This window comes from Cyanistes caeruleus, chromosome 9, assembly GCF_971803275.1.
Source record: "Cyanistes caeruleus chromosome 9, bCyaCae1.hap1.1, whole genome shotgun sequence".
In the NCBI taxonomy this organism is placed as follows: domain Eukaryota; kingdom Metazoa; phylum Chordata; class Aves; order Passeriformes; family Paridae; genus Cyanistes; species Cyanistes caeruleus.
This window is the reverse complement of record NC_141709.1, coordinates 7,833,658-7,977,836: the sequence shown is the minus strand read 5'-3', so window position 1 is coordinate 7,977,836 and position 144,179 is coordinate 7,833,658. Positions and strand designations below refer to the sequence as shown.

The window sequence follows — 144,179 nt, the reverse complement described above, 5'->3', positions numbered from 1 at the left end:
GTTTATGGACACAGTACTAATAAAAATTGTATAATAAAACAAAAACAAAACTGGGCAGCTTTGGCAGTGAGATGTAGTAAATTGCTTAAGAAAGATACTGTAAAAGACAAAACCGAACATATTAAGAAATTCTCTATTATCTATTTCTAGTGCTGCTATATTGTTATTTTTTATTATCCATACATATTCATAGCTGGAGTACCTTGAATCACTTGCTGTTGCCACAAGTTGCAGTCTATTGTGAAAATAGTGTGGAATCAAGCTGAAGTCATAACTGCAGGGTTCAGCAGCCCAGTCAAAGGACACATCATTAAACAGAACATTCAGAGAGCCAATTTCTTGTCTCTTGTTCCAGAAATAGAATCATGGAATTATAAAATGGTCTGGGTTGGCAAGGACCAAACAAGCTCATGTAGTTCTAACCCCCTGCCATGGGCAGGGACACTTTCCACTATTTCCAGGTTGCTCCAAGCCCCATCCAGCCTGGCCTTGGAAACTCCCAGGAATCCAGGGACAGCCACAGCTTCTCTGGGCACCCTGTGCCAGGGTCTCCCCACCCTCACAGGGAACAATTCCTTCCCAATATCCCATCTAGCCCTGTCCTCTGGCAGTTTGAAGCTATTCCCCCCTGTTCTGTCCCTCCAGATGTCCAGCAAAAGGGACTGACCTGGCTCAAGTACTGTTATAAGGAGTTTATTTAAAATCTGTGGGGTGCAATGGATGCATGAGGCTGCAGGATGATGATGTGAGAACTGAAATATCTCTGTTCTCGGATTCTTTATAGATCTCTAAACTCTTTGCCCTGCTTTTGTCTATTAAAGAGAAAGGCTGACTGAAGAAAGAGAATTTGTGTTAGCAAACATGGATTCCCACTTTTATAATGGATTATTCTTATACCCCAGGCACATTTTTTTCTTGGAAATCTCCCTAATTCTGAACCAGTTTACACAGGCAGAGGGAGTTTTCTTCATCTTCACAGACACTGAGAAAATACCTTCAAATTATTAAATTATTGCTGAAAGGTTCATTTTGGTTACAGGAACAATCACAAATAATTTGTCAGTTGTTTGTTAATCACTTGATTAATATCTGGATGACACTGACATTAAGAAACTTCAGGTCTTAGGAAAGTTAATGATTATTCCTAAGATATTTTTACAGTTTTCCAAGAGAATCGCTCTGAATGACGGGAAAAAGTGTACTTAAAAGTTTATCATGTTAATTTGGAGAATATGTAAAATGGTGAAAACTACACTGTAGATCTCTGCATTTATAGAAAAAAAAAATTATAGTATTAATCCTATTTGTACTTAAAAGATAATGTACAGTGAAATTATTTCAGAATTAGATGGCAATAACCTGAAACTGTTAGTTGTTAGAGTGATTTTTTATTAGAGAGTAAGTGTGACTTTCTTAAATAATGGCTAAGAACAAAGAACAGAAGCTCTTCAGTCTCTTCTATTTGTATTTTATATTTTATGTATTTCACTACAAAAAGCTCAATAGTACAAGATTAAATGAAATTTTTAAGTGAGCCTCGTTTGATAAAACTTCATAATATTAGAAATGGGGAGGGTTCAGCTCAGCCATTGCTACACCAATTCCATAACTACACATTACAGAAAATATTTAGTGTTTTCTGCAATCTAAACACATTTCCTTTAGATTTTTTCTTTAAATCAACTAAAATCTATCCTATGGGCTACTCATTATCTTTCACCAAATATATGAGACAGAGTGAATTTTTTGAAGAAAATGCGTTTTCACTGAATTTTAATTAAATCAAGAATAGCTGGGTAATATTTTGCTCTTGTTGCTAAGGAGATAATAAAGTGTTTTTTTACAGTTTTTCTTTTTTTTTTTTTTACAGTGGGTTGTTTTATATATTTTTTTTTATATTTTAATACTTGAAACTACCACAAACTTTGATCAACCATAATCTCCAACACAAGTATGCTTTGGAAATGGAATAAGGGACTTAGGGAATGCCTGAGGAAGAACCATGTGCTTCTGGGGTCCCAGGATATGACATCCTGTGCTAAAGCAGTTTGCATTGTCAGGAAAAGAAATGTCCTAAAAGGAGATGCAAAATGAAAATAAAATTAAAAAAAAAATACAAAAAATATTTCTTCATGCAATTCTTTCTTTGAGCAGTACTTTTTAACCCCTTTTAACAGTAAGGATCTTTAAAAACATAATATAAGGATGGGTTAAAATCAGCAGACTGGGTTGCCATGAGGGAAATCAGGCATTGGATTAAATTAAACTGAAGAAATTTAAAATCAAAAATACAATTGATATAATTATGAGAATACATGAATTTATCCAAGTCTGTATGTAATGGGAAAAGCAAGATCAGTAGAAATTGTCAGAATATGAATTTTAGTGTTTGAAATAACCATATTGAAGTTTCAGATGCACTTGTAGAAATTAAAGCTTTTTCCAGTGTCAGAATTGTCAGACTCCAGTAGTAGCAAATCAGAGACTGCAGTTCTGTATTCAGAATGACACCTGGCTGCTTTGGGAAAGGCACACTGACATTTCACCATGGAGAAAAAGGTCTTGGAAGTGTTGCTTGTCCCTAAGAAATGTTTCAGTGAAGTGAAACGTGGTTGTGTTTGCAAAGCCTTGGTGACAAATCCTTGCCAGTGGCTCCGTGTACACTCCATTATTCATTCCCCCACTCGAGCAACTGATACAGGTTGTCATTACCCAGCTCTCTTTGAGGCTTATGCTGGAATTATTTATGTCAAGACATTCAATTAAGGGAACAAAGACCAGGTAAATCTCTCTCTGAACAATGGACTCTGTTTAACAGTGGCACATCCCATCTTCACATTTAACCTGGAGAGTCTTCCCTGTGTAATTTAGGCTGGAGTCTAAACTGAGCATCTATTGACATCCACAGACTTGACTGATCAGCGATAAAGAATCACAGACATGACAGAGTCAGAGAGGAGCCCCTGGCTTTCAGAATTCCTGCTCAGAGGGGAATCTAGGTTGGACTGGATCCAACCTCGGTCTCAGGCTTGGGCAGTGGCTTCTGCCCAAAGGGCTGTACAGGTGCTTTAAATGACTTTGTCCCACAGGATGAAGGGTGGCAAATCAAATATATTTATAGAGATAAAACAAATAATTTTTTTAAATTGATGAAAATAATGATAGCTATTGGACCAAAATATCTTAATATAATTATTTACTATACATTACAGGCAGCTCTAACTAGTAGTACAGTTCACTATTTACTGGAGCAATGATATCAAAGCTAGAAAAACAGTTATTAAGTAGAGATTGATGTCACTCACCCATCCCAGTGATCAAATGTCTTTCCTCACCCTCAAGGAGTGACCTTGAGGGTGTCCCCACTCCAGGGAGGAATCTCCACACACTCCCAGAAGCGGGATTGTTAGAAGATCCTCCCATTAAAAAGTGGAGCTGGGCTGTTATGGCACAAAGTGACTGATGTCAGGTGTCCCCAGGCTGGGTTAGATCAGTTGTCAGGTCTGGCACCTGTTGGCTCCTCTATCAGGACCTCAGCAAATACTGCTCTTCCCCAGAATGTTGAATTTTGGGATGGATGAGTCAGGCTGGTCTCAGCATCCTCCAACCCCCAGCTCAGCATGATCCCCTTCCCACCCACCCCTGGTAACTTTTGCAAACAGGGATTATTCAAGATGTTTCTACCCCCACTTAGGCAGAGCATCCTGCTAAAGCATCTGATAAACTGCAAATGTTGGACTTCAAATTTTCCTTTAATCTGCAGCAGGGAGCATTAACAGTATCTTGTGCAGGGAGGTGGATGAAATGATAATTCCAATTCTGAGGCAAAAAAAGAGAAAAGGATTTCATACGAGATGCAATACCAGTGGCAGGGCAGGGAATGGCCTCACTGTTCTCACTACTCCATTTCTTGAATTTCCCTGAAAGCATTTCTTTTCAAGGCATGAAAATGGAGTTGCATCCCTTCCCAAGGAGAATGGGATTTTGGTTGCCAAGTGTTATAAACCAAAGCACAATTTAAAAGCTTTACCAACAGCAGCACAGAACCCAATATATCCTATACTGACTGTTTTTATACTTTTTAGGAAGGTTTTGGAATGCTCCAGATTGGTGTTCACTCCTAGGACAGTGGTGGACTCACCATCCCTGGAATAGTTTTAAGAAAGGTGTGGATGTGGCACTTGGGGACTTGGTTTAGTGGTGACCATGGTGCTGGTGCTGGTTGAAAGTTGGACTCAGTGATCTTAAAGGTCTTTTCCAAACTTAATCTATGATTCTATAATCTGTGATCTCAGAAGTTTTTCACTTACTTATCAATCAACTTGATAGAAATCATGAGCCACAGCTCTGACATCGTAACTGGTTAATTGATTTAGGCCACAGAAATAAAAAAAATCCTAAGAATAAATTTCATACATCTTTTGTAATACTTTGCATACAGAGCCTGTGGACGAGTGCAGTTGTTCTGTAGAAGTCATGAAATACAAGGTTGCACTGCATAAATCCTGGTGAATATTCAAGTATCTTGATCTTCAGAGTGGAAAGCACTAGTCTGTGGCTGATGAAAATGTCAACAGCTGTATAATCTGAAAAAATTAAAGCCGTTTTCACCTCTCTAGTCCTGGTCTTTCCAAGTGGTATTGTTTTTTTTCCCAGGGTATTGTCTAGAATGTATATTCTTGTGGTCTGCTGCTTGCAAATATGCAATCATAATTCCTGACCAAAGGCAAAGGAAAAAAACCCTTTTCTGAAATGATGAATATTTTAGCAACTATAACAAGAAGAGGAATAAGTAATTCACATAAAAATAAATAAAAAGCAGCTCAAAAACCCAGATCAGTGTGAGCAATTTAATTTGAGAAATAATTTATTATTTGACAGGACAAATGTCAGAGGAACACACTGGTAAATGCTCACACAGGCACAACTTCCATGTTGTTCCAAATGGCGACTTCTATAAAGGACAATAAAAAATAGTTTTACAAATTTATTAACAGCAAGAGGAAGAGTAAGACTTTATTTGTTCTTTATTGGATAAGGGAGGGAACTTATTAACTGCAGATGAGAAGGCAGAAGTACTTAATGCCTTCTTTGTCTCAGTCTTTAGTGGGAAAGCAATTTGCCTTCAGGACAGCTGTTCTCCTGGGTTGGTGGATGGTGGCAGGGAGCAGAATGGTCCCCCTGTTATCCAAGAGGAGGCAGTCAGAGAACTGCTGAGCCACCAGGATGTTTATAAATCTATGGGAGCAGATGGGATCCATCCCAGGGTGATGAGGGAACTGGCAGATGAGCTTGTGAAGCCGCTCACCATCATTTACCAACAGTCCTGGCTCACTGGTGAGGTTCCAGATGAAAGCTGGACAATGTGACACCCATTCACAAAAAAGGGTGGGAAGGAGGATCCTGGTAATCACAGGCCAGTCAGCCTGACCTCAGTACCAGGTAAGGTAATGGAACAGTTTATACTGAGTGTCATCATGCAGCAGTTACAGATTGGCTGGGGGATCAGACCCAGCCAGCATGGGTTTAGGAGAGGTAGGTCATGTCTGACCAACCTGATCTCCTACGACCAGGTGACCTGCCTGGTGGATGCAGGAAAGGCTGTGGATGTGTCTGTTTGGACTTCAGCAAGGCCTTTGGCACTGTCTCCCTCAGTAAACTCCTGGAAAAGCTGCAGTCCAAGGCTTGGACAGGAGCACTCTGTGCTGGGTTAGGAACTGGCTGGATGGCTGGGCCCAGAGAGTGGTGGTGAATGGTGCTGCATCCAGCTGGGGGCCAGTCACCAGTGGTGTCCCTCAGGGGTCTGTGCTGGGACCAGCTCAATTCAATATTTTTATTGGTGATATGGATGAGGGTATTGAGTCTTTCATTAGTAAATTTGCAGATGACACTAAGCTGGGAGCATGTGTCCTTCTGTTGGAAGGTAGGAGGTCCAAAGAGACCTGGAATGTTTAGATGAATGGGCAAAGTCCAATTGGATGAAATTTAGTGAGCCCAAGTGCTGAGTCCTGCATTTTGGCCACAATAACTCCCTGCAATGCTACAGGCTGGGGATGGTGTGGCTGGACAGTGCCCAGGAGGAAAGGGACCTGGGAGTACTGGTCAACAGCAGCTGAACATGAGCCAGCAGTGTGCCCTGGTGGCCAAGAAGGCCAACGGCCCCTGGCCTGTATCAGGAATAGAGTGGCCAGCAGGAGCAGGGAGGTCATTCTCCCCCTGTACTCAGCACTGATGAGGGCACACCTGGAGTTGTGTGTCCAGTTCTGGGCCCTCAGTTTGGGAAGGACGTTGAGACACTTGGGAGCCTCCAGAGGAGGCAATGAGGCTGGTGAGGGGCTTGGAACACAAACCCTGTGAGGAACGACTGAGGGAGCTGGGGTTGTTTAGCCTGGAGCAAAGGAGACTCAGAGGTGACCTTATCACTCTCTACAACTTCCTGAAGGGTGGTCGTAGGCAGGTGGGGTTGGTCTCTTTCTCCAGGCAACACCTGACAGAAGGAGAGGACACAGTCTCAGTTTGTGCCAAGGGAAATTTAGGTTGGATGTTAGGAAAAGTTTTTCAGAGAAGGAGTGATAAAATACTGGAACAGTATTTTATCTGGTATTTTTATCTGGTATTTTTGCTGGAACTGGAACCTGAGGAGGTGGTGGAGTCCCCATCCCTGGATGTGTTTAAAAAAAAGACTGGATGTGGCACTCGGTACCATGGTCTAGTTGAGGTGTTAGGGCCAGGTTGGACTCGATGATCTTGAAGGTTCTTCCAACCCAGTGATTCTATGATTCTGTGATTCCATGTCCATCCCATATTCTGTTTTCCCAGGGTTGTCAGTGAATAATCAAGACTAATGATTTTACTCGAGTCTAAAGTATTTTACCATGCAAAGTGCCACGATGGAGGCTGCTCTTCCTGACCTTGCAGGAATAAGATTTTTCGTTCCACTCATGAAACGCAATGTAGTTGAAACCAATTTCATATATTAATTTCAATTACATTGTATTTTTATGCAAGATACAGAGCAGTTACTTTGTGGAAGGGTTGTATTTTTTTAATAAACTCATAGAACTGGAATTCTATTAATATGACACCTACCTTTTCTATTTTTGATGAGACATTTTAATTTTTGAAATAACTCTGAAAATCCAGGTTACATCTCCAAGATTAAAATTACATTGTGTTTACCCCCAGTAAAATAATTTTTTCCTGGTCAAACATTGTAGTTGCAGTTTAACTGTTCTGAAATTTCTACTTGCACATTACAGACCTGCAGGTAAAGTTTTTCCTGCTTATACAATTTTGTATGGTGGCAAAAAGAGGCAAAAGCAGAAAGGTAATTTGAAATTTAGTAAATAAGGTATCTCCACCCTCCCTGTGCTCTACTTATTCTTAAATTATGGGAACAGAATGTTCAGTTGATCAGAAGTGTGAATGGAATTATTTGAATTAATGCAATATAAAAACCTAAAGATCTAAAAGGCAAAAAGGAAGAGAAGCAAGGAGGTAAAGGGCATTGCCTGCCTTGGAACTGTATTGAAAATATTAACCAGAATTAAATATATTGTGATTTTGGTGACATAATTCTTCCAATTGCCTCTTCTGATAAAAACTTTTGTCCAAGGTCAGGTGAACCTTTAACTAAATTTTTGTGCATTCATTGATTCTGTTTCTTGACACACAAAAAATAGGTTGATGCTAAATTTAAACCAAATCAAGAAATTATTAACTAAGTGGAACTTCCTTTGATATTACAAAAGTTCATTGGACAAAAACTTTTATCAGAAGTGGCAGAATTATGTTACCAAAACCACAGCTGCTCTATTTTGATAAAAAGCCCAAATGAAGCTCATGTGACTCTAACTGGGCCAAACAAAAGTGTCTGAAGTGGGAATCTGGAGCAGAGTTTGATCTTCTTTCTCTGGATCCGTACCTAGATGTCCCTGGAATTGCAGTGTTCTGTCCTAAAATCAGTTATATCCTGTGGCTTACCCAAAAAGCATCAAGATTTAGTACATTTCACTTTGCAATGAGCACAGAAGAGATATAACTTCGATTTTCTATGAAAGAAAAGATAGTGGAGAAAGGACCTTATTTTTTATAAAATGCCTCTTTTCTTTGCACAAATACCATCAAAGTGGAAGCTATCACTGGACCCTTCATCCCTATGTGCTCCTGTACCATGCTGAGCGGTATCACATTTATTAGGGCTGTTATTAGGAAGTCTTCCTCCAATGTGTCACATCTGTCACATCTGTCTTTCATTGCCTAGCTCTTTTAAGTACCAGCCCATGAGGCAGCTCTTTCCATAGGCTGATTTTCACAGTGGAGTGAGCAATGTGTAAGCTGATTTTTAATATTTTTTTAATAAAATAAATTTGAATTGATTTGGTAATTTTTATTTCTGTCATTCATTTAAATGGTGTATCAGGCAACCACAGGGTTACATATACCTGTGTAGAAGTGTACCACCTAAACAGATGTGTTGTAATGATGTGTGAAGGGACCTGAATCAGCAGATGGGAACACATTTCAGAATTTAGTGAAGCTGTATCAAGAAGGAGGAGGAGGAACAAGGAGTGTAGTAAGGGGTGCCTGAAGTTATTTTTACATTATTTTCTAGCATTTTTTTCTTGCAGACAAGGTAATATAATAAAGTATTTAAACAATATTGTTGTCTTTCTTGGGAACCCCTTGTTTACAGTTGTTCATTATTACCACTCTATTCTCCTGACATGTCATAAATCTTGTTTGGTGCCTACTGCCTAACAATGCCATGTAGAGCTGTAGAGTTAGTTTGAGCTCAGTGGACGCTTTTCAGCTGTATTTACCTGTTTACTGGTTTGGTTACCAGCACTCATTTCATCTGGAAATAGAATTATGGAATCACAGAATATCCTGAGTGGAAAAAGATACCCAAGGATCATCCAGACCAACCCCTGTCCCTGCACAGACACCCCAACAATCCCACCCTGTGCACCCCTGGGAGCATTGTCCAAACACTCCTGGAGCTCTGGCAGCCTTGGGGCCGTGTCCATTCCCTGGGGAGCCTGGGCAGTGCCCACCACCCTCTGGGGGAAGAACCTTTCCCTGATCTCCAGCCTGACCCTGCCCTGGCACAGCTCCAGCCTTTCCCTGGGTCCTGTCCCTGTCACAGAGGGCAGAGACTGGAGCTGCACTTCTGCTGCCCATCAGCCCCCACTGAGCTCTGACCTCAGTCTCCACTTCTCAAGCTGAACAAACCAAGTGCCCTCAGCCTCTCCTCAGATGGACAAAACCTTTTTAATTCTATGCTGTTTCTGTACTGCATGACTCCTGAGGTTTTTAATTCATAGATACTCCATGCTTGCTAAAAAAAAAGGGGTACCAAGCTGCCTACTTCCTTTAGAATTACATCAGAGAATTATTTGTACTCGTAGGTCCCTAAATATCTTTGAAAATCTGTCATCTGTAAAACCTGATGATAACGTTTCCCTTTAAAGGTTTAGCGGAAAATGTCTCTTAACAGCGCGTGCGGCACCGCTTGTCCTGTTGGCGCTGTGCTGTATCAGACCATAAATCACTGCTGAATTACTGACAGGCTGCACCACCAACATGCTGTACCTTACTCTGGGACCTAATTATATCACCATCCGGTGGCAGCACCTTTGAAAGGGGTTTTGTCAGCATTTTTACCACACAGCTTTCTGTTTCTTTCCAAGGTGGATGAAAACTTAATGTATCAGTAATTCCAAATGTATCTGCTCGAACAGACACAAAAGTTGTCAGTCAGGATTTGATTTTATTTGTCTGTGGTGTGTTCTAGTTTTATTTTTTCCAGCTGGGCTGAGAATCGCACAGCAGCGTGTGTGTTTTGAAAAGTTCCTATAAAAAACTGTTCAGTATTTCTCACTTATTTCTAAATTATAGGTGAGGTAAACGTTTGCTGAATAATGAAGTGTTAAATATATTCAGTGTACATACAAAAGTGCTTGAAGGCAGGAAAGAAAAAGTTATCAAAAATAATTACCTGCTAGCTCTGCCTCCTGGGATCATCCTAAGTGAAATGGCACTGTGATTTTTGAGAGAAATTTGAAAGCATTGTGAGAAATCCAGGAGTCTTTACAACAACGTGCATTGATACAGCTCATATTCTTCAATGTTTGCACATCAAGCTGTTATTCATTTTTGATTTCTCCCCTGGTAATTTTTTTTCTGTCATATTGAAGAATTAATATTAAAATAATACATACTGTAGGTGGCTTTGGTTCTAGAAATTAGTATTTTAATTTTAACTGTGATTAAAAACTTCAACTATTTCCGTGCTGGTTCATTTTTTTCCTAAGTGAGACAGTAACTACAGAAGGGAGTATGGATTGAATCAGGTAGCAGAGATTACTTAATTGCTAAAATATCAAACTAATCAACGAGACTCATGATTTGACAGGTGGAAACAGTGCTGATGGTGGTGAATAATAATTGCTATGTGGTGATAGTCCAGGGAAAGTGTCACTTACGGCATCAGGAGTAATAAAAGGAATCATATGTTGGACATTTTGCTGCCATTTCATTCTGCAGCACCAAAGTCAATGAAAAGCATTGATACAGTTAGCTGTTGGCTCAGGATAATCTCCATCTGGAGCACTCTGGCTAACACTGTTTTGTACCTGGGACACACTCCAAATTCAATTTAGCCAGAAAGACTTCTCAGCACATTTGGAAGAACTCCTATCCCACCTTCCTTGATGAATTTGCCTTGTGTGCAGTTTTGCACAGTTTTCCTTTCTGCATATTTTGGACTACCAATGTATTTTCTTTCCTCAAAATTGTCACACCATAGTAATGAAAATATTTCTGATTTGTTTTTTTGTATTGTACCAATTCCTTTGAGAGCTTTGCTTCTGCTGCTCTTTATCTCAGTAAAATCTTCCCAAGCTTTAATGCTGTAGCTGCCTTTCCTGGTCCTGTGCTCAGCACACATAAATTGGCAGAAATTAAAGGCTTGAGTGCCCAGTATTTTGATATCCAGCATTGGATCAGCTCAGTGCCTGTCCCTTGACGTCCAGGGCAGTGTTCAGGATGCCAACATTTCCCAGATTTCCTCCAAATGTTGTGTGAGACAGCTCATCTGCCCAGGGCCAGGCAGGAACAGACACTGGTGGTGGCGGGTCTCAGGTTCCTCCTTTCCTGGCCCCTGTTTCCCTTCTGTGCCCCCCTGAGGAGGCTGGAAGATAATTTTCCAGAGGCACTACAAGCAAACAATGGGCACAAGAGCCATAATCACTGGGCTTTATGGAGAGAGGTGGAACAAGCTGGGGTTCACTGCCTGCTGTGTGTAACACCCAGCCCAGTGCAGAACTCAGACACCCCTCCTTACTCCACATCCTTCCTTGAAGAGAAAGCAGAGAAGCAGTTGATGGTAAGCTTGTGTAAATATAATTTATCACTCCTAGACTCTTATCTAGAACTAACCTCTTTCCAACACTCACAGAGGACAGTTAATAACACATTTTTACCTATCACTGTCATCACTGAGATGTTACTTCTGGGGTGAGTGTAGTTATTCTTTCCTCATGGTATTTCTAACCCACTCAAAGGGACACCCAAGTTCAATTTCCCACTTCAATTTTACCCCAAAGCCAATGAAATCCCCCCACATGGCCTGTAGGTACCCTTTTCCCCTCTCTCCAGCAGACAGCAGAGCTGATCTGCATCCATCAAATTGAGTGGGTTAAGGACCAACACTAAACCCAAGTCCCATAACATTAAACATTAATTTTATGATAAAGGACACAGGACTTGCCTGCACAGTTATGTGAGCAGCTCTTGTGTCCTGTTGGTGCACATGGAATCACTTTCTTCCTCAAACACTAAGTGCACAAATGCAAAATATCACAGAATCATAAAATCACATGGTTTCGTTTGGAAGGAACCTCAAAGATCAAGAGTTTTTAGAGTAAAACTGTGAGCCAGGATCTCCTTTGAATTTGCTTTTACATTCTGAAAAAAATCTATAATTCTCTTCCTGGTTTTTTTTATTGGCCCAGCTTTTTCCTCAGGATAGTCTGGTAGGCAAAAGAAAAAAGAAAAAATTTGCTGTATGTAATGTATGTTTTCCATGAAGATGTGGCACCAGAGATCCCAATTCTGCTCCAAGTCATATAACTGTAAATTGGCAGCACTCTGATTAATCAACATTTTGATTCTGACATCATGCTGCAGCTTTCCAAAGCAGAACTCAGGAAGAGGACTCACTTTTGAAAATAAGACTTTGTGTGATATTTCATTTCAAATAAGTAGCTGTGTCACTTTGTGATATGTGGGCACAGTGGGATTTGGTCAAAGGCTGGACTTGATGATCCCTGAGGTCTTTCCAGCCTTTATGATTCTATGCTTCAATGATTTTAACTTATATTGGTTTTACAGGTATTATTTTTCCATTCTTTTTTCACATACATTCACACAGAGACAAAGTATTAATAGGCAATAATGCTGTCTTAGAGAAATTGACTTTTGAAAAGCCAAACAAAATTAGCCAGGATTTTTGATATGCTAATGTGAGGAAAGGTAAAACAGCTTTTCAAACAGAATGAAACCTTGACAAAGATTTCAACTACACAGATCTGGCCAGGCTTCCTACAGTTTTCCTCTATGGCAGTAATAAGCCTCATGGGGAGGTCTGTAAAACTTTGGCAACACATTGAGAGCCCAGATGAATCCAAATCATGATAAATCATGAGGCATCTCATTGCAAGGCTTATTACAGCTTACCAAACCTGGCCCAGCAACTGAAAAATCAAATTGTCCTTTTTGTGCATCTCAGGGGAAAAAGCATCCAGCAAAACAGTAAAGAGTAACTGCACAGAGCAGCATCATATTCTGCTTTCAGAATATCTTTTGGGCTTCATAAAAAAATCGTAATTTTTTTTTCTCAGAAAATTTCCAATGCACAAAGGGGTGAAGTTATATGATGAAAAGAAGCAGTTAATGACTGGATTTTGTGTTACAGAAATCAGGTACAGGATGCCAAAGAAAACTATTCCTAAACTGAGTTTATCTCATGGGAAAATTAGAGCTGTGGATATGAGGGAGTTTAGTTCCTACATCTTGTTGTTCTGTTTCAGAGGTGTGACTCAGTTTTACCAGTTTGCTAAAGCAAGGACCACAAACACGAGCTCTCATTTTGCCCCTCATCTGCTCCCCATATGGTGCCTCCAGGACCCTTCCCCAGCCTCATGCTCCTCCTTTAGACACTCTTTAACACCTGTAGATTGTCCTGGTATTGTGGCACCCAAAATTACACACAATATTCCAGGTGAGGCAGAGCAGGACAACCCACCCTTGGAACAGCTGGCGATGCTGGGCCTGGTGCCACCCAGGATGTGTGTAAACATCAGCAAAAAGCCAAATCAAATTTCATCATCTATATTCTCCACCTGTTTCAAAACCACCACCTTCACTGATGCTTTGTGGATAGGAGCAGCCCAATATCCTCCATGTGGTGTTCACACAAAATCAATATTTAAGATGAGCCCGGACTTCCACGGGATGGGCACTCCCCTGAATGCTGAAGCCAGGTTTTCCAGAGAAATCAGATTCTCCTTTAGGCACCTGGGTAGGGCCCAGCCTTGCAGCAGTGCTCAGCTCTCAGCAGCAGCCACTGCAATCCCATTAGGCAAATGTTCAAAGAGCTCTATAACCTAAACATGAGCTCATTGGAACATGCAGGACGAGACCACAGCCCCTTGAAATCAGTGGGGATTTTGCCACTCAATACAAATGAATCAGTGTTACAGAGGGACTGCATCCTTTTACCTGATTGTGGATGCTGAGCTTGTTGAATAATTCTGGCGCTGGTGCTTTTATCTGAAGATCCCTCAATAGTTTCATGAATTATTTTCATTATGATTCTTCATACTAGGAAAAAAAAATAAAAATCTGTAATAATCCTTAAGTATATGAGCTGTAAAATCAACAGAATTCAGTGCAATTGTGACACAGCTTTATAAAATGGATTAAAAATCTGTAGGACTGGTAGGATTCCTACAAGGATTATCTCCAGGGAGGTGATTCTTCCCCTCTCCTCTGCTCTTGTGAGGCCTCATCTGGAATATTGTGTCCAGGTCTGGGGGCCCAAACACAAGAAAGATTTTGATCTGCTGGAAAAAGTTGTGTGAAAGCCACATTGATGCTCTGAGGGCAGGAGCCCCTCTACTCTGGGAGATCTGGGGGTGTTCACTGGAGAAGTGAAGGCTTTGGGGGGACCTCAGAGCCCCTTCCAGTGCCTAAAGAGGCTCCAGGAGAGCTGGAGAGGGAGTTTGGGCAAGGGAGGGAGGGGCAGGATACAGGGAATGTCTTCCCACTGCCAGAGGGCAGGGTCAGATGGGATATTGGGAAGGAATTTTTCCCTGTGAGGGTGAGGAGGTCCTGGCACAGGTTACCAAAGAAGCCCAGAGAAGCCTCTGGATCCCTGGAAATGTCCAAGGCCAGGTTGGACAGGGCTTGGAGCAACCTGGGCTAGTGGAAGTTGTCCCTGCCCATGGCAGGGGGTGGCACTAGATGGGCTTTAAGGTCCCTTCCAACCCAAACCTTTCTGTGACTGTAATTCCACTACACATCTGATTTTCTTATCTTGCAACATGCCTTAAAGGAGTTCCCCTGAGCTCTGAACCTGATTAACAAGGCAGCCTCCCCACCCTTTGCCAATGTATTCAGTGAAGAAATAAACATTTAATGTGCTAGACAGCTCAGATCCTTGTGGAAAGCTGTTCTGTGGGCACGTAGCAGGGATGGACCCAAGCCAGCAGCCACGGCTCATTCTAACTGAGACTTATTTTCACCACTCCCAGCACAGGCTACTTCAGACCCACTCCTAGAACTCACTTTAAGTCTTACACTTAGGTATCTTAAATAAGGACCCAACTTCAGGCAAACCCAGCCCTGCTGCCCGATTGCAGCAGAATTCAATCAGCTGTCACAACTGTAAAGGCACACGAAGCCAGCGCAGCACGTCCCACAGCCCACGGGATTGCTTACAGCAGGACACAGCTTCAGCTTCCTCAGTAAATCACGGAGAATTTTCCTCTTCCTGCCAAACCTAATTTGTGAATGAAAAGCATTCCTGCAGTTCTTTAAGTGTAGCAGAACTTTAGGGCCCGAGTTCCATTATTTTATTTAGCAGTGTGTCATTAATTACCCCCGGCACGTTCCTCCCGGGTACAGGAGCCATGGAAGGCGGGCGGAAGGCAATAAATTCGTAATTTGGGATTAAAGAATGCAAATGACAGCCTGGGCTATGTTATTTTTTCAGAGTGTTGGAATGTACACAGGGCCACTACACTGCCTGGTGCCGAGAAGCGCTGTGTTAACAATTTACATTCATTTGCATCTCGCCACAAACCCTCTGTTAACAAGCGAGGTCAAAAGAGTTCCCTGGGGAATCGGTCCAGGACAAGGATGCTTCTCCCCATGTTGATGGCAAACCATGGATGTCTCATACAGCATCACCACTGAATGTAAAGTGAGTTTGAAACACAGGCAGTGTAGTTAAGATGTCGTTTTCAAAACGTAATTTACAAATATTGTGTGGCATGTTGAAATCGGTATTTACATTTAAAATGCTCACAAATATATACGGAAAAGGTGTCAGGAATTACACAGCATTCAGAAATTACTTTCACCTGAAGGAACAGATGGTTGTAAAAATCCTGTCAGATGGAAATAATTATTCCAATATCTATGTACAACTTCTCCTGGTTATTGCCTGTTTTGGGCCTGGTCTATCAGAATTTGCCAAGTGCAAAAGTGCAGCTTTTATGTTTTCTTAATCCTATTTTTATCTTTAACAGTGGCACAAACTCTGGATTATTTTGCACTCAGTGTGCTCCACCCTGGTCTTATATTTTCAACAAAACCTTTCAGTTTATTTCCAGGACAGAAAACTAGAGAAACCTAGGTTCTTCCTGGCAATTTTGGGACATGAAGTTATTGAGCAGTATCGAGGTCACCACCAGAAACTTTATACCAAAAGAAAGAGTAAGGTCATCCAATTCATCCTAGGGCAGAAATTTTTGAGGCTGAAGATTTTTGTTGTTATTTTTTTCTCCTTCTTTACTTCTGAATTATCTGAAAGTTCCCAGAGTTCATATTTTTAAGAACAAGGCAGGTTACATGCTTCAATTTCTTGACCAATGCAAACTGGAGGGAAGGTAGATCAAAATGTAAAATATTAATCCTCTCAAGTAACTAATTTATTTGTCACTACACAAACATGTATATTAATATAACTTTAAATTATGCTTTTTTATCTGGATTTTAGAGAAGGAAAATAAGAAAGAGGCAAGCTGAAACCAGATAGGTTGGTTCCAATATGCCTCATGTTATATAGAGAGATGAAACAATGAAAATATTTATGAAGTTTTATAAACAAGTTTTGGCTGTTACAGAGCAAGGGATTTGGCTTTGACATGATGAGCTGTGATAGGACACCTTCTCCTGAGGGGCAGCACAGGGGCAGCTCCAGTCTCTGCCCTCTGGGACCAGGGACAGGATCCAGGGAATGGCTGCAGCTGTTCCAGGGCAGGGTCAGGCTGGATTTCAGGGAAAGGTTCTTCCCCCAGAGGGTGCTGGGCACTGCCCAGGCTCCCCAGGGAATGGACACGGCCCCAAGGCTGCCAGAGCTCCAGGAGTGTTTGGACAATGCTCCCAGGGGTGCACAGGGTGGGATTGTTGGGGTGTCTGTGCAGGGACAGGGGTTGGACTGGATGATCCTTGGGGATCCCTTCCCACTCAGGATATTCTGTGATTCCATGATTCATTTTTCCATCAGTTAACAGAATCCCTCCAGATCTGACAACAGAGTATATGTAGCATCTTGTAGCAACTGTCTATAAAGTGACTTTTAACCTCCACTGAACTTGATGAAAGCAGTGGCAATGACCTAAGAATCTTGTTAAATTTGGTATGAATTTTCCTGCTTGGGATGTGCTCCTGTGCTTGACTCCAAAACAGGAGAGAGGTCCATGAGTGACAAGTGCCTGACCTGAGAACTGCCACTAATCTTCTATTCTTAAGCTCCCTCCAGACTGGTAAGTGATTGACTGCTTTACTTTATCATGTCTTATTAATATGATTTATTAATCTGGTAATTCAGGTCAAGCTGGCACTGTATATTGCCGAAAGGAATAAAATAAAAAGATCCTGATAAAATATTATCATCATGGCATCACTGCAAATCTGAATGTCAGCACGAGTGAAATCCACAGTGATGAACTGTTGATATCCCACAGTGACACAGTTACTGCATCTTCAGGCCACAGACTCAGCTCTGTAAAGAGTGCTCTCAGTTTTAGAAATATTGAGCTCTGCTTAGTGGCTGGAATGCCTTGGCAGCACAGCCTTCCTGGGATAAACACACAGCAGCTGTGAAAACACCAGGTCTTGGAAACAAGCAGGGACAGAGAAAAAGATTTCTGAATTTTATGGAATCATGAAATCATTAGTGGCGTGGGATGGGAATGAACTTGAGGACCATCTCAGTCCAACACCCTGCCATGGGCAGGAACACCTTCCACTAGACTAGGTTGCTCAATCCCTTTCAATTTTTTCCTTCCTCCTCAGCCAGATGGTGTTGTTGGAAATAGGAAAAAAAATCTTGAGGCCATAGGAATGATGCTATTTCTCTCCTGATTTTTTCATGGACCAGGTCCCACAGAGGTAGATTCTTCCTTCTATATAAATAACCAGAAGCTTCAATCCCCAAATTTCCATGATCTGCACAGACAACACAGTTTTCCAGAAATTCTGGAGAGTCTGTAGGCATCACTGAACCTGATCCTGAGGCAGCTGAAGAGGGCACTCAGAGTTTTTTTCTGCTGCTGAGTTGGAACAGAGAATGTGAAACCAACGCAGGCTCCAAGTACTACAAGGCAGCCACAGCCTTGTGATGGCTGATGGTTTGTGACTCCAGGGAGAGCAGACCCCAAAGCTTTGGAGCTGCCTTGGACTGGAGCATCCCACACTAATGATTCTTGGACAGAAATTGGTCTTTATCATGAATATTTCTAGTCACTGCTGCAGAGCCAGGAGGAATCACAGAACTAATACAAAGTCCAATCTCCCCGTTGTTTAGACACAAGAATCATGTTTTATTTCTGAAATGCCATTTTCAAGTATTTACTTCAGCAAGTCCTCTTTGGAATTCTTGAGGTGTGAGAGGATTCTGTATTAAAAAAAAAATTAAAAATTAAAAAAATAAAAAAAATAATAATTATGTGAATTAAAATGATGATAAAAAAAAGAGAGATTACTTCCACAATGGGATTCTCCTCCATTCAAGTTATCCAATCCTCTATTTATTGTATTTAAGCCATGTGCATGTGTACAAAATGAGATTGTGAACCACTGCTCCCACTTTCCTTGAGATTTACAAGAAATTATTGCTGGTAATGGGCTAAAATTGCTCCATGCCATGGCAGTACATGACTAGTTCACATTAGTTTGTCATCTAAAGTAGGCTAAATAGAAGAAAAATACGGATTTAATTTTTTTAAAAAATAAAATCTATATTTCTATCCTCTAAAATTACAAAAATCTGCTAATTAGTCAATGGGATCTTTGACAGTGACATAGAGAGTTACTAAATGCTGATATGGCTATTACAATGGTAAAGGTCTTATTGACAGTAAGTGGTAATTTTCCTAAAAAAAAACCTAGAAGAAAAAAAGAAAGGGAACATAGAGGTATTTTTCTTTCTGTAGAAGACCAAATGAACTCAAAGACAGGTAGCCAGTTGCTACTGGAATTTTTATTATAGGTTAATGACATGTATAAATAGCATAGTGTCTCTCAAAGGCTGCACAGTATTGTGAATAAAAAAGGTGAAAAATACTATTATTAATTTGATATAAAGAAACATATTTTGTAATTTTTTATGTGTTTAATTAGATTTATTACATATACATAGTTGTTTCTACTTAGTTAAATTATTTCCTTATTTATTTCCAAAATTTGCATATATTTTCATTTTTAATGTTTTACTGTAGGAATACAAAACACAACATTAAAAACTGTTGCCCTGACAAATGCCAGTCCTCTGTCAAACACTGGGGAGATATAGTTAATTGTCAGATCAGATTTTAGGTTAATTTTTATAAAATCTATGCACTTTAGGTAACTATAGTTACGTAATTTAAAATTAACCTGTACATTTTAATAGGAGCTCTAATAGTAAAATTAGTGGGCTTCCAATAGTGACTTGAAGACTTAGGAAGAAAGAAGTAACATTAGTGATATTGGAATGAACAGGCTGCCCAGGCAGAGGGGGAGTCACCAGCCCTGAAAACATTCCAAAAACCTGCGGATGTGGCACTTGATGGATCAGTGGGAATGTGTGGGGGGTGGGCTGGTGGTTGGACTTGATGGCCTGGGAGGTCTTTTCCAGCCTTAACAATTCCACATTGCAAAATACCATTCAACACACTTGCAAAGACCATTGGCTTTGTTTCACAACATGAAATCCTTCGCAGCAAAAAAAGGTTGGAATCAATAAATTAATTCCATAGGAGTCATTTATGGTCTTTACTCACACTGCCCGACTTCCTGAGCCTCCCACTCTGCGAACAGATGCAGCAGAGATTTCCTAGTAGAGATCTGAGAAATAATCCTATTACAACTGCTGTTCCTGCTACCCAATTAAGGCTGTTACCAAAGCACGAGGATTGGTATAATTGCAATTAAATGTGTGAACAAAGCTAAGATCACAGAGTGGCTCCAGGAAACACCTCCTCAGGAGTCAAAGCCTAAAAGGCAGGGTGATCTTTCTCCTGTAGCTGAGTCAGGGGGAGCAGCACAAATTCATGCCCAGAAGCCATAGAAAATGTCACCAAGGACAGACACCAAGGGGCTTTTACCTAAAAATCATGAGAGAGAAATCACAGCCTCACATTTCCTTTGAATGTATTGCCGGTATTAATTTTTATCGTGCTGGATGCAAAAATGAGAGATGAATTGGTATAAGCAAGGGGAGGAGGAGTCCATGCTTTAGAGTCTCTGTGGAAGTCAGATGGTGTTTGTTCCTGTAAGATTTTTAACAGGTAACAGATTCAAGTCTTATTTCCTCCCCAGGTTGCTTTCACCACTTCTTCAGAAGTTCCCTCTGAAGGATGGAGGGCAGGCAGGAGTGTTGGCAGCAGTGGCCCTCCTCAGAACATCACACCACCTTCAAAGTCTCTGAGGTGACTGGTGGGAATGAGCGTGAGAATTCCCTCTCCAGAGGGAGGGTTTCAAGTTACAAATCATGAGAAGTAGAGTGTCGATTTATTCCTTTTGTTTCTACATCCCTCTTGGTGGAAACTCCAGCACTAACTCCGGCTGGAGAGATGAAAAGTGCTGGGGGTGCTCAAAGTTTTTTGTGTCACTAGTTTCTTGCCCCTTCAGAATCAGACTTCCATGTATATATATATATGTGTGTGTGTATATATATATATATATATGTGTATATATATATATGTATGTATGTATGTATGTATGTATGTATATATATATAACAACTCCTGTGTGTGTTACTGACAGAATCCACATCTAAATATGGATTTCAGTTAACGAATTTAATAAATAAATTTTGAAAGTTATAGATAAATAAATAAATAAATAAGGTACTCTGTTGGTAGCCTTTTTGATCAGTTTCCCTCTTCCAAAATATGTTTTTCTGCTGTCAAAACAAATCATCTAAGAAAATAACCCCATTTGTTTCAGCAGAAATGCAGGCCTGTAATAGCATAAATGACATATCTCTGGATTGCTGCTTGCTTCAGAAAACATCTGCAGTAAAGCAGGGCTAATCCTTAAGAATTTATTTGTAGAAAATCCATCAGGTGTAATACAGGAAACCCTCTATCAACATCAAACATAAAGCAAGGCCTGTCTGAAGCATATGCAATCAAAGTCATGTCTTTTTTAATAAAAAATTACTTTGTCTGAGAAGCCAGAAAGCAAAACCTCCAGCAGATTTCTGCTTCTGGGGGGTGCCAAAATGCTTTTCTTTAATTGAAACAGATGAATATTTTTGTTAAGCTTTTACATCCTTCAGAAAACCTCCGTGGCTGTCACCAATGTTATCTTTTGATCTGGGGCTTTGCAGTCAACATCTACAAGAATTTTTTCAAGCAGCACACTTCTAAAAAGATTTGACTTGCTCTGATTTTGAAAATAGGCACTTTCACAGGAAAAAGCAAGGAACAATGCTTGTCATTTCCTTCTGTCTCTGTTTGCCACGTGTTACCCCATGACCTGATCTAAAATACTTTAAGAAGTTTTGTGGAGTGAAAAGGTGTCTACCATTTTTTAATTTGTGTAAATATTTCTACAGTATTAGTCAGAATTATGTAATTGGGGAAAAAAAACAGATGGCAGGAGATTTTTTTTGTTCAGAAATTGAAGAATTTTTGTTTTTTTATTGTCTGTGTCTATTTATGGGATGTTTATAAGTCAAAAAGGTTTCTGTTAATATTTATGTAGATACATTACATGATATTTCACCAATTCAATTAAATAATTATGTATACTAGAAAAAGAAGCTTTAATGAAACTATTTAGTACTGTCAAGCAGTTTTAACTCCTGAATTGGAAGGTGACAAGGGGAAGTGGATGAATTTGTGAACTGTTGAGATAAAGTCGCAGGAGGTGGAATGTGTTATCAAATCAGCCACTTTATTCATCTTACCAAGCAGTGCTGAAGGGTAACACATGGACAAGGCAACTAATAATGAATTTGTAGAAAAAAGTCATTGCTCAAATATACCTACATTGCTAATGGAGCAAATTTAAGTAGCCTTGCTATAAAATCTCAGAATCCTTAAGGTTGGAAAAGACCTCCCAGACCAGAGAGTCCAAGCTATGCCCGATCCCCACCTTGTCCCCAGCCCAGAGCACTGAGTGCCACATCCAGCCCTTCCTTGGACACCTCCAGGAACGGAGACTCCAAACCTCCCTGGGAAGCCCCTTCCAAGGCCTGACCACCCTTTCCAGGAAGAAATTCCTCCTGATGTCCAACCTGAGCCTCCCCTGGCACAGCCTGAGGCCGTTCCCTCTCCTCCTGTCCCTGTTCCCTGGGAGCAGAGCCAGACCCCCCTGGCTGTCCCCTCCTGTCAGGGAGTTGTGCAGAGCCAGAAGGTCCCCCCTGAGCCTCCTTTTCTCCAGGATGAGCCCCCTCAACTCCTTCAGCTTAACCCTAAACTCAACCCTAAGGTCTCTCTTAAATCCTAAGAAATAAAGATTGCATAGGTTACTTCACCTTTGTAAGACCCTATAACATTATGAAGAAAAAGTGAATAATTTGGGTCTCAGTGTTCCCAGAAATAAGCTGAGTTTGTTTGTTTGTTTTTCTTTTGGTTTTATTTTATTTTCTTTTGTTATGCTGAGCTTTTAAGTCTTTAAGCAATGTTATCCCACTTGCATTTTTATCCAACTAGGAGCACCAAATGGTTTATAAACAGTCTTGTTTTCAGGCAAGTATTTTATTCAGTACCAGAATGGAGATTGCTTAGCTTGGCTGTTCATATCCTGGAATGATTTAAGTGGCCCTTGAGATCTGTTAAGAGCAGTGCATTTGATTAAATTAGCCAACAACAATTAATTGCTTCTAACATCCTAAAGTGCCCAAGATACCAGAACAAAGGAAGTTCTTGTGGTCAGTTCCCGCTCTTCTGTGCTGAAAGGACCTTTTTTTTTTTTATGTCATTATGGATTTAATTAAATGAAATCTACTGAATATCAAGAAAGACTTTGTTCAGAATGAAAAGCTTGGATTGTCTGCAGCAGATGATCAGTTTCTTTATCTTCATATTTTTCAGAATAAAAGTAATTCTCTTGTTAATGCAGTTCAATAAGGGACTGGGTATAAGGAACACAAATATGCATTAAAAAAGCATAAAGCAACTAAAAAATTTAAAATTACTTAATTGCAAAGGACTAATTTAATTTGCTTGCTTTTTTCATTATATTTTAGGATATATTATATTTTTGGTTTGTTTTTTTTTTTAATGTATTATAAAGACACATGAAAGAGAGAGATATGAAGAAAATTTTAGAAAGTCCAAATGAAAAAGTGTTGGGTAGGAGGAAATCCTAATCTCTTAGATAATTACAGGGACATTGAGAGTTCCCTGTTCAGAGTCCTGCACTTGGAATAACAGATCTGTGTAAGACCAGAGATTCAGAGCCTACAGGAAATTCTTGGGGAAGCAAGTTTCTCTAAATCTCCATGCAACACAGATTTGCAAGACTGCAAATTTAGATTGCATTTATTTTCAAGACTGGAGTTTACTATATTGCAATAGTGATGGATTCTTTCAGAGGGTCCCAGGAAATTTAGGTGGAAAAAATCTCTACTTGTGAGTAAAGAACAAAGAAAATATCATCACTACTCAATCAAAAGAGGGTCTTGTCCTGCTCTGCTCAAGCCAGGACTTGGACTCAATAATCCCTGTGGGTGTCTTACAGCTCAGGATATTCTGTGAGTCTGCAATTCTCTGATTCTAATTATAAACCTGTTTACTGGTGCTTTTAAAACACGCCGTAGAAAAATACAATTAAAGCAATTGGATGTGTAATTCCAAACACTGACATTCTAGAAAATAAAAATAGCCTGCTCAACACACATTGTTTAAAACTGTGTGATACTGTCAAAACATGGTTAATGTGAATATTTAACATATATATATATATATATATATACATTCATCTATCTAATATAGAATCTCAAAATCATTAAGGTTGGAAAGACCTCCAAGATCACCAAGTCTAACCTTTGACCAAATCCCAGTGTGTCCACTAAATCCCATCACAAAGTGCCATGTCCACCCTTTTTGAACACTACCAGGGATGGTTGCTCCCTCTCTAGCCCTTTCCAATGTCTGACTGGTGTTTCAGTGGAGAAACTTTTCCTACTATCCAACCTGGACCTTCCCTGGCACAATTTGAGGGAGTTTTTGAAACTTAATGTCTTTTCTGAGATTGTGCTAGATGAAACATACTTTTTGAAATTTAAACTAAATAAGGCTTTTAAATTGCATTTGAAGTTGCAGAGTAGTGACAATCTATGTCTTAGGTTCCAATAAATAAAATGTAACCAAGAGTGTGTATTCTATCATCTTCTGTTAAAACCAGGTGGGGCAGTGTTCTCCATCTCTTCCATGACTCATCCCTGATAACTCCCTTTGGAGGGATATCAGCTGTTAAAGGACCATCAGGCCCCAGTGCATCACTCACAAATGACATCATCTCATTGTGAGATGCTCTGCCCAGGGGCAGGAAGCAAGCATTCCTACCTGGACATAATCTGAATTTGAAACACCACAGTAGCCCTTACCTACTGGATTCCCAGAGGGCAAGAGCTACATAACCACCACTGCACCTTTAGAGGAAGACCTGACCCTTCTACAATATCACCACTGCAACAGAACCACATCTGTCTCTTCAACAGGTTTGCAGCCACCATTTAATGGGACTGCTAGCACCACCTGAGCGGCAGGGTGTCAGGTTGTATCCTGACTCTGCCACTGTTTCTGTACTATTGCATTTAATTCAATTTTCCTATTAAATTGTAGTTCTGACTTGGAATCCCTCACTGGTTTGTCTTCAAATTAGTACAGTCTTGAAACCTGAAAAATAATATAAAAACCTGACACCCTTTGTAGATCTTGAGCATGAGAGTTCTTCTCTCTGCTAACCAGAGGCTCTGATTTGCTACAGTCCAACTCAAATTATTCGAGCTGTTTTCACTAAAGGCCACTCCAAGGAGTGTCAGAAGCTGCTACAAGGTGTAAATTGCACGAGGTTCTGCTTGTGCCTGCTGTAGCTCCAAAGGATGAGCAAAGACTCCTAAATGGAAAACTGCTACTATTTTACATATCTAGGCTTATCCCAGGAGCACAATGCCAGTAGAAGCACAAGTCCATTTATTGATTAGCAGTGGAATCAAAGAGATCACAGGCACAGTGCTTTGAAAATCAACTCTGACTGCTAAATATATTCTGAACTTCAGTCGAGACGAAAGTCAGAAGCAAATCCTCATTGCCAGATATCTTGACAGGGTCAGGAATGTTCCATATGGAATTCTAGATACACATAGTAATGAATACATGATTTTTTACCCCTGCACTGGTATCTAAGTTCTATTTCATACTCCTGTTGTTTCCATAACAACATGGATGAAACACAACTGAATGGTTTGTGTGAGGCTGTGTGGAAGGGGAATGTATGCTCCTTTAAGGACATCTGATCAAGGGCCTTTTTCAAGGCAAAAAAAAAAAAAGGAAATAAGTAAATCAGGAACCCATAAACACAAGGACACCAGCCTGACTGACAAGTAAGGGAGTTGGTGATGAGAACCAACTGATGAGGGCAGGTGAAAGTGTTCATTCCAGCAAGGTTATCTGGTCAAGGACTTGGGAAACTGAGAAATTAAGTGCAAAACGTAGAAACCAGAAACAAAGAGGCACAGAAAAAAACCAAAGGCACAGATCTGACAAAACAAGAAAAAAGCTGCTCACTCACCCTTAGTGCTGGTCTATGGGGAAACAACAGGAAGGTTAACCTGGAATTTGGGAAGAGCTCCTGGCACAAGTTGTGGCTGCCCCTGGATCCCTGGAAGTGTCAAGCTTGACCAGCTGGCATGTGGGGCTCTCTGGCAGGTGGGATTTGCTACATTGGCTCACTTTCACAGTGTGTATTTAAACATTTTTGTATATATTTGTGTGAAGGATAAAATTACACCTTTTTATCCAGACACCAAACAGTCTCTAAATTTTAACTCTGTTTTTATGCCTGGGGCAGTGCATATGACACAAATCCTTTATTTGTGATACGGAACACTGAAGACATGCAGAGGAAAGGGCAGGAGGAAAATAAATGCACTTACTCTACTTTTCTCCAGCCTGTGCTTTGATTAACTATGGCCTCATGAAATGTTGTCTTTCAAAAATATTCTAAAGGTATTAGATGTAGGGGAAAGTGTACAAAAGGAACAGGATTATTAATCCTGTTAACAGGATGTTAATCCCTCCATGTGCTGAGAAAACACAATTACCAGATTACAATAGAAATAATTACTGAAGGTTCCAGCATTACTAAGGCAGCATTTTATGATTTTTTTTTTCCTATAACAAGCTAGAAGGATCCCAGTTGAATCCCAAGTGTTATTCATCTTAAGGCAAGCACCGTAACAACATTACATGCAGGTACCCACTGAAGCAATAAGATTTCAAAATGTCCTTCAGACATCCTTAGTGGGGAAAAGTTGATTTCTCTACAAGGCTGTTAAATCTCAGAACCACCAGTTCAGCACTTAAGGGGGAGTACTTAAGGAAGACACAATTACTCCAAATACCCAAAACATCTAAGTTTTTTAGCATCTTATATAGATACACTCAAGGAGAGAATACAACTGTCATGTCATTCCTGCTGTATTTGAAAACCTCCTTTCTCTCCATTCACTTCCCTGATCATTTATTTAGTTTTTCAATAATAAGAAAGACAGAGGCAATAGCATTCCCTAGAACTTAACTATCTCATCCCACAGCCCTACCCTCCGTGCACTTGAAAACTGGAACATTGACATAACATTCTTTTTAAAAGAAGAAAAACTCTTTTCCCCCTAGCTCAGGCATTCCTCTCCAACGCACAACTGGTTGCACAGATATCCCAGGAAATTTCTGTGCTCTCAGTTCAGGTATCAGAGCCTGCAGCCTGAATGATTTACTGCAAGCTTAGACTCAGCTAAAACCGTGTTCAGAGGAAAGAATTTCTGATGTTTCAAGTCCACTACTCCTGATTTTTCAGAGGACCAATATTTGGATAGCTTCATATTGACTGAAAGCAAAAGGATGTCCTTAACACGAAGGATGAAAGTCATCCTCAATTTATAACTGAAGCAGATAAGGTTTTAAAAATTATAGCTCTTGTCATCATTTCATTACGGACGAAACATCCTGTTTATTGATCATAACTTATTTATTTCAGGCCTATTTGCTTTCAGATGTTTGGGGCAGAGGTCTGGAACAGTGATCCCTTATTTCTAATTGTTGCACCACAGTAGTCATGACAACTGGACAACTTACAGCAGCGCCTGCTGTTAATACACAGGCACTTTTCGTGCTCACATGAGGAGAAAGCAATGCTATTACAGAGAAAATCAAAGGAAAGTAAAGATAATGACCAGGACCTGGTTTCTTCCCTCTGGACACATCAGCAAAGTAAGCACTAAGGAAAAGTCAGATTGACACAACAAGAAATGGGCACAAGAATGTAGGAAAGAATGAATTTCAGATAGAAATCAGGGGAAGAAGCACAGGCACTCACAAAGAATATCCTGAGGCTCTGGAGTTTAAGTTTTGTATGTATTAATTGATATAACACCACCATTAACATCAAATCTTATCCTTTCTTCCCAAGAAAAGTTGCAACTAATCATGCTTTATAGTTTGTTGAGTATTTAAGGAACAGTAACTGGGAGAGTAGGTGTTACACTTCTAAATAGTTTATGTTCCTATTAATCCACCTGACTGTTGAACATAATAAATTCAGGTTCCTTTTCTTGCAGGAGATAAAGCAGTTCTCTCTCCTCTGCCAGATGATGCCCGTTCTGTAAATTCACCAGTGAACACTGAAGAGCTGCAAATTGTTATTCCTTATCTAAAATGAAGCCAATTTCACCCCCTGTTACTTCCCTGTTGCTGCAGCAACAGAGGGAATTATGAGTGCACAATATACTGTCCTTGTCTAGAGCTTGATTCTAGAGGCTAAACACATGACTTATTTGTCTTTCCTCCCCTGTAACTGGTAATTAATTTTATTTCAGATATTTATCTTTGGGAAATCAGTCTTAAGAGGTTGTACCTCTAAATTTTCTTTGTATGCTGATCTTTTCCATGTGTGTATTTCCAAAACCTATATCAGCCTTTAATTTATTTACAGTTTGTGTAAATAAATTGTCTATATTTGCAACACTGAATTTTCTTCTTGTGAGTTATGCTTCCTGCACTCATTGCAAAAATTTCTTTGAGACAATTACCTTTCAATTTCAGAGCTACAAGGGAAACTTAACCAACACAGATTGACAACCCAGTTGGGCCAATGCTACAAAATACGCTCAGGAACACTTATTTGAAGAAAAGTAATTTCAATTATGATATATCTGACACTCTTCCTTGAGTTTTTAAATGCACTTGAGAATGGAAATATTAGGTTTTAAGGAGGTTTAGGGAAAACTGTTGAAAATATTCATGCTTATATTTTTTAAGAGGACTGAGCCACCTGGTCTGGTGGAAGGAGGCTTGGAAAAAGGGGAAAAGGAAAACCCAGATAATTCTAAGGTTCTGAGATAATCCAGGCAGATGATTTAAATGCAGTTTTGCAGTGTCATTCAACAATAAGTCTGAGTGCCATAAGTAGAAAAGAGTCTTACAGCAGAGTTAGGGACTAAACTTTCCTTTCCATCAGCATTTCACCAGCAGCTGGATAAAGCAAGAGCACAACCACTGGATAGCTGAGGGATATTTTCCACACAACACATATTCTCTATGAAAACAACCACTGGTGTAGTTCTTGCAAAATAAATGAAGCCTTTTGAGGCCACTGGGATTTATGCAGTTTGTGCCAGCTGAACAAAGCCTGTCAAAACTCGACTGTGCCACTTGAAAATGGTAGAGCAGAGTTGAGCTGTGGTGATGAAAAGCCTTCAGAACCTTGACTTTGCTTTGGGCAGTTGTGCTGTTGTCAGGACAGAACCCTGACACCAAACTCAGCCATTCCCATCCCCTTCAGCTGTGCCAGACATTTTAATGGAATATATTTCCTGTAGTGTCTATTAGCAACTTGAAATAGGTTTAAAGCAGCCCAGACACTGCAGTTCACAGCTTTTTACCAAGGTAACCCTTTCTGTGATGGTTTCATAAAGTAAATCAAAACTGGTCTTCCCAGATGCCTGAAAAACTTTTAGGATTAAGATATATTTGAAAAAAAAAAAAAAAGGCACTTCTTTTGTGTTTTTAATGAACCTCAAGCAGCTGAATTGAGTAAATAAAAGTATTATGGAATTAGAATTACAAGATTTTTCACTTATTTGCATCTGTATTGTTTTCAGCTGTGTGTTTGCAAGTCACATTTGGAGAATGATGCCAATACTGCAATAGCCTGAAGAACATTTTTGGCTCGAAATCAGTGTGTAAAAATCCATGTAGCATTTCTGTACACTAAATTGTCTCTTACAAAATCCAGTAATACAGCAACTGAAGAAATGAGGAAATATTTGAAAACCCATGAGCAAGATTTCTTACGTGGGTATCTTATGGCACATCATCCCATAACCCTTTACATCTTTAAAAATAAATTTACAAATAAAATATTCAAACATAAAAGCAGAACTGTTGGATGCCCGTTGTTCACTGTTAATTTGCATAATGCATCACAACTGCACAAACACCTGTGCTAAATATCTTTGTGCTGGCAGTACCTGAGAGCATGTACAGTGTTCAATTCCACTTCATTCCTTATCATCCAAAATACTCTCCTCTCTTTTTCACCCATGCTTTTCAAGGCTGACAGAATTTCTTTCTGCTTATATGCAAGGGTAAACATAGATTTTTTTGATACCATTTACATATATCAGACATTGAATTGTTTAATCAGCACATCTATAAGTAACTCAGCTGCAAAAATGGCCAAAGGGAAAAAAAAAAAAATCTTGATTATCTTGATCCACTACTACATTTGACCTGTGTTTTGAGAGTTTTGCTGCTGTAACTCTCATGAACAGATTTATTGGTTGCAACTGCTTGAATTCTAAGATGATTTTGTCAGGGTTGGGTGATGTTCTCCAGTGCTGTCACTTCAGCAAAACCTGACCAACTTGCTGGGAGCTTCCCTGCAGCACAACCACACATCCTGTGCTGCCAGAGCTGCTCAGTGCTGCCTTTCCAACACCCACCTACAAGCTAACCCTGGGGGTAAAACTCATCCTGCATGTTTTTGGGGCAGCACTATTAAACTTTAATGTTCTCCACTCCATATCTCTAGAGCATTCTGCTCCCTTTTCGAAAAGAAATCACAGCTCCTGCTTTTGCCTGCTAAAATTTGACATAAATTTGTAATCTAAATTTTATCTGTAACAAGGATCCCACAGGGTGGAACAAGACTATGCCAAGACTTTTTGCTGTTTGAGCAGCCTGGGATAGTGGGAGATGTCCCTGCCCAAGGCAGAGGAACCAGATGAGCTTTAAAGTCCCTTCCAACCCAAACCACTCTGGAATTCTGTGATTCAGTGACTCTGTTATGACCATATTTCTTATGGCATGTGTATGATTTAGTTAATAGACCACAAGTTCTTATTTTCAAAGTCTTTTCAGCATTCCACCAAGTTTGGATGGAAGCAGGTGATGCTGTCTACACTGAATTACATTTTGTCCTTAGAAGAGGGTTTAATAGTTGTGAATATGTTAAATTAGCTTAGAATCTTTAGTATCTGCCTGAAGTCCTGTAACAAGTGATTACTTAGTAAGATTTCATTGACTATAGGGGATTAAACACTGAAAACCACACTACTTAGGAGAAATAATTAAATTAACTTCTATTCTTGTGATAACAACATTTATAGCAAAACTTCTGCCAGGAGTTGGACTTTCATGATCCTTGTGGGTCCCTTGCAACTTGGGACAGTCTTTGATTTGGTGATTCTTTGTCTTTCAGCAAAAGGGATCTTAAAAAGACAGAGTTTACACCCTCTTTACACTGTAAGTTATATCACTGGATGAAAAGGATTGGATCTCTTTTTTTCTACTTTATTTCTTTGTAGGGTTCATTTCACTTGATAAAGTAGTTCATGGAAGATTTTCAAAATACCTAGATGACCAAAAGGAAGTTATATTGTCTGATTACTGAAATATTGATGCTACTGAATATCTAACTTTCTTTTTTTATTATAACTGACACTTTAATCAAGAAAAAATACCCAGTAAGAAACTATAAACATAATGAGATTTAATCTTAACCATTAATCCCAGAGCAAGTAGTTAGGTAGTATTAAAACATCTCATCATAAGGCATTTGATTCTGTTACCATGAGCAGCAGCACTACAGGGAAATCAGCAAAAATAACTTCTAGAACTGATGAAAAAAATTCAAAGATAAAAGTATGCTCACTAATGAGATGAATGAATTAATCCAAACTGTATAATCAATGAGGTGACACTTGCCTCTTTCCTCTCTGTTATGTGATATGGCAAACTCAGCACTTGGGGGAATTTGGATTGAAGTGTAGAAGGAAAACAGATTCAGAATGTAAGAAGTGCACTCGTGCCACATCCACTGTGGCATGGTTTCACAGTGAAGGCACTTTCAAAATTATGGAAAAGAATATTTCTCAATTTCCAAACCCTTGCTTTCTCTTTTAGCAACAGCAGCTCTCCTGGATGGAAAATAGTGACAAATCAACAAGTGAAGGATTTTAACTATAAAGATCTGCCTGACAGAGGGTCCCTCAACATCGTGCTGTTCAGTCCAAGCCACACTCAGTGATCTGGAGGTCTTTTCCCATCATGACTCTGATTCCATGGTTGAAACTTCACACAAAAGGTTCAGACTCCACAACAGAGCTTGTTAAAAACAGATAAGCTCTGTTTTTAACCTCCTTTTGTTGCCTAGTTGTGCAATAGGTTCAGCTGAATTTTGTGTCACACTTTGGATTTAATGGTCTGATTTTTATCATATCCTGGATACAATTTTTGTTACATTTACAGTCTCTTGTTTTCATCAGAATGGTGTAATGTTATGTTAATATGGAGACACATCCTGTAATCAAAGCCTACAAGTCCTGTAATATCTCTAATCAAATGAAAAGTGCAGGAGGAAGGCTGGCAGTGGAAACTGAACAATATTGCTTTGTTTTTTCTCAGGGAAACCACAGCAAAATGAGATCAAGCAGCAGAATCCTTGTTGGAGTCAGAGGCACAGAGATTGTGCCCTTATCTCTGATACCTGGCTCTGACATCCAAGAAAGCACTGAATTTCATATAACACCATGAAAACAACTATTAAAGTTAAATAGAAAAGCTAAAAGTGTGAGTGTGAAAATTAGAGAGTTTTCTTAAGTCACTGGGTGAAAAAGTTAAACTAGTTTAGAGAACAAAAGACAAGGTGGGGGATTTAGGGTGTTTTCTCCTGTCCTTCTTCTTTCTTCTTCATCTTCTTCTTCTAGAGGTTTTTGGGTAGTAGTAAGTGATTGGATAGAGAATGCTGCAGTGCAGTACACAGGTGTTGGGTCATTGGGTCACTAAGAAAAATAATTTATGTGTTTATTGTTAATTGGGTGGAGATGAGTATAAAGATAAAAGAGCTGCGTATTTCGAGGCCATTTTGTGCCAGTTCGAGCCAGGTGACGGTGGGTTGAACTTGAGCAGAAAGTCTGGGGAAGAGCTGCCAAGTCTTTTGATAATACATTAATAAACACGAGAAACAAGAGCCTAATGAGCCTTTGGAGTATTCTTCCTGACACAGAACCAAGATAAGCGAAACTCCCCATGGAGGAGTGTCCCAAAAGAACTCTGCCCTGGAAGGACCGAGCAACAAGTGGTGTCCCACGTGAGGATCGAACTACGACCTTCAGGTTATGAGACTGAAGAGTTAGAGGCTCTTCACAACAATGCATGAAATGATGAGCCTCAAATATAAAATACAGCAGTGCTGGGTGAAACAACCAAACCTGTTCTCACAACATGAGAACTGGAGTTCTGGAAAATTCTCTCATCTCTTCACCATGTTTTTCACTGTTTAGGTATCCTCACATATGACTCAAAAAAAAAACCCAAAACTCAAAGTTGCATTTAAATTCACATCTTGACTTCAACCATCAACTTAGCTGGTAAACACAAATTATTTTAAGGATATGCACAGCTTTGTAGACAAAATTATATATATAAGTTTTTGTGATGTGTTCACTGCAATTGTCTGGAGAAGAAAAACAAATTGTAGATAAGAGCAGCCACAGCACATGTTAATTTCCTTTCATTTAGCTGTCCAAAGTTTGGCTTTCTATGGCAAAGAATTCAGATTAAAGACATAAACACAGGCTTTTATACAGTTCTATTTACTGATGAAAGAAAACATGCTAAGGGGTAGTAAAAGCAAATACTAAATGCCTATTGTGAAACTCCGATTTCGCAGTTGCTTTGTGAAAATCCCTCATAAATTGGCACCAAGAGTCCCTGTTAAGATTTGTCTCATAAACCATAGAGGAAACCTGCTGATAACACAGAAATTCTTAAAGAGGCTCAGTAAGAATTCTAAAAATTACATTTTAGCATGTGATGACCTACATGACAGAAACTCCTTTTTACTATGCCCAGGCATAAAAAACAAACCAAAGAACAAAAAGAACCCCAACAGAACATGCCCTCCTCAAAACAAAAAAACACAACTAAAAATAAAGTCCACAAAAGGTTTTCCAAAGTGATTTTTTTATTCATCTCCCCTCAGAAATATAAACCTCTATTAATCTTTAGTGACCTGTTGCCTCTTACATGAAGGTTTCAGTTAATTGCCAGCATTAGTTAAAGAGAAGAAACTTTCCAGAAGATGAATGCATGTGTTACTTCAGCATATTTTGAAAATCTAGGGTTCTGTGAGAAAAAAAAACTCTCAAAAGTACCATTCCTTTGAGACTGTGCTGGCTTATTCATCAAGGAGACAGAAAGGCAATATCATAAAATACCATGCAGGAGTGAAGATTGGGGTTTGGCACTGAGATTTATTGTTACAGTAAGAGAATTGGAGGGTTGTTCTTATCTGTACCCAGCATATCAGCTGTCAGTGGATGAATAAGGAAGCTCCAGTTCAGGAGCTGGATGAGAAGTGAGGAGAGACAGCTTTGCTTTTGGTACAGCAGGGAATACACAATTTGGGATACTCAGAGGTCAGGAAAACCGTGTGTGACTCCCATCTGGTCATGACAGAGTGCCCTTGGAGTGGCCACCTCACCCTTACCACCAGGAGTAGTCACAACCACACACACACAGATATATATATATATATATATGTAAAATGTATAAATTAAAATCAAAATATATATTTATACATATGGATTTACAAATAGACTCTGGCTATTAGAGAGCAAATTCCTTGCTTTGCTGTGGTTTCAGACGAGATGTGAAAAGCCTACAAGGGAAAGCATTGCAGTTTTAAAGACTGGAAAGAGTGGCTGAGCTATGACAGATTTATCACATAAAGCAGCAGCAGTGTTTGTACCCTGTGATCAAAAATCAAATGGCAGAGTACATTTCTATTTTCTTTGATATTAAGTGTTTTCAGGTAGTGTATTTCTCTCTTGGGCTTAGCCTTGGAAGCACAATGGAGTGAAAAGAAGTGGTAGGAAAAAAAAAAGCTTAAGGGTAATGCTTTATTGTTTTAAGGAGAACTCTTACCTCCTTAGCTTTATTTCATTGTTTATCAGCACAGTTTGAGGCTGCACACTGGCTGTCCCAAACACCAAAGGATATGGTGAAGCATTTAGTCAGACAGCTTCTGAAGGAATAAATAAACAAGAGCTAATCCCCCATGATGGTAATTCCTGGGTTCACATTCCCAGCATCAGGAGAAATTTCATAGATTCTAGTTTTTTAAACAACTGAATTCATTAAACTCAACAGTCCTCCCCAAACTTAGAGGGGATCCCAGAATCAAATAGGGATTGTTGGGGAAAGTCCACCCAGATCAAAGAGTCAACCTCTGCCTTATGCCCACCTTGTCCCCAGCCCAGAGCACTGAGTGCCACGTCCAGCCCTTCCTTGGACACCTCCAGGGATGGGGACTCCAAACCTCCCTGGGAATCCTCTTCCAAGGCCTGACCACCTTTTCCAGGAAGAAATTCCTCCTGGTGTCCAACCTGAGCCTCCCCTGGCACAGCCTGAGGCCGTTCCCTCTCCTCCTGTCCCTGTTCCCTGGGAGCAGAGCCCGACCCCCACATGTTTCAGGTCCATATGGGAAGCTGAAAGGACCTTCATGGCAAGAGCCATGAAGTGTGCCAAAGTGCCCACACTGTCCATTCCAGATCTTCTTTGTGGTAAATTTCTTGAAGTTTAGTTTTTATCACATCAATTTAAGGCAACAAGAAAGTAGGTGATGCTCACATTAATATTTACAGTAGAACTGAAGGGTCTGCAAAGGTTGGGTGTTCTTTTGGGACCATGGTTACATGTGTTCAAAATCATGGAAACTCACAATGGTTTGGGCTGGAAGGGACCTTAAAGCCCATCCAGTGCCACCCCCTGCCATGGACAGGGAACCTTCCTCTGTCCCAGGTTTCTCCAAGCCCCATCCAGCCTGACCTTGGACACTTCCAGGGATCCAGGGGAAGCCACAGCTTCTCTGGGCACCCTGTGCCAGGGCCTCCCCACCCTCACAAGGAATAATTCTTTCCAATATCCCATCTAACCCTGCCCTCTGGAGGTCATGATATCCACAATTTCTTGTCCCATTCAGTTTTGACTTTTTATAGGACCACAAAGGCCATTTTTGAATAGGATTTTTCCACATTTTTTTTTTTTTTTTTTTTTATATTTTTCCACATGTCAGACTCAAGAAAGAGGGATTTGGGTGGGAGGCTATCCTGACCCACATCTCTTCTGAGCATTTGCCCTGTATCTCCTTGAAGAACTGTAGTGTGGTATGAATTTTGACATTTATTCAAGATTCTTAAGGAACAGAGGACTGGGAAGCTTTGCATTTGTAGCTATGCTGCATGCTAGAATATAACACCACATTCCAAGTCCAATTTTTAATATTCTTTATATCTTGTGGTAATTACAGCACATGTGCAGTGAGGCAATTACAAGTCCCTTTCTCTTTTTATGTCTCTTTTAAAAACAGAATTAATAATCAGATATACTCAGCAATTTTATAGCAGGATTAGCTCCATTACTTCCCATTAAAAACACCAGGCTGCAAGAGTAGCAGAGGTGACCTGTCCCCTGCTGCACTCAGACCCAGTGGCTCTGCTGATTTGAGCCATATGGAAATGCTCTGCCAAAGCAAATACCACATTTTTAAGGTCTCTGCTACCAATTTGATGCAAAGCTTCATGAGGACAGGAAAAGCTGTCAGCTGAGGCAGGCCTTCTGCAGCCCATAGGTGTGAGGGATCCCTAATTCTGTGTCAGTCCGGTGTCAGAGCTCGGGTTTCCGTAGCTTCGTCTCCACAGAGGAAATGCAGCTCCCACAGTTCTGGTATCCTCATGAATTCGTGGTGCTGGTGCTGTTATGAGACTCACCACGGAGCAAAATCTGTGGAATTCCATATCTGGGTTAAATTAGATGTGTATGTCTCAAATGTGATTACACTGGACAGAGGGGTACAGACAGAAAGAAGCAGCAAAGGGGAATCCTGAGAAAATAGATTGTCATTATTCCTGTTTCAGGGACAATACCACCTTTGTGTATCCCACACTACCACATAACCACCACCACTGCCCCTCAGTATGACCTATTCCAGGAAAGTGATGTATAATGTCAAATAAAGAACCAATTTCCAGCAGTTTTGTAGGATTTTTTACATCCAGAAAACCTTTCAAGCATAGCTCAACCAGAATTGTGCTGGCATCCTGCAGTGCAGGGCTGGGCTATCCTGCAAGATATTGTTGCCAAACTGGGTGTGCTGTGAAATCAAGGATTAAATTTGATTGATAGGATGTAATCTGGACCTGCAGCAGCTTAACTGCCTTTGAATTTTAGCAACTTCATGCCAAAACATTTTATTTTTTTTTGAGAGGGATTAAAAGAAGGAATATGAGAGAGCTTTGAAAGCGTTCATTTTTAATTCATCTCCAGCAGGAGGGACAACCTAAGAAATACGATTTGTGGCCTAAAATTGATATAAAAGAAATAATTTCAGAATCACAGAGAATGTTTGAGGTTGGAAGGGACCTTCAGAGTTCAGGTGGTCCTACCCCCCACTCAAGTAGGGTCATTTAGAGACTCAGGAGTTGCTCAGGAAACTTTTATGAATGCATAACAATTCCTTTTAAATGTGAGAAAAGGATTTTCTACCTTTTACATTTAAGTGCTTCTTGGCAAATCAAGTAAAATTTTGCTCAAATAACAATGACAACACAGATTAACTGATTAAGGTGACATCTCCTTTCATCCTTGATTTCCCACTCAGCCCTGTGATCTTGGGGTATATGTCAAGCTTTCGTGATTTCAAAATGCATTTTAATCTGGAAAACCTAAAGAGGAGACCAGATCTGAATTCCTTTTCTCTTAAATAGAATCCTGAAGAAAGCCCTGGAATGTAAGCTTTGATATTACTGCTTCCAGCATCCCTTTTCCTCTGCCTTGCGTTAAATTTGTTTATACATTTGTTGATATAATCTAACCTCAAATAATGTGCCAAAAGCTCAGGTAAGTTGGATAAAGTGAGCAAGCCATTTCTTACTGCAGTTTTGCCTGTGAAACAAAAACCTGAAATGCAATTAAATTCAATATCTTGCCTAGCAGGTGATAAAGCCCTTGGACAAGTGTTTTTCTCCAGAGGCAAGACTGCAAGGAATGATCATGCCGAAAGAAGAGCTGCATGTTTTGTCTTCAGCTCTGTTTTCTCTACTTTAATTTTGCTTTTTCTTCAAAATACCAACAACTGACCTGAATTTCTGAAATCTGTAGAAAAATCTCAATTTCTTCTCTTAGCAGGGGCAGCATTTACCATGTTCATAATCACAGCAAAGACATCCATTCTTTTCTATTTGCTTTACATTATACCAAAACTTACAACCTAGAAGTAAGAAAAAATAAATATATTATTATTATAAATTCTTATTAAAATATCTCAGCTATTGTCTGCTCCCCCAAATTTTTTAAAATAGCTAACAGATCTTTCCATTTCTTATCTATGACAAAACATATATTGATGTTATAAAAATTCCTTTTTTTATTAAATATATTTTTAACTTATGGATATAATGCATTAACCTACATAACTACAGAACCTCCTTTTCTCCACTATTTTAGACATGACAGACCAGAGAGTTTTTAAGTTACTTGACAATTCTATCCATTGCTTTGTGCTATACCACAAATCTTCCTTATTCTCCACTGGTCGTGATCAAACAAAACCAACACAGACAATTTTTGGTGGAAGAAAAACGTTCAGAAGTTGAATTACAGACATTTAAATGGCACAGTTTTGGTGTTTTGGTTTTTTCTTCAGAATAAATGCATTTATAATAAACTGAACTCTGCTGCAGCAAAATGATTTAAAAAAATATTCCCAGTTATCATATAATTATCCTGAAAAGTTTGATAGTTTGAATCATGGTGTGATGCTGCCTGAAAGACGATGATTTAAAAGATGTAAAATGGTCCTTTTAAAGCAATTGGAAAATGCAGACTCTTATGAAGAGAATGAATATTTTGTTTATTAAGATATTTGTTCCCCAAGAGTAAAGTTGAAATAAAATCAACAAAGGAGCAGAAAATGACATTTTTCTTCTACTGATGTTTTGTTTCTTTTGGCCTAGTGAAACAGAAAATTTTACAGATCCTGTGTAATCCTCATTGTCTTCTAAATATCTTGTATTTGTTCAGATTTCCTAAACATTCAGAAAGGAGGGCAGGGAGCACAGACATCTAAAAAAAATATGCCAAAGGCCTGGATCCCAATTTAATCCTCAGGGCTCTTCACAAGGACCCAATCCACTTCAAAGTCCATACTTCTGAAATGTTGAACCCCATGCTTAAGCAAGAAAATTATTGCTGTTTTAAGAAAATACCAGTGGGAATTTTCTTGGGACAAATCTGCTTTTCCAGTCTGTCATTTTTAAGAAACATGATAAATTAGTGTCCTTGTTTTTCACAGAATTGGATTGGAATGATGATAATACAGAAGAACTTAGTTGGTTCTGAGTTATTTATGATATATTCTGCTGTCACTATTACCAAGCTTTAATTTGATAAACATAAAGTAGCTGTTAATCCCTAGCTATTTCCTCCTCTTTGTCAGTACAATTCTTGTGGAATTGACTTGGTGAACTTTTCCAAGCCATTAATAATACATCCAAAAGAGGTTATAAATTATTGTCACTATGAATTTGATTTTCTCATGGTAAATGTTAAATTTCATTTGAAGAGAAGTGGAATTCGTGATGAAAGGACTGAATTCCCTGTCACCAAGACTCCTGTTGTTTTCATCTACTTCATTTATTATTCAAAGTGTTTGACCTTAAAGAAAGGACTGAGAATGCATTAGGTTCATATCAGTATTGAGAGGATTTCAGACATATACTGGCATAAATCCCTTTCTGGGAAGGAAGAAATGAATGAAGGAAAGATTCGATCGTAAGGACTGGAATGGTGATTTCAGCTGAGAGTCAGCTGTGAATGACTAATTCCAGGATCAACCCAGAAATAAAAACTGGAGATTTAGCAGAGGGAGAATAGACCCCACAGTGACAGGAGCAAGGATTCACTGCTCCACACTTCCAGTGTAATCAGGGATTCTTACATGGCTGGAAAAAATAGCAGCCAGGAGAGGATGAAGAAAATTCACCGTTAATTGAAGATGGGCCAGAAAAGAACGCAAAACCTCTAATTACTGAGAGCAGAAAATATTAATAGCATGAATGGAGAGAGGATCATATAAAAAACTGAGATGAAAAGGAAAATGTCAGTATAAGGCAGATTATAATTTTAAAAATATAATTCATTGTGAAATAAAAACGAATGCTGGAGTTTACTCTCTGTTGATGATTTGCTGGTTCTGTGGCACACAGAAATGTGGGTTTTTTTCTGGTAAGATCAATAATTTAATACAGGTAACAACTGAACAGACACAAAGAAATGAAATAGGGCAAAACAATAGAGATGGCAACAGGATTTCACATCCTGAGTCCCTCTTTAAATGGCTGAAATATATATCTGCATCTACAGGTGGGGAATTGAATGAAGTTCTCCCAGCTAAAAGCATCTGATGGGTCCTATTTCTTTACTGATTCCCCAGCTCAGCAGCCTAGAAAAATTTGGGGTTTTGTTCCAAAAAATAAAAAGGGGAAAATGAAAAAGTCAATTGATAGATGAGTTCTTAACAATTTGCTTTGCTCACCAGAGAAAATCTGGGGGAGATTCATCAGTCTAATTCCAGGAATAATATAATTGGTTGTTACCACTCTGTGGTTTGTTTATATTTATGTGTGTGCAAAGATGGGTCCAATCAGCTGCAATAATTATCAAAAATGGCTTTCAAGGTGGTGCTTTGTAGAGATTCTGGGTTCAACAATTCAGGCATTTTCTGAAATCACTTCTATGGGTTGCTGCCAGTCATTCATTTTTACCCTGAAGACCCATCCCTCATTACTTGTTAGTTAAATATTAAAAAAACAAACAAACAAAAAAAAACCCAAAAAACAAAACAAAACATAAGAAACAAAACAAAACAAAAGAAACAAAACCAAAAAACCACCCAAAAAACCACCACCACCACAAGCAACAAAAAACCTCTGAAACAACACCACCACCAAGAAACAAACCAGAGAAACAGAAAAGAAGTAATCTAGAATAAAAACAACATTTGGGATAAGCAAGGAGTTTTAACATGAATTAATTTGGTACCTTGGTTTAGAGTGGTTTCTCAAAATTGCAACAACACATTGAGGCAGCAAACAGTGACCTGAGAAGATCAGACTTAAGTTTTCTTTACTGCTGCAGATTTTATCAAATTGCTTTTCCAGAAGAAAAGTTTGTATTCACATCCTTCAAAACAGCTGCCATGTTGGGGAGAGTAAATGATTTTTCTGTAAATCATGGGATGTTATTTTCTGCCAGAATAGGAAAATAATTTGATCCCCTCGAGTCATGACCATTTTTTGTTAAGAGATGGTGGAAAAATCCCTCCAAGATACCCACTAAAAAGGCATCAATTTTGAATCACTAAAAATTAAGCAGACTTCAAACTGACAAGTTGTTTCCTCAGTCTAAGAGTGAGCTCGGACTTGGAAGGACCTAAACCATAGGAAACCAGTAAGATTCCTGAAAACGTTGTAAAGGAGCCTTAATGTCAGTGTTGTGAACGTGTCATTGCAACACCTTGCAGTGGTCTGGAAGGGTTTTATTCTCCCCTGAATCACTGATCTGGGTTTTCCTTTCTCAGCAGCACAGCCCATTATTGGACCATAATGCGGAACATGCCAGGATTATGCTGCTCTCATGGGGTGACTTTACCTGTAAGATAGCTTTGGGAGCTAAGGAAGTGAAGCTGCTGGTGACTGATGGGAGTCTTTTCTCCTGACCAATTATCAGTCTCTTCTAAGAATTGACAGCAGTTTTAGCCATTAAAAAGTGAAGTCAACTTGTAAACACCTCCTTAGGATGTAAAGTCAGAGCACTTTTGTCATTTTTGTTTCCTGGCTGTGAATGGTAACTGAGCTTTAGCTGGATTCCCGTTCCCTGCCCCGGCCCTGCGGCTGGGCGGGGGCTGGGCTGGGCCTGCCACAGCTCCCGGCCGGGAGATGGGGCCTGCGGGGCTTGCCCCGGGCTCTGGCCGGGCCAGGCCGCTCCCTGGCTCGGCTGCAGCTTTTTTTTGCTGTGACTGAATTCACCAGAGACTGCCGAGTAAAGAAAGAAAAAGCTCTTGACCTGCGGCAGGCTGAGACAGGGACCACACTCTCCAGAGCAGCCATGAAGAATTTTCCATCGCAGACAGCTCCAGCTGCTGCTCCGGCAGAGATCACAGAACCATCTACAAAAGCCTGGGCAAGATTTTAACCCTTTCATTACCCAGATGAGACTCGCAGATTAATCCTTTTATCCAGAGAGAGAAAAAGAGAGCGATCAACATGAAAAGAGACTTTATAAACTATCAGAGACAGTAAAGAAATGAAGCTTCAGAAAAGGTAGAGAATAAGGAGATGCTTTATAAGCTGAAATATTTTTCTGTTAAAGTGTCATGGGGTAGCTTTACCTTTAAGACAGCTTAGAAAGAGGGGAAGTTGAAGCTGCTAGTGGCTGATGGGAGTTTTTCTTCCTGTCCAATTATCAGTCATTTACAAGAATTGGCAGCAGATCTGACCATTAAAAAGTGAATTCAACTTGTAAACACCCCCTTAAGAAGTACAGACAGAATTTTCTTACCCTCTTTGGTTTCCAGCTTCTGAGGAGGTAGCAAGGCTCTGTCTTGGCCTCCTCCCTCCTCTCCAGGCCGACCAGGCCGCGGGGTGGAGGGGGGGGAGGGGGAAGAGAAGCAACGCTGGTCAGCCGAGCTTGGTTTTCAGTTTTTGCTGCTAGACTGAAACTTAACACCATGAACTCTTGCAGTTTTCCTAAAGCTTCTAATTCTTTTACTACCTGCATAAACATACAGATTACTCCTTTTCTCAGAAAGACAGAGAAAGAGAGAGACAACCAACATAGAGAAGACATCATAGAACCACCAAAAACAGTGAAAAAAGAGTTAAGTTTAAATAAGAAAGAGAGAATAAGGAAATGCTTTACAGCTGAAATATCTTTCTGTTAAAGCTATAGAGATGGACAATAATAGTATAAAAGACTCCTTTAATTCATGATAAGAGTATTAGGAGGAATGAGATATTCAAAGTGTAACTTTTGAGCAGAAGAGAGAGAGAGTACTTGTGATACTGTGAGTTGCTGGAATTGAGTTGAGTGAAGATTTTGAAGCTTTGGGGGGCAAAGAGAAAACTGTTTTCCAGGAAGGCTCACAGAGACAAATGAAGAAGACTTCTGCCTTTGAATAACTTATCCTTAAAAATAAAATTCCTAAACTCAGTGACCCATACACACCTTGGAGATGTGAAATGGGAGGAGAAGATCTAATGACAGATTTCTGGGCAGCTGGCATTAGAGAAATAGAAAACTATGATAAAAAATAGTTTTCTCGTGAGAAACTCCGTAAGCTAACAGGAAGTGACTTCTGTTTCTCTACAAAGACTGATGGAAAGACTGTAGCAAGAATTAAGACTGTTTTTTAACCACCAAAGTCCTAAAGTTATTTGTCTCTATGTTGTCATGTGTACAGAGAAATAGTTAAGATGTGGAAGATAAGAGGGTTTTCTGAAAGTTTATTCTAGTGTTCTTATTCTTGTAGTGTGTTAATAAACTGTCTTTATTCCTTTTAAGTTTTAAGCCTGTTTTGCTCTTGTTCTAATCCATATCTCACAACAAGAAATAAGTAGTTTTTTAGTTACTGGTTTAAAACCACGACATAAAGCTATAGAGATGGACAATAAAGTCTTGAAAACACTCCTTTAATTCATGATAGAGTATATAGGGAGGAATAGAGTGTTCAAAGTGTGGATTTTGAGTAAAAAGTAGAGTGATTGTGATACAGTGAAGTGCTGGAACAGAGTGAAGCGAAGATTTGAGGCCTTTGGGGGGCAGTGAGAAAACTGTTTTCCAGTGAAGCTCACAGAGACAGATGAAGAGAACTTTTGCCTTTGAATAACTCATCCTTAAAATGACTTCCCTAGACTCATGGCCCATAACACACCTCAGAGTGATGTGAAATGGGAGGAGTGAGCTCTGATGACAACAGTTCTGGGCAGCTGACATCAGGGAAATAGAAAGCTATAACAGAAATAGTTTTCTTGTGAGAAACTCCATAGATTAACAGAAAAAGACTTCTGTTTCTCTACAAAGACTGAAGAAAAGACTAGCAGGAATTAGGACCGTTTTAACCACCAAAGTTCTAAAGTTTTTTCTGTCTCTATGTTGTCACGTGTACAAAAGAATGGTCAAGTAATGGGGGATAAAAGAGTATTCTGGAAGTTTATTCTGAGGGTTTTTTTAATTATTCTTGTAGTTTTGTTAATAAACTTTCTTTATTCCTTTTAAGTTTTAAGCCTGTTTTGCTCTTGTTCTAATCCATATCTCACAGCAAGAAATAAGTAATTTTTTAGTTACTGCTTTAAAACCATGACAGCTGCATATTTTAAAATGAAGGTGAGTGAACACAGCATCATCAGATTTATTGACAAGCCAATTATTTTTTTATGCCTTACTATCTTTTATATGTTTACCTCAACAGCAAAGGTGGTTTACTTCCAAAGGGGAATTAAATTCCAGATAAATACTTGTAATTATTATTGTTGGAGCCTTCTCTGTACACAGCACATGTAACATGGTGGCTGCCATGATATTGTCAAATATTCTTTAAAATCCATGAATTCAGCCCAACTGATGGCTCCTTGAGAAAGTGGGTTTCACTGATTGATTTCTATAAAAAAACCCCACAATTTCTAAATTTACTGTCAGTTAATTTTGTTTAGATTTCTTACCACATTTTCTTACAGCGAAAAACTGGCAATGACATTTTTGATTGGCATGGCATAAGTTTGAGATCAAATGAGGATAAGTAGTTTTCTTCCTAATTTTTCATCTTACATTGTTTGTAAATTTTGGTTTTATTTTCTTTTATATTTTATTTAATTATCTTTAATTTTTTAATTCCTTTCTCTTGTAGTGTTATGACACTGCCATGGAATTCCCCCAGCACTAATATCCAGTTTTTCACATGAGCTCATGAAGACTGAATCCTTCCCTATAATAAATTATTATACCAAGTTTATATAAACACATCACATAGACTGGGAATAGGTGATAGGATAGAGAACATTTCAGGTGGCATGAAGCTGCTTCTGGCCCAGCTTTTCCAGAAGAAAAGGGATGAAGGAAAGCCCTCGTGAGGCTGGTGCACAGTCAGGACTCTGAGCATGCCAAGAGCTACCCTGGAAGGCCCTTTGCAATAAACACCTGCCCCTCAAGCCAAATGGAATCAGCCTGGAATAAAGATTTTCCCCTAGGCAGTTCAAATGTCTTGGCAATGCAAAATTCACTCCTAATAAAAGAAAAGAAGCAATAAAAAGGATTTAAATAAGCAAAGTGGCTTAAGGTAAATGACAGAGCTGTAGTGCTGCAAAATTGGTTGGGGATATCCCATTTCCATGCATTTATCCCTTTCTTTCTCTCATTATTAAGCGTCCAGCACTTGGAAGCCAACCAAGGAGCTGTCCTTTCCTTAGCCCCTGGCCCCAGACATTCGACATTCCCTATGGAAATATCTAAGGAGCATCTCAGGAAACCCATCCAGCATCTTCTGCCTCTGCATCCAACTCTTCCTGTGGAGCTGGATGTGTCCAGAAACAGGTGGAATTCCACTGGCCAGAGGACCCCCAGGGGGAAAGGAGGGATCCCATTCCTGGGGGTTGTGTGGGGTGAAAGCGCAAGATGGGAAGGGTGACTGCATTCCTGTCAGGAAGAGCCACAGCCATTCATTCCCAGGCATCTGGAATTGACCTGTAAGAGTTTATATCCCTGTTATCCACATGCAAAAAATCAAACAAAAAATGCATCATGACCCAGAAAATTAAATATTTCTAACTGCAGAGAAAGGAAAAACCCCATCTGGGCATTGAGCTAACCCTTGCTCTTGCTCACTCCCCCTGTTTGATCAATGTAGAATTGTTCAGAACTGGACAAGACACCCTCTGTAAGAAAACTGACTAATATTTTTTATACAGAGAAGTGCATCCATGGCAAGATTTGCTAACAATTGCCATCCCCATGTACAACTACCCCTATCATTTCAGCCTCAAAATGTGTTTGCAGAAGTTAATCTCATTTTTTTTTCAGTTCTATGCAATATAGCATCCCACTTCTTTCAGTCACTGTGATATTTGTGATTTTGCACCATCTTGTGAAAGCTTTTCCACCACCTTTTCCAAGAAACAGTCCTGAGATGTGAAACCTTGAGTATGCTTTGACAGTAATTTCAAGGAGTTTCTGGCATCCACTCATCTGTAATTGCCATGTCACAAGTCACACATCACATAGAATAAATAACAATCTTCAGACATCTTTAAAACAACCAGTCCTTAAAAAAATAAATAAAAAAATAATACAATATAAAAATTTAAATCTACCCCATTTTTCTATGGTATCAACCCCCCCCCCATTCTATTATTTATAAAACAACATAGGAGACTTAATGGCTTGAAAATTACAGCCTTTCAAAAAGAGCATGGTTATTTTTTTAACCTGCCAAAGCCAGAAATGTGCCAAAAAGGCACCTTCCCTCCACTTTGCACCTATTTTCCCTGGGAGCTGGAAACAAACAGTGTAGTAATGGGGGAAACTGAGATTCCAAATTTGAATTTCAAAGACAAGTGTTACTTATATTAAATAGCTTTCCCTTCTATTAGGCCAGATCTTCTTCCAAGCAACATCACAGGAAAAGTTCCCACAAACCTTCTGCTTGAAAGGATTTTTTAAAAGCCGGATTTTTGTAAGTCAATGGGTATCTTTGATTTATTTGAAAGGAAAACCAGGGTATTAATGTTTTAATCTTTAGCCTCATTACAGCTAACATGTACTTGAAAAGACACACTAATTCCCAAATGCAGAAATATGACAACTATTTTATTATTCATTCAGCAATATCTGCATTTCAGTAGTTACGCTGGTGAAGCATCTTTATCAGAACCAGGTAAAATAACAAACACCATTTCCCTGACAAAACACATCTCTTCCCATCTTCCTCTTCCTCTTTCCCTTTATCCTTTCCTCTCCCCCCTGTGAGTGCCTAACCAGCTCAAATGAGCCCAGTTAAATTAGAGATTGTCACAATAATCTGTAATAATCTCATTGATTGATGGTGTTATTTATGGTTCAGCAATGGAGATAAGGGATTTTGATGAATGATAGTGAAATTCACAAAAAAATCTCAATGAGCATACGTACAACCCAAAAATTCCTGTCCCAAAGGAGCTGGGATCCAGCTGACAATGAGATGTAACTGAAATGAAATGCAACAAATGAAAGTAACTGAAACCATTGTTGAAATTAATGGTAAAACTGAAATATTTTAAAACACAAGAATACCTATGTAAATACACAGAGCTGATTTTCATGTGTATATTAATTTGTTTTTACCAAAGTGTCAAACCAGTCTGTATAATTGATTTCAATGACACTTTCTCTGCAAGTTCTGGGTGGGATTTCTGGGAAGAAGAGTTTTCAGTGGAAGCCTAGTGGGAGTATGGAGGGTTCCTGTGCACGTGGACTTTCTGAATGGATGTATTAAAGCAAATGGGACAGAGACTTGAATCCTGACTGAGGAGCATGCTGTAATTATTGGGCAATTGTCTGGGAGCTTGGGTGAGTTTAGGATTTTTCTCTTCACCAAAACACCCAAGACCCAATTTAATGCAGACTGAGGATACTCAAACTTCACTTTGCTTTTCCAGCCAGCTCAGCTAATAAATTCTCAGATTCTAGCAAATCCTCTTCTAGTTCAGCTCCAGTTGTCTTTGTACTCACCAGAGGGAAGAACATTCTGCTGAGACAAGGACAACAGACAAAGAGCTTCTGAGTTTCTTGCTTGTTATCATCAGAGAAGCTGCAGAGTTTCTCTCACTAACCCCTCCTAAAGGTCTGCAGGTTTGGGGTTTCTCTCAGGTGCACATATTTACATAGATATCCTTTCATACTTACAGCCAAATACCAGGGGGAAAACAGAACAAAGTGAGAATTTATAGAATTAAACACATGGAGCTTGAAATCAAATGCTTTTCTCTCAACTGCACTGAGTGGTTGAATTGCTTTTGTATTGGATTAGAAAGAATCCTCATACTCTCTGTCACTAAGATTGTTTTTATAAAACCAACAGACATTAGAATCTGCCACAGTTTAGATTTTTATATGGGTTTTGATCAGGCTTTGGGAATCAAAATTAAAGTCACAGAAAGTTAAAGGAAATCTGGTACATGGATGGGGCTGGGGAAAGGTCAGGCACTGCTGTAGCAGGAGGAAACAGAACCCCCTCAAGAAGAAAAAAAAGCAACATTCCCCAAACTCTGTAATCACCTTATTGTGCTCATTAGTCCTGCTTTTCCACAAGTGATCCAGCACAAATGCAACAAGAGCATCCAGGGATTCACATGGAAACAGAGCTGGAAAAACCCCCTAGATCTCAATTTTTAGCTCACCTTTAAAGTTATCTAATTTATAATCCTTTCATTAGAACCTGGTTTCCATTTTTTTCTTTTTTCTGAAATATAATCTTGAGAAAGGGATACAAATTTACAAGTTTTCTATTTCTACTTTGAACAATGCTTATGCATTCCCCATAATAAATCTTTTCATCTGCATCTTCACAGAAATTAAAGAATTTACTTAGATAAGAAACTACAACAACAACAAAACAAAAAGGTGTCACCAAACTCCCAGGCAGTTTTTCCCAGACCCAACATTTGTCCATTTATTTCTTTCAGTCTTCCAAGGAAACAGTTTTTTTTCCCTTTCCTCAAAAACTTCAGTTTGGACTTCAGTGACCCTCAGGCTTAACTGCTCCAAATATTTAAACCCAAAATGATTGAAGGTCTTTCAGTGATTTCACTGTTGAAACATAATATTTCAAATTTTTCTCCATAAACTCTCTTTAAAGAATAAGAAAGATGAGATTTGTCCATATTTGAGCAACCACCAATGAAGTTACTTATTCCAGAAGGGTAATATTTAGTTGAGCTTCATAATTCTGACATCAATGTAGACTCCCATTATCTAAAAGATAAATTTAATTTATTAAGAGAATCTCAGATAATAAAAGTACTGTTTTAACAAGACCCCCTATTATCCTATATTTTTTATCACTTCAACAATGCTATGCATTGTTCCTGTACATACAAAATTAATATTTTTATTTTAATAAGTTTTTAAAAAACCTCAGCTTTGTTCGTACTGCTTGAATATGCTGTAGGATTTTTACCTTTTTTCACAACTTTTTATTCTATTCTTTTTAAACAAAAAAATTCTATTTATACATTTTTTATGTAACATGGGAAAGAAGTAGAGTTTTAACTTATGCTCTGAAGCTTCCAAAATACTGGTTTTGTATAGAATGTCAAAGGAACAGTGAAATATCATTCACTTTGCTTTGACAGCTATATAGAAGGATGTTTCATACTTTTTGATTTGTGACTTTTGAAATTCACTCAAAAGCCACAAATTACTGTAAACTGCACTGTAAATAATCTAACTTACAGTCCATGTGTTCCAGACCTAAGTCATGCTCTCATTGCCCAGTTACAAAATATTCCCTGCACTTCTTCTCCAGTCTACTGCACAAATTCATCCTGACAGAAAAAATTGTACCCCAAACACACCAAAATCTTAATTTGGGAAAAATTCAAATGTGGAAAAAAATTAAACACTTGAGATACTTCTAAAAAAGATACTTTAGAAACCTCTAAAAATGTTTGCAGTCATTCAGCCTTTCTGCTTAACCAAAACCAATGTCCAAATAGCCACATTAAATTATTGTGCCAAACTATTTTTACACATCTCAGACCCATTTTACTGTCACTGTAATTTGATGTGATGGAAAATGGATGGCATGGGTGTTATCCCAAAAAAGGATTTGAGTTTTGCCTCTGGCAAATTCAGTTCTGGTCTTGGTAAAAAAAGTCATCATTAATAACATTGGTTATTGCATTGCTGCCAGGAGATAAATGTAAAGAGTCATCCTTATCCTTCTGAAACAGCCTGTGCTGAATTCCCCACCAAGCTGGGTAATGAAGGTTGAATCATGGAATAATTCAGTTTGGACGGGACCTTAAAGAGTGGCCAATCCAACCCCTCTTCCTTAGGCAGGGACACTTTCCACTGTCCCAGGGTGCTCCAAGCCCCATCCAGTCTGGCCTTGGATGCTTCCACAGCTTCTCTGGGCACCCTGTGCCAGGGCCTGCCCACCCTCAGAGGGAAAGGATTCCTTCCCAATATCCCATCTAAACCTCCTTTGGTGGCTGCTTCACTTTCACTTCTGACCTTTAAAGTTAAATACTTGTTTGAATGGTAAATTGATTAAATGTGTTATATCAAACAATTGTTTTCCTGTTCTGCAGTACTCATACCCAGAAAAGTTGTTTTCTAATCATGAACTTTATACATTTGTACAGAGGTTTTATCCTGAAATTTGCAGAATTGTAAACCATCATATTCTTGTGGGATCTTTGAAGTCAAAGTCTCCATGAATAGTCTGTGCAGCTCATATTTCAAACCCTTTTTTTTCCATGTTTTTACAGTGGTAAAGAAATGCCAAACATTGACACAGACATAAAGCAAACATTAACTGTCCATGTATGATTGCTCCTGACCCTATTTTTGTTTATTGTTCTTCTGATATTGATTCTTTTTTTTTTATTCCATATTGAAGGGACGTTATAATAACAGATGAACCAATAAAATTTGTTGATTATGTATAGCAGAAAGGAAATTGGAGCTGCTACAAAGGGGCTCAGAGGATATTAAATTCTATAGAAAACTGTAGTTGCTCTCCCACTATTGTTAAATGTGTTGTTAATTATCACGGATATTAAATCTTGGTGTCTATCAGCTTTTCAAATGAATCCCCCCACATTTAAATAGTGATGAGACCCATCAAAGTATTTTTTTTAAAAAATCACTGTACCATAATTTTTGTTGGAATTCACCAGCAACTTTGCTTTCAAACAGGATTTAAAATACCCCAGCCTGGGTGGATTATAGATTTTCTTTCCTTGATTTCATGTTTGCCTAAGAAAGGAGAGCAAACCAAAATGCTGAAAAGTAGTAAATAAGACTCTTCCTTAACGATTGATTTTTTTTTTTTCCTACAATAACTGATTTTGGACTTGCTTGGAGGAGACTTTTTAGGCCTTTCAATTCCCATTAAAACCTCTGCAGGATTATGGCTAGTATCTCTTACAGAATGCCCAGAACACATGAGCAATTTTTGTGATGTGGCTTCATCATTTCCTCACCGAACAACAAAAGTACAACAAAAGTTAGAGAACAAGGGAGCATACAAAGGGATTTTTTTAGGGCTATAGATATTTTTCTGCTTTGTTTTTCCTTTCTGGAAGGAACTGTTCGAGTCATAGGGGCTGCTTTGGACAAAATTAGCTGTACAAAAACAATGAATAATTCTCCTGAGAGAAAGGTATCTCATATTCTTTGGATGAACACAGACTACTTACTTTCTGTCTGTGGAGGTTAGTGAGCAGAGCCTGTTCCTCGACTTGGACTCTTCAAATTTATTTTATCATTTGTGTTACTTACATGTCTGCCCTTGGGATTATTTTCGTTCTGTCAGAAATAAAAGGGAATATCAGAGGATGAAAGATGAATGAAGTTGGAAAACAATGCCAGGGTACACAGGAATGGTCTCTCCACCAAACACTGTGGGTGTTCGTTTTGTTTTTAACCTTTCAGTCTCACAGATGTTTGTCCAACTTCTGCTTTTGTCCAGATACTGTAGTGCCCATCAGTAAAAATGATGAGAAGCATAATCTGCATGTTGGAGCAGGGCTGTCCAGATTCATAACTCACTCTTACTAACTCAGTTCAATCACATTAATAAACTGTGAAAACCTTAAAGGAAATCAACTAATTTTTTTTTTTTTTCCAATAGGAAACTAATTCCTAATCAAGAGTGCAGGGCAGAAGCCCTTCATTGATCGGTGCTCTATTGAGAAAACAATTACTCCTCTCCCAAGCAAGGGGTCGTTTCACATAAAGAACTGATGGGGAACAAATGCAGGGGAAGTAAAAGACGTAATTGGCAAATGGCTCCACTCTGTGAAATTGTTTAGTGCCGTAAATGACTTTGGTAAAATAATTCACTGCGGTGGAACCGGAGAATGACAATGATAAAGAGTGACAGCATCTCACACGCACTTTGTCAAGTCCCTGCCACACTTGAACTCCTGGGTGAGGAGGATGCAGTGGCAAAAGCTCACAGGCAGAAACTGGGGAAGAAAATCCCTCTGGGAGTGAAATTCCCTCTGTGCTTTGGGGCCACAAGGTGGGAGTTGGACTATCAAAGCACAGGTAAAGGAAAGTCACTGTATTCTAGTCAGTGAGCAAAACATATCTTCACTCTTTCCTGCCATGTGGGATTTGCTTCTAAACTTTTAAAACATTGGCTTAAAAAGAAAAGAAGTTTAAAAATAATTTATTTTTTCCCATGAGAAAAATGTGCACAGTACATATCTACAGGATTCCTTCCAATAGTGACTGGTTTCTAAAATAATTTTCTAAAGAAGAAAAAATTTCTTAAAGGAGAGCAGCAGCAGAGTTAAAACCTCACTCACTCTCTCCAGAGCTTCTTTGTTTATTTCTCTGATTTCTGAAAAATTTTGACAGATAATTTGCAGGTGGATGAATTTAAAACTTAAACCATATGATGTTATTCGGTGTCTAAGAATTTTCCTGTATGGGTTCTATGAAACATAAGCTGTGCTTAAGATTTTGGAGCTCAGCTGCCTTATCTAAGCTGAGCATTGCAGGGACAGCCATATCCCAAGAGGCTGACTGGAAAATGGGACTAAAGTCTCTGTGAGCTTGATTTACTGCAATGATCTAAACACATTTCTAAATTACAAAGAGTGAAACACAATATCAAACCATACAAAAACGTACACAGAGAGTTATTTTTCATAATTTTCAAGACTCGGCTGACCTTTATTAGAAAACAAATACAATTTGCTGTATTTTCTATAGCTCCTCTCCCTAACTGAATTTACTGTGAAGTTCAGCTGTGAGGTAGATGCAAAAGACACAAATGTTATAAAGTGATCTTTCTGGTAACTGCATCTTCCCTGAACTTTGACTCCTAAATGATATAGAGAAATAACAAGCTGAAAAGAAGCAAACACCACAATTACATTTTCATTTGAGCATTTAGTCAGCTATTACAGATGGTCAGATGACCACTTCAGGCGTAAATCTGATTTCCAGAAGAAGACTGATTATGATTCAATTAACCCTGACATAGCCATAAGGCTTTTTTACCCCCATAAATCAAAGCAGATATAGTAGATAATTTAGTTATTATCAACATACAATAGGAAAAAGCAGAAAGGTTTGATGACCCAGAGTGGTGATTCATCCTGTGAACACCTTTAAACTATACTTTATATTATTATATATAATTTATATATAATAGGTAATGCAATATCTTACATTATGTATATTTAATATATAATTTATATTATTAGTTTCAAGGAGCACCATTTCATCTTTCTGTGTCCAGTAAACTGAAATCCTGTAAAGGGACAGAAAACGAATTTTCCATTAGTGGTTTGACTAACAAAGAAATCCACCCCAAATGCAAATTTGAAAGAGCCTGACAAATAAGCCACTTCTGAAAAATATACTCTGGCTTAGAAGGCTTGTGCCTTTTCGTTTGGCTCCAATTGAACTTCCCCCTCATTAAACAATAATCTTTATGGTGAATTGAATAAAGATGAAAAAAGAAAGATTCTGAAAAGAATGCATAAGTAATTTTGGTTGCCTAGCTGTGGCAATGAATTCCTGTTTGTTTAGCCACTGAAGGGTGAATGCAACCCTTTGAGCAAATGGGAATTCATTATTCCAGTGACTGAGAAATGATCCACCTAAAGAACCTAATTGGTTCTACAACAGTGATTTCTTTCAAAGCAGTGTTTCCGGAAGAAACAACAAAAAGAAGACAGCTCTTTGACTAGTCCAGGGTCTGCAGGGGACATTTGCCTTCCCATGTTTCAGCTTTAAAAAGAAAATGTCACACGTAGCCAGGACAAAGGAACAAAGAGCCAGTGTTTTAAAAGGTACAGGAACGAAGCAGGTTTTGCACGTCTTTCTTCAGCACTAAAGCTGAATTTCAGTAAATATTAGTGCTTGCTTGTGACACTTGAAACGTCAGTAAGAAAAAAAAAATTGCTTTACTAACCATTTTCAACTGCTTCCCAGAGTGTTCATTGGTAGCCAAAAGCTGCTTGAATATTTTCCTATGCAAATGAGAAGTAAATCATCGTTATTTAGCAGTGTTATAGAATAAGTGAATTAATATGCCCAGTTCTGCCTAAGCAAATAGAACACTCTCATTTATTTTCAACCTAATCAATTAGAATATGCAAAAAAGGAAACTCAGATACACAGGTAGATAGAGACAGTTCTCATTTACATCCCAAGACTTACATGTGAGAATAACAACCATGAACTGATTGTTTGAAAGCAGAATCTTAAACAGAGATCTTCTGGAGCAAGGGGAGTCAGAAAGGGATCTAGGTGATTGGGGTTAATGGGTGGATCTCCCTTAGTTTTGGAATGAGCTTCAGAACTGGCCCCACAGAGCGACAAATTTGCATTGAGACCAAAATCTGAGGGAAAACTTCCAGTCCTGTGCAGGCCTGAGAGGTGAATTAATACTATTTTTAAAACTGTAATGATTGATACAAAAAGAGTTAATGAGTTATTTCCTTGAATCCCAGAGTCATTGAGGTAGGAAAAGCCCTCCAGGACCATTGAGTCTAAGCTCTGACTGATCCCCACCTCGTCTCAGGCTCTGAGTGCCACATCCAGACCTTCCTCGGACACCTCCAGGTTTGGGGACTCCAAACCTCCCTGGGCAGCCCCTTCAAATGGCTGATATCTTTCTTTCCAGGAAAGATGGATTTCATCCTGTCTTTCCAGGGAGAAATTCCTCCTGATGTCCAAACTGAGCCTCCCCTGGCACAGCTTGAGGCCATTCCCTCTTGTGCTGTTGATTTACACATCGCTTTCAATGTGTGTCCAGTCCCCTGACAATCAAATTTATATTGAATACTCAGATTGGAGCAGAAGTCAGATTGGAGCAGAAGTCCCTCCACCCCTGTTATCCAGTGGACATGTCAGCACAGCTGCAATACCCCTGAGCAGCAGGAATCACTTCTGTTTTCACAATCCCTTCAGTGCTTCCATCAGGAAGTCACTGGGGTGGGTGGCAGCGGGAACAGACCGTGTCAGTCAGTGACAAAAGAAATCTAAAAATTGTATAGCAAGGCAGCAGGTTACATTCCCTGAAGCACACAAACACATGCAGGACTCACCAAACAGGGCCCTGCATAACTGGCCTGGTTTAGACCAGCACCAGAACTCTGGTCTGGGCCTCTCATGCCCTGCCTGGTGGCTCCCTCACTTCTCACAGTGCTTACAGCCCGAGTACAAAGCATCTAAACAGCTCCTCTGGCCCCCAGCTGTGCTGATCCCACCCCTCCAAGGACATATTTTGTTCAATAATTCTGACTTTCTCTATTAGCATAAGCAAGACATGACTTTGCTCATCGCAGAGCTGACCAAATCTCTTTGATTGTCCCATATTTAAATCCAATTATTAGTTGCTTCAGAGGTTTCTCATACACTGTGATCTCCTCCTGAAGGTGTTGCAGAAAGTGCAAAGTTTGTCCACTGTTGGGATGGGCTCTGAACCAGAATAATTCAGTCAGCTGGAGATGGGCAGCTGTTATCAAGGTCTTGTCTAATGATACCTTGACAGCAGCAGTTCTGCCCAGTACTTCGGCACTGAAACTTTTCAGTTTCTATCTCTTTCCTCAAAGTTGTACCAGGTCAAATCAGCAGCTGAATATACAGTGATTATTATTATTTCCTTTAATTTTTACGGGCTGCATTTTCAGGTAGCTCTGTAACAATCCAGTATTTCTGAGCAATTAGAATCAATCACAGAATCCCAGCATGGTTTGGGCTGGAAAGGGACATTAAGGGTCATTTAATTCCAACCCAAATTGTTTCTCTAGTAGAAGTTTTAGAAGCACAGACTGATACATCCATCTTATCCAGCTTGTTTTACACTTGCGTTTCTTTACGCTCATTTTTGTGGCTCTGAATTGTTGCTCATCCTTAAATGATGGTTAAGTTACCCCTCTGGGAGAAGTTGTGCTTCAGCAGGCAGGTGGATCTGGTTCTTTGGGAAGAGAGGTAGAACCAATGCTCAAACCCAGGCGTTTGAGCCTCTCTGCACGTGTCTGTATCCTAATGTGTGTCCATAGCTGACATGTATAACCATAACCATAGCTAACATGTACTGCAGGAGTCTGTCCCTGGGCACTGGGCTAGGGAAGAATTCCTTAGCCTTTGGAAATCACATAATAGTAAAGAAAAATTAACTACAGTTTTATTTTCACTGTATTTCCAAATGACACAGGGTATTGTCAAGTTTTATTATTGTCAGACTAAGTCTGGTGACTCAGCTTAACCAGAAGCTTATTCCTTGGCATGAAGCCTGGAATTTTCCAGGCTCTGGAAATATGTTTGGTGCTGGAAGCAGGAGTCTGATCTTAGGATACCTACATCTGGTTTTAGATTCCACTGCATAAATTTAAATAGTCATTTCCAGGGCCTCTCAGCTTCCCTTCAGTGTCCTGATGACCATGAATACCTAGAAATTTCCAAGCATGTTTGAGATCCCCACACAACAGAAGCCCCATAAACATGAAATACAATTAATAATGCACTCTTCTTTACTAAGCATAACAAATGTTCCACAAACCTGACGCTGGCTCACGCTCACCCAGCATTTAATTGTCACACAAAGCAAAATCCCAGCAGCAATTCATTAGGTGTAACAGCGGCTGCTGATGGCACAGTCCCTTTTGTTGGAGCTAAATTGGAGTAAACAATCCAGCCCAAGTCCCTCCAGGACCCTGCATTAGCAGGGAGATGCCGAGTATCAGCTGTCCATCACACAAACCCAGGCAGCTGGGCACAATTAGGCTTTCAAACAAACTGCAGTGAAATCACATTGAAGTGCAAACACATTATGCTGTCATTAGCACACTTACTCCACCAAAATGTAATAAAGCAGCTCTGATTAGCAGGCTCTGATGCATTAAAAATCTTCTTTTTATTTAATACTCTTTCACAGAGTGATGAGCAATTGTACAAAGGAAATCACAGAACAACGCATTCAGCTTATCTTGGGATTGGGAGCAAGGGTTGTGCATCAAGTGAGTCTCCCAAAGTGTATCCAAATGTTACTGACCACTTCAGACACTTAAAAGAAAAGCATTTCTCCAAAGGACTGAGCTCCTGAGGAGATTAGTTGAAACCCTCTAATTGGTTTTGCTCAATAAACATAAGAGATGATTTCTGTTTACATTTGCAGAAGACTTTGATTTACAAATGATGTTTTGTGCCTTCTTCCTCAAGGAACCAGTACCTTTTCAGTCTCCATGGAAATAATCTTTCTAAAGTAAATGGGATGTGCCAAATATTTCCTGAATTAGATACAAAATATCCAGCTTTTGTTCAACTGTTCCTGAAGGAAAATTCCACTTCTTTAAGAAAAAGATCTAAACCCTTGAATTGTGGTTAAAACAATGGTTTCAGCATTAAGAAAGAACAGGTTTCAAGCTCCTCAAATGGCACAACACAGAGTGGCACAAGCAGTAATTAAAAAAATCAAAAATACCAGCTCTTGGAATAGTAGCTTGAAGAAACTGTCAAGACAAAAAGGAGAAGGAGGTATTATGCAACTCTGCTGCATTTTAGAGAGGACACAGTGGTTCTTTTTCCTTCGTAAGTATTGAAAACAAAATTTCCTAGAATGTGGCTGATCCCTTTCACCCAGTCATAAGAGCTGAGAAATTTAAAGATTATACTCAGAAGCACTATTAAAAACCATAGAATTACAGAATGATTGGAGTTGGAAGAGGGACCTTAAGGCTCATCTGATTCCAAACCCTGCCCTGAGCAGGGACAGCTTCCACTATCCCAGGGTGCCTCAAGCCCCTTCCAAACTGGCCTTGGACACTGCCAGGCGTGAGGATGGATGAATAAATAAATACATAAATGAAATCAGTAAATTATAAAACACATTACCTGAAGGAATGGGGTAAGACTCAGTGTGAATGGAGACAGATAAACTATGGTTTGTTGTTATTTAGGTGAGGGCTGGAAAGTACTGGCATTGCCACAGGTGTCACAGAAGCCCCCTGAGCTTCACAATCTCACTGTCTAAAACTGGGGCCTGTGCCTATCTGCCATTTCAGTCATCAAATCAGTGCAAAACATGCTAGAGGAACACATCAATTTGCTTCTCAAGGTTGTGTTCATTTATCTACTGTGACGAACAAATGGTTCCCACTGAACCATATTGGCTTTTAAGTATTTAAGCTCCGAAGTGATTAATTTCCAATGCTAATTAAATGCAGTTGGAAAAAGCAGTTAGAGAAATAAACAATGAAAGCATGCTTTAGAGAACAGAGTTTGAACTATAGAAGACTTTCTCTCCATCAGTGTTGGCTACAGTTTGTAGGTGCTGATATTGTTCATGAGCAGGGCTGAGAGTCTTTCTGACAAAAAAGTTGTTTGTAAATATAAACTCTGTTCTTTCACTAAGCTGCTCATGCTTATTAGGAGCATTAATTATCAACTGCTCCCCTAGAAATTGAAATTCACACAGATGTGATTATCTCTGAAGTTTACAGCCTGTTGATCCCTGTTCTGCAGAGACATTAATTATCAGGAACTGTCACAACAAGTCCAACTGGTGATACAGCTTATGCAGATTTCCTTCTCACTCTCTCCGAAGGACAGAAAATTCCTCTCCTCATACCTGGTTTTCCCCTTTAGTTACGAGCACTGCAGGAAGAGAGAGGTAAAGTATGGAGCTCTTCCTAGAAGGGTTTATTTTGAAAATCCAAAGATAAAATCCAGTCCTTTTTTGGCTTCAGAAGTGCACCTAAAGATTCTGAGATCATGCAAACAGCAAGCTGTGAAACAATTTTAGAAGAGAAAGTCCCAGTTCCTGTAAGTGAGGAGCAGTGTTTATCTCCAGTGTTTACACGATATATTGCCTGAGGTAATTGACTGCATATAAATGGGGGTTTAGGGCTTCTTCTTTTCAAGGACATTAATTACTTTGTTAGAAAACATGTTCAACCTTTAAAAAAAAATTGCACTAAAGTGCTTCTCTCAAAGCATCATCCTTATAGTCTGTTCTGATAAGAGACCTCAAGGAATTTATGGCATTTGCTGCTTTGCAGATCTGCCCCACCTAAGGCTGAAATCTGTTACCATTTGAGGCACCTAAAAAGTGCTATTGATGTCTGTGTAATCAGGTCAGGTCCCACAAGTTTGGGGGTTTTCTGTAGCTATTTTCAGAAGACACATGAAGACAGGCTTGGTTGAAACACAACATTCCAGTTTTTGAAATTTTATTTAGGACTCAATTTAGCAAATAAAACTAGTTCAAGGCACGAGAAAATCCTGGACATTTTTAATGATTTAATCTTAAATCCTTTCTTCTCAAGTCATTCCTGCTAATTTCAGACCATCTCTCCACTGAGCACTGCAAAAAATTGATATTTCCAGAGTTTTGAGACACCAGGCTTTCCATAAGACTCCCCAAACACTGGGACCTATGTTCCCAGTGATGTAGGTCACTTTATCTCACAGCTCTAGATTCTTCCATATCTAAGTCCAACTCAGGAATCTGATCAAGGACTTCCAAATGTCAGGACTTTGTCCATGACTGCTCCTGAGTCCCAAACCAGAAGATATCAGTCCTACAGAAATATACATCAGTTTAGTCCTGGATTTATGAAATTCATGTGCTTGATTCAGGAAAGTCTTGGTGCTATGTATTTCCATTCACAAATAATGATTAAATCTTTTAAAAGTGAATTTTCTTTGCTGCAATTTTTCCTTTGGTAATACAATTTCCTTTGCCATCCAATAGTGTTTGAAACTGTTTCTCTGTCTCTTTTAAAGCTTAATGGACAGGTCAAGAATGGAAATTAGAAGGAAAGGAAGAGATTTGTTTTAGATAAAGGGAAGAGTGTAAGGCTACAAAAAAAGTTGCTACAGTGTCAAATCAAATAGAAAATTTCACTTTATACCATTCTTTTAAACAGAGATTTTATGACAATGCCAAGATAACCTTGTTAAAAGTATATCATTTAATCACAAAATAGTTTGTTTTAGAAGGGACCTTTAAAGGCCTCATGCCAACCCTCCTGCAGTGTGTGGTGAACAGGACAAGCTTCCACTAGATCAGGGTGCTCAGACCCTGTCCATCCTGGCATTGAATGGTTCCAGGGATGGGACAGCCATAGCTTCCCTGGAAAAACCTCTTCCAGAGTTTTAACAACCTCATTATAAAGAACCTTTTCCTTATATCCAATCTTAATTAACTCTCTTTTTAGTTTCAGACCATTACCCCTTTTCCTATGGCAGTATTCCACTGGATTACATCCCACCCTTCAGGATTGTCAGCCACAGCCTGGTGTCATGTGCAAACCTGCTGAGCAATTCATTCTGTATTTTAAAAATACCTTCACTACTATTTTGAGTGTGATTCCAGTAAAAATTGCTTTACAAACAAAATTACTTTTAGAAGAATCAATTTTTCCTGATGTCAACACATCAGTAAATTTTGTCCATTCTTGCCATTTTTCGACCTGGTCTCCAAATAACCCTGTTGCCACATCAGTCTGGGCAGGAATGATTCTCCTCCTCTCCAGATCCTCCTCATTGGGATTTATGATGTGTCCTTCCACTCTTAGTGTTGGGACAATGAGCAGAGACATGACAGGCACTCTCAGTAGGCCCTGCCTGTTTGGAATGCTCATGTATCAATGTCAGAGCTGTCCTTCTGTTTTCCTCCTTTCTTATTTTTTTTTTTTTTCCTTCCCTGAAAAAAAAAAAGAAGAAAAAAAAAACAAAACAAAAAAACCCCAAAATGACAACTGTAGACTTTGTAAATATTTAGAAAGTGTTCATGGAATAATCATGATATGACCAGCAGGATGTAATGACATAGGTTCACATAACCATTACAAGTTAATAGACCAGAAGACACACTCAGACTTTAATATCACACTTGTAACAAGACATTTGTGGAGAAAATATCATATTAAAGCTTATTCTCTACAGAATGTGGATTTATCTCTGAAAGTCTGGTCTTCATAATTTAAGTTTAAATGAGTTTTTCAAAAGCATTTCAGTTTTCTGTGATGAATCAATGTCATAAGTCATTTTTCTCCAGACAAGAAATTCCTTCAAAATGCCAACTTCTACCTTTTGCAATTTCAAATTGAATGATTTCTTTTTTACCCTGTAGCAGCCAACTTTTGCTAAAGATTACAGTTTGGCTTAATATGCTGTATACTGCAATTTAAAATTATTTTTTTTAAATACAAATATTTATTCAACCCACAAGAGTAGGAAAGCATCAGACCTCTAATTCAGATTGTTCAGATAATATTGGACAAAAAATTTTCAAGGAAATGGAAGTGTGCTATAAGAACTCGGAAAGAAAATCCACTTTGGAATGGACAGAGGACAGCTTTAACACTTTAATACCAGAGACTTGTTGGACTTGTGGATTCCCCATCCCTGGGGGGACTTGAGGGACCTGTGAATGAAGCACTTGGGGACATGGGTTAGTGGTGGCCTTGGCAGTGCTGGGGGGAAGATTGCAGCTGATGATCTCACAGGGCTTTTCCAGCCTAAATGATCTGTGAGTCTGTGAAATTTACAGTAAAAAAATGAAAGAAAACTAAACACACAGTTAATAAACCAAACCTGCTCTCCCTCTGCTTCAAGACAGCACAACACCCAGTTCTTTGCCTGAAGTATTTCTACTAACAGATTCAAAGATATTTTCCTTAGGTATTTATGCAGCACAGCAGCCATTCTGCAGTCTCTGGAAGAAAAGTATTTTCTAAATAAATATGGTTTGATTTGAAAAGAAATGGTGTGTGGCATGATGGATATAAAATGAGGAATGGTTGTTGATTCTATCAGTGCCAACAGACAGCCTGTGTGAGTTTTGCTCTACTCTGAACTCTCATCCAGACACCTCTGAATGTAACGATTTCTATTATTCCTAAGACCAAATTAACTTGCATTCCTGATGAATTCTTGTTTCCCAGAAGCTAATTTAAGAAACTGCCTTGCTTTCCTGTTTCCATTGAGCACATGCACACTTTTGGAACAGCAGGAATTCCACCAATGCCGAGTAAAGGACTCCGAAATCCTAAACAGATCTGATTTTGTTCTCCTTTCCTTGTGTCAGGTCATTTCAGAAAGTTCTGGTTTGTGCATTCATTGGAAGGACAGGGGCTGTGTGTAACATTTCTGAGGGTGAATATCAAGTGTGTCTGAGACCCCAGGGTGGAAATACATGATTGATGTTTTGCTACTGTGCCAGCACGACCTCGAGTACAAATGTGACACCGAGTCACACACGGACATCAAGCAGGAGGCAGTTCTCTGCCAGAGCTAAAGCAGACCTGCAGGAAAACTGAAACCCCTTTATACAGACCAAAAAGAGTTGTTAGTATGTTTGTTTTGGGTGTTTTTTTTGTTTGTTTGTCTGTTTTTTGGGTTTATTTTTGTTTCAACAAAAATAAAAATTAGAAAATGCCCCACTGGGCTTAAGTCCTTTAGTGGACTTAGAAAGATGTGCCATCAAATTTAACACATATCTTCACTCAATGACTGCAATAACCTACCTTTAAAATATTTTCATAGACTTCCACCATTTTTCCTATTTCAAATGTCTGGTTTCAAACTTTCCTCGTGGAGTCAAGGACAATGTTGAAATTTCCCTTTGTAAATTATGCAACATTATATGTTTACACTAAACACATAAGTACAAAATTATTAAGCCTGAAAGATTTTGCTAATCTTCTGAAATATTCTAAAGGTCTTTTTAAAAAAAATCAATAAAAGAAGTCCATCATCAAAGCCAGAATCCAAGCCAGTGTAGTGTTTTATGTGAACACAGCTCATATCTGATTGATCTCATTCAGGAAAGACTCATCAGCTGAAAAAATGGGATTATTTGGAGCTGTGATATCTATTGCTGTGTTCAAACTGACACAGAAGGAGATTAATTTTTTTAACTCCCATTGGCAGCCGTGCCACTGTGTCACTGCAGATCAGCCGTGCCGGGATTTATTTTTGTGCCCTAAGATAAATTTCATCTCTTAGATAACAAAAGAGTGAAAAGGAGAAATCAGCTGGTGGAATATCTGACCTACAGGGCAAACAGGCAAACTAAACTCCAATCAAGTCTTTATTGGGACTGAATGCCAAGACCTACATTAGCTCTGCTCACCCTTGGGGAATTTCTGGTAGCCTCCAGATGGAATTATGAACTATACAATTCCTACCTTAGCATCCTGATAATTCCCAAAGGTTCTAATATTAATTGTGTGCTCTTACAAGTTCTAGAAAAAAACTGTTTTCCCTGATGTTGTCACTGCTTCCCTTGCACAGAAGGCAACCCTTTGGTATTTAGAGGGAGAACAATATTTCTTACTTGATGGTTCCCTCCCTGATGGTCTGCAGAGTCTTTGCTCTGTAATTTAAATAGATATTTTTGGTACGGTTTCTGAAGTGATAAATGCTTAATTGAGGAAAGAATCTTCCTTAGTGAGGTCATGTGAGGGATAGAATTGCTCATTTTTATAGAGAAGGTTTGGAAATACCTATTTGGTGCTCTCCAACAAAAGCAGAAAAATGCCCAGCAGTTAAAGAACTTACAGAAATTAAAGGAAGAAACCCCCAAACAACAATTCAAACAGGTTTGGAAGTGCCTTTTCTCTGTCCTGTTTGCTGTCACTTGGGAATGGAGCAGGAGAGACATTAAATGAACGTGAACAAGCAGAGATTTTTCCTACCAGCCTGCAGACTCAGCCCTTGGAGGAGCAGAATTGGTTGGTGCTTTTTAGCTGTAGAGACAGGACAAGGGACAATGGCCTTGGACTGGCAGAGGGAAGGGTTAGATGGGATATGGGGAAGAAATCCTTCCCTGGGAGGGTGGTGAGCCCTGGCACAAGTGCAAAGCAGCACAGGGACAGCTGGGAAGGAATTTAATCCATCCCACTGAGCTCAGGGCACTGCCTTAGCTGTGCATTAAGATCTACAAGCATCAAAGACATTAAAACCATCAGCAGAGAGGTTGCAAAGACTGTTTTTCATATTATTATTTTATATTATTCTATTTTAAAAATCTCTTATTGGTATATGTATATAAACATGAGAAATATTAGATACTGAGAGCAAAGCTAAAAGTGCAGAATTATGGTGGCAGCCTGTGTTATAAACCAAAATATAAAAACCACCAAAACAATGAATCCAAACCCAACATACAGTAATGAAACAAACTCTCTCTTCCAGAAAAAAATATCTAACTACCATAATCTTTGTAAATTCACTAAGGTTAGAATACCAGCTCTGAGGTGGCAATCCAAACAGTTTTCAGTAGATTTGTATTAAAATTAAGGAATACACAAGATACTATTACCATAAGTTGCCTAGGGGAGTGGGAGTGGGTGAGCTGTTTGGTTTATGATTTTTTTTATCCCTTTTTGACAACTGGGAATATATTTTTTTTATGTCTGCATAAAATATAAATGAAATGTAACATTCTTATAAATAACAAAATTCTCAAAGGCCTCTCAACAAATTGCCTACAAGATGCAATTCTTAGAAACCAGTAGATTAGTAATTTATGCTTAGCTCCTATGGGCTTTTCTGTTTGGTGGTTAATTTAAAACTTTCCCTCCCCTCCCCCCAAGAAAAATAAATTAAACCCCAAAATTAATAAAAAAAGTTCTTCTGTTTTGCCTGGAAAACAGATCTGTGAAGTTTGTACACAACCTGCTAGAGAAAACCATTTGGCTTGAAAAGGAACATCATATAATGAACATTACATTAATGTAAGTCAGAAATGTAATAATTCTTTTACAAGCTTTGACCAGGGGTGACTCAACAAGCAGAGATATTAAAAAAAAACTACAAACCAAAACTGGGAGAAACACTGCTATGGTAGCAAAGCTTTTGTTGAGCAAAGAAGGAAGGATGGGGGATAACTAAGGAGATGATGCTTGAAAGTCCCTTCCAGCAGCCCTGCAGCAACTGCATGAGGAGGAGGAGGAGAGGTAGAAAAAAATTCCTGGCTATAAAAATAACAATTATCCACTCCTCCCCTCTGGATCCTCCCAAAAAGAAGAGGGAGAAAGGGACTAAGTAGAAATAGCTGATAAGTGGGAGTATCTCTTTACACACTGTTGTACCTAAATACGTGAAGAGCCAGGGACCAAAGAAGACAATCCTAATTAATTTCACTCTAAAGCATATAATTTCCAAAGAGCCCCAACGTTAGTCATGTTCTGTTCTGTGTTGTTCTGAAGCTATTTCAGCAGATGTGCTCTTACACTGAAAGGTGAATGATTTTATAAAATTTCAATGTACACTGAATTCCAGAAGGATTATATAAATATAAGACAGTATTACTTTACATCAGTGTTTTTCTTCTGCTCTTAAACAAAAGTCGTGCACTTGGAAATGAAGTCAGTAAAAGAAAGTTCTGTCTGGTAATTAGGACTCCATGTTTTTCATGCTTAATAGTCCTACTGTTTCTTCTGTTTTACCACCAAATTAATTCCATGTTGAAGCAATGTAACCTAAAAGGGACACCTCCCAAGACAATGCATTTCAGAGCCATTATAATACATAATAGAACAGGGTTGGTTGACTACACATCTGCAAAGAGAAGTGAAAAATTTGGATTCTCATCCATGTCATCCATAGTAATTTGCACAGACCACTATAAAGCCCACCTGTCTCCTTAAAAAAATCTAACAGCCACACTCTTATTACCTTCATTTGCTGCAAAGTACATGTTAGAAAGAGGAAAAATTTACACAAAATCTCTCAGTTCACTCAAGAGATCCTTTTTCTACAGATTTTTAAAGCTGTTAACTAGTTCTTCATAATTTCCTTATTAAGGCAGAGATGAAAAGCTATAGCTTCAGTTGGCAAAAATAATTAGGCCAGGGTGTTCTCCCTGAAGGTTTGGGCAAGATTTCCCTACCAAAATTAAGCCCAAGAGAATAAGTGGTGCATTAGAAATTGAAAACATCAGGTTCAAATTACCATTTTGCTTTTTTTTTTCTTTTTTCCCACGCATCACATGAGCAAGGTGTTTTTGTAAAGGGCTAATGCAGAGCTGATAAATCAAAATGCCACTGGCTTAGGAAGAAGGGGTGGCTGTGATGTGGCTGTGATGTCCCACAGCAGAGGGCCATGGAAAAGCAGGGTGGGACCAGAGCTATGGCTTTCTAGCTATAGCTTTAAAGATATGAAGAGAGAAAAGCTTTTTAGCTCTGTAAGAACTGACACTGTTGCCTCACAACCAACTTTCTGCCCTTCTTCACTTCATCCCTCTTCACCCTCCTTGGCTGAGCAGCCTTTGTGCTTAAACCAATTGTCACATGGACCTAATTATGAAGGAAACTCAGCTTGATTTTAAACTTACAGATTGTTTGCCAAAGAAGCATAAACATCTCAATGTTATGGAATTTGGGAATTAGGGAATCTGAGGGCTCCTTTGGAGTACTTGCAATTGCTGTTCAAAGCATCTCAAACCTCTGCCTGCATTATTACAGGGTAACTCCTGCTCCTTCCTGTGCACTCACTCAGGAGATCTGCAGGAGTCGGGGTGTGAGACTCCAAGTGTTCTTTGGGGGGCTGGGTCCTGCTTTTCCTGGGTACCTGTGTGGGCTTTTTTGTGTTTACAGAGCTGATTCAGTGCAATACAGTAAAATTAAGGTGTCCCTTTGATTCATACCTGAGTGAGTTCAGAAATATGGTAAAGTCCACACTCACCTGAATTTTCATTTCCAGTAAAATAAAAGGAAAGGAACATAAGGCATTATCTCTAGCTGCACTAAATAATAATAAGCTTTATGCTTTTACAGTGTTGGAAATTCAGCAGTGCTTGAGAGAACAAAAGTAAGACTTGTTGTTGAACTTGTTTCTGGATTAAAAGTTTTCTCAGAAGACAAGGAGTAATTTACAAAAAGTGCAATGAAATAAAGAAAAATAGAGGAGCTAATATATTTCTTCTTCAGTAGAGCTACAAGAAAACACATCAATGAAACAGGTGATATTGTATTCTAATAATACTATGGAATTGTCTGGGGGAGACAACAATAGAGATATTCATTAATATCCAATAACAAACAAAATGCAAGGAGCAAATGCTGCTGGTCTTATCTTGGCAAGAAGTCATGTTAAATTTATTGGGAATTACTTAAAGAAATCAGAAGGAATTCATAACCTAAAGTTAAGTTTTAACATTCAAGGGGTCACACAATTTTAGATGACACTGTAATTGCAGCACTGGACTCCAGAAAATACTCAAATTTAAAAACATGAAATCTTATACTGTCAAAAAAAGTGCAGAATGCATTTACAAAATATGTAGATGGAAAACTGTAACTAGGAAATCTGGGAGGTGGGTTTTTCGGTTCTATTTTTTTTCCAAGAATAGCTGTAAAGATAGAAAAACCTCTGATTTTATTTGACATGTGTCAGTAGCATAAAAATGCCCAAATAAATCAGACAATCATCACTCATGAAATGACAGTCTGCTCTAGGCACACTCTCTGGAAAACCTCTTTCACATGAGCTAGAAGTGAATACTTGTGGCAAACTCCAGATTAAAATATTTTCAAATTGATTGAAAACCAAAAAAAGAGCATTTAAATCCTCTCAAAAATCTATCTTGAAAGATGTCTTGTCTCAGAAAGAAAGGAGTTCAACACTAGAAAAGGAAAGTCACACAATGTGAATTATTACATACCTGATTAAATGATCTTTAGCATATGAAACAGGCTGTAGGAAATCACAAAGCTGATAATCTCATTTAAAATGTTACCATAGCTAGAGAATTTAAAATAATGCTACAGGTGTCTAGAACCCAAAAAATCCTCCAATTTTCAATATACAGTCACTGAGATATTAACTGGTTGAACTTCAGCTACTGTATTGAATCAACGATGGACTCCACAGCACTAGAAAAATCTACAAAATCTGAATTCCTTTTAGCAAAAAACAACCCTTCTTATCACTGTGTTGGTGGCAGAGTCCTTACACATCCCACTCTCACAGACTTGCAATTCAAGTAGCAAAAATTTGAACTAACTACTTAAAAATCTGGATTAACAAAGTAAAATTGGAATTAACCTCAAAATTGGAATTAACTACTGAAAACTGCCCTATCCAACCTGGCCTTGGACACTTCTTGAATATCTTGAATTTGGTGGTTTGTGATTCAATGTAGAACTCAATCTACCTATTTTTGTCATCAAATGTGGCCAATGAGTGTAATAAAACATTCATTACTAGTTTGGTTATTGATATTTTTCCTAGAAGATGTAATTAATTTCAACTGATTGATGCATCACAAATCAATGTATAGGGAGATATTAAACAAAGAAAAAAATAGTGATGAGCAAAAGATTGTTAATTAACTGGGAGAAAAAAAAGGCAGAAGTCCTTGAAGCCATAAATTACATTTGTTTATAATATCTATTATCTCTTCAGTGTGTTTCTTATTCAAGAAGAGAAAATTACTTTGCCAGTCCTTGACCTGATTTTGTTCCCTGTCCATTCCTGTACCTGTGTGGGTAAATAGATTTAACAGGGTCTTGGTCTGAAGTCTGAATGGCTGCAAGCTTAGGGCTACAGACCAAGATTAACTATGGGCTTGTAATTTCTAATTTCTGTAACACTCTTGATGCAGCAAGCAGGCAGCAATCTTCTGTCTATCAAAAAATCAAAACCAAAAGAATATTCTTTCATTTAAATCTGGCCTAGGAATGCAAGCAATTAGAAATCCAGTATGAACAGAGCTGACAACTGAAATTCTCTCACCTGGACGTTAATCTCCAGGGGAATATACAGGAAACCATAAACAAAAAAACAACAAAATAAATATATATGCCATATACAAATACATAAATAAATATATTATTCAACAAATTATTATTTCAAAGAGATAATTCAATTATTATTTATTATTATAAATAAATATATTATTCACACATCATATTTTGAAAGAGAGGCTTCCAGATTACGTAGTCATTTTACTATTTGATTATCCAATGCCATCTATAAATGGCTATGAGATGCTGCTTCTGCACTGGAATGAAGAGGGTGAAATAAAATTCTGCTTATTTTCCTCAACATTAAAATGTAAAAGTTTTTTGTTCTTTTTTTTCTACTAGTGAGGCAGTTTGTGTCGCTGCCAATTATAATTAACATTTAATTAACTTTATAATTGACATTTTGGTGTGTTTGCCCGATATTAAGGATTCACATGGTACAGAACTTATGTAACAGCCCTTTCCTCACACTTTAAAAAAATGCAGTTTAGAGCCAGAAAATGCTGTACTTCAAAATGACATTGGCAGAGGAAAAACAATCCTGGAGAGAAATGTAAGGATTTGGTGCAGGTTCTGAAAAGCCCTCAGCATCCTGAGATATTTTCTGTGTGGACAGGGCTGGGTTCCTGTCCTTTTCAGCCTGGAGTAGGCTGAAATTTATTTTCATGCAAGTCTTTATCCCAGTACTCCAGTCCTTCTCCCAGTCTCCCGGTTTTCATGTCAATCCATGGGCTTTTTCATATTTTCTGCCCTGTCCTTTTGAGGAGGAGGGAGTGCAAAGATTTGTCAAAAAAATGTGGTTAGAGATGTATATGTGTTATTTGAAGCACAAAAAGGCTCTCTAAAATTATGTAAGAATATAGAAAATAATACAAGTTTTTACTGGGTTTGGAGAGGTTTTCACTAAAAAAAAAATAATATAGAATGTCCTGGAACATGATTTAAACCCCATCTTTCCATACCACTATAAAAATATTATTATTATTATTATTATTATTATTATTAGTAGTAGTAGTAGTAGTAGTAGTAGTAGTAGTAGTAGTAGTAGTATTTAACATTATTATTTTTGTTATTATTATTATTATTATTAATAATAATAATAATGTTAAATAATCTTCAGTGAATCCTCCTCCTATAAATTTCTCTAATTGTTATGTTTGCCTCGGTACACTGTTGGTATTCAAGGCATCTATGACAAAGAAATCCAAAATATATTCACTGGTTATTTACTTTTTATTGGTTCTAGAACTCATATGCTGTTGTTTCACTGCAAGCTTTCTGTTTCTTATATTCTAAGAAACACTGAGAAATAGATCCCTGTTCACTTTCTGTTTGAGATTTTGCTAATGTCTTCTCCATAGTTTCCTTTATAGCTTTCCCAAGCAGAAGAATCTAAGTTTATATAATGTATGCATTTGCAGAATGAAACAGATTAAATTTTATTCTTGAAATCATATTTGTTCCTGTTTTACATTCATTATTTTTACCTCTTTTATTCCCCTGTGGTTTTACACAGTGGTACAATGATATCTTCTCTCTTGTTCTCTTATTCTTCTCCTAATTTTTCTCATAATTCCTGCTTGTGAACTCCCTCTAAAGCTGATATTTCCATATAATTATTCATTATATGATTTCAAGAGAACTTTTGTGAGCACTAATGCTGTTTTAGAGCCTGCCTCGTGCTGGCAGAGCTGTTTTTCATCAGCAGATGACAACAGATTTATATGGGTGAATTCCTGTTGCAGACTTTCTAGGGCCTTCTTTGGACATTCAGATATTGGGGTCTTCCTCAGAGACTCTTCAGCAAAAAACAAAGTTATCTCAGTTTTAACCAAATCTGTCCAGTGCCCTGCTAAGAGGGTCCAGTGTAAGAGACAAAACTTGCACATTCTGAATCGTGTTTGTACTCCTAATACACTGTTATTTCACTACACCAAGTTTATGCACATGAATCCATCTATACTTTACATTTTGTAATTTATATATTTATTTATGTATAATTTTATGCTTTATACTGGCAAATGAAGCATTACTGCATTTTTCTTTATCAGCAGAAGTGCTGAAAGCAAATTTACCCTGAAATCTGAAAGCAGACTCGGGGGTTTTAGACTAGATTATGCTCCTGCTCCTTTCCCTCTGCAGAAAAGAAAATCTGATACAGGAGTCCATGAAATGTTGCATTAGATAACAGCAGGACCAGCATAGGTATCCCTTGAAGTTGAATAAAAAGTATTTTCTCTCCCTGTAATCTTTGATAAACCATCAGAGCAGCAGGACCTGTGAGAACCATTCCAGGCAATTCTAACTTGATGCATATTTTCAAAACAAAACCAGAGATGCACTTAAAAATAGCTTTTCTTGAATGGGAGATCAATTATTTTTCTTTTATTTCCCAGAATCATCGAATCCCAGAATGGTTTGGATTGGAAGAGACCTTAGAGCCCATCTTGTTCCATCCCCTGCCATGGACACAGACACCTTCCAATAGACCAAATTGCTCCAAGCCTGTTCCAACCACATCGTAATTACTTAAAACCAAATGAGCTACTGATGAGATTTTCCTCTTTTCTTCTCTCCCTGTCTTCATCTTGCATGACTTCACTTTTCACACCTGCTGTTTATTCTGTATTTATGTTTCTCATTTTCACCTAACACTGATTATAACAGCACAGATTTTTTTCTTCCCGTAACAGCAGTTCACTGGTCTAGGATTTGAAGAATGTTATTCAATTCACTTTCCAGAAACACCATTAGCTCTCACCTGTATTAAGTTTTCCCTTGGGCTTACCTTGATCTCACTCAGTAATTTCTCAGATATTTCAGATTTCCATTGCTGGCAGCTTTCCTACTGTTGCTTGCCATTCACTAAGGTGAAAGTCATTAATAATTATGATAATGGCTTTATCCCCTATTTGCTGTGAGCATGGCTGGGGTGTGTGGCAGTGACAAAGGATGTACTTTTTCCCCATGAAGACAGTATCCCAGTGGAAGGGGCTGCCCAGGGATGTGGTGTCATCTCCATCCTCACAGCTTTCCCTGAGCAGCCTGGTCTGACCCCAGTGCTGTGAGCACAAGCTTGGACAGGACCTCCTGGGGCCCTTTCCAGCCTGAATTATCCATGAGTCCTTGGAATCCTCCATTTTACAGCACAGTGCAGCTATTAGACAAATGTTAGACCACATAGCTATGCACAAGGAAGAGAAAAGAAAGAGGGAATTCAGAAAAGTATTCAGAAATAATTCAGAAAGTATTAAAATAATGGGTTTCAGTTTCAAGCAGAGATCTCCTTTTCCAGCTGATAAGAGATAAGGAGGGATCAGGATACACACAAAAAAATTTATTCAATCTGAATGGAAACATGAAATTACAGATGTGGAAAATCAACCACCAGAAAGCCTGAAACACCAAGTTTTTTCTGGTTTAAAACAAATTTGTAAATTCAGTCATCAAGTTAAACTCCACAACTAGCTTGATGTTTTGGCTTTGGTAAATTTGAAATCTGATATTGAATACTGGTTTTTATTTTCTTAAGATTTCTGTCTCTGTTATAAATGGAAATTATGTAGGAAAAAGACTCCAGGACATGCAAGATAATCCTATCTCACCTACTCTGGCCAGGAGCATTTTTCAATAAATTAATTTCCATGAGACATTAAAGCTTTGCCCCTTCTCATAAATTGTATTGGGCCTTATCTCTAATTATGGGTTATGTGTCCAGCCAGCTCTGGTCTTCTTTCAAATACCAAACCCTTCAATACAATTTATCCACATCAAACTCCTTATGTTTAATGATGACACCAATGATGAAATCATTCATCGGAATCGCTTTTCAAATTGTGATAAAATCGTAATTAAAGCACTGGTGACCTGTACTTTAACAGCTTTCAAGTGGAAGAAAGAAGGATTTTGAAAGTTATACTGAACATGTGCATACAAAATAATACAGAATACTCATTAAATTCCTCCAAACTCTTACTGTATTGATTAGCAGTCAAACTATCAGGGATCTGACCTATTTGCTCTTCCACATAGCATCCTTGTGACATTTACTGTAAGGAGGAGAAATGTGCCTCCTCTTCCAATAGGATCTGGCAGCAAATGAGGAAAGCCAGAGCAGGAACAAAGAAAGCAAGAAATTGGGAGTGGTGAAAGACATATCCTGGTTTGCTCCTATCTCATTTAAAATAATTATTAATTATTATTAAATTATCCAAAATGCACACAAGCTATTCTTTTATGTATTCGTTGGATAATGGAAATGAGAGATGAGGTAGTTGCAATTCCAGCTTTTGCTGTCTCTGGGTGGTCACACAGCAGGAAATGCTTCAGAAATGCATTCTAAACCTTCTCCTCGAATCACCACACCCTTGGATCTCCAGGGCATCCAGGCATCATCACTGGAAGCTGGTGGATGTTTGTAAAACAGGAAGGGGCTGGCCCCATTCCTGGTTTTCCAGAAGAAGAGGGTGTGACAGGATCCATATCCATTGTGAATGACAGTTTGGGAGCCATAAAAACATCCAAAGCAGCTGCTCAGATCAAGCATTTCCACTCCCAGCCTGTGTCAGCGTGGGGACCAGGGCACAAGCCCAGCTCTGTGCCCACCCTGAGCACTTGAACTGCACATTTCCTTCTCTCTCAGGTCAGATATTTTTGCCCTGGCAAGGACGAGGAATTAAAGGAAAAGCAGTGGGATTCCAGCTAACAGAGCCCCCTCTCAGCTGCACTATTCACATTAAACAAGCGCAGGGATTGATGCAAAGGAGCTGCTCAGACCAATGAGTCAGGCACTCCTGGGTATGGCATGAGATTGTTCTATCTATCACAGGCTGGAGTGTTCTCTCTGTACTGCACATGTAAAAGTACATTAAATTGGGACTATTGTACTGTGACATTTCTATTCCAGACAATTGCCAGTTAAATCAATGCACATTTTATCATGTCTTTGAATGTCTGGAAATAGTTTCGTCCACAGTGCCTTGTCAAACACTTTGGCATGAACATTTTCTCAGGAGGGCTCTATAATTCTGCACAGCTAACCCAGACTGTGGTAAAAAACCCTGTCTGGGTCAGAAACATTGTCATTCATACCCTGCTGCTGCTCTGGTGTGGGAGGAATTCAGGAGCACTGTGTAGCTCTTATCAGCAAGAATAAAAGCGGAGTAAAGCTCTTCCCAGTCCTTTTCCACCACTGGAATATGTAAGGCCTGGCAAGAGGGCTGCAGAAGAGAGCATCAACTTCTGACAGCAGAACTGGAGTAAAATCTGATTGGGATGAACCAGAATTTGGGACTTCACCATTCCTTCATCTGGGTAAAAAAGCAGAAGCAGGGAAGACATGAATTCCTGATCTTCATCTCTATTTAGGCCTGAATCAGAATGAAAAATAGAACAAAGAATATTAAATCTAATTTCTCATGTAAAGCCAAAACACTGAAATTATAGACAATGTCAAGCCCAAGATATCTGCAAAATGCAGTTCAGGTGGGTCTTACTCTATTTTCTGTCTTCATTTCAGAATTTAAAAACATCATCTAAGCACAGATCTAAAGCATAACTTGTAAGAGCCAAAGGACACTGACAGGGGTGGAAGCAGGCTGTTAAAATTAGAAATTGCCATCTAACCTATAGTAATCATGTGAGCAACCTAGGATTAAATAGAACTGGATCTTGTTGCCCAGTTCAACGCTTCTTTGCCTGCTCAATATCCTAGGAGTAAATACAGCTTTGAAAAATCAAACAGATGTAATTTATTAATGTATTCTTAGCACTTTAAGAATGATTAATGGTAATTTTCTAGTTTTACGTTGCCAATGTTTAGCAGAGGGCTATTAGAAAATCAGTGCATAATGACACTGCTGAGGTATTCACCATTCTAACAGCAACACTGGAGAGAAAGATTCCAGACTCAGAATTTACACACGTGTGGCAATAAGCTGTGAAGGTTGGTAGTGAAACAGCTGGATTCTTTTCCTTTTGGAATGCAAACAATGTCTTTGAAGAAATGGAAACAATATCTTCTGGGGGAATACAGTTACTTTTCAAAGCTACAGAAACTCTCACATAATCCAGGAGCGGTGGGAAATTCATATCAATGCAAGTATAACCTTTGCTATTAGAGATTACAACAAGGCATCCAAAGTTCTAAGAAGCTTTCTTCATTATTGGAAGCTTTTAGTAAGCTTGGACTTGGGAATCTTGGAGGTTTTTTCCAATTTTAATGGTTCTGTGGGAATGAAAAGACACCAGATCTCAGTGCCAGTCACTCCTGTTGCCCATCAACCAATTAGGTGGATAAAAATGGAGACATTTCCTCTCTTCTCCACAGAAATTCAGCAGTCCCCAAATGCTTCTTTGGAAGATTAAAGTAGCCAGCTGCCTTGAAGGTGTTTCTTGGCCTAGGCACAATATTAAGAGTATCACAAAATTACCCCAACACAGTTGGATTCCAAGTGCTCCTGTTCATTCCTTTTGCAAAAATAAATGGGAGCCAATAGTGGAGCATGAGCGCATCCAAGTGACACCAGTCAGTGAAAAAAGACAATGAACATGAGAAAAACAGAAAATAATCCTTGATTTGTGTTTAAAGATACTCAGAAATAAATGGACATAATGAGTGCAGATTGGGAGCAGCTAACTGAAGCCTTTTTTAAGGCAGGGATTTTTGGGTAATGGGAGTATTTCTGTGAATCCATTACAATGTTCCCTAGCTCAAAAATTGGATAAAAGTAAAAATTAGGACATGGAACAGATTGATACAGGTTTCCTTGGGCCTCTTTTCCTTATTTTTTCTTAATGGCTCTGTGGGTTTATTGTCAGTCCAAGCTGAAATGAATCATTCCCAATCCGAACAGGAGACAATAATGCTGAGGTCATGGAAAGGCAGACACACAGACACCATACTGGAAGCATAAAGATGAATTCTGAGTGCCCATGAAGCAGCTCTTCTCCACTCAGCAGCACAAATCCACAGCTGAACAACTCTGGAATCTCTGGAGGAAATACAGCCGATGGCAGCAATAATGGTCACAGGTCTGGGAACCACAACTTGAAAGAAATGATTGCAGAAAATGTGAAATTTGGGGAAATGGCTGAAATTATGTTTAGGACTTCTCAGCTACATTTGCTAGAGGAAGAAGAATTAATTTTTTTTATGTGCACATAACCAGAACAAAATGAAATCTGGGATGAAAAAGGGGCATTGACCACTCTAAATGTAGTGAATATTATTTAGGCCAACTGGACAGAAATAAACTCTGTGATTTCATAAACACAAATTCTTCCCTCATCTTTTACCAGGAACAGAAATAATCTCCAAGGAACAGGTAGAAGCTGCAAAAAATCAGGGAGCAAAGAGGAGAGAGGGAGTGAAAACACCTGGAGTATGGTTAATGTCATGTGATTCTTAAGAGAATAGAACACCTTTCTGCTGCATCCTTCTGCAGTGCCCAGAACAATGAACTCCTAATTGAAGGAAACAGTCACTAAATAAATGCAAACCTGACTGTGTAAAAAACTCACATGGTCCTGCTGTATGTGTTTATTTTGTAGGCTGATAAATTGCAGGATGAATAATGTGTTTTGTAATTTCTTTTTGGCCAAAAGGATGAAATTGTCTTTGATGTTATTTCCCCTCTGTTGAATGACAGAAAAATCCTGGTAATATGCTGTCAAAGTATTTCAAGTCTCATTTAGCACTTGTCTTCTGCAAGCAGGGACTTTATGTATTGTCACAAAAGAGTGACACTTCTGGACACTGGATTTCCTAAATCAAGAATGAAATGACAAGATTACTTCAGTTGGAATGGAGTTTTACACCCTTGACTTCTGAATAATGACAGTAACTTTGAATTGTGAATATTAGACTGGCAATGTTCAGGTTGTTTTACCTTTGCTTTCTATCTATATATATATAGATAAAATCTAGTTCTTCACTCCACTATTCAAGCATTCCAACAATTTTTCTTCAGAGGAACAAACCCATCATTTGCACTGAAGAAATTATAGTAATTCAATGGAGAGTATCAATAGCTGAAAAAAAAGAAATACCGTCTGTTAGCATCCACATCTCCTATCCTTGTAAAACTTGAAAAAGCTCAGCAAAGTTGCCAGAAATCTTTCATTAGACCTCAAAGGCACGTGAACAAAATATATATAATAATTGCCTGGCAGAACTAGGAATATAGATGTATTTATAACTTGCAGGAGCAGAACAGAATACCTAATAAAAACCTTTTCTAAAAGACATTTTTAATGAAGCTCATCAGCAGCACTGGAAGCTGGTCTTCAGTAACAATTAAGAAAAAATTGTAATAGAAGGAGCAACTTGCAGTGTTACAACAAAAGAACATGATATAATCTTTCTATCCCTCTGTTTTCCCTAAATAAAAGAAATAAAACAATGAGTTTCACAGAATATTTACAGATTTTCTGTTCTTTCTGCAAAATATGTGTCACTTTGTAAGTGACAATGAGAGTCTGAAAGTTTCTGCTACACATGATCTTTCTAATTTGTGATCCATAGTTCAGGTACTTATGATTTTACATTATTCCCAGTTCAAATCCAACTGAAACACTTGCACATTTTTATGGCTCTAAGTGTTGATAGCAGCTTTTTTTGCAAGGATGGAAAATTCTGAGATGCACTTTTATAACCCCTACATGTAGAAACCTTTGCAGAAAACCAACCAATGAGTAGTGGAACAACAACTCAGTGAGGCTGGAGTTGGATAATCTTTAAGGTCCTTTCCAACCCAAACCATCTGTGATTCTGTGAAATGGTTCATGGATAAAACACTCCTGCTTTCTTCCACATCTTTAGAAGCCTGGTTCAACTTTCCTGCCTCTCTGGAAACCTTCACTGAAGTCACCAGGTGCTGGATGCCTTCAGACTGGTGGGTTGAGCCCTCATTGCATTCTTGGTTTTAAAGTATTCCTATTTTTAAAATTTCCTTCTACCAAATTCTCACAGAGCCTTTCTCCATTGTTTGAAATGTTAATTTTATTAATAAATGTTGGATGATGCACACATGCAGTACATGACATAAGTAGAAGATTACTGATTGTTAAAAATAATTTTAAGACGTGGTGATTGAAAACAAATAGCTTCCCTTTCATTCTAACTGATGTAATCCATTGTCAGGGTGCAACTTCTATCCATGACTGCTTCCAATTAGCAGTCTGCCTAATTAAAAGTGCTCTGATAACTTCTTCCTGGAATCTCCCTTGCAGGAGCTCAAGTCCATCCATGCTGAGTGACACAAATGAAACAGTAAGAATGGAAAATTTCAGATATTTAAAATAAAAATTGTGTTAGGAGAAAATAATAGTGGGTGGACTTTCCACTCTGTCTGGAAGAAAAGAAAAACAGAATGTAAAGATTCTTTTACTCCTCTGGTTACCAGGCTGCCAGTGAGTAATTAAGGCTGAAAACAGATCATTGAGTCCAAGCATTAAACAACACTGAACCATGAAAGGTCTGAAGGCTCGAGGTTAAAATCAGCCTCCATAAATGAACAGAGTGTTGTTGAATTCCTAACATTTTACTGCAAGCAGAACCAAACCCACATTAATTCACACAGGCCTTCAAATACACCAGGACTTGGTGCATTATGAAGACATCCTGCTTTTAATCAAGATAAACCAACACAGGGCCCTCCAAATTCGAGGATTCTGGGATGAATGATCTGACTGCACTTCTGTCATTTTGTGTTTGACTCCTCTTGATCCCTTGGTAGCATTTCCTTCCATTGATGAGTGCCCTACTGAGCTTTCTGAGCCCCTCCTGAGGTGATCAGTGGCCACCTAAATGGCTGGAACAGACAGGAAATTCCTTCAATCTTAATTTAGGATGGAAACTTGTAGTGCCACTCCAGTGCTGAGCACGGGTTTGTAATTTGTGCATTCTGAGCATTAATAGGGTCAGCACACACGGGGCAGTTTTGAGGCAGGAGCCCAGCACCAAAGTGAGCACAGCCCTCATCTGTGTCCCTCTGTGGAGCCAGGAGGATGGGAATCTCAGAAATGCCTTGAGCTGAATTTGTTATAGAGACACACAGATTTTCCCTCCAGGGATTTGTAGAAGCATTCCTACAGTGACTGCTAAAATCTTTTCATTGTTATATTCTGATCCATTAGCTAGGGCAAGCATTTAGCATCCCTGAAAGTCAGCAGTAATTAATCACAGCTCAGGTGACAATAATGAATTATCTCTGCTTCCCTGAAAGGATCAAGCAACAAACTGTCTCCAGTGGTCTCCTGTTCCCACGGACAAAGTCCCAGCCAGGTGATCCACCACAATTTTATGAGCAGTGGGGGCACCAGAACAGAACCAGATGATTTGCATCTAGACTTGATTCAGCACTTGGATAAGATTAAATTTAAAAATCCCTTGGAGAGCTCATAAACATCTGGACACTCATACTCCCTATTTTACTTTTTTTATAATTAATCATGATTAATGAATAAGCAAGAAAAGTGCCTGGATTTAGTACCTGAATAACATCAGTAGCAAATGTTTAACTCATAAAGTTTCTTGTTTTCTTCTACTTTCAGTCTTACTCTGTTTTAGTCTTATTCAATTATAGTTGAAAAAGCTTTGAATCCAAGTTCAGACAGTATTTTTGAGCCTGTGGATTAGTAAATGTATTACTGTATTTTCTTTTTCATTATTCCTTTGAAATAGTAAAAAACAAGCTTCTAAGGAAACAAATAACCATGGCTGAGGTGGATTCTGTGGCAGGCAGACTTGGTGACAAGAGTAGTTTTCAAACACAGTGATGGTGTGGCAGCACATTGAAAAGGTATGGGAATACTGCACATTTATTTTAAATATATTAAATAATTTTAAAGTGCTATATCAGAGGATATTGCTTAAATGTCATCAAATGATTCTACAAGCAAATATCCAAATTAAGGGAAATCCTATGATTTAATTATATTTAGAAATAAATTCAGACTCAATTTCCTATTTTTTCCTACATAAAAACTTTACATTAATCCACTCTTTACAGCAGCCTCACACACTCACACACAGAAAATCTAATCAAAGACGTGCCAGTACTGATATGCTGTAAGAAAACTCTTGTTATTGAAGGCAAAATAGGAACGGGGAAGCAACTGTTTGGTCTAAAAAGAACTAAAACCAAAAGGGTTCCTAAAGAGGACCTCCAAATGTGGGTGGGTTTTTCTTTCTTAAAAAAAAAAAAAAAAATAAATCCAAACCACAAAACAAACAAATATTTTCCACAGGAGGAATGGATTTCACATGGAGTGATTCTAAGTTTACTGCTTTATTTTTCTTAGTCATCATTTGTAGACTTAAAAATGCAACAAAAATCTTTGGGTTTAGGCACATCTTTCCTAGTTTGATCCTATCAGAAATTCATGCCCTGTGATAGAAATTACTCTGTGTTTCACAGAATTTGGATGTGTGAAGAATGCTAAAACAAAGTCTTACCTGGGAGTTTTACATGTAATTCTTTTCCAAACAAAGGAAAAGAAGGCAGAAATGGGGTCTCCAACCTGGAACTAAATTCCAACCTGAGGAAAAGGGAGGGGAGGGGAGGGGAGGGGAGGGGAGGGGAGGGGAGGGGAGGGGAGGGGAGGAAGGAAGGGAGGAAGGAAGGGAGGAAGGAAGGGAGGAAGGAAGGGAGGAAGGAAGGAAGGAAGGAAGGAAGGAAGGAAGGAAGGAAGGAAGGAAGGAAGGAAGGAAGGACAAAATCAGGCAGTGGTACAATGTGAAAACAATTATTATTAGTCAATAGCAAATAGCACAAATTTGGTCCCAGAGCTTCACGATCCCCAGTTTGCTCTAGATTAATTTAAAGCCTGCTAATTCAAGAGAAATGTAGCCAGAGCAAACAGAGATAACAAATTCTCAGTGTGGACTTTGAGTCCATCTGGCTTCTAATCCAGGCTTCAAAAGGAATGGTCTGAACAAGGTTTTTGCAAGCAAGAAAGAGCCTATAAAACAGTGAAAAACACGGACAGCATTTCCTCAGGAACTGCACTTTGCTTTTTTTCCTGGTGCTCATCTCTGTCCCTCTCCCTTCCCTTTCCGAAACGATTCCAGAACTCCCATGTGAACACCATGCCAGCAGGATGCTGTCTTTAGTACTTTTTCTGACCCCTTAGTGGGGTTTCTGGTTCTGTTTGATCTGGCATGGATAAAAACTGCCACCAGGCTGAACACAGGGGTCTACTAAGTGGTTTCCTGACCTCTTATTTTTTTCTGCAGTGACACATCAAAAGCAGGAAATTCTTATAAAAATTGATTTTTATTCTTAAAAGGCTTAAGGTTTTATGGCACATGAATTTTTTAAATGCCCTTTGTGAATGTTTATTTTCATTTTGTATTAATATGTTTTTTAATAAATAGAATTTTTGTTTGTTTGATTGATTGATTAATGAAAAGCAAAGTTGTATCACAGCAGAATTTAATACCTAGGAGACTTTTTCTACTACATCTGCATTAGTTTCTACTGCCATCAGAACTTTGAAAAGTACTCTGTTTAATGCTCAGCTATCATCTCCCACAGAATGAGAAAAGTACAATAATGGTTTTAAGGCTCAGAGCTATGGTCAATATCGAGTATTATGGTGTTAAAAGCAAATTAAACTTGAAATTACTTTTTTTTTTTTTCCATCCCCAAAAGGGAAAAAAACAGAGCTCAGTTTTAAGGAAAGACATAAAAAAACCTCATGAAATGTGATTGAGTTATCTCAATTAAATACTGGACACCATTTATTTTATCAGAATGCTTTAATAATTTAGATAGGGAAACATTAGTATAGCAGTCACTCTTTTGTATTAATTGAAGGTGATTTCAGAGCATGTGTGATTCTCTGATATAATCTTCAGCTAATATAATGCAAAATTTCCAATTGCATCATGGTAATGACAATACACTGAATTGTTTGCAAAAAATACTGTTAGCTGTGTTTCCTCCATAATCTGTATTAATAAAATGCTGAAATATGAAATGGTTGTTGTTTGACTCTTAAACACAAAATTGGCATAGTTTCTCCTACTGATATTGCCAATTCATTCCACTTGTTTTGACTTTTGATTCTGTATTTCTGGCATGTTTCCATCTGCCCAGGAGTAACCTCTCTCCTTGACTTGTGTGGGATTTACTTAAGAGAATACAATTCCACTGGAATTATATGATCAATTATTGGTGAAACACTATCCTTGAGAATTTAAATGGACTGCAGTAATAGAGAAAGTTTCTGAGGTCAACATGCAGAAAAATCCAATAAAATTGGATTTGTTCTTCTCTGCTATGAAAATTTACTTTAAGGACTTGTTACAGTTTAGATCTCTTTGGTAACACTGGTATAACAGCAGCTTTTTCTCTCACTTCAGACTTCAAAAGGGAAAGTAAACACTATGAAAAATGGCATTACCAATCTGGATATAAAAGAGGAATGTGCAAGTACAGTCTCCAGCATGAAATTCAAGATGACATCAGCACGCTGGTGTCCTGTTCAGACTCCTCAGGAATTCCCAGACCTATTGCAGACTGCTGTGTAGCTGAAAGAAATTAAATAATAAATAATTTTGTTATGTCACAAGGAATAAAACCCAAGTAAGTCTGGATCTCGCAAGACTTTCTTCAAGATCTTCAAATCTGATAATTGTGAACTCATGTCTCATCTCTGATTTTTTTTCCAAGAAACTTGTACTGTCTTGTTATGTCTTTAATCCCAAAGCTTCAGTATTCCTGTCTCTTCAGCTTAAATTTATTCCTTGACTTGAATTTAAGTCCTAGTTCAGTGAACCTAAAGTTCTGGTTACATAATTTGCCAGACAGTAAAAGTTATTTAGAAAGTACTAAAAGGAAATGATGATAATGAACTTAAACAAATGTGTTTAAATGTATCTGAGTATTTATTTCAAAAAGGACTCATGGAGGTACAAATGTCTGTGTTGAACATGGTGCTTGTAACTCAGGGCTAAACTAACAGTACCAGCCTTTCCTTCTTGGCAGGATATTCAATGCTTCTGTAATTAAATATCTTAGATGTGTGCAGTAAAAATAATCTGGGTTACCTCAAGACAAAAAAAAAGGCTCTTTTTTTCCCAGAATCACAAAATATTCTGAGTTGGAAGGGAGCAGCAAGAATCATCATGTCCAGCTCTGCAGTGAAGGGCCCATATGTGGATCAACCTCCCAACCTGCCCTGACCCATGGTTATTGTTGCAGTAATTCAGAGATTCATCCAGAGACTAAAATACACTCCCTGAATTTTGTTCCAGTCCTTGTCAGCCAGAAATAAAAGAGCACTAAATGCACCTTAAGCACCACTGCAGTTTGCATAGGCAGATATTGGTGTAATTCTAGTCACTTGCTGCAGGTATTTGTAATAAAGATGGATTACAACTCCTTGTTTTCCTCATGTTTTCTGGGATACAGCTAATCCAAACAGATGCATCTGGACATTGCAATGAAGTAGTAGCTGTTATTTCAAAGCCTTTAAATTAGATCCTGTACAACAGGCAATTGAAAAAAAAAAATCATAGTCAAAAAATAAATTCAAACGATATGATACAGACACTGGAGACATAGGCTTTAAGATGTTAATTTTATCCAAAAAAAGGAAATAAATCTGGTCTAAACCCACTGCCATTTGTAAGTCAGCTGGAATTTTATCTGTTCCTTACTTTACTGTTTTTAAATCACCTTCAGTGTCATAACTAAACTATTTTTAAAGGGGAAAACTCAGTCATCATATGTTTAAAACCGGTAGAGAATATTCCAACTCACTTTTCCTTGTTTTTGTTTTTTTTTTAATTCTGGATGAAATCTTTGAATCAATGACAGTTTGACATGTTATAGGATATGAGTCCCCCAGGGAGTTCTTTAACCCCCTGTCCACAATTTTGCCTCAGGTAGGAGTTTTATTCATGTTCCTTCATCTTTAAGGGCCAAAGTCTTTGACTTCAACTTTTTAAAGTTAATATTTGCTCTTATGTCATGCAACTGCTCATCTGCTTGGTTTCCTGGCTGTTCTCATTGCCTATATTTTTATTTTAATTTTAAATTATTTTTTTTTAGTGTTTTGCAGCAGCTTTCTGGCTCTTGCCACATTTCCTTCTCTGAGGTGAGGATGAGTATAGGGGTGATGCCTCCTGCCATCCAAATGAAATGTGATATGAAGAGTCTACAGTTTCCATATCCTTTCCCTCCTAATAAAGGACCAAAAGGCAATGTGATCGAAGCCAATATGAAACCTACAAGAGACTACAGATCCCCCTAAATATATGCACCACAGCCTCGCCTCCCACCTTGCTGTAATAGTATTGCACACACATGGTTGTGATCTATCAAAAACTTCCCTTTTAGTGGTGCTATTACTTCCTAAATAAACAGGACCTAGATAAATAAATAAAACCCCCATGGTTTGTATGCATTCCTTGAATGGCCTTCACCCATTTCATGGATATTTGCACTACAGAAAGAAAAAGCATCATATAAGTTCAATAATAGAGGCATAAAATTCAGAAATTACTAAATTCCATTTTTTTTTTTATATATCTTCTGAATACTTAGATTGTGATTCCATTTTAGCAAAAAAGCACTATTGAGCTGGGCGAAATTAGAGAAACTGTTGCCTCTCAAAACACTGGGTATTTCTGTGAAGGTTTTTTTGGTTGGGTTGGCAATTTCAGATAACAGTCTTGGTAATGAAAATGTTGAAATAACTTTAACAGCCCAAATGGCACCACTGCAATAAACTGCAGCATAAAAATTCAAACTCTGTTAGAGCATATAAGCTTGGCTTAAACAGAGCAAAGCCTTACTTAAGTATCATCTTTTTTATTTGTTTGGATTCAGCATATTTTGCAAACAGAAATGTGAGCTAATATAAAAAGAAGTAATGATTGTTGGGAGCTGAGTCCTTCCCTTTCTTTACATTAAAAATAGACTGTGAAACGGAGCGTTGCCTCAAAAACACCTCCAAGCAATAGAGGAATAATACAGCCACCCATAAAGCAACACATTATCAGAATCAGCTCCTTTAATGGCTTCATTTTCTTCTTCCCAAAGTCTCCCCCATAATGAGATCTAACAGACTCAATTCATTCACCGAGAACCAGAATTCTGGTATCTGCTTTAATTTTTTTTTAGGTAATTTTTGCCATCTTTATTTTCTTAAAGTAAAATAGGAAAAAAAAAAACCCTCAAGCAAACAAACAAAAAAACACACTCCAAAAACAAAAAGCTACAAACAGACATAAAGAATTTCTTTTTCTCAAAGGCACAGCTCTACTTTACATCCTGGCTGTGACCAACAAAGCCATCAGCTCAGGAAAATGGTCTCATTCAGATGGCAGAGGGGACTTCAGGGACTTCTGCAGCCAAGATGAGTCTGTAATAACAGAGTTCCTAAAAAATTTTAGCTGGCAAATCCTTACTCTGAGCTATGATATTTCAGACTCATCTGCATCATAATCCAGCTTTCCTCTTGTTTTGTATTGTGATGCTTCATATTCTCACAAAACCTTTTTGGTAATCAAAAAATTATTCTCCAGTAAATCCCATGCACTGTGTCCTAGTGGGACAGAAATCAGTCATCATTCGCACATCAAACTGCTGCGCTGGAGTTAATATAAACTTCACAACACAGGTTTAACATCATCTCTGTGAATTACAAAGAGAGAGAGACACAAAGAGAGAGGGATAAAACAAGAGGTGGAAAGAAAAGGAGAGGGAAAAACTGCCAGTGGATTTTTATGTCAGATGAGGAGCCATTTGTGGTGTAACATCGCAGCTCTACTGCACAGACGAAATCCGGAACCACACGGGGCTTGTGAAACAGGAAAGGAAGGGGAGGCTGAAGGACCAATTTTAAGCTTTCTGCTGTTTTCCCTGATGTGATGAAATTGCTGAGGTGTGTGTGTTTGCCCTGCAATGTCCTGTTTGAGCTTAACCAGTACTTCTGCACCTCAGGGGCAACATTTCCCTCTCCTTTTCAGTCCCTGAATTCAATCTCCAGGACAGCAAGTGCTGACTAACCTTACAAGAACATTGTGTATGGCCACACACTTCATCAGTGCAGCACTGAATGTCAGACTTGATGGTCTTGGAGGTTTTTTCCAACCTCAGTGAATCCATGATTCTGTGTGTTCGGGAATACATCCATCTTGTTAACCATCACTGAGGGTTTACTGAAGAAGGGACACAGCTCTAAGTGTTGCCTTTCTTTAGGGATGAATTAATCCAGCAGCCAAATTATTAATGGAACTGAAAAAGGAACAGCTCTACTAACAGACCTTTAAGTATCTGTACCCAGAGAAGCTGTGGCTGCCCCATCCCTGGGAGTGTCAAAGGCCAGGTTGGACAGGGCTTGGAGCATCCTGGGCTAGTGGAAGGTGTCCCTGCACATGGCAGGGGGTGGAACGGGATGATCCTTAAAATCCCTCCCAGCCCAAACCATTCTGTTTTTATGATTCCATGCAGAAAGAGAGAAAAGGAGATGAGAACAGCTCACATTGTTGGATGGAGACAAGAATAGCTGACATGTGCATGCAGATCTCTGTGTGGATAATGCTCTTGTCTTTTCAAGGCCTCTAAAGGTAAAGCTGAGGGAGAGGAAAACTGAGGGAGGAGGAACTCACACAGAGGATAAAGGAGCAGTGAATAAAAGCAACATAGAAAAAAAATTACTGGAAAAGGAAGCAAACTTAAAAGTTTCTGAGTAGTTTTAATGGCATTTATGGCTATGAGAAAATGTATTCTGTCCTGGTTTTTAATCTGTCTTTGATAAAACAACAGATTACTCCCCTCAGGCATATACTTTACCATATCCTGATAGCCATTAGCAGGTCATGTATTTTATTTGACTGTCAGCATTCTGGAAGAAACATTTGTGAAGGCTTTGTTGGCATTAATGTAATACCAGAATTTATCTGCACAGAGCCTGGTAAATAGACAGAAGAAGTTTCTTTCCAATGCAAACTGAGAAGCAGGATTTAAAGCAAAAGAATCTAGTATTTCCAATCTCATTGTATCTAGTCTGCTTTGGTACATGAGGGTTACATCAGGCTGAGAAAATGCAGCACAGAAACCCACGTGGTCTGGGTTGGGAGGGACCTCAAAGCCCCTCCAGTGTCACCCCTGCCACGGGCAGGGACACCTTCCACTAGCCCAGGGTGCTCCCAGCCCCATCCAAACTGGCCTTGGATGTCATTTGTGCTCTGCTCTTCCTCCCTGTGTGTCATGGGACTGCATCCCCCTCTGGGAGGACTGTGCCTCTGCTTGCCTCAGCTCCCAGATGGAGACACCAAAACAAGGGCTAAATTGCCAGAACAGTTCCTTCAGCTACTGTGTGAAAGGCAGGAAATGGCAGGTTATTTATTTGCTTCCATTACCACCATTAATAGTAAGCTGGGAATTCCTGTGTTTGACTTTATGGCCACACTCTGTTGGAATTTTTGCAGCTGAGATGTAGGAATGAATATCTGCTCATAGTTCTGTCAAGTTTTGCTCTATGCTCTTCATTTTTTTTTCTTTTCCAACATAATAATGGAAAAATCATAATATCTTGAACTATGTGCAGGGGAAAAAAGAATAATGGGATTAACTCAGTCAAAGCATTAGATTTATACAAGTACAGAGACTTCTATGTTTATTCATTATAAGAAACAGTGAATGTAATGGAATCACAGACTGGTTTGGATTGGAAGGGACCCTAAAGATATATATTTCCCATTGACAGCGAAAATATCTGCTTCTATGAATTAAACATTTTTCCAAATCTAACAAATGACCTCAGCTCAGTGATACCTGTACCCTTTTAGCTACAGCTTTGTGTTTTCCAAGTGCTGCAGGAGCATTAACAGCACCCTGTTAGCACAGCTAGGGTGATAAAGATGCCCTGAGCTGCCTATCCAGATTGTAGCTCTCACTCCAGTTTTCACCAGTTTCCTAACTGATGTCATTTTGCCAGATTGTACCCTAAAAGACAGCAAAGGATGTGCGCAGAAAGTGCTTCCAAAAGGGAATTCTGAAACACAAAAAAGAGACAAGGGAGCAGATAAACTTACTCATCTCTGATAGGCTCTGATAAAGCTCATCTCTGCAAGGCCTGAGCAGCTCAAAATCTCTGCTCACTCTTACCAGGTTTATGTTTATTGCTATTATTTTAAAGGCATTGAGGGAGCAGAGGAGCAAAGGAGAAATGTCATATTACACACACAGACCGAGGGCAATTTTTTTGCCAATGGCTCTTAAATAACACAGTATAAACCCATTAATCCCATTCTCATTTTATCTTAAGTGCTAACTGCTTAACTGAGATTGATCCCTCTCAGGTAAAGATAATGGCCAGGGGATTTCAAGTAGCAAAACCCCCTATTACAGTAAATTAAATTTGTATAGCTGGACATTAATGGATTATTTTATTAGGCTAAGCACAGCCGATATTTAGTCCACTTTCTGAAATATATTATTATGTAGTCACTGGTTATATCATGGCAGGAATATTCCCACAAGAGGTACATTACCAGTGGAATTCAGACCAGGATCTCCCCTCCTCCTTGTGCAATGGTTGAAAGAAACAGAATCTGCCACCTGAACCCTCCTTCAGATAAAGAGAGCCCTGAATCATTACCTAAATTTTAATGAGTTTTGTTATTAAGTTCTGATCCTACATGCAGGCAAGCATAGCTCTTCTCTGAAAGCTTCACTTTGTTGTTTCATGTATAACAGTTTTTATTTTCCTTTTTTTAATGATTAATTCCAGTCCACCTCTTCTCTCCTGTGAAGGGACAACAAAAATTGTGTGTCTGGCTTTGTTGTCCCTTTGTCTGTCCCTTGTCCCTGTCTGTGTTCAGGGTGTAAGGATAACTTGTGTAATTCCAAATACACTCTGGGCTTGACCTGGGGACATGGACAGGCAGCACCTTTGTCAGGCTGATGGCTTTGGCAGCTCCAGCATTTCTTCACGCACCTTCCAGACACTCTGCAGGGGAAGAAAAGGGAAGGGATACAATGGCATCACTTTTAGCAGGTGGCATTCCCTTAATTTCCTAATTTATTTTATTCCTACTTTATTTTCTGTGTTTTAAACTACACAGGTGATTTTAAACTACAGCAGAAATTAGATGTATAACGTGCCTAGAAATTTACCTCTCTGTGCTCTGAGAAGCATGTTTATCTTGAGAGCATGGCTTGTATTTGTATCTGGATTTCCAAACTGTCACCAAAAACATCCTGCAAAATGTTAACTTGTAATATGTTTTCATACTTGACCACCTCCCTGTTTTTCATACAGGCTGACCAGCATTTCAGTGAGGATTTAAGGAGATTTCAGGTTATTTTACATAAAAGTATAATTATAAATTGAGAAAGTTGGGATTTTCAGACAAAGGAAATTCAGGAGCTCGAATACAATGCAGGCAAAACCAGAGATGAGTCTGTGCAGAGCTAAGAAAAGGCAGGCAAGGATGGAGCTTGTTGCAGTTCCTTCTGTCAAGGGAAGTGTGACCCCAATAAACACCAGGTGTGCAATTCCTGACAGAAACAGAAACAATGATCTTCTGCACAAGGCAGAAGTTAATAATCTTCAGCACAAATTCTAATCTGGTTACTAATTTTAAGGGATCAGCTGAACATGAACACAACTTACTGGTGCAGATGGCTTAATTTGTAGGCTTTTCCTAGCAGAAATGTGTGATCAGGAGCAAAGATTACCCTATAAACCCCTCAAAGGAGAAATATCAATAATATATAGAAGCAAAATGCTGCCACAATTAAACAGGTACATTAATAAGTTTTAAATATCTTTAGACTGGAGCTTAGTAAAGGGTTTTTACCACCTTGAAGAGACTTTTAAATAACCTTTCAGCATTTCATACATTTTGGAAGTATATGCACTGTTCTGTTAATTTGGGGGAGGTCTGTAGGATCTGGTATGGTAACCCAGTCAGTTACTGAGAAGGCATCTTCTATTTCTATTCTTTTAAAAAATGAGAAAAAAGCTTGATTATGTTCAATGTTATATTTGGTTTTAGCAGCTTTCTTTGTGTAAAAGGCATTAACCAGATGCAGCAAAGTCCTAAGATTACTTTTTCCATACCATTTCTTCAAGTTCTATACAGTACATGTTGAATTATTTCTGACTGCTTTTCTAATCTTTAGTTTTACTTAGGCCATGCCTTCAAGACTTCTTGTTCATTGATTTTTCTCACATCTCAGAGGACTGGAAATCCTGTGGTGAGTGTTACTTACATGAAGAACAAAAAGAGGCTTTCACAAAATCTTGCGATAAGTCACATTGACAGGACCACGTAACTCCAGGGATGATTTTCATCATGAGCAATGATATTTTGTAAATGTGTGAGCAGGATTACCATTAGAGATATTAAAAGCAGTATAAGCAACTCAGTGGTCCTTCACATTATTTCTAAGTGACAGTTTTTGAAATATTTATTTTTAATATTAATGTACAGAAGCTTTAATTTTTTTTTCCCATTATTAAAAGTTTCATTTCCATAAGTTAATTTTTTCCTCACTTCCTCAAGCATTCCTGTATTGTCATTCATTACATGTACTTTTTGCTTGCATATGTTGTGTGAGTTCATTAAAAACACAGAGAAAAATGAATGGCCACACTCCTCTATAATTACATTTCTCTAGAAGTGCAAAATAATTGTAACTGCTTCCTGACCAGAAGCCTTTTCTCATTCTACTGATCCTTTTTGTTCTCCCCCCTTTCTAGTTTTCACATTCCTTTCTTCTGCATCACATTTGTTCCCTTTCTTTGCTACCTTTTGCCATTCCACTAAATATATTTTCTGCATTCCCACCATCCCTTAATGCATCCCATAAAATTTTTTACCCAATCCCATCCAACATCCCATGGCAGGGTCACACTTTTCCATGATACTTTTGTTTTTTCCCCTCTTACCATCCACAGATGTCTGTCTGACCACCTCCAAGATGGGGTTTGGAGAAACCTGGTCTGGTGGAATGTGTCCTGCCCATGGCAGGTCTGGATGGGTTTTAAGATCCTTCCAGCCCAAATAGTTCTGAGATTCTGTGATTTTATGAAGATGCTGAGAGGTCCCTCCTCTCCCCATCCATCAGGGATCTGAAGGAGAGCTCAGATATCCAATATTTTCTCCATAATTCTCCTGTTAGAGTTTGTCCATGTAAATGTCATCATTCCCTGCTTTGTCTCTTGTCTGTTTTACCACAGGAAAGCTGCTCACCAGATGTCTTCATTAGCCAGATACCTCTGCATTCCAAATATCCACATGTCCCTTTGCCTTCCACATCTCTTTCACCTTCTTCATGCCTCACACAGCCTTGAAAAAATAATAGATTTGAAAAGTGGGAAAAGTTGTGGAGTCTCCATCCCTGGAAGTGTCCAAGGCCAGGCTGGATGGGGCTGGGAGCACCCAGGACTAATGGAAGGTGTCTCTGTCCATGGCAGGGGTGGGATTGGATGAGCTTTAATGTCTCTTCCAACACAAACCATTCCGGGATTCTGTGACTCCATGAAAGCGAAGTCCTGGATACTTTCTGGAATACAAGTTTTTCAACTAGGGCTTGCAAATCCTACTTCCTGAGCAATTCTGCATTTTGTCACCAACAAACCCTCCATCCCCTTTTGCCATGAGGCTGCCCAGTGACGCTTTTAGCACCTACTTGTTTTTCTAAAGTGTCACTTCTGAGAGACAGGAAATGAATCTGGAATTAGGCTGGCCTAATTCCACAAATCTCTTTTTGCCAACAAACCACTCATTTAAGAAGAGTTGCAATTAGGAGCACTTAAGAGCTTTCATGATTAGGGATTCTGTTTGAAAATTCAGTGTAAGCTCATTATGCTGCTGCATATCATTACATTTCTAGGCAGAAGAGGGGACATTGTGTGCAAGTTGTTGTACAATTGGCTAATCCAGCCTCATTCACCACGAGAAGCGTCATTTGCTCAAGAGAATAATCACTTTTACAGCTGGCATGTCCATGAGTCAAAAGTACCTTTTGGTTCCATCCAGTGAATCTGTAGGAGCAGCAGAAGGGAATCTTTCTTGTGCTGACTATGGAAGTGGCCAGCCCTGCTGGTGGATCAGTGAAAGAAAAAAATTAATAAAGTGGCTAAAAAGAGGTTAAAAAGTGGATAAAAGGGGTGCATGGTGGACAGCTCCTTTCAAAATGCAGCAGCAGTGAAAAAAGCATCGAAGTTCCCAATTTAAGAATGAGTTCAACAGTTCTTAACAAGTGTTGCAAGGTCACCAAGTGACCAAGCCAACCCAGAAATTAGGTTAATAACAGAGTTACACAGCAGCACCAAGGCTGCTGACTGCAGATTTAGCTCTGAGGTAAAAGAATTATTACTTATATTCTTCTGAATATTCATTTGACACTTGGCATCCTGGGCTCTCTTTTCCCCATTTTCCACTCCACAGCCTCCATTTCCCAGTTGCTCCAGAAGATTCTCCTTTTTTAATTTTTATTTCTTTTTTTTTTTCCCCTCTTTATATTAAGCAAGGTATTTTTCCTAAATGTATTCCACCTTTTGTCTACACAAACAATTGTCTTCATCTGTTTGGAATCTTCACACAGCTAAACACAATTCTCAGATATAATTCTCAGACGAACTTGCACAAAACAGAAGAAAACCTTTAAATAATGTTAACTTGGTACCATCATTACTGACCAGTTTTGTGAGGTACTTTAAGACTCTTCATTTAAGTAAACAGCTCTATTATTTTTTTCCCCTTGCTTTAAAACAAGAAGAAAGATGAAGTAGGACATGGAGAGAGTTGTTTGATATTTGCCTTCCTACAAGCCGACACAAAAGTACAAAATGTTGACAGATAATATCAGGAGAGTCTGGTGTTTGACTGAACTGAGTCTCTGGGTACATATTTTCTTACATAAGGTAAGAGCAGCTAATGGTTGAACACGGTGTTTCATCTGTTTTAAAACCACTGGGAGATCTACAGATATCCTATACAATGTTGAGTTTGCTCCCCAGTAGCGACCCATGATTGCTTCAGTGGGGCAGAAGGAACATGTATGAATCTGAATGTAAATTGCTCAGCAGCATTTGCAAATTATCTTTGTTTGTGATCTTTCATCATTTGCCTATTGAATATTTTCTCAGTAGGAAAACCAATTTTTCTTTCTTTCCTCTCATCTCTATTCATAAACAAAGGGTTAATGGTTGGAGTTGATGATCTTAAAGGTCTTTTCCAACCTAAAAATTTCTGTGAGCCTTTCAGAAAGAGCAGTAGAATTTTGAAATACATTATAAGAGCTATATTCTAGCCATACTACTCCCTTATTATTTCTACATATGTTTTTCTCTTTTCAGATCATATTATATATTGAGCAGCTACCCTGAAAAATCCTATCTGAAGACATCATCAACCTTTGGGACACATTCTTTGGTACCTAACTCAGCTAAAAGAGCACAATGCCAAAGAATATTAAGTTGATTATTTTCCAGTGAACCCTCCTTGTGAAACCTCTTTTTGTTTTTGTTTTTGTTTTTTCCCTCTAAAGAAGGGTAAAACAATAAACTTCAACATAAAAGATCTTTTTCTTTTAGGTAATAGTCATGATTGAGGAGTTGAGAGAGGGTTACAGGTTGGGTATTATGCATGCAAAATGCCATCAGTGCTTGTTGTTCTGCTGGGTAAATACTTTGTTCAGGATTTCTCAGAGCTGAGTCCTTCAAAATGAGATGAAAAAAAATATGGCTTCAAGTTCAAGGCTGTTTATCACCAATTCAAAACCTGGGGTTATTGTTCTCTCTCAATTTTATAATTATTCATTGAAACAGAAATATTTTTCTATTTGAAAATCCAGCCTAGAAGAATAAAACTGATGACAAAAGAGAATTAATTCAGGAGAGCACAGAGAGAAACTCATTAAAGGGCAACAGATTGATGGCATCTGTTAAAGCAGTAAATATATATATCTCCAAAGCAATAATGTTCATCTTTGATCCTTTTTGTTCCAGCCAAATGCAACAGACTTTTCTAGATTCTTAAAACCATCTTTTTTTCCATTCAAATTGGTAGGAAGCAGGCTCAAATGTCTCGATATTTGTTCCTCTAAAGGATATACTTGCCTTCCTCATCAACATGAGGAAGATAAAGTAAGAAGATAACAAACTGAGGTTTAAAACAGCTGTTCAGTGTCACAAATTGGGATACATGGAAAGCAGGCCCTTGAATGACCTAGGCTGAAATTATTGAATTTAGTATTAATTATGGCCTTTTCTCAACATTTAAGAATGGCCTGTAAATACAGGCCCTACCAATCTCTCCATGAATCATCAAAAAAAAACACTCCAATACTTCCTCACTCCAATCCTTGAAGAATTTATTACTTTTAACTAATTTTGCTCTCTTTACATATTGTTTGTTCAATTCAATGAATATATTAGTTTAATTTAATTTTATTTATTTAATATTTAATTTAATATAGTATATCAAAGTTACTTTTAAAATAAAAAACTAAGGAAAATCTACATTTTAGGGACTTATATTCACTAAGATTTGGGAGACTGTAAGAGAGAAATTTTTTTGTAAAGAAAATGGTAGGGAACAATGGGAACAGTCTATTTCCCATGGTCAGAGCGTGACGTCTTCAAACCAGAAAAAGAAATATTCAAGTCCCAGGAAACACTTTCTATCAGGATGGATTTGGAAAATGAGAACAGAGAAAGCTGAGTAAAATTTGTGGAAAATTCCCAATGATTTTCACATTGAAGCAAGAACATAGATAATCCTATAATAGACTGTCCCTGTGTTATTTTTTAATGGATGGGAAAAATTAGAATCCTACACAATTTTTGGTGGATGTAGGAAATATAACTCACAGGAGAATTTTTAAAGATCTCTCTCCATTTGTATTATGAAAACCCAGACTGAGAAATTTCCATGTAGAAAACAAATAAAAGCTGGTAGTTAAAGCCAACAAAATATAGTTCCAAATTAAATATTCATAAAATTGAGCAACATTTCAACCCATTTCAGTGTAGACTTCAAAAACTGGTGGAATGTGTGTATGCATAGATATATAAAAATAAATCTGTAATGACAGCAGATATACAGTCTTTTCTGCTACATCTAGTTAGTATTAAAATTAGATTTTTTTTTTCCCAGTGGAAAAGCTGTCCTATTCCTAACAATCTTTATAAGTATTACTTGTGTTTATATCTTCCACAAACATACAGATTTCTTGGAGAGAGAATGGCAATACATTAGGAGATATTCCTAAAGAGAGAGAAAGAAAAGGCGACAGGGAAATAAAAAAAAGAAGATATTAAGACACTGTCTGGTACAGGGAGACCAGAAGGTAGCATTGAATCCTGACTCATGGAATTGCAGAAACCTCAACATGTTTAACAACCAGCAACAAGGAAAAGTGAGATAGCAAATGTCTGGAGTCACAGATTGGCATTAGTTTGAAGTTTATAAATGTTAATTGACACCCAATTCCTTGATTTCAAATTATGCTGAACCACACTTGGCAACCACACAGCTCCAGTGCCAGAAAGAGGGAAATGAAATCACCACCATGTGCATAAAAGACATTATTTAACTCAACAGTGTCCAGATTATGCTTTAAATAATCCTAATAAAAAGATATTTTCTTCTGACACTTAGGTAGGAGTTAAATTTGGTTTTAGTCACACAAATATTCAATGTTAATTTTTTTTGGACAGAACCCTGTCTAACAGTTAAATTGTGATTATATCCAGCCCTGTAGCTCAGTAAATTAAGCATGGCCATTGTCATAATAAGCATTGGGCTGTGCACTGACTTTGCAAGGACTCAAGACTTCTCTTGGTCACATTTGGTCTCAACTTATTCTCTGCCTTAGGTTTATGCAGCTGCAACAACAGTGTTTCCAAAGACCAGGAGATGATGCCAATTTTGGGGGCATTCTGAATGCCATAACAACAATTTGTAAGCAAACAGGAGTGACCAGGCCCCACTGGATGATGAGCATCCTGTTTGTTGTCTCAGCCAACACATGGGATTTGGAAAGAGAATGAAGATGAGTCAGACCAGGATGGAGGAATTTTGATTCTTAGCAATAGGAGTTTGATAAACACAAATTGTAAAAGTTTTAGAATCAGTTTTAACATGCACTTCTGATAAAGAACATCTTCAATACAAAATATTATGGAAAATGATGAATGGAAGTTTGTTTTGTATTTATTTGATTTCTACAGCAGCCTGACTTCTATCTCAGAGTACAAGGGTTTAGTCACCCTATAATGATATTGACTCTATTGACTTTGGAAAAAACTTCCTCATTCACAGCAGTACTGAAAGACTTCTCTGTTTGCTGTTGTCTTTACCCATCATTCAATGTTATTTTTTAAATTTTAAGATACAGGAAAAAATGGAGTTTCTGTAGAATTTGATAGTTCAAATTTCTCATCATAACTTACTTCTTTCTTAATGTCTCTGAAAGCTAGATAGGCTCATAATTCTTTCCTGTCATAAATGCAAAGTTTTCCATGCTTTTCAGGATAACTTTTCACTCCCTTAAAATCATAAGCCCCAGGACGATGTGATTTTTTGTTTCCTACACTAATTAAGAATTGCTGAATAATTGGGTGTTTGTAAACACTTCACTGGGTTTGTTTCTCTGCATTTTAAATCTAAGGAACATACCCACTGAAGGCTTATATTCAGGCTCTGACCTATGGGCATCTGATGTGTAAAATTACATTTGTTGAGAGAATGGGGATTGGTTTAAACCAAGACATACAGGAACATTGCAGTAGCATAACCTACCATGTGATATCAGTTATACATTTGCCATATTGTTCTGTAAATAATTTCATGCTAAACTGAGAGCTTGGGGTGACAAGGATGAAGTGAAATGGTTTCAGATTGACAGACAGTAGGTTTAGACAGGATGTTGGGAAGGAATCCTTCCCTGTGAGGGTGGGCAGGCCCTGGCACAGGGTGCCCAGAGAAGCTGTGGCTGCCCCTGGATCCCTGGAAGTCTCCAAGGCCAGGTTGGAAGGGGCTTGGAGCACCCTGAGATAGTGGGAGGTGTCCCTGCCCATGGCAGGGGGTGGCACTGGATGGGCTTTGAAGTCTCTCCCAGATCAAACCAGTCTGTCATTTTATCTTAAATAAACTAAGGAGAGTTTCTACCCCAGATGTTACAACTTCAGTCTAAACTCTGACACGGATTTTAATGTTACGTTAAAAATTCATAGAGCAGAAAAGGAAAATCTCAGCAGACATTGCCTCATCTGGTGTCAAAATTGGCAATATTTGAGGCAGAACAGTGAGAAACAATCCATAAAGTTCCATCATTGTTGGTTATCATGTGTTGTCAGCCACTGTCACGTTGTGATTTACAGTGTTAAGGTAATGCCATCATTGACACCAAAGGATCCAACAGCATTACAGCACAGTGCTATGAGAAAAAACGCAAAATCTTGCCATTAAACCTCAAAATGACATTTTTAATAGTAACATCAGAATTTTAATGCCCCCAAATTAGTCTTCTTTCCAGGAGTTTTCAGCATGCTGTCTTATCACAGAAATCACACCGCAATTAGCTTTCCCTACACCCTGCACAATGTCAGGGAACAAATATTACTTCCCCTTGCAACGTGCAATGCATTGATACTTCCTTTGAGCCTTAATTCACTTCTTTTTTTTTCTCTTCCCATCAATGAAGGCACTGCTCCACTTACTGAGGAAGCAAATTACTTTTCCATTATAATGTAATGATGCAGGAAAGTGGTATTTTCTAACAACAGAAAATAAAATCTCGCTGTCTTTCTGAGCAAGAAAAACACTTCACAACTATTAAAAAATGTTGTAAAGCAAAAGAAAATTAGCTTCCAGTGGATATTGTGATAAATACCAAATTAATGCCAAAAATAAATTTTTTGCTAAGGTTCCTGTTTCCTCTGCCTTTCTCAAATCAGGTTCATTGTTTGTAGTTATGCTGAACTTTGAGAAAAAGCAGAGAAGAGCAGAGATACATTAGTTCAGGGTACAAGCTTGATGTCTGTAATTTATTCATGAGAGCCACCAACTGTCCTTTCCAAACTTTTGATTAAATGGATGATTTCAGAACTCTTAGAACATATACCTTGAGCTAAAAACTGCTAAGAATCATGTTTAATGACAGACAGAATTACAAGTCAAAGTGTCAGGAAATAAATTTTCCTCAAGCAAATCTACTTGTTATTGTCAAGACTAAAAACATCACTTGGCCACAAACATGCACAGGAAATACTTCCTTGTCCTTCTAAAAAGGTACAAGTTATCAGAAAATTCTTATTCATTAGATAAAAATCCTGGTCAAAATAGATGAGAACTACTTTATGTATTTCTAGGAGCCTGACATTTCCACCTTCCCACTAAGATACGAGTCTCTGTTATTTCTTTTGCCTGTAGTAAATTATTTACACAGCTTGGAACAAAGACTGAAGGCAGCTCAGCTGAGAACACCAATGTGGCACTAGGGCAAAGTCAGGGTTCAAAATAGGATGTTTCACAACACAGCTGAATGTTCTTTATTGCCACTGACTGGGTTCTGTTCTGAACCTAGAAATCTGAATGCCTAAATTTTGAAAACCCAGTTCATTACGGCACACAATATAATTTCTGTTTAAAAAATGAGCAGTTTCCCATTTGAGACAAATATCTTGATAATTTTCCTTTTTCCCCACACATATTCATTGCTTGGTCTGAATGTCCCACATTGACAACCTCCCCCTTGACCCACACTGACCCCTTTGCATGACTGAGGGGTCAGAAAAAGATCTAATGATTAAAACTGATTTTAAAGATGTGCCATTTTTTAACACCTTTTTGTCTTGTGGCATTGGTCTTAGACTGAAGGAATGTCAGTCACAGCCTATTGTGCTGCAGGTGGCAAAGGCCTCTGTCCTTCTGAGAGTTTGAGATCAGCAAGATACAGTTCAGAAATGCTGAGCTGGGATCTCTTATACATGGCAGTGCCTTTCCAGCCACAGCTGAAAACCCAACACAGTATCTTCTGTCCTGGCAAGGATTAGTCTTATCAGGTGGCACAGCAAGAAACTAATTTAGTTCAATCCCCCATTTTGGTAACTGCTGAAAAAATTATTTGGGAACTTGGGAAAAAAAAAAATCCAAAACCCAAACAACACCCCTAAATCCAAAATGCATCTCTCTTCATGAATACATTTTGTTCTACAATGAGATGACTTTCTGAGGTAAGCAAGAGCATCCTTGAGGAGGTTAATTTTTAAAGGTGTTCTCCCATTTGTATTTGATTAGTGGGCATTTTATGGAGTCCACACAGAGCCTGATGGCACAGAGATCATGGAGGTATTTCTACATCAGGTGTCAGAAAAATATCTTCTTGTTCTCTGTTGTCATCAGTGGTTTATTAAAGCACTTTCCTTTTGCAGTGAATTATTAGCAGCAACATCAAACTCTTCATAACAGCAGGGACAATAAAACATACTCTTTTCTCCTTAGAAAAAGTGTGAAATCTGTACGACTTTAGTATGATAAGCACAGGAAGCACATTTCACTGCCAAAGAAATGTAAATATTAATGGAATAATGGAACTGGAAATGGAATGCTAATGGAAAGCCATTGTTAGTGCTAGTTTGAGGTAATTTAACTCTGTTGTGGCACCATTTAACAACCTTGTGACTGATTAATGCAAAACAATGACATGGATCTACACCTGGATTGACTGACAACACTCATTTGCACAGGAGAATGAAATAAAAACTATTACCTTGTGCATAATGCTGAACCTGCAATTTAGAAACACACACACGGTTGGAAAATTACAACACATCTACATATAAAAGCCTGATTTAGTGAATCTATAGCATTTAGTTTAGCTGCAATAAACTCACTATTATACAACAATTTATGACATTTAGTTAAGTACAGTCAAGGGCATAAATATAAAATTGAAAACACTAGGATAGGATGAAGTTTTACAGAAAAATAAGGACACAAGGAATCCCAAAAGATCATAAAAGACACATAAGATGTATTGGTTTGCCATCTACTTCTAATAGGTTTTTGACAGGAAAAATAAATTTACTAAAGTCAAAATAGTTCTCATCTACCTGTTCTTCCTCTCCTTACTGAGTACTACTGAATGCATGAGATTACACAAAACAAAAAAAACAACAACAACAAAAAAAGCACAGGGGTGTTTGGGGAGAGAAGAATAAGAAAAGCACTCAAAACCCCATATTTGCTGGCTAAAGGAATAAAAATTGCTTTTCCATCTGCATGAACCCAGCCATGTGCCATTTGGAGTTCATGTATGGAATATGTGATGTTTTAACATCTATTTCTGGCATCCCTCACACACATGACCTATAAAATAATGACAATATTGCAAATTAAAGAATTTCAAAATTTCATTAGATTGCAATTTCATTAAATGTTCATTGCTTCTCCTCCAGTCCCTGAAGAGATAGAATGAAGTTAAATTGGTGGGAACAAACTCTCGACTTGTAAAAAGCATTATTAGAGTTCAAGAAGAAACAATGTCTAATCCACATTAAACAATCTGAGGAATATACATTATACACTTGCTGTCACTTTTGGTCCATAAAATGGAAATCCACTTTTGTGCTCCTGAGTCAATGAAAGTGGGGAGGACTAGGAGCCACTACATTTCTACCCTTATTACTTAATAGACTTCCCATATATCCATTCCAGGTAAGAACATTTCAGGTCTAAACCCTTCTCTGGGATTATGTATTTCTTCATTACATCTCTAAAGCCCTTCTGTGCTATTATTCTGCTAATGTTAATGTACAATGAACATTCAACTCTGTGTCTTTTTGCCAAATGCCCTCTCCCTCCTCTTTCCAATAATTCATTAAACCCACTGCTTCCAGGAATCATTCCTACTTTGTTGTTTTTTTTTTCCTAAGCATTAATCTCATCATGCTTTTCACTATTTTAAATCTTGTTCAAATTCCCATTCTCTCCCTATCATTAGGTGAAGCTGACTGCTTCTTGTAGCTTTGATAAAGGATAAAATACAAATCCCTCACTATGTGGAACCCTTATTTAAACAACCAGGAGGGAAAAAATGAGGGTTTTTTTCTCATAACTTGCAAAGTGAAAGTATTTGGTTAGAGGAGCTCAGGTAGCCAGAAGGACCCAAACATGGCATCATGACTGAAATATTTCCGATATAATATTTATTATCTATCAAACTGTGAATAATTGGGCATTGCAAACTCTCAGAAGAGACTTGATTGGAGCCATAAATTGGTTTATTTCCATGTTACATGCCCAGGGTTTTCCATGTGTGTGTCTGCAATTGCAATCAAAATCTTGTTACAACTCAAAATTTTGGTACAAGCCAAATGGTACCATTTTTATGTATAGAGCTTAACACTTAATTTTTTCCCCATTAATATTTAGAGTGCCTGAACAAAATCAATCACCTTTCTTTTGTGGTTCAACTGTGATTTTTCATATAAGATTTTTGTGGAGTTAAATCCGACAGAACCCCATTGGACACTAAAATTTGGATCTCTTTTGCACAAATACATGAACTTCTGATATCTAGGACACATATTCCCAACCATATATGAGAGCTACAGAAACCAGAGTGAACTGGAAGAAAAAAGTATTTAAATAAAAGGTTGAATAGTCTGGGCATGTCTGAACCTTATTTATGGAGAAGAGGCAGGAAAAATGTGAAGGATTACACTAATATATCTCAAGTTCCATGACTGTAAAATGACAAATACCACTCACTTTTAACCCAGGAATTCATGTCACCCCTTCCCATTGAAAACCAGTTGTTTCTTCCACAGTGTTTCTTCTTCCTTTCTGCTGCTTTCATTTGAATAATCTTGTTCACCTGCAGCCCTTTCCTCTTCCTGTTTTAATCTCCTCCAGCCAGGGAATTATCCCTCTCTACACCTCTGGTGATTTAATCACCCTGAAGTTCAACAACAAGATTAGTGTTTGCATATTTGATGGGGTTTATGCTTTACTAGTGAGAAATTTTGGTCAAAATGCTGGGTTTTTATCACACTTCAGTCTGTTATATAGGAAAATCTTCAATTTCAGTGGCAATGCATTGTAAACTCTTCTCATACCTCAAGTATACCCAGCAAAAATTACTAAATTGCTGTCATTGGTGAGTTATGAAGACATCACATTGTTGAAAACAGTTTCATAATTTACAAGTTTTCATTTTAGAAACTCCTTAAGCTTCTCTCTACATTTTATACCATACAGAAAACATTTACCCTAACTAATTTCTTGGATTTTTAATTCTAAAATTTCCTACTTTATATTTTCCCACAGGCAATCAGGAACCTGTAGATTTAGTGACATCTCCAAGCTGTCTGAACTGAATTGAAATTACACCTGTGTTTCTTACAGTGCTTTGGGTTCCCTTCTCTGCTTTGTCTGGTTTTGTGCCACTTCAATTTTAGTAAGTTCTTTTTTCCAGCCTGCTAAGAAAGAAAAAACTGCTGTCTTTAAGACTCCAGAACCTGGGGTACTCCATTGGTGATCCCATCTTTACCAAATTCTTCAAATGCTGAATAATGCAAAGCTTAAGTATTAACATGGTCATGTTTGGAAACCTCTTTTGCCACTGGAACTCCTTCAGTGGCTCTGTAGAGGAATTGTGGTGGGATTCCTTGGGATCAGCTCTGCCTGACTGATTCCTCAAACTGCTCTACAGCAGGGCAGGGAGCTACTCCTGAGCTCAATGGAGGGGCCCAGGAACCTCCCAAGTGTGGTTTGCTTTGTGTCAAATAGCTCCAAACAAGGAAATTTGGTCTGAAACACTAAACCTCCACATGAGCAGTGTTTAATGAACCCCTCAGAGGTATTGTTGGACTCTGATGTCCAAAGAAGCTGTGGCTGCCCCAGCCCTGGAAGTTTTCAGGACAGGCTGGATGGGGCTTGGAGCAACCTGGAATAGTGGAAGGTGTCCTTGGCCATGGCAGGGTGTGGTGTGATATCTTTCAAGGTTTAAGGATGTGCTGGAGAGAAGCAGATTCATAGCTGCTAATAATTTCAAGCCCTTGTAACACGTTTTGGGAAGGACACTGGACAGCAACAGTGATCCAGGTAGAAAACTGGTGAAACAGTGCAAACAGCACTCCATTCCCATTCCCATTATCTTGGGGAATATCCACAAATGGCTTTCTGAGACCTTTTCAGTGTCTGGGCCTACAGTGGGTTCATCACATTCAGGGGCCAGGACACCAGCAAGGGTTGGACAACTGAATCACAGAATCACTAGGGGTGGAAAACACCTCTAAGATCACTAAGTCCAGCCATTCACCCAGAAACAGCACCGTGTTCACCATTAATCCATGTCTTCAAGTCCACATGTTTTTGAACACTTCCAGGGATGGTGACTCCACTATTTCCCTAGGCAGGCTGTTCCAGTGCTTTACAACCCTTTCCATAAAGATATTTTTCCTGATATTCAATCTAAACCTCCTCTGGTGCACCTTGAGCCCATTTCTTCTTGTCCTGTTATTTAATACAAAGTAGCTGGATGTGAATGCTCTGGGTCCATGGGACCATGATGCTGGTCCTAACTGGGCTGGAGGTGAAAAGCCTGTGCTGGTGTGTGAGCTCTGTGAACATTAGTGAATAGAAACCCTTGAACAGAAATCGTTCTGCACCTGCAATAACCTATCCTGACTCACAAACTTTAAATGAGCTGTTCTAGTAACTGTTTGCACCATGACAAAAATACAAGCCTTTGTTTAAACAGTGGTGAGTTTGATAGTTAAGGAGAAGGGAAATTAAAACCAAGTGTGGAAGGACTAAATAGGTGTGTAGAGAAGCTAAAAGTTCTAAGCAGTGCATAAATCTTTTCTAGCAGGCTCATGGAGGCACTGCTGGGAAGCAGAGTCAGAGTCAATGTGTTTATGGTAAACTTTATCCTGACCATCTGCCACCACTAATCAGATACAATTGGCACTTTTAGTTTGAAGGGAAACATACTCAAGACCTGCAATCCCTCCTGGATAGCAAGGATATAAAAGTTTATCTGCACACAACACTTCATTTGAATTTACCTTGGAGGAAAAGAAGATTAAGGATGAAGCATATACTCCGACAAACCAGTGAATTGGTTTGGGGTGATAACTGTGGAAACAAACTCCGGGGTAAAAATAAACCAGTGAAATAAATTCAGATTATGTTGAATAAGCAGGTCCTTTCCTAATTGAAATATTGTGACAATTGTTGGAACGAGTCCAGAGGAGGCACCAATATGATCAAAGGAATGGAGCAGCTCTGCTGGGAGGAAAGACTGGCAGAATTTGGATTGCTCAGCCTGGATAAGTTTTGTGTTGACCTCATTGTGACCTTCCAGTGCCTGAAGGAGCCAGCAGGAGATGAAAGAGAGACTGTTTCTCTCATGAAGGGTTTCATGAGACTCACGACTCTCATGAGTTTATCCAGTGGCGAGAGACTGTTTACAAGGGATGGGATGACAGGATAATGGCAAGTGGTTTTCTACTATCAGAGGATAGGGTTTGATGGGATATTGGGAAGGAATCCTTCCCTGTGAGGGTGGGGAGGTCCTGGCACAGGGTGCCCAGAGAAGCTGTGGCTGCCCCTGGATCCCTGGCAGTGTCTAAAGCCAGGCTGGATGGGGCTTGGAGCAACCTGGGTAGTGGAAATGTCCCTGTCCATGGCACAGGGTGAATTAGGAAGAACTCTGAGGTCACTTCAAACTAAATCATTCCATGACTCTATGACTGCTCAGAGGGCAGGTAAACCAGATTTCATCTCTCTCTCCTGGCACTGGTTCAAGGTCTCACCTCCAAGTCAGACATTCTCTACTGCAACTCAATATCCAGCAGCCTGGTAGTGCCTCACCATTTTCCTGCTTCTGTTTTGGGGGATTAGGCTCCAAAATACAAAAGTGGCAAGTGATGAGCTTGTCTGATTCCATATTTAACACTTTATATATAAAGTGTTTATATATATCCAGCTTATGTAACATTTCCTACTCACATATTTAAAGACTTCATTCAACTTTTAGCATAAGTATTTCTGTCCCTACATTTTATTTAATTTTTTACCTATAATGCAGCTGTATCCATTTACAAAGATGTGATATTTCAGTCACACAGGTGACAGATCTGGCATTCAGATTCCTTAATTACTTTTGTTGCCTTCTCCCTAGAGTTGTAGGTCTTAAACTGATATCAATATCAATGATAATATCATTGATAATTTTTGATGGGACGTTTGCCTGCTTGTTGGAGGGTGGAGGATTTTGAGTTTTGGGGTATTTTGTGGGGTTTTTTGTCTGTGTTTGTTTATTCATTTGGTTGGTTTGGATTTTGTTCTTGTTGCTGGGGTTTCTTTCTTTAAAAAAGGAAAAATCTTAAAGATCACAATATGCACAAATGTTTTAGTAAAAATGGCTTGACTGGAGCTGCAACTTCCTTCAGGGAAAATTCATGTCCTGTGTAATCCTAGTGAGATCATGTTTGATATAACCTCTATGGGGGAAAAAAAAAGGGAAAAGGCAAATTGTCTTTATGAACAGGTGGGCTTAATCCTTACAGAAAAGAGGATCTTATACCAGATTCATTCCTTCTCCACAAAGAGCATGAATTTTAAAAAGTCAGCTAGAAGTTGATAACAAGCCATCCAATTATTGTCAGGACATACTTGTCTTTCTACCGCTATTTTTACAACCTATTTTTTGCAGAGTTTCAAATTTCTTTCCTTCCTCCCTTCCTCCCTTCCTTTTCCTCTTTCTCTCTTTTTTCTCTAGAATTCTTTGAGAGAAAAGGCAACTTGGAATGACAATAACAGCACGAGGCTGCATTGCTCCACAAGAGCAGCAATTTGAAATATTAGAGCTTCATCCTTTTCCAAGCACTGCTCTTTTGGGAATACTTCCCCTGAACACAACTAAGGTGGTTCCTAAACAATGGGAAAGACAGATTTTAGAGCAGTGATAACCCCTGAAGAGCTGCACTTACCACACCACATTTTGCCAGTTCTTTTCTCCAAGCTCTTGGACAATATCAACATCACATCTGATAAACCACCACAGTCACCTTTCCTCGTTTGGGGCAAAGACCTGCCTGTTTTCAAGGTGGGCAAAGATCATATAGGAACTGTAATTAATTTGTTGTGGTTGTTGTTGTTGTTACTTTCCAGAAAGAACATATTAAAAAAAAACAAACAACCCAAACCCAAACATTTTCCATTATTCCATATCTTCTTCTTTTGGATGCATTTAGCGGCTGAATTAAAATAAAATATTCATTAAAAACCACTGGAATCAAATGATTGTATATCAAACCTAAAGGTTTGTGTTTGGTTTTTTGGGGTTTTTTTTTCATCCTGACATTTCTGATCAAACAAACCTTAAAATGTTAAAAAAATCCAAAAAAACTCCCAAAAAAGTAAGGTTTTCCTAATTGAGTATTGTTACTTTTAAAATTCACATCTGCATATTGATGACCTAAAAATTATTTGTGAAAGAAAAAGAATAGGAGGTAGTAAACAACAAAGATTGACAGGTTTTGATTATATTTAATTTTGTTTTGACATATCTGGAATGCACAAAAGATTTTAAATGTCTAGAGCATGCAAGAACAAATTCCATTAATAGAACACCAGGAGGAGAGAAAGTAGTAGGCAAGACTTTAATCTAAATGAAGATTTTATTTTATTTTATTTTATTTTATTTTATTTTATTTTATTTTATTTTATTTTATTTTATTTTATTTTATTTTTTTTATTTTATTTTATTTTATTTTATTTTATATTTTATTTTATTTTATTTTATTTTATTTTACTATTTTATTTTATTTTATTTTATTTTATTTTATTTTATTTTATTTTATTTTTAGCACAGCCCATGAAGGATTATATTCTAGTCTGCACTACTTTTCACCTAAGAGAATTCCCTTGTCTGAAGTCAATACTTTGCCAGGCTAACATGAACAAACAGATCTTTTTGAATGTTGTGGGAGTGTGGGCAAGCAATTCCTAAAGAATTATTGCCAAGTCCCTTTGCTGCCAAATGTTAACCACATCTAAGAGATGTGATTAAGAAAAAGCAATTAAAAAATTGAGCAATGTGGATTAATGTTAATAGGAAATATACTAATACTGCTGTGAAAAACTGGTGAAGCTTTTCTTGTATTATGTCTGGGAGGGGAAGAAAGGCCCCAGGAAAATGTTCTATCTTTTCCTTAACAACTGTGGGGAGTGTGCTGCTAGGATTTGAAAGATCACTAATATAATTGTGTATCCAGTGCAAGATTCTTGTGCAATGGCTGTTTATGGATGCTAAATGCAAAAAGCAAGCAGGGAACAGAGCCTGTGTGAAACTAAGTCACACAGGCTTCTCAGTCTGGCCTGAGAAAGCGTGAGAAAGAATCTAAACAGTCCTTGGTAAAGGACAACAATCTGCAGGTGTTGTTTGGGAAACAGTCAAGGGGTGGTGTTCCACTTAACCAATATTGGTGGATGCGTTACTTTAATGACCAATGAGAGTTTTAGATCTTGGACCTTCTCAAATGTGTATAAAAGAAGATTAAGAATAATGAACTTTTCTCTCTTGGACAATGAAGGTAAGGGAGTTGGTGTTGTGCTTATCACCGTTCCTAATATAGTGTGACAGCTGTTAAGGAGAGAGAGGTGAAACTGTAGGTGTAATCTCACTCATTTATCAGGGACAGTATTTCCTCAAAAAATCTGGGGAGGGAGCAGAAACCACCACGACCAACCTGGTCTTCCCCCAGCAGGATCAAGGAGCTGTCACCAGAGCCTGGACCCTCAGCTCTGGAGCACTGTGCTCCCTCCACTGGCAGCACCCTCCACAGAACCTGGGGTAGGGAAGGAGATTTGGAGATGGTACCGAAGGTATGTAATCTCCAGCCTCCCAAACCTCAGGAGTTTCCATTTTTCCACTGTCCCCTTTCTTTGCTCCTCTGTAGCACCCCTTGAGGTTCTTGGCCCTGCTGTGGTTCTGCAAAGATGACACTGATCTCCTCGTTCATCCCCCCACAGTCACCACTTCCCACAGAAGCCCCTGTAGAAGAAGCCTGGAAACTCTGCACCAAACCCTTCTGTTCTGTGTGCTGCTCCCAGACTTAATAATCAGACTTAATGATCTTCCTAAAATATTGCATGTGAGATGCCTGTGACATTAATCAATGTTTAACAATGGCAGGAGTGCTGCTTGCTGAATATAAATACTTTCACAGAAAGATTTAGCATTTGTTTAGTGAGCTTAATTAAAAAGCTCTACTTGATGTGAGCAGTGCCCTTTGGAGGATCTAAACTCCTTGATGAAGAAATAAACTGTTTTCCCTCACTTAGAGCTTTCTTTTCTTCCTAAATGATGAGTGGTTTCAAAGATCAGAAGATAAATTCTCATCTGCTATCTTAATTTAAAAGCTATTTTAACATTCTGATAAGCCCAGGAGTTTTGGAAGGCTTCATTTTGTTTGCCTCAGTTGTCGATGAACAAACCTAAGGTAATTAACTGAAGTTAGATATCTCAGAAACATCCATAGTCTTTGCATTTAGCACAGGAATGGGAAAATTTAGGTAGGAAACCCCACACTAATGATTAAACTGCTTTATCACCTGTTTAATGCAATTGCCTAATTCCAGTGAAGGTCAAGGTTGAGACACTGCGCTGCATTTATTCTTGTAGAAATATACAGATGGAAAGCATAATCAATAATCAAATGATGTGGAATTAAACTCTTCAGATAAAGGGGAATTTGATAATGTTTTTCCACCACTGCAGCTAAGGCAGATCCTGAACTGCTCTGAACAAAACTCAATTGATTACACTGAGCCAGAAGTTTCTGAGTCTTTCTGACCTTGAAGTTTATAGCATTATATAATGTATATAATATAGACATAAATACAAAACTTAAACAGTTCTATACCAAGCCTGACATAGGCATAAAAAGAAAAAAAAAAATAAGAAAGAAAAATTCATTTTATGTCATGTGGTTGAATTTTCCCAAGTTTCAGTTGTCTGCCTATTTTATTCTGTGAATAAAATTACAGGTTATTAATGACCAGGATTAAAGGGAGCAATGTACTTAGCATTAAACCCCTCCCCCACCCCCACCCAAAAAAAACCCTCCAAACAAACTAACAAAAAAGTTGCTGATAACGAAAAAAGTTCCTAAAGTTATGTGATCAACAAGAAACTATAACTCAGAAAGATTTTTATCAGCCAAAAGTTTCCCCTTGACTTCACACAAACCAACATGGCTGTAAGTCCTACATCTCATTAAAAATATTTCAAAATCCCCTTTGGAGACACTGATGCTTCTCTAAGGTGAAAAAAAGTAAAAAAATCTGACACCACAAATTATACAGACTGAAAACTGCAAAATAAGTTAGGCCTTTAAAATATTCTAAATATTGACCTGGATATTACTAGAATAGCATATTCAAACAATAATATATTACTGCAGTAAAATCAATCCATTAAAATCTATATAAATACCTTATATTTCAAAATTATTGAGAGAACATTTGATTTATCAAAGCTTGCCTTTTCCCCACTGTTGGGTAATAAGGATATATTTTTAAATTATGGAGTCTTTCTATGAGGAAAAAAAACCCAAAAAACAAACCTTTGAATTCTCAGATTTTCCTGGAATGGAAAATTATTTTAATCTGAGTTTAACTGTTTTTCTTTTTCTAGCTGTTCCTGCCAGCAGCATTTGGGGCTTACTTCTTTTCATTAGAAAAAAGGATTTCTGACAGTCAGGTTTTTGGCATGAGTCCATTCAATTAAAAATAATGAAGAAAATTTCTGCACCAGAAGAATAAAATAATACTGGATAGTTCTTCTGTGGAAGTGCAAAGACCTTGTCAAAGTCCTTGTTATTCCATCATTTACCTCTATGGAGCTGACTACCAACCCAAAAGGATTTTATGACCCAGTGGTCCCATTCAGGTTTGCTTAATGTGAACTTGTGAAAGCCAAACTCAGGGAGTAAAACCTTGAGCCAAAGCTAGCTGAAGACACAGCAATTTCCACCTCCATTGTGGACCTGGGAAATGCTTCCTATAATTTTCTAGTACTGGATGAGATTTTTAATATCTCATGTTTAAACCAGTTTTATCAAAGAAAGCACTAGAAAACTGTTAGCAAGTCTGAGGCTTCTTTCTCTGAACAGATGTGTCCTGGCAGCTACAAAATCCCTGAGATTCCCTTTTCCAAAGAATCTCCATGGGATGTTCACATTGAACTAAAACAGAGACATCATTACTATAATTTTTGCATCTGTAAAAATGGGGCCTGGTTAAATTTCTTCAGGAACCCCATCCAAATTTATACTGGAATCTGAAGCAAGAACTATTATTTTTCATCAATATTTTTGTCCCATGAGCAGAGTCCTTCCCTAAGAATTATTTCAGATGACAGAGATTATTGTGGAAACATTCAAATTACTGAAAATCAGGAATGATTTTCAGTTTTACTGCCTACAGCACAAGTATCTTTCATTTTTTCCTTTCTTTCCCTGCTCTTGCTAACCTACCTCTCACAGCACACTCAGACTGATTTCTGCATTTTATTGTCAGGGTTCACTCTTGCTGATTAATGTTTTTTTCCTTGTAAGATTCCTGAAGAAAAGGCTGGATAAAAAGGGTTGGATATATTCTCTTGGTGCTATCTTTAGTCCCAGCGTTGCACTGAAGAATAAGAAATTTCAAACATAGACAATTAGCCCTTCCTGTCACCTTAAAGACAACCATAAAGAAACTGGTCAAGCTTGGATTTATATTGGATTAACAATGATGAATGAAACTGCAGACAGCTCTAACCCTCCACACTCCCAGCTGCAGTCAGAAAAGCCTTTCCTGACTAAAGCAGAACATTTCAGTCCATTGTTGTTGGAAAAAAAAAAAAATGTAAAATGAACCATCTTGCAGATTTTGGCTGTAGATTTTGGGATGGGAAGGAGCCTATGGAGGAGTCCTGTGAGTCAACACCTCAGGCCCTCAGGTCAAATACAGCATGTGGAACTCGCAGTTTGTGTTCATGTGGTTGGTCTCACAGCTAACAAATACCAATTTATCCTTATCTTATTCCAGTGGATCTCAAATGCCATGACCCAGCATGACAATATCTTCCTTCTCACATCATAGCAGGAGATCTGTAAGAATCCATGGTCTCCAGCCCACCCACAGAACACAGATGTTCACTCCTTCTTGTGGGCCAGATCCCAGGCAGCCTCTGCAGTACAAATCCTAGCACAGTCCTAGTTCCCAAAATAGCACCAACAATTTTTTTTTTTGCATTACAAGTTAGATTTTTATGCCTTCTTCCCATCTGCTCCCTAATAATTTTCTTACTGCTCTCCATTTCTGTATCAAAAGAAATAATTCTTTCCCCTTTTTTGTCTGTTTCTTTTGTTGGTTTGGTTTGGAGTGTTTTTATGTGTGGCTTTTTTATTTTTATCCTATAATATTCTAATATTCCACCCCTTTTCCCCCCATTTCATAGATAAAGTAGCAAGTATCATTGATTCCTCTCTATGGATATCAATCAATATATTGGAATAAAGTAGAAAGAGGAATTGGAATGAGATGATTTTGTCAGGAAAATTAATCCACAAACACCTGGGGTTTATGTCCAAAAAGGAGACAGAGGAGTCCTTTTACTTTTTTCTAATAAAGGGAGAGGCCATGGGCCATTGTCCTGGGGTCTCTCTAATTTTTGGAGGATGCAGCCTCCTTTTTATCTTTTTTATCCTAATTCCTGGCTGCATGTCCCTTCTCTCTTTCCCCATTGGCTGAGGTACGTGAGAGGTACAGGCTTCCCGGAATGCCTGATACCCAAGATTCCCCTCTAATGTACAACCTTCCCTCTTAATTTTTAATTCTTATTGAATTTATGGTTTTTCCCCATTGTTTCTTTCATCTTTCAATATCCAGTTTCATTTATCAGCAAACCCACAGTTTGTAAAGGCAAATACCTTCTTTTCCATTCATCAATCAGTGGAATCCTTCCCATTGTTTCTGTTATCTCTCAGTGCTAGTTTTATCTATCAGCAGACCCACAGCTTGTTTGTAAAGACAAATCCATCATTCCTCTCAATCTTTCAGGTCCCTTCCAACCCAAACCATTCTATAATTCTATAGATAGAAAAGAAATTCCTCCCTGTGAGGGTGGGGAAGCCCTGGCACAGGGTGCCCAGAGAAGCTGTGGCTGCCCCTGGGTGCCTGGAAGTGTCTGAGGCCAGACTGGACAGGGTTTGGAGCACCCTGGGAGAGTGGAAGGTGTCCCTGCCCCTGGCAGGGGGTGGCACTGGATGGGCTTTGAGGCCCCTTCCAACCCAATTTGCTCATGCTTGGTCCTGGACAGCCCTGCAAAGGACAATGGCAAGCCCCCTCACTGGGATGAATCAGTGTATTTTATTACTCTACATTAATTCTACACCATTAGCAAAATATTTGCTTCCTTTTTCAGATCATAGAATCACAAAATCCCTAAAGCCCATTCAGTCCCATCCCCTGACATGGGAGGGGAACCTTCCACTAGCCCAGGTTGCTCCAAGCCCTGTCCAGCCTGGCCTTAGACATTTCCAGGGATCCAGGAGCAGCCACAGCTTCTTTGGACAACCCTGTGCCAGGGCCTCACCACCCTCACAGAGAACAATTCCTTCCCAATATCCCATATAAACCAATACTCCATTGGAATATTCACCATTATTTCCTCTTTTAATTTCCCAGTTTCAATTGGAGCTACGTGAACATTTCAACCATTTTTGAAATTGTGTTCCTACAGCTCATCTCTGGAGTTTTTCCTTTGCCTCCTGAACCATGTGAGTTCTCCTGTGGTTTAGTTTGCATCTTAAAGGGGGAAATAATGGAATTCTTAAATTTGGTAGAAAGAAAACTTTTTCCCAATGAGCCCTGTATTTTCATTTCATAGTTCTTGATCCTAAACTTAGTTTTGCATATGTCATGTATGGAAGAGCCTCGGCATTTTTCAGTGGGCCCTCTATCCTGATTTTCTAGGGCAAATCTCTGGTGAGTGTGTGTATAACTGTAAATTAATCCTCTCTGCCTTCTCTGGCTCAGGAAAAGGTCTTTACACTTGGGTTCTTTGTTTCCCAGCAGCTGTGGGAACAGATCCTTTATCATATTTTATTTCTCTGATGCATCCAGATGGAGTTCTGTGATCATGAAGGCATTTGGGAATGATTTGTAACCCAGTCAAATATTAAAGAAATTAAGCCTAATTTTTTTCTGGGAATTTGCAGAAGGTGCTTCCTTTCTGATGCTTCTTTTTCTGCTCTGCAGCCCAGCTGGAGCTGGAAAATGGTACAAGCCATAGCAGAAAATGTCATCTCTATGGAAACTTCCAAACCCAATGGAGGATGATGGGATCAAGTTTACAGAATGATCAATATTTTATTCTGAGCTCATTTCTAAGTGAGGCAGGATAAATTAATTTCCTGATTGGACAAGCGATGCTAAATTCCAGATACAGGTGGAAACTCTTGAAGTGGACTGAATTGAGGGGTGGAGTGCCTGAGGCTGAATCCTCATGTGAAAGAGGGACTGGAATAAAGACAAACTGCACTGGGATATGTACCATGGAATGGTATCTGGTAGGAGAATAAAGGAGCAGCATCACCTCTGGACAGGCTTTAAAAGCTCATAGAGGTACAAGAACCATTTATTTTCTCTGCTGACTTGAGTGCCTAAACAATGCAGGATTGTGATTTTCCCCTCTCTTCAGCCACTTAATTTCTGTTCCCTTATCCTCACCTCTGCTTTTTTATCACTTGTCTCCTGATTAAATTATTATTCCCCAGTCCTGAGATCTCTCACTCTTGGGCAGATTTTTATTTTTTTTCCCAGACATGCCTGGGCTTATTGTTCCACGTGGAACCAACTACGATCCATGACCAGCAAATGGGCTTCTTGACATTCTTATTCACTTCTAACCTGCAATCCAATTTTCTTTTATTTATCTATATCCCAAAATTATTTGGTTCCCCAGTCCAGTCCAGTCCAGGCCAGTCTAGTCCAGTCCAGTCCTCTTTCCTTATTTTTCCATGTTTTCCCTTTTCCTCTAAAAGTGAAAGTCATTGCTTTCAGAACTGGACCAGCTCTGCTGCTCTTCTATAAAGCTAGCTGGTCTTTGGTCATAGGGAAAAAAAGTGGGAAGAGGATGGAGCAGCGATCCATCCAGCGGCTGTGATCCGGCCACACGGCCAGCAGCCGGGGACACAGCAGCACTTGCCTCAGGGAACGGGCTCAGGGACGGCGGCAGCAGGCCCCGCAGCAGGGGCAGAGAGCCGGGCAGCTGCCCCACACAGCCCCTGCTGTCCCCCCAGCCCATTGCCCAGCCAGCAGGAAGATCTCGGGCTGCGGGCAGGTTCAGGAGGGGTGGCACTCCTGGCAGAGCCACGGGCTGAGGAGGGGTCCCGCTCTGAGGAGCTCAGCTTGGGCCCACCCACGGAGTGGGCAGAAGACACAGACCTGGGCAGGAGTGCTGACCAGGAGAGCATCTCAGGGTCCCTCCAGTCTGAGCCACTGCCAGATGACACCGAGCCAAGGAGGATGGCTGGGGAGGAGAATAACTTTGTGCCTCTCCCATGTGAGGCTTGGGTAGAAGACCAAGACCAAAGCTGGATGAGTGAGGGAGAGAGCTCCTCATGGTCCCTCTCATGGATGTCATCGGAAAAAGACCATGACAGCGAGGAACCGACTCCCTCAGGATTCCTGATAAGTGAGTCAGGGGCAGGGAGCTGGGGCTCTAAAGTCTGCCCAGCCATAGAGGATGGTGTGGATCAGCCACAGGAAGCCCTGACCTGCCCACATCACATGAAACCCCTGTTCTTTCACTTGGGCACAGGCACTGAGGAAGATGCAGAGAGGGATTTCAGGGAACTGGAGGATGCTGTGGGGACCAGTTGGTGGCAGGAAGAGTCGACGAAGTGTGAGAGGCTCAGATTCCAGCCTCTGCAGGGCCTGCGCTCAGCTGCAGCTGTCCCCATGCGGTGGCTGTCCCACTCCAGGAGGGCGCTCTGGGCTCTGTGCAGGGCGTTTGGGACGTCCCTCAGACGCCTCATTCCAGTGCTCCAGTCATAGAGGTCATCCCAACCATTCTCCAGCTAAAACTGCAGGATCCCACAGTCTGCCACGCTGGACACTGCCTGTCCTTGGGTTCACAGCAAAGCAGCTGCTTGGTTTGTGTTTGCAGCCTCAGGCTCCTGCTTGCTCCCAAATGAGCAATGGCCAGGAGATCTGTGCAGAGCTGCCCGGGCTCCCTGACCAGGCCTCGCAGGAGCTGCAGCACACGGGGCGGCAACCCAGCCTTGCGAGGCTGTGAATCTCTTGGTGCTCACACAGAGGGGAATGGTGTGGGCTGAAAGGCTCTGTGTTTGCCAGGGTGTTCAAAAGGCAAAGGGAAAATCCTCCTGGACTCAGGCAAAGGGGACCTGCAGCTCACTGAGGTGAGTGCTGAGCTCCTCCAGCACCAATCTTTCATTCCCAGGCATTTCCCAGCCTGGTCCATGTGCCCAATTTCCAGCACCTGACAGGAGCTCCTGTATTTATAATCTGAATCTCTGTTTTTGCCCATGAGGCAGAGTCCTGTTCAGTCTCACAACTACTCCTGCTTTTAGACTCCCTGCCCCGCCTGTAGCTCCTCGCTGAGGCATTCATCCAGTCAGCTGTGACAAACTGTAGTGAAGCCAAGCACCAGTGAGGCTGTCTTTATTACTCTCTGCTTCAATTATTTTGCCGATTTGGTGTCATTGTAGGATTCTGACTGTGCTGGGCTTTGGTTGGGACCAACTTTTTACTCAGATTCTCTGGAGCAGTTGGTGTGGAAGGTATAAATTGGTAAGGAAGTTTGCCAATGCAGATTCCTGAGCACAAAGACGGAAGAGAGAAGGAACTGAACTGCCACAGAAGTGGCTCAAGCAGTTTAGATTGATGTAAATGATTACTGTAAAGGAATTCTGTGTAGCTGACTAAACTGCATCTTTCTGATTTCAAAAGCATAGAAAAGTACTGGTAGGGCTTAAGCCAGAAAACAGGATTATGTGGGTGCAGCCCTCAGTCCTGAAAAAAGGCACCTTACCATGAACTCTTGGGCACTGAGCCACTTTTGTCTTTTGGAAACAGTGTATGCAGAACAAAGTGGCTTAATTTGGTCCTTTCTTATCAAAACCATAGTAACTTTTATTCTAGAGCTATCATGGAGTTGTGGAATGGTTTGGGGTGGAAAGAACCTTAAAGCTCATTCTGTGACATGGGCAGGGACACCTTCCACTATCCCAGGGTGCTCCAATCCCTGTCCAGTCTGACCTCAGACACTTCCAGGCGTCCAGAGGCAGCCACAGCTCCTCTGGGCACCCTCTGCCATGACCTCCCCACCCTCACTGGGAAGGATTTCTTCCCAGTGAATGGAGTCTGAACACCAGGTATTTCAGGTTGGTTCCTTGGAGGATTTAATTGATAACCTGTTACATCACAGAAGTCATCAAAATCTCTGTTTTCTCTGAAACCTCTGTAAAATTCATTCAATTAATTGCTTTCAAGTTTAATGGTTTGTTAGTCCTCATCACTCAAGGTTTGATTGAAATGGATGGCCTGATGGTTAACAAACAAAGTTCTGTCATTTTTAGATATTTAAAATAGTTCTGCCAGATTCATAGGCAAAGATTTATCTTAGAGAATAACATATAGAATTTTCCCTATGTACTCCAGAACCCTTTTTCTCTTTTTAGCCCTTTGGCAGGGACCATACTCTCTTAAGTGAAACCTATTATCTCTAACACCATGGCAATAGACTTTGATTGGGTTACTGCATATCACAGAGAGGTTAAGGAAAAGAAATTTAAGCTGTTCAGTAAAAATATATTTTAAAAAATACATAAGGAGGTTGAATCTCCTGAGAATGGCTTATATTTTAGGGAAACTTGGAGAGCACTTAATGTAAATTATATTTTAAGATGCTTTCTGAGGTTGGAAAGCTTGACTGTTCCTGAACATTAAATTAATTAACAAATAATGACAACTCTTACAAAGGGTTCTCCATTCAGCAATAGATCTTGATATAATTAACATGTCAATGGGAATGGCTGGAGCTGTTCCAGGGCAGGGTCAGGCTGGATTTCAGGGAAAGGTTCTTCTCCCAAGGGTGGTGGGTACTGCCCAGGCTCCCCAGGGAATGGACACAGCCCCAAGGCTGCCAGAGCTCCAGGAGTGTTTGGACAATGCTCCCAGGGACGCACAGGGTAGGGTTGTTGGGGTGCCAGTGCAGGGACAGGGGTTGGACTGGATGATCCTTGGGGGTCTCTTCCCATTCAGGATATTCTGTGATTCCATGAAGCACACTGGCATAACATTTATGCAATCTTATTTTTTAAACTTACTTTTAATTCTTCTGTGTTCAGAGCTGTAATGGACCTGTCAACCTTTACTCTATATAGAGCCAAAACCTTCAGTCCTGAAAACCTCAGAAACTATTCTTATAGACATATCAACACCCTAAATTAGCATTGTCAATGCAGTTCTGTCAAGGCAGATTTGAAAAAAAAACACCAAACTCAAATTATAAGGATTTAAATTTTGTTGCTATGTAACCACTTTGCTCTCCTCATTAGAAAATTAGGGATATTGCCAAGCTATTCTTGTACTGATGAAAAAAGTATAGCTAATCTGAGTGGTCCTTTTTCTGCTTTCTAAAGAAAGCAATAATTAAATATAAGAGAAAACTGTAAGAAAATCAAGGAAATGGGACCTTTAGACTTTCAAAAAAGAAGAACAAACTTGAGGACATGAACTGAAGTTCTATACAAACACTGGAAGTCAGACCTGTTTGCAAACAGGTCCAAGTTTACACGTCTTGTATACTATATGCAAACATACGATAAAGTTCGCTATACAACCTTTAACAGAAAAGGAAATGCAGGAGAATTTTTTTTTTAATGCCCTTTGTTCTAAAAAAGTATATTCTGCATAATTCTCAAAAAAATTCTAGCGTTTAGACAAGGAAAAAATGCTAGTAATAACTAAATTTGTAGACATTATTTTATGGTTTAAAGTAGTCAGCTCCAAAGTTTATAGCAAAAATCAAGTCTTCTTTTCTTACCTGAGCTACAAGTTTTTTAGTGTAGCTCTCTTTTGTTACAGGAGTCTAGAAATTATTTTTTATATTCTTTTTTTTTTTTAGAAATCACAAGCCACTTCCAAGAGGCGGACTTTCAAGCTTTAGTTATTTTTACAAAAGAAAAAAAATAAGGGTGAAGGTTTCCATTTGTCTTGTTGCCTTCAGCACTCAGCACTTCTCCTGAATACTGACTTCTCACACCCATCACCCTCTCCAGCAGCGTATAAAAATAGTATGGTGCTACTCTTTAATGCTGTTCGCTACTCAGCCCAAAGAAGTAGCATGTTTTGCTATTTATTTCCAGCAGAAGGAAAAGTGATGTTATAGATTTATTCTTTTTATGTGCTCTTTACAGCACTACAGCTGCACCACTAAAATACTGCCTTCTCCCTCTCCCCACAACCCCAGGCCCCAGGAGGATTGGTTATTAACTCTAAATGAGTACTGCAGGACTGCCTTAAAAAGATTTCTGCTCTTGAATGTTGAGATGGAATGAAAATGGAGTGCTCCTGGGTGCCAAGAATTCCCACACAGCTGTGCTGTGACCGGAGCAATGAGCAAATTAGCCAGGAGGGTTTATGGGGGGGTGCTATGACTCCATTTTGGCTTCAGTTCCCACAGTGACTATTCCCTGAGTCAGTAACATTACCTGCAATAACCACATTTGCTTTTCATTTGAAGACTGAGATGATGAAAAAACATCCCATTGTAATTTCCACTCCAAATCACATATTTGTCCCTAGTAAAGTTGGAGGGACGTGAGAAAAAAACCCATAAACTTTGAAACTCATTTCATGCCTGCTGAAAAATTGATAGGATAATCTTGTAGCTTTGAAATCAGTATAGAGCACACTTGGTGTTTATTGCAGGACCTGAAATTAAATTCATTTTCAAAAGTTTTATGACAAAAAAATTATGCACTGCTATTTGCAACATAATTGCTAAAAATTCCTGGGAATAACAGATTGCCATTCTCCAAGATTTTCTACAGAGGCAGTGGCAGCAGCTCTGCATGGGGCACAGCATCCCTGAAGCCTGTGTGCAAGAATGGAGGTGGAAACCAGAACTCCACAGAATTCAAATGCCTTGTGTTCTCCTGGCAGGAGCTACAAATCCACATGGCCCTGGGTGTGCACTTCAGCCTTGATCACAAACCACCTGTTCCTCAGTCTTTGTTAATGATGTTTTTCCCTTTTTGTCTCAAAAAGGACAGACATTTTACTTGGATTATAAAAAAATTACCTTCAAGCTGTACTCCAACAGGCAGAGATCTTAATCTCAATAATATTATTGCAAACATTAGTGGTAGCTAATGGAAGAACCCAATAAAACATGGATATGTGCTCAGAAGGACATTGGAGGGATCATGAAACATTTGATTGGATACAGCAATTTTTGCTAGTCTTTATTAGATTATAAAAATGAGACATAGAGTTACATAATCCATCCATCTAATGAAAGGGAGACAAACAACACAGAAAGAGAACCTGGAGTGTTCTTCAAAAGGAGGGCTTTGACCTTTTCCCAGTACAACTGGGAAGGGTCATTGAAACCAGCATACTATTCTTTGACCAAAATATCAGTGTGACTAAACCTTTGAGCAGCTCTCAGCCCTAGCTGGGCTCTACTCCAGTGCCATTAGATCTCACAGTCATGGACAGATGCAGGAAAACACTGGATATGACTTCAACTGAAAATGAATTTTGTGACTGCATTTTCTTCTCTTTGCTTTCATCATTTTTTCTTTATTAGCTACTTCTTTTTGCAAGTATTATATAATTTTATGGTGCAAACATGCTCTTGTCTCATGTGTATAATCCCTCCTTAGCACTGGCTGCCAACTGCAATCACAGAATTATGGGAAATCCAGGTAATTCTTTCATCTCCTTGGATAACAAAGCTGACATCACCTTGTCCCAATCCACATATTTTCTATTTGGTTCTTAAATTTTATAATTCATCTTTATGCTTTATCAAAAATATCAAGTGAGCAGACAAGCCCCTTCTACTGCCTGACCACCCTTTCCAGGAAGAAATTCCCCCTGATGTCACACCTAAAGCCCACCCCTGATGAGTATCATGAAATCTGGTAACTCTAAAAACAACTAATTTCTGATAATGGTTGCAAGACCCTGGGAAAACATTTCAGTTGATGCTTTTAGAAAACTGCACTTTGGCATCTCAGATTCTCTGTATTCTCAGTGTAATACTGGCAATTTCAAACAGGAAAAGGTGATAAAGTAATAAATGAAACATGCAGAGTTACTCTCACACACAAAAAAACCCCAACCCAACCAACCGAAGCAATGACTGTGTAATATTTAAGACTGCAGCTCTATCCCTGCAGGTGAGGCCAGCCACCTCAGTCAATTCCAAGTTCCAGGTAGAAGAAATGGAGTGAAAAATAGAAAATGTAGCACAGAAATCCTAACTTACTAACTGAATGGATTTCTTTATGTCTTATTAGACAAAAAAATGGGAGGTTTTTTTTTTTTTTCTGAGTGGCTGATTAAATGTCTCTGTCACGGAGAGTGGCAGGATTGAAGGAATCTGAGAGCTTCCAATTATTGGAAACTGAGAGAACGTCTTATTAACTGAAAATGGCATCATTGCTAATTCAAGCTTTTCTACCAAATGCTCCAGGATTTTTTCAGCAGGAAGAGACAAGTCCTACAATCAGAGCCTTAAAAGAAGTGGTGTCAGAACAATTTTGAGTCAAAAGTGCCTTCCAGGTTGAACATATATGTGATTAATTACTTCTGTTTATAGTTTTTGTTGGATTTGATTTGGAGAGGGTTTTTTTTAATATTGGCTTTTGGAGTTTGTCTATTCAGTACACAAACAGAAAACGTTGGTTTTTAAGCTAGATTTTTTATTTTACTTGAAGAAAACAAGAACCCGATAGTAATAGGAGAAAAAGAGCTGAAGTGTAAATATGCATGTTGGCAATGTCTAAAAAGCATCCCAACACTGCTCTCACTTTTTAGTGACTTCATACTGTCAAGAGAAAGCTTGTTAATTGAGATTTCCAGGATCTGAGGGTCAGGTGGAGGATTTGATCAGGAAAAAATACATTTCAGCCTCTCATGCTTATTTTTTTTTTTTTTTCTGGCTGGTGAATTAAAAATTACATTTTTCATCTATTTAGTCTCACTATAGAGAAAAAGCATCTCGTGAATACTTCTTAAAGTAGAAAAGATTAAGGAGAATTTGTTTTCTTAGCTGGGGAAGACATGAGCAAAAACAAAGAAAATATATAAGGAGAGAAAAGAGAATTTTAAAAAATGGAAATATTAAGAGGACAAAATTCAAAGATTTATTAGATCTAGAAGAGTCATAGAAGATAATTTTTAAGTTAGCAACATGTCTGAGATTAATTAAGACAGGATCAAACACTTTCCCCTTCACATTTCATGTAGGGAGATGTGAGCTGAAAGGTAGACCAGGAAGGGGGAACATCTCTTTGAGGCCTTCCCTCCCTCCCTCCCTTGCTCCCTGGGGTACTGCTGCTTTGTGGGTTTTGCCTCTTTCATTCTGTTTATTTCCCTTTGGCACCGTGACTGGGCTTGCTGGCTCACTTTTCTGCATCCCTGCTGTGGGGGAGCCCAGAGCCAGGACCCGGGAACAAGACTTGGTCCTCTCTGCACACCCTGACGCAAGGATCAGCCATGGCTGGGGGTGTGATTCCCCACCCAGCCCTGCTGTTCTCTGCCGCTGATTCAGAGCTTCTTGGCTTTGCTGTACCCCAACAACCATCCCCCTCTGGGCTCCTCCTACAGTTTCTGATACATTTCATTCGGATACTCTGGGATCTGCTCATCTCTGCCATTCCAGCTGCCGCTTCAGAGGTTCCTGCTAGAGCCCATTTCACCCTGCGGAGGGGCCCCAGGACCGGCTGTCCGCCGTGAGTTTGCAAAGGAAGCGCCATTTCCATCTCTTGGTGCCGGCTGTGCCGCCATTACCACGTGAGGGAGATGCGGGCGGGCACAGCGCCCCCTGGCGGCGTGGGGAGCCATGGCAGCCATGCCCGGCCGGGAGCCGGCAGCGCCCCTGGCGGCCGGGAGCGGAATTGCAGCGAGGGCAGCGCCCCTGGCGGCCGAGAGCGGAACTGCAGCGAGGGCAGCGCCCCTGGCGGCCAGGAGCGGAACTGCAGCAAGGGCAGCGCCCCTGGCGGGTGAGAGCGGAACTGCAGCAAGGGCAGCGCCCCTGGCGGCCGGGAGCGGAATTGCAGCGAGGGCAGCGCCTCTGGCAGCTGAGAGCGGAACTGTAGCGAGGGCAGCGCCCCTGGCGGCCGAGAGCGGAACTGCAGTGAGGGCAGCGCCCCTGGCGGCCGAGAGCGGAACTGCAGCGAGGGCAGCGCCCCTGGCGGCCGAGAGCGGAACTGCAGCGAGGGCAGCGCCCCTGGCGGGTGAGAGCGGAACTGCAGCGAGGGCAGCGCCTGCGGCCAGGAGCGGAACTGCAGCGAGGGCAGCGCCCCTGGCGGCCGAGAGCGGAACTGCAGCAAGGGCAGCGCCCCTGGCGGCCGAGAGCGGAACTGCAGCGAGGGCAGCGCCCCTGGCGGGTGAGAGCGGAACTGCAGCGAGGGCAGCGCCCCTGGCGGCCGAGAGCGGAACTGCAGTGAGGGCAGCGCCCCTGGCGGCCGAGAGCGGAACTGCAGCGAGGGCAGCGCCCCTGGCGGGTGAGAGCGGAACTGCACCGAGGGCAGCGCCCCTGGCGGCTGAGAGCGGAACTGCAGCGAGGGCAGCGCCTGAGGCCGGGAGCGGAGGGGCTGGGCTCCTGCTCTGCTCCTTGCTGCTGCTGCTCTTCTTCTTTATCTGTCTTGTTACACACACTGTAGAGAACTGGTATTCCTTTTCCCATATCTTTGCCTGAAAACACCCATAATTTCAAAGTTATAATCATTCGGAGGGAAGTGGGTCATACGTTTTTCATGCAGAAAAGGAAGGTTCCTGCCTTCCTTGAAAGACACCTGTCTTTCAAACCAAGACACTGATCTACAAAAACAAATCACAAGTTGCAACTTAAAGACAGTATTTAAGCATCTCTTGTGCAAAAGAGCTTTCTCCTCAGCTTTTCCCAAATTTTATAGCTGAAGATGAGCAGCAGCTTTCCCGTGTCAGTTGCTACATACACAGCAGGTAAAACGGATTAATGACTATGTGACAGGCATACAACACTGTGTGGTGTTGACAAGCATCAGCATTTAGTGCCAGCCTGTCCTTGGATGGAGCAGTTCTGATCTCCGCTTCAGATTTATCAATGCAGAAGTGATCTGATCCCTTCCAGGCACAATCATGCAAATGGCATGTGGAACTGGAGTGAGAAAATCCCTGTCTGTCTCTTTGTGCTCCTCCTTCCTGTTCAGCTCTCTAGGAACATGTTGCTTGCAAGAGACAACAGAATTGCTGGGAGCCACAGAAAATGAAAAATTAAAACTGAAGGTAACAAGGAGAGCCAAAATGGATGTTGCCCACAGGGTTTTTCTTGTGTAACTTTGCCCACAGGCCAGTGGGGGCTGGGAACAGTTACTGGAGGATACACAGATGCTCAACATCATCTGCACCAGTGAAAAGGCCTCTCTGCTCAGAGTTCAGTTGGAATAATTTATTAGCACCCCAATCAGCATTTTTACCCCAGGCACTCCTAAGCAGCTGCTTGGTATGTAATGAGCACTTAACTGCACAAACATATCTTTCCATCTGCACTTGTAAATAAATCCGTGCGGCAGGATGCCCAGTGCTGGTGCTGTTGCCATAAATCAGAACCTCCTCTTTAGTTTAAGGTAACAACAGAGATTTTCATTGTCAGAAGTTTTTGTCTTTATATAGCTCAATGAATAAGTTGGTTTGTAGCACTCAAAAACAAACTGTGTGTGAAAAACCAAGCAAGAATCAGAATTCTTTCCTGTTACATGTAGCTTTGCTTTACAACTTAAGAAAAGAAAGTAAAATAAGTAGAAGAGATATGGGGACGGGCTGTGAGGGTGGTGGAGATCAAATTAATTTTTTAACATAGTAATGTAAGGCTCCTAATCTAGAAAAGAAGTGCCAGGGGTGAAACATTCAGTGGTAGGAGGAGAAAAAGGGTCAAAATACAAAATCAGAGAGCAGTGATTTACCAATATCATTGCAGCACATTTAAATACACTAAGGGGAAAATAATTTTTTCTCGGGCTGCATAATGACACTCGAGAAATATCTGTGGAAACATCCCGTGGAATCTAATGCTCTAGAGAGTTTGGAAAAGCTCATAGCTGGAAAGAGTGCCCTTCCTGTTCAGTCAGATGATGCCTCTCAGCCTGGAGAGCCCAATGGGCAGACTGGTACCTTCCCTTTCTCTGTGCTCCTGTCCAAAACACAGCAGTGCATTACAGAGATATTTGTTCTCATTTAACAAAGCTTCTCACATATTTTTACTTCACCCATTGAATTCACTTGGTAAATAAAGCCTTAGTTCCCAGTACTACATAGAGAACCCTAGATAAATGAAAGTTGAGTTTTAGCTGAGTTGTCAGTAAATGTGAGATAGATTTGTCTTTGTGGTTTTTACTTCAGACAGTATTTCAGAAGTTTGGGGTTTTTTTATTTAAAAACTGACTGTTATGTTTTGTTGTGGTTATTTTTTTTCTTAATCCTCTATTATTGTTGTGTATTTTGATCTTTGTTTTGCCCCTCCACCCTCCCAGAATCTAGTTATAATATGGAATAAAATCTTGTGGAATTTTATGGATCCAATAATATATAAACTAATGCAGAGAATAAACGAAAAGGGAAGGAACACTTGGTATAGCACAGAAAATCTGAGAATAAATAGACCAAGTGCAAAGATCAAATGGATAGATGCAATTGGATCATTCAGGGCTTTTTGAAACCATTAATTTGGGCACGAGAAGGATATTTCTGCCAATAAAAAGAATGGGGTTTGGATTGGAAGATAAGAGAGCAAGCAGTCATAAACAGCAATGAGCTGTTCAGGAAGGCAGTGACAATAGAGTGGGAAAAAAAAAAAAAATAAAATATAAGCTTGTCTTGTTCAGAAATCCCTTAGGGTGATGAGAAACTGGAAACCTAACTTCTACTGGATTCCAATAGAATCTGGGGCCTGTGTTAAGAAAGAAGTACTTGTATCTCTTATATCTCCAGTCTAAGATATAAGATATAAGATATAAGAACAAATAATACTCTAAAAGATAGGTGATTATGGTGAAAGAAGAATGCAAAAAATTTTTCTATGTAAATGTAATAGAGAAAAGAAAGAGAGGGAAACAACCAGTGCAGATGGGAGTCCAAGAAATGCTATTGCTTTGTTTTGGCTAAACACAAGGAAGCAGATTTATTATTGTTTTTGTATTTGAAAAATGCATTATTCCAGTGATAAAAGGTAAAATTGAATTTTCTGACTGAGATAAGGGGACAGCTTTTAAGGATAGATGAAGGTGCTATGTTCTGAAGGTGCTATGTTCTGAAGATATTAGGAAGAAGCCTTTTCATGGGATTATGAAATGTACTTTTAAATTTCATAGAGGAGTAACCTGGGCTGGCAAACAGAACTTCAAAAGTCCTGACATGCAGAACTGAGGTAGGTCCAGTGTCTGTTTTGTGCCAGAAGGAAGACAGGGATATCAGGCATAGGGAAGAGTGGAAGTGGACACCTTCCACAGTCCCAGGTTTTTCCAAGAACCATCCAGCCTGGCCTTGGACACTTCCAGGGATAGAGAGGCAGCAGCAGCTTCTCTGGGCACCTTGTGCCAGGGCCTCCCCATCCTAAGAGGGAACAATTTCTGCCCAGTATCCCATCCAGCCCTGCCCTGTGGCAGTGGGAAGCTGTTCCCCCTTGTCTTGTCAGTCTCCCTTACTTGTCAGCTCCTTTAGGCACTGAAAGGCCACAATGAGGTGACCCCAAAGCTTCTCTTCTCCAGAAGCTGAACTGAACAAGCCAAATTCTCCAGTCACAAGAAAGACATGTGAGAAGACCCCAGAGTGCTACAGACCTGGGAGTCTAAACTCAACACATGATAAAAATATGGAGAATGACACTGGCTGCTATTGAAAGGCCATTGTACAATCAATATGGGCCCCCAAAGGGCAGGACCTGCCTAACTGATCTGGTCCCCTCCTGTGTTAAGGTCACAGCTCCATGCCTGAAGGAAAGACACTGGATGTAGTTTTCCTGGTTCTTAGTAAGGATTTTGATACTGTCCCTCACAGCATCCCTCTGGCCAAGGTGTCCAGCTGTGGGATGAGCAGGTTCATGATGCACGGAGTGAAGAGCTGGTTGAAGAACAGATGTCAAAGGATTGAGGAGATTTGGGACACATCTGGCTGAAGAACCCTGGAGGCAGGGGTGGGAGGTACTAGCTGTAAGAAGTGGCTAAGTACCCTTGTTTTGTCTGCTTTGGAGAAATCGAGGCTGAGGGGTCACATCATGGATCTCTGTAGTTTCCTTGGGGGACATGGAGAGGGACACGCTTCTCTGGTCTCCTGGGACCCAGTGCCAGGAGCTGTGGGAATGATTAAAGCTGTGTCTGGGGAGATCCAGAGTGGATATTAAGAAGTACCAAGAGGGTGGTCAAGTAGTGAGCAGATTTCCTTAGGAGGTGGGGGATGCCCCAAGCCTGGCAGTGCTTAAGGCATTAACACAGTGCCCTTAATAATATATTTTTGATCAACCCTGAAGTGCTCAGGCAGTTAGAAAAATGATCTTTGTTGGTCCCTTCTGTTTGGAATTATTCTCCTCTATTCAATTTGATTTAATTCCAAAACCTGTATCTGTCATGTTGTTTATGATTGGCAAGGTACTCCAGGTGACCAGCTTTGTTCAGCTGGGGCTACAGGGATCTAATCCCATTATAGATACCTTGTCTAGTCTCAACAACTGTAACTGGAGGGCTTGAACAGAAGAAAAACAAAAGGGAAAAACAGTTTATGAATAGTCTCAGGAAAGGCATATTTAATCTGAGTAAATGCTGTCTCCTCTGCTGAATGTGGATAAATAAATTCTGTGGATTACCCAAACACTCTTGTTCATTCAGTTTTCTTTGACTCACATTCTGCTGTATTTCAAAGGGTTCAAGTTAAAAACAAGACAACTGCAACGTAATATAGATCCAATACATAATGATATTGTTATTGTAAGAATACTTTTAAAAATATATTTTGTTGCATAGTTAAACCTACAGCAAAACACAGCTGATGGCTATTGCAAAGGTAAATAAAGCAAAGAACTTGGCTTTAAATGACTGCAAGAATCCACTGTTGACTAATCTTTAACAATATGAAATGGAATTTAAAACTGACATAAATGCAGAGAAAGATCCTTTATGGTGGTATGGGCTTGGCTGTCAATAAGGATACAGCATTCAAATATTTATTTTTTTTCAAAACAAATGTCATAGAAAAACATATTATTTGAGGTGAGGTTATTTTGATTTATTCTCTTCAGATCATTGGCATATGGAGCTGACTCTTAACACCTGAAGGCTGGGTAATAAAGTGTATGGCACATGATAAAACACATTAAAGGAAGATAATGAGAGTAACTATGTGTTTCAGTGGCCATGGTCTAAATTGTCATCACATAAATTATCAGGGCAGCAATCTTTACTTACAAACTCATACAGGTACTGGGGGTGTGTAGAAGGCCAAAGAGAAAATGCTTGGAGAGCTACAACCAATTAAATAATTGACATTTTCCTAATATACAGAGACAATTATGGATCATCCCTTATTATGATCCAGGATTATTTACTAAAATTAACAATTTCTCAATACATTTTAACCCCTGCTTCATCTTTCACAACCCTTTGAGATGGGCACTGAAAGTTTTGCATACTCAACTGAAAAGAAAGAAGGGCATGAGCTCCTCAGATACTGTATTTTGGGTTTTTTTTTAAACAAAGAATGAAGGAGTGCATAGGAATTCCAAATGTGCACACAAACAAGGCTCTTTCATGTTCATACAGGCAGAACAAAAACAAAAAGAAGAATCCCCGCAGCAACTAATTCTCTGTCCTCTCATGATGAAACTTAGAAAAAGCAGAGTCAATATCAGAGAAGTCAATTCACAAAGAAATCTCCTACTGTCCAGTGGTGTTCTTTGTTCATGGAGCTGATCAAAGTCCTCGGATGGAAGAGGTAGCAGCAGCTGTCAGAAAGCAAAGCCCTGTTTCTCTGCCTTAGCAGCTAAAAACAGTGAGCATATTTCACTTGATCTGTCCAACATCCAGGTTCCCTTGTGTGACCCAGGGAGGCTCCTAAAAACCCACAACTGAAAGTTTTGAGTAGTGATTCCATTTAGGTTTGGGCTCCCGTTGTTACAATCACCTGGGATTGTACTGCATGGCACAATATAAATAAGTTCTTGTTCCACTGCTGGACTGTGGTTCAACCTGAAGGAGATACATCCACCCCCAGAGCTTGCCTGGCTCTGAAGAGTCTTTGTTTAATCAAAATTTCCTGTGACTTGATATTTTTTGTTTATTTATGTATTATATTTACAAATAAATAAATAAATACATCAGTTTTCCTGTAACTGAAATTCCTGCATTGTGGGAGACTGCTCAGCCATTACAGATTGTTTTGAGGAGTGGGATATTCATGTTTGTGATCTTATGTTTAAAACTCATCTTTTTCTCTGTACATCTTTTGCCTGACTTGCATGGAATCTACTTTTTTGTTGGTGCTCTCACTTCTCCTCACAATTCAGAATGAGCAATCCTTTAGTAACTTATCACTGAGTAGTAGTTTATTTCTCATTTATACTTTTTATACTTTATACTTTTATATATATTTATAATTTATACTTTTTATACTTTTACTCTACATCTATGAATGTGTGTATAAATGTAAAATATAAACTTATATTTTACATACATACATATATACATATATATATATATATATGGGTCTTGTCTAATACTTTCTTAATAAAAATTGTCTTCTTATAAAGAAAAAACAGAAGGTAAATGTAAGAATTTTCTCAAATTATTCTACCAAGTAAAATGGTCACAAAATCATTGATATCCACCACAGGAACTACAAAAGCTGCTGCAATAGCTCTGTCCACCAGACTGCCCTTAATTCCTGGGAAAAGTTTAGGAAAGAGGGAAAAATGGAAAAAAAGTAGAATGGGACAGTATTGTTCATGAAGAAAGTGCTGGAGATGAAAACAAAATTACACTTACACTGAGCTTTTCTTAGACAACATTAAGCCTAGGCTTAGAATTAATTCTAGACCAGGTTCATTATTTTTTCTATGGTGTTTCACAATTACAGAAACCTTTAAACATTAACATCTTTAAACATTAGCAGATGAGAGAGCCCCAGTGAGACATCAGAAATAGGCTTTTAGCTGTGCTGCTTGACACAGGCAGCCTGGCCCACTAAAGCAGGAAGCTAGAACAAAATCCCAACCTCACAGGGACATATGCATGGAACAGCAGCTGAAAGAACCCAAAGTTCTTCCTAATAAGACTTCATGTAAAAATAAAATAAAATAAAATAAAATAAAATAAAATAAAATAAAATAAAATAAAATAAAATAAAATAAAATAAAATAAAATAAAATAAAATAAAAATAGTTAAAAATTTAAATTGGAATTAAAATTAAAATAATAGGTATTCTGATTTTTTTCATTTTATCAAGTATTATTTTGCATGTCTGTAGCCCAGCGTAAGGTCAAGGCGCTCAGGGTGAAAGAAAATGTGTTGTACAATCTCCTTGACATTCCTCTCACAGCTGAAATCTGAGCACCTGATTTAGGTATGTGCTTGAACCAGGGATGGAAAAAAAAGAACTTTGCAGTTTGGAATAATTTTTTGTGCTCTTATGGGTCTGTTTTAAAAAACTTTCACGAACATCTGCCTAAGACATATGAAATGTACTTAATTATACCAGCTGAGTTCTTTTCAATAAGAAATTGGAGTTAATCAAGTCTGCCATTATCTGCTGAAGATGCCAGAGGCTTCCTTGTTCTTTTATTCTTCCTTCTAAACTGGGAGAGGGTGACTGAATCTCCTTTGTATAATTTTCTGTTGCTGCCAGAATGTTTACAATTTATCCTTAATTAACCACAAAATGATTCTGCAATCAGTGGCAAAGTTCAAAACTGTAATAAGTAGGCTTTTTGTGAGTATATTTTTAAATTAATTCATTGTGGTTTGTTCTCAAGCTTTCTATGGTTTGCAGAAGTGGAAAAAGCTGATGAATTTATGCATAATCTGGAAGGGATGATGTACCAAATCACAGGGTCAGGGAATCACAGGATGATTTGGGTTTGCCTGGAATTGTTCCAGGCCAGGTCGGATGGGGCTTGGAGCAACTTGGGGTAGTGGAAGGTGTCCCTGCCCCTGGCAGGATTGGGACTGGATGGGCTTTAAGGTCCCTCCCAGCCCAAACTATTCTGGGGTTCTGTGATATTTCAAAGCATCAAGAATACATTTCTAAGTCTATCAGAAATGTTCTAAATTTGGATACAGATATTTTAAACAAAGAACATTGTGGTCGGTGTTAGGAGCTCTGACCAACAGCTGAACACTGAGAAACACAGAACAAATGCTCTCTAGTGGAAACAGAACATTTTTGGCACATGCCTAGAATTAAACCTCCCAAACAGCTTTTTTCATTCTTTGTATGAAGCTCTCTGTGCAGTGGATTGGTCAGGCTAGGATACAGCACCTGGAATTGGCTGAAAATTATCCAGGTTGCATTAAAACTAAAGTAAGCAGATAATTATCAGATGTCCAGGTTAGTGTGAATTTATATGAAAAATATCCAATATTTATTTCCTGAGATACAGTAATAATTTTTGGCTGAAATGAACCATTATTGGTGCATTTTTTCTTGTTTTCTGTACTGTCAGAATACTACAAAACAGTGATTATTCATAACAGTCTGAGCAAATGCAGAGGATACCAAGCTGAGAGGTGCAGTCTGTACAGTCGATGGAAGGAATAACATCCAGAGGGACCCCGATGGGATCCTGGATAGTGGGTCCATGCAAACTTAATGAAGTTCTAAAGGTCTAGAGCAAGGTCCTGCATCTGGGCAATGGAAGTGAAGACTGGGGGATGATGGGATTGGGAGCAGCCATGCTCAGAAGAACTGGGGGTGTTGGAGGGTGAAAAAGTGGCCATGCCCCCAGCAATGTGCTCAGAACCCCCCTGCCCTGGGCTGATCCCCCAGTGTGGGCATCAGGAAAGGGGTGATTCTGCCTCTCTGCCCCTCTCAGGTGAGACCTCACCTGCAGAGCTGCCTCCAGCCCTCGAGCCCAGCACAGGAAGGACATGGAGCTATTAAAGCATGTCCAGAGCAGGCCCACAAAAATGATCAGAGGGCTGAAATAGCTCTCCACAGGCTCTGAGCATCCTGATCCTGTGATAGATGTCCCTGCCCATGACAGGAGGGATGGATTAAATGAACTTTGAAGCTCCCTTCGAACCCTAACCATTCTAGGATTCTGTGATTCTAAACTCCTTCATTACTTGTGGTACTTTGTGCCATTACTTTTATACCAAACTGCTGTAATGCTGCTCTTACTGAGCACTATTTTCTCTTCCAGAACCCCAGAGTTCTTTCTTCCCTCACTTACACCAAATTTCGTAGTGTCACAAACACCAGCAAATAATGTGGAGCCACATGCAAGAAGTTTCAGATAATTTTTCTGTCTTGTTTCTATCTTTTTTAATAATTTTTCTCAGCAAGTTCTCCACAGCACCCAGCTGGTGTTGCCAGTGGCTTAGAAAACTGGAACTGTCTATGTATTCAAATGGGAATTGACAGAGGTAAACATTGAAGCAGTCCAAATACATTCTTGAGACATATGCCATTATCATCAAGCTTAATAAAAATAAAAGCATATTTTGAAAAAGCACCCAAACTAAAAGGGCTGGTACATTGATAAAAAGAATAGCCCTTGGCAAGGGCAAGGTGTCTGATGCAACTCAATAATGATATTCATGGGGTGCTTAATGAACCCTATGTTATTGTGATATAAGGGAAAAAGTACAAAAGTGTTAAACGGAGCTTGGGGCTATTTTTCAGATTTCTCCAAGCTTCAATTACTAGGAGTCTGGAAGGATGAGGGGAGGAACAGTTAAAGGAAAAAGAGTTTAAACGTTAAATATAATACTTGGAGTTGGCTGCAAAACATCCATTGGCTTGGACTGCCAAGATTTGGTTACTGAGCAGCTTGTTTTCTGTGGTTACATTTCTAAAACTTCTATAAACTATAGGGAATGGAACCCTTGGAAAAAGGGGATGTGCTGGATGATGCTTCCCGGATTACTCAGCATCATGACCAATGCTTGGGTGTGGGGAGTGTCACCATGAGCAGCACTGGGCCCAGAGGATAGTTTTCCATGCCGTGGGCAAGCACCTTCTCTTTACAGAATACCCTGAGCTGGAAGGGGCCCACAAGGATCATGGAAGTCCAGCTGCCCTTCCCAGCACACAGAAGCACTGCTGGCTGGGGCTGACAGGACTGTGCTTTGCTCCTGGTGCTCCCTCACTGCTTGAATTCATACCCCTGCTCACACCCACAGGTTCCTCAGCCCCTGGAGTTGACTTTGATCCTGTCCAATATTAAATATCTATAAACTGGGCTCCTTCTCATCCAGTCTTCAACTCCAAATTTGAATATTTCCATATTCTGGTTTACTCCTCCACTAGCCCAGCCAGCTGGTGCAGTTGGGAGTTTGCTGATGAATCATGCACAGAGATGAACAGAGTGTGAACTTTCAAGAAATATTTGAAACTTGTAGTAGTTTTTAATGTACTGGGGGAGGTTTTCCTGGATATTGGGAGAAGGTTCTTCCCCCAGAGCGCGATCAGGCACTGAACAGGCTCCCCAGGGAATAGACATGTCCCCAACAAACCCCATGTTGCCAGAGCTCCAAGAGCATTTAGACAACCCTCTCAGGGATGCATAGGGTGGGATTGTTGGCGTGTCTGTGCAGGGCCAGGGGCTGGACTTGGATGATCCTAGCGGGTGCCTTCTGACTCAGGAGATTCTCTTATTCCATGTCATTAACCAGAAACTCTCCCAAAACAGAGGGCCCTGCAATCCACATATCCTTGCATCCAGATCTCCTTAGACAAGCACATCTCTGTGCTGACAACTTCCTATTCCTTCACCAGGAGCATTCTCCCACTGCAGACTCATCATATTTAATGCATTACACCTGCTACTCATGAATATTTTACTCTGTAGTAAACACTGGCAAGAAGAAAGCCCAGAAGAAGCTTCTCCCAACCTGCAACTGCAAAAAATGCCAGCTTTGTCTTGCTGCCATGCCCTTATAGCTGGAACTCCTTCCTGGAGTTAGTAAGGGGGTTAATATTTGCAATTATTTCTAAACCTTTCTGTCCAGGTTACCAGCATGTGCATTGTGTGTGCTGGTGAGGTTCTTTTCAGGAAAAAAAAATATACATATAATATGTATTCTCTACAAATAAAAAGCTACATTGTTGGGTAATAAAAAAAGATGCAGGGCCATTGAGTTGAGCAAAGAGGTGTTGACTGAACCATGAGAACTCTGCTTTGAGGTTTTCCACTTGTTAGATGGAAGTAAAGTTAAGAGGTCTGTTATAAGGGATTATTTCCATGATATTCCTCTAAGCTATGGCTTGGGGGGAGCTATCCAAAGATGACTGTCTACTGTGGCTGATCTCCAATCACTCTGTGCCTTAGTCCCATTATTTTTCTACATGTTTTTCCCATTCATCCCATAATTTTGCATAAAGCACATTTGTCAGTTTACACGTCCATATGGAGTGCAGGGTTCAGCTTATGAAGAGGTTTCATTTTGAGACTTGCACATTACCCAACTTAGCATGAAAGTATTTTCTCTTCCTGACAAATGTTAGATTGGAAAGATACATTATGCAGCAAAGTCCAGGGAAAAATGCCAAATCTGCAGGAATTTAGCATCATGAACATATAAAAGTGACTAAAAAATAACTGCAACATTTATACTCCCAACTTGGAAGTATGGAAATAAACTTTAACTTAGAACCAAACAGCTTCTGCCTTCAAGGAGTCTGACATTTGCATCCCTAATAGTCCCAAGATTTCTAACAGCAAATCCAAACAGCCCTATCTGCACCCTGAAAAGTGAAGATATAAATACAGATACATACAGACATATGTTTATATATTCATTACTTAGGAACAGTTTTAACTGCTCAGAGCCCATGGCAAGATGAAATTTTTCCATGAGTATTTAAAAAGAGCTGCAAAATGTGTCATCACCGATGTAATGCTGATCTGTTTCATGCCTAATAATCACATTTAAATAACTAGATATTTCCTAAACAGTATTTCCCTTAGAGCCTTTTAAATGCAGTTATGTGTCCAGCAGCGCTGGCAATTATTACCCAGAAGAACTTGTGAAATATATAAGGAAAATAAACCCCCAAATATTAAACATTGGCAACAGCACCATAACTATCCAATTGATTTCACTAAGTATTTTTTAAAGTCTTGTTGCGATGATTTTTTTCAAAGATTTTTCTTCTGGTATTTTACTATGGAGACCCATTTTATAAAATGAAGCAATGAAATTACATGTTCATTTCCAATAAATTTTTAGGGTAAATGATCTCAACTAAAATGAAGATTTGATATTTGTTTTGGGGTTCATCCTTGATACAGCCCCTAGATGACCTGAGGTCATATAGTGTATCACATATTTTACAGACAATCTCACAGTCACTGAGGTTGGAAAAGCCCTCCAAGGCCATCAACTCCACCCTGTGTCCGATTCCCACCTTGTCCCCAGCCCAGAGCACTGAGTGCCACGTCCAGCCTTTCCCTGGAAACCTTTGTGGTGGGGACTCCAAACCTACCTGGGAAGCCCCTGCCAAGGCCTGACCACCCTTTCCAGGAAGAAATTCCTCCTGATGTCCAACCTGAGCCTCCCCTGGCACAGCCTGAGGCCGTTCCCTCTCCTCCCGTCCCTGTTCCCTGGGAGCAGAGCCCGACCCCCCTGGCTGTCCCCTCCTGTCAGGGAGTTGTGCAGAGCCAGAAGGTCCTCCCTGAGCCTCCTTTTCTCCAGAATGAACCTCCTCTGCTCCCTCAGCTGCTCCTGCTGCTCCAGACCCTTCCCCAGCTCTGTTCCCTTCCCTGGACCCACTCCAGCCCCTCAAGGTCTGTCTGGTCATGAAGGCCTGGAGCTGGGCAGAGAACTTGAGGTCCCTCAGCTGTGCCAGCACAGGGGACAGTCACTGCCCTGGGCCTGTGGCCACATCAGGGCTGGGACAGCCCAGGGGCCATTGGCCTCTTGCCCACCTGGGCACACCTGGGCTCCTGTCCAGCCTCTGTCACCAGCATCCCAGGGCCTTTCCCAATGGGCACTTTCCAGCCATGTTAAAAACATGCCCTTGGGAGAAACAGTCCAATAAGCCCACAATGGGGGTTAATAGTGACTTTGGAGAAAGATGGGACATACAACCTGTGTCAGAGAGACTGCAGGGGGAAAAACCCAGTGTGACTGTAAAATATATAATTTCCTGGTTGTTTGGAATAAAATGGGGAGAGACCACCAGAGTCTGCCAAGAGTTAGACAGACATATGCGTAAAATAATTGTTTAAACCAGTCCTGAAGGTCCAAGGGAAGCGTATGGGGCATCCCATGATGTGAAAGCTCAGAGAGAATATGTATCCACAGACCTGTGAATAACTTGGAATGGTGAAGGGAAGACTGCAGCAAAAGGGAGAAGAAAAATTCCCCCCTGTGAGAGGAGGTGTACCTGGATATTTATGTTTAACACCCCAAATATTGAGTGCACATGGATGGTTACACCTAAGGTGTTTAGAAGTTCTGTTGTGCCCTCCACTGGGAAAGTAAATTAAAACCTGTGTGCATTAAGATCCTAAAGGTGTGTCCAGACCTTGCACTCCTCACCATGGAAGTTTATTCTCCAAAATGACTTCAGAGTTTTTCAAAAGTAGAACAAGAACATTCAGATCAACATTAGATGTCAAGGAGAAAATTAGTTTCAGGAGTTAGATCCTTGGAAGAGTTCTGGACCAAGAAAATTTTTAATCAACTAAATATTTTCAATTTGACATGTAATTAAATGCTTTATTTCATTTTAGACCTAATTAACTTTTAAAAAATCAATTAAAAATGAAAACGCTACTTTAAAATGAAAGGGGATGTTTCATTTAGAAATGCTGAAACATTTCACACAAAGCTCCTCTTTTCCCATATGAAATTAATGACTCCATTTTATCTGTGCTTTTTGATAGCTTTGTTCATGCAAAATATACATTTCAATGAACATAACAATCTTCAAAAAGTTGTTCCCACCTCTGTAGAGGCTCACATTAAGTCTTCTCAAGAAGTTCATATTGTCTTTGCCCTAATTGCCTAAGTTATGTCACCACTACCTGGGACTACATATGAAAAATAATGCTCTAAAAGTTATTCAGATGTGACATAATATTTGGAAAATATGCCCAAACTAATAGAAGTTTATTATATATTTAATTTTTTTTGCCTTTTATGTATAAATCTTAGATAAAGTTTAATGTAAATATCTGATTATGCAGGCTGGAGTCAGGGACTTGTAAGCGCAGAATGCATCGGCAGCTTATCATTGCAGCCAAGGATCAGAGCAGTTTTCAGCACACTGAAAGCTGATGGTAAGTTCTGTCTGCACCTGGAAACTGCAGTATTATAACCTGATGCAGATTTGTTTGAGTTCTTGCTAAATATTTATGGCAAAGTGCTAGAACACAATATACAGAAAAATTACATGAGTTTGAAATGCTATTTCCAAAAGATCCAGACATAATTCCATGTGCCTCGCTCCCCCTCCCCTCCAAAAAACCCAACCTAAAATCCAAACAACATGAACTCACAAAACAGATGGATCAAGCACTCAGTGGTCTGCTCTAAAATCAACGGAGAAGAGATTTGCTGCTGGAGCAACTGTGGAGAACGACCTGGGGGTCCTGGTGGACACTGAGCTGCCCCTGAACAGCAGAGTGTCCTGGGGGACACAGGTCCAATGGGATCCTCAGCACAGCAGGGCCAGGGAGCTCCTGGAGCGGGGCCAGCGGAGGCTGCGCAGCTGAGGAAGGGCCTGGAGCATCTCAGTGGCCAGGAAAGGCTGCGGGAGCTGGGGCTGCTCAGCCTGGAGAGGAGCCCCAGCTGAGAGGGGCCCTCAGGCCTGGCTGGCCCTGGCTGCAGGGAGGGGCAGAGCAGGGCCCGGGCTCTGCTCCGGGGCCCAGCAATGGCACCAGAGCCACGGGCAGGGCCTGAGCCCAGCAATTCCCCTGCCCAGGAGGCAGAGCTTCTGCCCTGGGCACTGCCCAGCCCTGAGCAGATTGTCCAGAGAGCCTGGGGAGTCTCCTCCCTGGGGATATTCCCGAGCCCTCTGGACACACTCCTGGGCCCTGGGCTCTGGGATGGCCCTGCTGGAGCGGGGAGGTGGCACCACATGAGCCACTCTGGGCCCTTCCAGCCTGACCCATCCTGGCACTCTGGAACTGCTGTTTCCAAGCCTTCCATGAAGGTTATACCAGCTCATACCAATCCATTAATGACATAATCATCTCTGGCTTGCTGTAAGAGTTTTTGTTTCTTTGTGACATCATTAAGTAGACTTCTCTGGGTGTGAAAATGATCGGGAATCCTCATATTAAATAAATTAATATGAAATTGTTAAATTAATATTAAATAATTAAAATAATAATGAATCTTACTAAATCAAGAATCCTATCCTTGTGCTGGCCCACACTCTCAAGTGAGGAAACACCTATGAATCTGGAAAAGCTTGGATTTCATATACCTATTTCTTGTCAAAAGGGGAAATTGCAAAAAGAAACTGAAATTAAGGATAATGAACTTGTGTTTATCTGGCACTGTAGGGAATCAGTCATTTATACTACCAGGCCCTCTGGCATAGAGTAGGAGAAAGGCTGCTAATTAACAGTGGTTGGTTATTAATCACACTTATTCCCTCTCCATTCAGTCCATGAAGTGCTTGCACTACAAGTGCTTTCCTTGCTTGGAGAAGAGCAGCTGTATCTACTGTGTATTCAAACAGACAGATGTTAGAAGGACCTTAATTTTCATACATTTGTCTGAAAAAAGATCTTATTGTTACAGTCTCAGTCTTAAGACTAATGCTTCTTAAAAATAATGCTTCTAAAACACTTCTGAAAATAGAGCACACTTGAGCATTTCCAAGGATAGTACTTTATAAATTCATTATAGCTACATTTAGAGGATAATACATGGAAAAACAAAGATAAAACTGTGACTGGCTCTGCACTGGTCACTTGAGAGCATGACATCACTCTTGGGATAGGCAGCCCATGAAAGGTTATCTCAACAGGGTGAGAAGTCAGAAAAAATGGTAGAAATTAGTAGGGGAAGGAAAAAATACAAAATATCCTATGTTAATACCACTGCTCAAATCCAAGTGCAGGTATATCTTACACATTCCCACAAAATCCCAGCACTGCTGACATGGGAAGGCACCCCTGGAAGCAATCCAGTCCCAATGCCTGGCTCACTGGCCTTACAGAAATGTTCTGCTGATTGAAAACTTGTCAAGGTCAGCATAATAAGTGGAAGAAATGTCACATATGTTGGTGTTGACCATTGCAAACATCAGAAACTTCATCTCTCTCAGTTCCTGAACCCTGTGGTCACAGTGGTATTAGACAGGAGGATTAATTTTCACCTCTCAAGGCCATTTCCATGTGAGGGTGATTTCCCAAACACTTTGCAGCATCACAGATCATGCTTAAGCTTAATTTTACTCATTTTTGAATTGCATGATGTGATAGTTATTCCATGGACATGTAGCTTGACAGGCCAGGACTGTCAAGAACTGAGGAATATCTAATTCCTACTTTGGTAATGATAATAAGAAAACAGGACCTCCAAGACTGGGAGGTTATTACCTATTTTATATTATGTTATTAACGTCATCAAACTCAAACCCAGAAAATTATAACTGTCCATGGAAATTGCAATTTTCCAGTATGGTATCTCCTTTCTTCTTCAGATTAAGTATTGTCATCTTCAATACAAAATAATTGCATGGAACAATTCATTTCTGATTTCATTTGATAGACATGTTACTGCAGTGTAAACCCTAAGTCTAGAACTAAGCATTAGATCAGCTATTAAAATTGATAGCAGATGTGGGCAAACTTCATATGAGCAGAAACACAGCTGGAAGTTGGTGGGAATGTGGCACACACATCTGTGTTAAGTCTGCCATGGTGTTACTGTGCTGAACTCCAGTGGGAAAAAATGCTTCTAATAGCTTTAGAAAATCATGGAGTGAAAATTAAAGTTAGAGTGGTTGAAATTTATCATATGTTTAATACATCTACCCCTTTTTTTTTTTTTCCTTTTTTCCTGAAGGCACACATATCCATAAATATTCACCCTTTGTTTTCAAAAAAACCTCAAATTCATTTATCTTGTCAGGTCCTTCCATTGCATTCTTGAAGTTTGTTAACATAGCCCTGACATTCCTTAAGGAAATATATTTAATCTTTCCACACACATATATTTTCTTCTGATTCATATCCATCTGCTCATCCAGTGAAATATGAGAATATTTCTTAGTTAAAATTTTAGTACTTTCAAGGTTTGGCTGGCACAGTTCTATCCCTCAGCTGGGTGATGCCAGTCGAACCATGCCCAGAAGAATTCTGTGACCTTTAACATAATGGAACTTCATAACCTCCACCGTCTGCTACACAGAAGTCTGAATCACAGTGTAGCTGGGGAAAACCAAAAAATAAGTGGGTAAGAAGGTCTCAGAAATATTAAACTGAAGGTTTTATTTGCAACTGCACTGAAATTTTCTTGATTTGGATAACCAGTGATGGTCGGGAGCAGATGGTCTCCTGATCCTGAGAGGGTCATGTTGAAGATGACTGGACAACTCTGGAGGTCAAATCATGGATGGTGAAAGTAGCATTTTGGTTTCTATGGTCACACAGGAATCGTTGAAGACTGACAAGTGCATGAGAGACAAGAAACACCTGAGAAGTGGGACAAAAATATCTTTGCTAGGTTGGCCCAACTGGAAAGGAGATCTTTAAACTAGGAACTGGGAAATGAGAAGCTCAGAGCCAGGAGAGGACAGACCAACATGGGCAATATTAGGTGTTCCAGGCCGGGCTGGATGGGGCTTGGAGCAGCCTGGTCTAGTGGAAGGTGTCTCTGCCCATGACAGGGGGTGGAACAGGATGAGATTTAAAGGTCCTTTCCAACCCAAGAGATCCTGTGAATATATGATTCCTTGACTGTGGTGACTGTGCTACAGACCTCTTAAGTGGGAAGAAGTAGATGAGCCCCTCATTTTTACAGGATTTCCAACAGGAACCTCATGAAATTCAACAGTGGGAAGTGCTAAATGGGGAGAAAAAAATTCCATGCTGTAGTCCATGGTGGGCATGGCATAGCATGGCTGGAAGACAGCTTTGCTGTAGAGAAGGACCTGGGGGTCCTGATGAACACCATAGCTGAACAAAGGACCAAACTCTCAACTCTCCTATGATCCAGACATCCTCCTTTATGTTTGGTGGAAGCTGTCCCTGCCCATGCAGGGGGGTTGGAAATAAATGGTTGTTAAGGTCACTTCCAACCCAAACAACCTTGGGATTCTGAGATCAAAGTAGTTTCCAAAGTAGCATCTGATATGGAAAAAAACCCTGAGTATACAAAATTTTGTAGGTAGAGCACCAAGCATTTTCCGATAAAAAGTGCCTGGTAATAACCCTTGCAGGATAAAAGCATGTGAATGTTTTAAACATTTTGATGAAACCATCTGTGAACTTCCAATGCTTCCATTATAGAAATTCTCTCAAATATAATAAGTGGGAAGCAATGAAACAAGCATCAAAGTGAGTGTTAAAATAGGAGCATTTTTGACAATAAATGTTCTTTCAAGGGTGAGAGCTGCGGGTCCACAAACTATTAAATCAGTGAGACTTTTAAGCAAAATTTTGGAATTATATCAGTTAAGTATTGGGTAGACCTGCAAAATATATTTTGCATTCAGCTCAGTAATTACAGGGCATCCATCACTTCTGAATCTTCTCACCAACAAATTGCATAAAGTTCTCTATATTCTCCAGCCTCTATTGTTGCACCATTATCTTGTTTCTCTCAGAGATAATTTATGTTGCTTCTCCCAAGGATGTGTTGCCAAGCCATTATTCACACATTTTGCTACTATAAAAACAACAATGTGCAGACAAGTCCTGCACTTCCTTCTGGAGGCAGAGAGACTAGGGCTGGATCTGAATTTATGGTAGTGAAAAGTTTATATTCTAGTGTCAAAGACTTCAAAAGCTGTGCACTTGGTCAGCCCTGGAGCTGTTGGGAATTCCAGTGTTTTTTTGAAAAATAAGCATTTAGTCATCACAATTAATAAGGTGAATGTCTGCTCCAAGGCTATAAGGAACCAGTAAATCATGAAGATGAGCAAAGTCTTCTCCTCCAAAGGTTACAGTGTCAATAAAAAAAACCTGAAAGTGAAAAACTCATAAAGAGACAAACACAGAACATAGAATTAATTTTCATTAACAGTAATATAAAAGTTTTCTGAGTTACTGTAACACTACTCTTTCCAGCTGCATTCCTCATACAGGGCAGAGACACTATCTACCTGGACAAACAATAGTGGGTGAAGCATTTGGAGTGCAGCTCGTGTGCTGTAGAATTTTAGAAACCAGACTATTGCATGATTTATACACACCTGACTAAATAGTACTGTAAAAAATAATCACCTCTGAGAATCCGTTATTTAAATTATTGTTTAAATTATAATATTTTTACAATATTGTTTAAATTATAATGTTTCAAAACTGCGGAAACATGTCTACCAGGAATATTTATCTGTCCAGTTTGTGGACTCCCCATCCCTGGAAATGTCCAATGCCAGGTTGGACAGGACTTGGAGCAACCTGGGATAGTGGAAAGTGTCCCTGCTTATAGCAGGGGATGAAACTGGATGGGCTCTAAGGCTCCTTCTGAACCAACCTATTCCAGGACTTTACAATCCTATTATCTATCCAATTTCTTTTCAAGTCAATAGAGTTAAAAACAGTGAGTAAAGCAAAAGAGAGTAAATTAATGGAACTGCCTAAACCCATCACAAAAAAGTATATAACCCGTTCATGGTTGCAAAGCACTTCCTGTGGAAGCAAGACAAATCACTTCTTAATCCCTATAAACTTTCCAGGAACAACCGGGGACTGTCAAAGGAATTGCAATTATTTACAAATCCAGGTCTCTTTCTCCTTCCAACAATAAAAATGATATAACATATCTAGGTGTTATTTCACTTTGATTGTCTTTCTACTTTTAGATTTTATCCTCAAATAAAATGTTGTTAATTTGATGTGAAAAATATGAAATGCCAGAGAAAAGTCTTTTAAATATATTTTTTACTCTTTATTTTTAAACAGCTAACAGGTCCAAATACCTACTACCAGGTTCCCTACTTTGGAATATCAATTTTTGCTTTGCAGTGGTTGTGGTGGTGGGATGACCTTGGCTGGCTCTGGTATGCCCAGGTGTCTTCTGCTCTCAGACATAGAAATATTTGCCCATATTTGCAGGGAACATTTGCTAGAAGGCTTCAATAACTATTCAACTTTGCCTCCAAGACAAATTATAGTTGATGGGGTTTTTTGCCATTGTTTGTACACAAAATATTTATTAAAAAATAATGAAGATATTAAACAAAACTGCATTTTTCAGGTTCAGGAAAAGTAAAGATTACACTACACTTTTTATTATACTTTTAATTATTTTAATACTAGTAGCTAAAAAGATAATGCATCCCCAAAGTTTTACAAAAGACTTGAAAATATTTAAAATATATCCATGTCTATTCTTCTACCTTTTTCCTCTCTGCTGAAATAGATACATTTTCTATTTAATTTGTATTTGCAATAAGCTCCCCATTAAAATCTAAGTTAAGCAAAGAATAAAAAGGCTTCTATGTGTTTTGGTTTATTGACAGGATTTTACCTTTTTGTGTCAAATCAGTACAGTTTTAATAAGCAAGTTTTAATTACCTGAAATAGAAAATTAATAGTTTACCCCAGTTGTACAATGACTTAAACAAACATTTATTTAGATCTAAGAAAGCAGTTGAAGATATTGGGGATAATGGGAAAATTTTAATTACACAAAACATATTTGTATTTCTAACCCAAAGCCAATTCAATTGAATGTTGTTTAAAAATGCATTATTCTTGTTCAGGGAGTATATGAATCCTATAAATTCCTCAAAAGCCTTAAAAAAATTACTTTTCACTTTGTTTTCTAACTCACAAAACAGGAAATCACAATGAAGTGACCTGTGGCTGCTGCTTTCCTCATTTCTCACACTTGCCACTAATCCACCTGCTAAGTGCTCAGTGTTCTTAAAGGCACACAAATGGTCACCAGGAGCTCAGATAAAACTCTCAGGAAGGGTCCACATATCATTTTAAATTATACACCCTTACCAATTGTCAACTCAGCATTAATTTAGGGCTCCAGATCTCATGAGCTTGATGTGTTTTATCCAAAGTGGACTTTTTCTAAGGGGTTGGAATCAGATGACTTTTAAGGTCCTTTCCAACCCTAACCCTTCTGTGATTCTCTGACTTTTCATCTTGACTTAGCTGCTGCTTGTACAGCTGTGTCACCTGTGACATCCTTTGGCATGAATTCCAGAACTTGTCATGGTGTATTTTCCATACTATGTCCCATGGGCTAGCATTGGAGCCATCACCTCACAGCCACCAGGCTGAGTAAAAGGGGAGTCCAGAGGGGCTGTTGGAGTGGAATTGTCATCAGGACTTTGGCAGGAGCAAAATTTCCCTCTGAATCACATCTTGACTCCCTCCTGTCTCCTGGAGTCCTTTACAGAGCGGATTTCCCTTCTTTGGGATGTACCTTCTTATCACCAACGCAATCCTCTTCCTACCCAGCATCGATAAAATTTCCTTTCTTTTTCAAGAGCTTGTATTGACTTTCTTGTGAGGAGTAGGAAGGGGAAGGTGGGTCTGTGGCTGTCCCAAGGAGGAAAGGGAAGCAAAAGAAAACCTGCAGAAAACAGCACAGAGGAAAAGGCATTCTTTTGGACATGGTGGGATTCAGGCAAGGGTTGTACCTGATGATTCTGAAGGCCTTTTCCAACCTTACTGGTCCTGTAATTGTGTATTTCTGCGCAGGACACTTAAGGCCCTGATTCCAGCAAGGAACACCCAGCAATGCAAGCTCACAACATTTTCAGAGAGCCAGTTTCAGGACAAGGGTAAAACATGAATTCCTCTGTGCTTGGGGCTGTTCAATGGTTCAGGCTTTGCTCAGTTCAATCCCAGTGAATAGTCCTTTATTCAGGGTCAAATTCTAATTTCCTGAGGAATGGTGGATTATGTCTTTCCCTGTGATCTCTTAGCCGATGGAGTAACATAAGAAATGAAATGCTACTTGATATGAGGAAAGGTT

At 39.3% G+C, this 144,179-nt stretch overlaps 2 protein-coding genes and 2 long non-coding RNA genes across 6 annotated transcripts; all 4 read right to left on the bottom strand.

Annotated features, from left to right (window-relative positions):
- Positions 1–35,776: 35,776 nt before the first annotated feature.
- On the bottom strand, positions 35,777–41,938 carry LOC111932474 (uncharacterized). Its single transcript, XR_002866178.2, has 3 exons — positions 41,637–41,938; positions 37,653–37,782; positions 35,777–36,296 (listed from the first exon to the last, which is right to left on the bottom strand). It is a non-coding gene; the product is annotated as an uncharacterized LOC111932474 (long non-coding RNA).
- A 29,932-nt stretch (positions 41,939–71,870) lies between these two features.
- On the bottom strand, positions 71,871–82,091 carry LOC111932453 (uncharacterized). Of its 2 annotated transcripts, XR_015274096.1 has the most exons (5): positions 81,965–82,091; positions 80,013–80,095; positions 76,444–76,585; positions 76,076–76,319; positions 71,871–73,923 (listed from the first exon to the last, which is right to left on the bottom strand). It is a non-coding gene; the product is annotated as an uncharacterized LOC111932453 (long non-coding RNA). The 2 variants fall into 2 exon arrangements; XR_002866160.2 differs by lacking the exon at positions 71,871–73,923 and having other exon boundaries at positions 74,165–76,319.
- A 5,072-nt stretch (positions 82,092–87,163) lies between these two features.
- LOC111932472 (uncharacterized) lies at positions 87,164–137,285 on the bottom strand. 2 transcript variants are annotated; one of them, XM_086842780.1, is made up of 3 exons: positions 136,556–137,285; positions 105,539–105,643; positions 88,251–88,525 (listed from the first exon to the last, which is right to left on the bottom strand). In XM_086842780.1, exons 1-3 carry the CDS (start codon positions 137,205–137,207, stop codon positions 88,506–88,508), a joined length of 777 nt encoding a protein of 258 aa, XP_086698906.1. In that variant the 5' UTR covers positions 137,208–137,285; the 3' UTR covers positions 88,251–88,505. The 2 variants fall into 2 exon arrangements, 1 of the variants encoding a protein (XP_086698906.1); XR_015274095.1 differs by lacking the exon at positions 105,539–105,643 and having other exon boundaries at positions 87,164–88,525; positions 136,556–137,115.
- On the bottom strand, positions 120,784–124,913 carry LOC147651486 (uncharacterized). The gene is made up of 2 exons (XM_086842779.1): positions 122,148–124,913; positions 120,784–122,071 (listed from the first exon to the last, which is right to left on the bottom strand). Exons 1-2 carry the CDS (start codon positions 122,590–122,592, stop codon positions 121,533–121,535), a joined length of 984 nt encoding a protein of 327 aa, XP_086698905.1. The 5' UTR covers positions 122,593–124,913; the 3' UTR covers positions 120,784–121,532.
- Positions 137,286–144,179: the final 6,894 nt, after the last annotated feature.

Coding starts and splice junctions, on each gene's coding strand:
- LOC147651486 (XM_086842779.1), bottom strand. CDS start 122,592: ATGATTATAACTTTGAAATTATGGGTGTTTTCAGGCAAAGATATGGGA. Junction 122,072..122,147: donor GGGGCGCTGCCCTCGCTGCA/GTTCCGCTCCTG, acceptor CCCTCGCTGCAG/TTCCGCTCTCGGCCGCCAGG.
- LOC111932472 (XM_086842780.1), bottom strand. CDS start 137,207: ATGGAAGGCTTGGAAACAGCAGTTCCAGAGTGCCAGGATGGGTCAGGC. Junction 105,644..136,555: donor GTGCTTGATCCATCTGTTTT/GTGAGTTCATGT, acceptor CCTTGAAAACAG/GCAGGTCTTTGCCCCAAACG. Junction 88,526..105,538: donor AACTGGCAAAATGTGGTGTG/GTAAGTGCAGCT, acceptor CTTCCCCTGCAG/AGTGTCTGGAAGGTGCGTGA.